Raw genomic sequence first — 144,179 nt, forward strand, 5'->3', positions numbered from 1 at the left:
TATTCTTACCTGTGACAGTTAGGGGGCAACAGATGAGCTGTCTAAACTTATCCGACTGGGTGTCCCCAGCTACTGTCTCTGGTACTTGGGTTATATATACCTGGTACTTCTTTTAGGAGGACTGTCTCTCTACTGTGACTTGAGGTATCATATAGAATGATAGGCAGACTGTAATAAAATAATTAATCCTTCTCAAAGTACCATCAGCCTTATATTACTGCAAGCCCCAACACATAATACGTTTTAATTATAAAAAGACATTAAAGATAATAAATTATTATAAATGAATAACAAACATCTTTAATATTCATATAAAAACATCCCAACAGGGAAAACTTATAAATGCATTTTAACTATTCTAAAACAACAAAAAGCAAAACTGACAGCTACTATTAAAAAGCCCTGGAAAAATGTATCCAACCTGTAATCATATCCAATGTATCTTAAAATGTATCCAAGCTGAAATTACCATTATAGAAGGAAATGTTTCTATAAAATGATAAAGTGACAGTCAAGTACAAAACAAAAGAAACAAAAGTCACAGAGAGAGTCAAAGCACAAGATGGGGATAAAAAGCTTGGGGGACGATTTCAAAGACACCAAGCACCGAACTCCCATTTCATTTCAAATGTAGTCAGGCATCTGTGCCTTTGAAAATCTTTCCCTAGATCTTCCACACATGAATCTTTTCTGCAATCACACACCAATTTGCATGGTCAAAGTATGAATGAATAACATGTAGCTCAGGAACATGATGTTCAATCAGTTCAACCAACTCCCCTTCTTTAAAAACATGGTAGTACCTAAGACAAGCCCCATTTGGACTCCTTTGCAGCTGTTTGTTCCGTGTGGCCATGGAACAATCATTGTCTGTATCCTGCAGAGAGCTGTCTGTTTTGCTTCTGTTTTGGAGTTTGTGGAAACTTGATTGTTTTGGGTGATAATCTATTTTAAGTTGCTGTTTGATATCTTTTTGATGGGAAAGCAGGTCAGGTAAACACACTCTGCTGCAGTCATGAATTATAGCTGGAGACATTGGGGGCTGCTTAGTGTCCTGGCCTAATTCTGAACAACAACTTTTGAAAGGCACTGGGTGAAATATCATAGGTGACCCTGGTTCTACAGCTACTTCAGAAGCCTTATCTTCGGAATTCTGCCTACAACGCAAAGACAAGTTGGAAATATGCTTCATGAAGCCACCTTGCCTGATTTGTTCAAAAAGCTTTCCCCTGTTTGATTCATCCAGCTGAATATTGCAATTGGAAAATGTGCTAAGCTCTCTTTGGTGCCACTGATTACTCAAGTCTAATACTGAATCAAGTGATCCTGAAAAGAGAGACCATCTCAAGGATTTTTCAAATAAGTTTTGCATGGTTTCCTTCTCCCTCACAAAAGATGAGCTTCTTGCTTTCAAAGTGCCAGCTAACTTAGCGGAGTGTTGGTCCAAAGCCAGCCTTTTGTCCTTTTGATTAATTGATTTCTGTATTCCACGCGAACAAGTGTTACTCAAGGTCCAGGAAGGTGGTGAAGGATTCCAAGGAACAAAGACATCCTGCTTTTCAAATTTTCGCCGTTTTTGCTCCATTGCCCACACGTATATCATCATCTGGCCACCTACTCTCAAGGTGCGAGCCATCTCCTTTATTGCTCGCACACGCCGCTCCTTTGTTGAAAAATGGTGGATCACTGGAACAGAACATATAAAGTGAATAAATATCCATCAAGTCACTAATGAATAGAACACGGAAAAATACTGGTTCTGACACATTGGTTTGAACCCCAGGAAAGGATCATCGGTCTTCTGCTGTACTACACAATGCTACAGCCTTTCCATATGTGAAAGGAACTCAGAGCAGATTTATTTTATAAATACAATGAAATTAAAATGCATGTATTGGTGCTAGTGACAAGTTCCAGATTGACAGCAACTGCGGTTCCACTTACCCATGAAATAAGGAAAAAACTGGTAGCTTCCCTATTTTTTACCCTGTTAGCATGGCTCAACTGTGGTCTGAAGAGAGTGCTTTTAAAGGAATAAGGGTCTACCCATTCTATATAAATTTACTCCAATAAGAGTGAAACAAGGATGCCAATTATTGTGACGTGGACACCTGTTAAATAAAAACTGGACTGAAATCACCTATTCATTTTGCTTAAGTAATTGAACAGCCACTGAACAACTAATACAATAAAGATAATCTGTCACTACTAGTTCTGGGTGAATTTAAACCATTGATATAGCAGTGAAAGGGTCCATAGCCAGTTACCAGTCATCTAGTCTTGCTAGTTCACAGTGTTAAAGATAATTTGTTGAATAATTACAGTCCTATTTTTATTTAGTAAAATATATATGCTATTATCAATAGTTAAAGGATAGTGAGAACTTGGTAGTTTCAGTAGCATAACGATTTTTATTACCTCATTGGTAAAGTGTTTTGAGATCTACTGATAAGAAGTGCTATATTATTATTATTTTACTATGATATGGTCTTGTTTTTATGTTCATAACTTTCTGAACCATTCACCTTCACAGCTGAAATTCTCCATGCTTGATCCAAAACCCTTTAGGCCACATTAAAGTTATGAGAAAATGAAAAATAAATACATTTTCCTATCACAAAAAATCATCATCTCACTCTTTTAGACAACACTACTGAAAAAAATGGCTGAAGTTTGAAACTTAACATGGCCATAGTCCTCACTGAAGCCAAGTGTGAAAACAAATTAGTTCTGATTAAATAAAGACGTAACTATTTGAAGATTGCATAATGAGCATGCACAGTAGAAATGTTCCTATGTCTACAAGTCTCCCCTTTATGCTGTGTCTGGGTGGATAGTTATTTACAGAATGTTGCAATAAATAGTTGTCATTGGATGGGCCAAATTCTGAAGTCAAACTCGGGCAAATCCCCCAAAGACTTTACCCACAAAAGCTTTGCTTGAGTCAGAACTGAGTTCAGGATTTGACTGACATCAGTAAAAAATGTGCCCAAATACCACCTGCGTAGGGCTCAGGATCTGGCACAGCATTTTGCCTGAGTGAACACTGAGGGCCAGATTCTGATCTTAATTATATTGGAAAAATTCCATGCTAGACAATAACAGATATCAGATTCTGGTATAGAGTAGGGACTTCAGGATTTGGCCGATTGGTAATAGGGGTATGAATTCCATATTTACGTTGAAGGCAAGGTATAACTAAGGAGCAGTCAAGGATTTTAGCAGTAGTGGCAGAGAGAAAAGGACTAATATTAAAGAAGTTGTTCAAGATAGAGCAACCAAATTTGATGCAAGTCTGGATATAGGAAGATGAGAGAGAGAGAAGTCAAACAGAACATTGAGGTTGTGAACATTTGTGATGGGGAAGATGCTGAACACAAGCTATGACTACACATCTTCATGAGATCTGGGTATGGAAATGGTTTTGCTCATGTGTATTACTTGTTATTTTTATCCAACCTGTTCCCTAAATTTTCTTTAGTGAAAATGCCCACATAAATTACTGCCTGTGTTTTTATGCACTATCACCTCAAGCTTCGGTGATAAAGTAACTTTGGGTTATAGTGCTGAAGTACCTGCCCCCATATGCAAATTATACATCTCACTGGGGAACACTGTCTCCCCCCTTACAGAAATGGATGTGCACAAATGCTGGCAGCATAGCTAGATGTTCAGCACATCCTTATCTGTCAGGGTGAGGAATGTCCAGTCAGATCTGCTTTCCCTCAGAGAAAAGAAAAAAAGAGACACTTCTACAATGAAAAGAATAACAGCATGGAATCAAGCTAAAATAGGGAAACACTGCCTGAAAGAATGATGAATTCACCTTCTCTGCAGCAATGCGAAGATCAAAAGCTAATCTTTAAAGAAATAGGCTCTTTCAACATCTAGTTATTCAGCTACTCTGCCTGTATGTTTCTCTGGTTCTCGAAGAACAGAAATCCATTCCAAAAATGCTCAAATTCTACAGCAATAGCTGAGAGTCTGACATTGAAACATTATGGTCATTTTAATTAAAAAGGCTTCCAGTAGCATTTAAAGGGTTACAGTTTATTATTAAAACCTTCATATGCTTAGAAAAAGTTTAGTGTTGGTACAATGAATGTGTGTGGAAATGAGGAGTAAGTTTCAAATTCCCTGAGTGACGCATTCATTACATTCAAAAAGGCATAACCTGAGGAAGCAAAGAGAAAGTGTTCTCCTACGATAACATCAAGTTGCACTTAAATCTCAGATCCTCATGAGACTTATGCATTTTTCTTTTTAACCAAAGGTACACTTGTCAGGGACCACAATTAGAACACTCCCAGCCACTCAAAGCAGGCTCCTTATGGGAAAAAATATTTCACTTTTTCTTTAATATTCAAATCTTTATAGAGGGAAGCTACATATAACTAAATATTAGTTAATTTACAATAAGGTCTTGTTTCAAAGACAGACCTACTTGCTTTCTTAACTTTGTTGGCAAGGATATATAAATATTCATTTTGAACCTGATTTCACCCTCCACTAGCACCAAATTAAACAGCATTGAGCCTGATTCTTCATTCTCTTAAAGCCTCAGGACTGCTTAAGTTACACTAGGAGCACCAACCCCCAAAGGGCCAGTCAGACAATCATGGATCAGCAGAGCGCAGCAGTGGTCCAATCACCCTCCCCCACTTTCTCCAGCAGCACTCCCTACACAAGAGCCAGGGGGCATAGGAATTGATATGTTAGCTCTATGCTTCCAGGGAACTCCTGAGTTAGTTAGTCAAGCTACCTTTAAGGTTGTTTTAAGGTACCAGAACACCACAAAAGAGCCTTAACAAAAGGCCAGAATCTGGCCCTGTTGCCATGACCTTGAAATATATTTATGTCTTAATAGGACAGTGACCAATACTTTAAATGAAAAGTGGTGTTTATTTGTTTTGTTTTAAAATTAAAAAAAAAAATCCCATTGGCTGAAATTACCAGTTTTGTCCTCAACCATAAGAATAATGAAGGTTTAGGGGAAGTGAAAGAGACAGAATGAGTGTTGCCATATATGAAATAAAAGTTCTGTCCTGCACATTCTGTCACAGAACCACTGACTTCAACATGAGTAAGGCTTTGCAGATCAAACCCCATTTCCTTCTTGGTGCAGATACCACCCGCAATATAGGGGGGAAAACGGTTCATAGAATATCAGGGTTGCAAGGGACCTCAGGAGGTCATCTAGTCCAACCCCCTGCTCAAAGCAGGACCAATCCCCAATTAAATCATCCCAGCCAGCGCTTTGTCAAGCCTGACCTTAAAAACTTCTAAGGAAGGAGATTCTACCACTTCCCTAGGTAACGCATTCCAGAGTTTCTCCACCCTCCTAGTGAAAAAGTTTTTCCTAATATCCAACCTAAACCTCCCCCAATGCAACTTGAGACTATTACTCCTTGTCCTGTCATCTTCTACCACTGAGAATAGTCTAGAACCATCCTCTTTGGAACCACCTCTCAGGTAGTTGAAAGCAGCTATCAAATCCCCCCTCATTCTTCTCTTCCGCAGACTAAACAATCCCAGTTCCCTCAGCCTCTCCTCATAAGTCATGTGTTTCAGACCCCTAATCATTTTTGTTGCCCTTCGCTGGACTCTCTCCAATTTTTCCACATCCTTCTTGTAGTGTGGGGCCCAAAACTGGACACAGTACTCCAGATGAGGCTTCACCAATGTCGAATAGAGGGGAACGATCACGTCCCTCGATCTGCTGGCTATGCCGCTACTTATACATCCCAAAATGCCATTGGCCTTCTTGGCAACAAGGGCACACTGCTGACTCATATCCAGCTTCTCGTCCACTGTCACCCCTAGGTCCTTTTCCGCAGAACTGCTGCCTAGCCATTCGGTCCCTAGTCTGTAGTGGTGCATTGGATTCTTCCGTCCTAAGTGCAGGACCCTGCACTTATCCTTGTTGAACCTCATCAGATTTCTTTTGGCCCAATCCTCCAATTTGTCTAGGGCCCTCTGTATCCTATCCCTACCTGCCACCGTATCTACCACTCCTCCTAGTTTAGTATCATCCGCAAACTTGCTGAGAGTGCAATCCACACCATCCTCCAGATCATTTATGAAGATACTGAACAAAACTGGCCCCAGGACCGACCCTTGGGCACTCCACTTGATACCTGCTGCCATCTAGACATGGAGCCATTGATCACTACCCGTTGAGCCCGACAATCTAGCCAGCTTTCTATCCACCTTATAGTGCATTCATCCAGCCCATACTTCCTTAACTTGCTGACAAGAATACTGTGGGAGACCATGTCAAAAGCTTTGCTAGTCAAGAAACAATACATCCACTGCTTTCCCTTCATCCACAGTACCAGTAATCTCATCATAGAAGGCGATTAGATTAGTCAGGCATGACCTTCCCTTGGTGAATCCATGCTGGCTGTTTCTGATCACTTTCCTCTCCCGTAAGTGCTTCAGGATTTTTCCGGGGACTGAGGTGAGGCTGACTGGCCTGTAGTTCCCAGGATCCTCCTTCTTCCCTTTTTTAAAGATGGGCACTACTTTAGCCTTTTTCCAGTCAGTCCGGGACTTCCCCCGATCGCCATGAGTTTTCAAAGATAATGGCCAATGGCTCTGCAATCACAGCCGCCAACTCCTTTAGCACTCTCGGATGCAACGCATCCAGCCCCATGGACTTGTGCACGTCCAGCTTTTCTAAATAGTCCCTAACCACTTCTTTCTCCACAGAGGGTGAGATCATGTCCATTCCAATCAGGAGCATGTGCGCACACATGCACGGTAGCCAGAAGATTTTTCCCCTAGCAGCAGCCGCAGGGTCGGCCTCGGTGCCCCCTGAAGTTGCACCTCCATGGCACTCAATATAGAGCCCTGCTGACCCTCCACCCCCTCAGTTCCTTCTTGTCAGCTACTCCGACAGAGGGGTAGGAGGGTGGGTATTGGAATGGACATGAACAACACATCTCAAAAAACAACAGTTACGAGAAGGCGAGTAACCGTTTTTTCTTCAAGTGCTTGTTCATGTTAATTCCAATCAGGCGACTCTCAAGCCCAAATTCAGGAGGCAGGCTTGGAGTCATCCACTGATTGGAGCACTGCTTGTCCAAAGGCCACATCATCTTGGGCCTGCTGGGCGATCACATAGTACGTGGTGAAAGGGTAGATGGAAGACCGTGTCGCCACTCTGCAGATTTCCTGGGTGGGAACCTGCACCAGGAATGCTGTTGAAGAGGCCTGTGCCCTGGTGGAGTGTGCGGTGATCGGAGGAGCAGGCAACCCAGCCAGGTTGTCGCACTCTCGGATACGGGACATGATCCATGACAAAATCTGTTGAGAAGAGACAGGCAGACCTTTCATTCTGTCCACCACTGCCACAAATAACTGGACAGACTTCCAGAATGGCTTCGTTCTCTCGATGTAGAAGGCTAGCGCTCTGTGGACATCTAAAGAGCAAAGCCTCTGCTCCCTGCCGCTGGAGTGTGGCTTAGGATAGAATACAGGGAGGAAGATGTCCTGGTTGATGTGAAACTGGCAGACAACCTTCTGGGGGAGGGAAGTTGGGTGAGGCCTGAGCCGAACCTTGTCCTTAGAGAACACAGTATAAAGGGGCTCTGATGTTAGGGTCTTGAGCTCAAACACCCTCCTGGCTGAGGTTATCGCTACCAGAAACGCCACCTTGTATGAGAGACAGAGTAGGGAGCTCGTCGCCAAAGGTTCAAAGGGCGGTTCCATGAGTCTGGAAAGGACCAGATTGAGGTCCCAAACCGGGACAGGCTGTCGGACATGCGGATATAGCCTGTTGAGACCTTTAAGGAAATAGCTAACCACAGGGTTAGCAAAGACTAAGTGGCCCTCTGCGTCTGAGTGGAAGGCAGAGATGGCGGCCAAGTGATCCCTTATTGACGACATGGACAGTCCCTGCTGCTTGAGATGGAGAAGACAGTCCAGTATAAGTGGCACAGAGGTGAGCGTTGGGGACGAACGGTGCTGCGCTGACCAGATTGAAAATCTCTTCTACTTGGCAAGGTAGGTAGCCCTCATGGAGGGCTTCCTGCTGCCAAGGAGGACTTGTCTAACCTGATCCAAGCAAGAAAGCTTCGTCAGATTCAGCCATGGAGCTTCCATGCTGTGAAGTGCAGTGACTCGAGGTTCAGGTGTTGGAGATGGCTGTGATCCTGAGTTAATAAGTTCAGGAAGAGCGGCAGGGTGACTGGAGCTTCCATGGACATTTCCAGGAGTGATATGTACCAGTGCTGGCGGGACCAGGCTGGAGCTATCAACATCACCGAAGCTTGCTCCCTCCACACCTTGAATGAAAGGGAGAGGCAGAAACGCATATAAGAGATGGCTTCCCCATGGGAGGAGGAACGCGTCCGTGATGGAACCCGGGCTGAGATTCAGGAAAGAGCAAAACTGCTGGCACTTCCTGTTGCGTCGCGTGGCTAACAGGTCTAATCTGGGGGAAACCCCTGAGTTCACAACATCCGGGTGAAGGGACCACTCGTGGCCGCAGAACGACCTGCTGAGATAGTCCATCAACTTGTTCTGTACTCTGGGGAGGTACGATGCTTGCAGGTGTATTGAATGCTCTACGTAGAAGTCCCACAGCATGAGGGCTTCCTGGCACAGGGGAGAGGCATGTGCACCCTCCCCCCACCCCGTTTGTTGATATAAAACATCGCTGTGGTGTTGTCTGTCATAAGTGATACACATCTCCCTGTCAAAGTCTGGCATGCCAGGCATACCACTCTCATCTCTCTGACATTGATTTGGAGAGCGAGTTTTGCCTGAGACCAGAGGCCTTGTATCCTAAGGTCTCCCAAACGTGCTTCCCAGCCCAAGGCTGACCCATCCATCACTAGTGAGAGCGACGGCTGAGGGCTGGTGAAGGGGACCCCTGCACCTACTACCTGTGGGTCGAGCCATCACAGGAGGGAGTCAAGTACCGGGCGAGACAGGGTTACGATCCTGTCCAAGCTGTCCCGCACTGGCCGATACACTGACACTAGCCACGATTGAAGAGGTTGAAGTCTGAGTCTGGCATGTTGTACTACGTAGGTACAAGCAGCCATGTGTCCTAAAAGTTTCACGCAATTCCTTGCTGTGGTAGTGGGGAACTGCCTGAGACCTCGAATGATGTTGCCAAGGGCTCAAAATCTTGCTTCCCAAAGAAATGCCATGGTCTGTGTTGAGTCCAGTACCTCCCCCACAAACTCTATCCTCTGAACTGGGGACAGTGTTGATTTCCCCTCATTCAGCAGAAGGCCCAACTTGTGGAAAGATGCTCTTATGAAGGCGACTTGCATCTCCACTTGAGTCCTGGATCGGCCCTTGATCAGCCAGTTGTCGAGGTACGGGAACACCTGTACGTGTCGCCTGCGCAGGAACGTGGCCACGACTGCCATGCACTTGGTGAACACTCAAGATGCTGCTGACAGGCCGAATGGGAGGACTGTGAACTGGTAGTGGGTACTGTTCACCACAAACCTGAGGTATTTTCTGTGGGACGGAGTTACTGCTATGTGAAAATATGCATCCTTCAAGTCGAGGGTGGCATACCAGTCTCCTGGATCCAATGAAGGGATGACGGAGGCCAGGGAGACCATGCAGAACTTGAATTTCTTCACAAACCTGTTGAGTTCTTGCAGGTCTAGGATGAGCCTGAGCCTGAGTCCGCCCTTGGCTTTCGGTATTAGGAAATACTGGGAATAGAAGCCCTTTCCCTTCTGCTCCTGAGGATCCTCTTCCACCGCCCCTGCTCATGAGAGGGGTCCCTGAAAAGAGTTGAGAAAAGAGGGTGGAAGGGCAGGAGAGCACAGAATTGGATGGAGTTTCCCCTCTCTATTGTGTGGAGCACCCAGTGGTCTGAAGTAATATGGGACCATGCAGGGTAGAAAGGGGATAGTCGGGACAAAAAGGTAAGGCGGGGTGGATCCAGATCTCGCTCTGATGCGCCATCCTCAACTGCACCTTCAAATGGCCTGTTTCAGACCAGGGTCTTGCTTGTGTCAACGATGGTTTTTATGAGCAGCAGGGCAATACGAGAAGGTCCAGAGGGCGTGAGGATATCCACCTTGGGATCAGAATCCTCGACTACCTCCTCTGCCTTGATGTCCAGACCCTGGGAAACTTGGTGCAGCAGATGCTGTAACACCCTGTTGTCTTCAAGCGCCAGGGCTATGGCAGTGCCTGCCAGCGCCTTGTCCGGCGACGAGGAGGCGGCCCCCATGAAAGGTGGCTGCTCCCTGCTGTCCGCACCCAAGGGGTCCCATGACTCTCGGGGGTCCCAAGCAGGTGCCGACACTGACGGTGCCATGCCCCTCGGTGTTGGGGCTGTCGGCTCCGAACTCAGTGTCAAAATCAGTATTGGAACCTCAGTCGGTGCCACGATGGTGCTGAAGCCAACGTCAGTGCCGATGCCACTAATGGTGCTGAAGCTGACCTCAGTGCTGAAGCCATTGACGTAGGTGGTGGCGGCTCAGTGGCTGGTCATTCGGCTGAAGGCGGAATAAAGGTGGCCAAACTACCAAAGTCTGGCTCTGGTGGAAGGCCCAGGGAGTCCAGAAGGGCTACTATGATGGATTCTGCCATTGCGGCAGCCACGATGCTGGGTAAGCCCGTCTCTTGCACTGCGGACCTGGACTTCCTGGCTCCTGCTCCTATTGGAGTGGTAGGAGTAGAAGTCAGACTCTGACTCTGAGGTCTCCAAAAAGGAAGACCACAGAGGAGCCGTACTTCAGGGCACCAATCATTGGGAGCTTGGGAACCGACTGGGTTCTCTCTGGAGGAGCTGGTGTCGGAGGGTGCTGTGGAAAAGGAGAGCACTGGGACATCATTGCCGGCTTCCCTCTTGATTGCACCTGTGGGGTGGGGTGGTGCCGAAGGTGCTGGTGTGTCCTCCATCCTAGGGGGAGGAGTCCTGAGCAAGGAGTCAGCAAGTCCTGAGCCGCTGCAAAAGCCTCCAGAGTTGAGGGGAGTGGCAGTTGCTGGCCACTAGGGTCCGGCGAGCATGGCGGGCCTCGAGTCAACAGGAGTCGACATGGCCCTGCCCGGGGATCTAGTACTGTGGCCCGACTGGGATCTCACAGTCATCGGCTCCTTGGATTCAGCTCAGGGAGAACGAACCCTCTCCGGCTTCTTTTTCTTCTAAGCCACCGGTGAGTGAGACCGGTGCCTACCTGCTGAGTGGTTGCGGGAGGAGCCATTCCAGTGCTGAGCATCTCGGGAAGAGTCCTTTTGCAGCACCAGTTCCCAGGATGATGGTGCTGGGGCGCTCCACATCCATGAGGACATGCTGGGAGCGGGGTCCCCTGACCCCAGATCCAACTAGGGGCAGAGAGCTGCCTCCATAAGTAGCACTTTAAGTCGCTGTTCCCTTTCTTTAAGAATTCTGGAATGCAGCTCACAGCAGATTTTACAACAGTCCTTTTAGTGACCTTCTCCTAGGCACCTTAAACAAGAGGCATGAGGGTTGCTCTTTGGCATGCACTTAGTGCAGACCTCACAGGGGACCACAGCATACCATGGCTCTGGGGATTCAGAAGCGGGGGTGAGACCCCCAACTAACTCTAAACTAACGACCAACTATATACAAATGACGAAGATAGAGGCAATAGCTTAAGCAAGGGCTATGGGACGTTCCAGCTAACCGTCACTGGTGGCAAGAAGGAACTGAGGGAGTGGAGGTTCGGCAGGGCCCTATATTGAGCACCATGGAGTCATGACTCCAGGGGGCGCCCAGGCCGACCCGATGAATGCTGCTATGGAAAAAATCTTCCTGCTACCGTGCCCGTGGAATTGACATGAACAAGCACTCAAAGAAGAACAGAGGTTACTGGTTAACTTTTGTGTACTGTCTAGTAGAGGAAAACACAGTGCAGGGCCTAAATTACCTACAGCCATTGATTGTGTGTTGGACCTCACAACCTACTTAGGGTGGGCCTAGCCTGTTCTGGGATGGGAGACTGTCAAGGCAAAATCTAGGTGCTGCAAAAAGTGGTGCTCGCACGTTAGTAGGTGGCACTTTACAGCCAGTACTGAACTAGAATCCCAGCATGGTGCTTAAGCGTGCTGTAATTCTAGAGGTGCTCTCTTTCAGAAAGCTATATTCAAGTTCCCAAACAATTGTGGTCATCGACCATTAAAACACACGCTCATCCTTAGGGTGCTATGGTGAGGGAGGGGAGTGAGTTAGCTATACTGTTGTCTCTCTCCTCCTCTGTATCCCTGCATGCAGCAGTCCCTTCTCCCTGTTTCTTCCACTCCCTCTCAGCTGCTCAGTGTAGCCTCTTTCCCCATGACCACTAGAAAAGAGCCCTCCCTCTCAGTGAACTAGCCTGTCACCACTCACCTGCCTCTGCTTGCACCTTCAGAGCTTGCACAGAGCTGTACAAAGTTGCATCCAGTGTTACAAAAACTGCTAAAAAAACAAAAGCAAAGAGTTTTGGAACTGATCTCATGTGTCAGGGCATAAGCCAACCTCTAGTCACTGTGGGTTAGGACAAAAATTTCTAATCAAATTTCCTTTTTCTATAACTACCTACTGTAGGGTTCCTTGCACCTTTCCATGAAGCACTTGATGCTGATCACTCATGAGCAGGATGCTGGACAAGGTGAATCAGTGGTCTGGTCTAATCTAATCTGGCAATTCTTATGTTTTTATGTTTGTGCCAGCTTCTCCCCATCATAGCTTATTCTGCTGTCACTGGACTGCTGCTGGCTCCTGGCAAGAGATGGGGCAGCCGGGTAAAGCAGGGCCTGATTACTGGTGGAGGAGATGTTAGGTGGATTCTTCATCACTGACAAATTTTAAATCAAGATTGGATTTTTTTTTTAAAAGATATACTCTAGTTCAAAAGAAATTATTTTGGGGAAGGTCTATTGCCTGTGCTATACATGAGATCAGACTAGATGATCACAATGGTCCCCTCCAACCCTGGACTCTATGAATCAGTGGTTTTTACTCCTCCACCTCCTCCACCACCCACTCACTGGTCCTTTGCCCTACTCCACCTCCACCATGCTGTGGTAACCCCCTGAATTTCTTAAGTAAATGGGTAGTCCTGAAGGTGTTTTACATTCTAAAATTAGCCACTATCTTGAGGGTTAGCGATTCAGTGTCTCTCTCCTAGGTAGGAGTTTTGTTCCAAGTGCCACTGTTAAATTTAAGCATGGGTAATTATAAATTAAATTCCCCCTTTTGGCTGATCTGCAGAAGGTATTATTCAATTTCTGTTCTAAACTTGTTTAGCTTTGCTGCTCTGATTCATCTCAGAAGCTGCTGCACATCAATGATGGATGAACATCTCACAAGTGTGATAAGGAAGGTTAAGATTTTGTCACGGTTACTTTTAGTTAAAATCATGGCCAGGTCACAAGCAGTAAACAAAAATTCATGAGAGCCTGTGACCTGTGCCTGTAACCGGGCAGCAGAACTGGTGGGGGGAGGGGATGATAGCTGGAGCCCCATAGGGGAGACTGACAACCCAAGCCCCACTGCCATGGGGTGGGGGCACAGCCCCAACTCCAGCCACAAGGGGAGGAGGCACAGCCCCAAAGCTGTGGGACGGGGCACACAGTCCAGGCTCCGGTGCCGACTGCAGCCACGGGAGCAGCTGTGCCGGAGGGAGAGGGAGGGTACAGTGCACAGCCCTGGTTCTGGCCCCGGTGTCAGCCCTGGTTCTGGCCCCGGTGTCAGCAGGCGCTGACAGCTGAAGCCGAAGAAGTCACGGAGGTCTGGTAAAGTCACAGAATCCATGACTGCCATGATCTCCATTACTAAATTGTATCAATGATAAGGAATTGACTAGTACGTATGTATATGATGCTCCTTTACAGGAAAAAATTAGAACTACACACCTGTGTGTTTGTCAAAGTTCCTCCCCCACTCTGAACTCTAGGGTACAGATGTGGGGACCTGCATGAAAAACCTCTTAAGCTTATCTTTACCAGCTTAGGTCAAAACTTCCCCAAGGTACAAAATATTACACCCTTTGTCCTTGGATTGGCCGCTACCACCACCAAACTAATACTGGTTACTGGGGAAGAGCTGTTTGGACGCGTCTTTCCCCCCAAAATACTTCCCAAAACCTTGCACCCCACTTCCTGGACAAGGTTTGGTAAAAAGCCTCACCAATTTGCCTAGGTGACTACAGACCCAGACCCTTGGATCTTAAGAGCAATGAACAATCCTCCCAACACTTGCACCCCCCCTTTCCTGGGAAATGTTGGATAAAAAGCCTCACCAATTTGCATAGGTGACCACAGACCCAAACCCTTGGATCTGAGAACAATGAAAAAGCATGCAGTTTTCTTACAAGAAGACTTTTAATAAAAATAGAAGTAAATAGAAATAAAGAAACCCTCCCTGTAAAATCAGGATGATAGATACCTTTCAGGGTAATTAGATTCAAAACATAGAGAACCCCTCTAGGCAAAACCTTAAGTTACAAAAAAGATACACAGACAGAAATAGTTATTCTATTCAGCACAATTCTTTTCTCAGGCATTTAAAGAAATCATAATCTAACACGTACCTAGCTAGATTACTTACTAAAAGTTCTAAGACTCCATTCCTGGTCTAGCCCCGGCAAAGACAGAATATAGACAGACCCACAGACCCTTTGTTTCTCTCCCTCCTCCCAGCTTTTGAAAGTACCTTGTCTCCTCATTGGTCATTTTGGTCAGGTGCCAGCGAGGTTACCTTTAGCTTCTTAACCCTTTACAGGTGAGAGGAGCTTTCCCCTGGCCAGGAGGGATTTCAAAGGGGTTTACCCTTCCCTTTATATTTATGACAGTGTTATAGCCTCTATACTGGTAATAATTAAAGGAAATTCTGTACCTCAGTTGTTTAAGGCCTCTACCTCTGCTCCCACCATGGAGTTATGAATTTATTTATTATTTAATATGTTTATGATAGCAGTGTCTAGGGGCCAACCCCAAGAGTGGTGCCTCATTGTGCTAGGCACTGTACAAATACAGAATAGTACACAGTCCCTACCCCAAAGAGCTTACAATATCAATAAACAAGACAGACATGTGGTGGTAGAAGGGGTGGAACACACAAGCTGAGTGAACAATGTGATGGCACCAAATGTCATGTCAGTTCCACAATTTTGTGTGTGGAGGGCGTTTATGCTAAATGGAAATAAAAGGGAGGGGGAAGAGGGCACAGCAGGGGAGAAGAAAGGAAGAGGGGTAGTAGAGTGAATCTGAAGTGAAGAGACTTGGAGGTTTGGAGCAAGCAGCCAAACAGCACAGAGCAGAGAAAGTTCAGTCAAAACTGTGGAAAGCTCTCTAAGTGTCCAAAGGTCTCTGCTTTAGCTGATTCTGCTCCTACTGGCTGGACTTCCCTCAGAGTGCGGGGCAGGGGAAGTCTTTCAAGCCTGCACAGTTCTGGGTGCTGGGGGTAGAGGTGGCCCAGTTAGCCCCCATTTTACCCCCTCCATCCAGTCCCTGCTTTGCTTGCTTCTGCTCTTACTGGCTGATGTCTCTGGCTGGCTCTGAGTGGCCCTGGTTTGCATTAGAATGACAAACACTGAGGTCCGGACTCTCAGCCGGTGCAGCTTTATTAGTCAATAGAGCTATGCTGATTTCACCAGGTAAGGAGCTGCCCCAAACTTTCTGTATAGCAATGGGTTAGTTACTATATACAGTCTAAATGCATTGGGAGAAAGCATGTTCTCATTATGGCGTACACGGTTCGGTTTCAACAGGAGCTTTAATCTTCACCCACTGATAGCCTCTTCTTCAAGCAGGAGTAACCCACAACTGGGAAGAATGGAGAGAAGGAAACAAAGAAAAAGGGATGAAGAGGAAACAAAAAAACAAAACAAAAAGCTCGTACACCAGGAACAGAGGAAGCTTTGAGAATTCTGGCCATGATTTTCAGAAGTGACGAGTGACTTCTGGCTCCTGAACTTTAAGACATCTTAAAGGGACTTGATTTTTAGAGGTTATGTGTTCAGAACTTTCTGGAACACGAAGCCCCTTTAAGGTACCCAAAAATCAATCACAAGTCCCTTTTGAAAACCTTGTTCTTTGTCTATTGCGGCACTCAATGCCCTCTGTAACTTATTCAGTGCTTAGATATCATTGTGACAGGCACCTTAGGAAAAAAAGATAGCATTGTGTGGTCGCGGTGTATGAAAGGTTAAAGCTAGGAACCTACACCATGTAGTACATGATGGGAACTAGTAGGAACACACTGAATTTTACAATTCCCCCAAACAAGTCAATGTGAAGGAGAAATCTAGATACAAAGGCCTGGAGCCAAAAAGGGACTTAGGCATTGCAGTGCTCAGCGCTGCAACATCTAACTCTGAGGCACCTAGAAAAACCACAGGAATAACACTGCAATCCACAAAGCCTTAGTTAGGCACCTAGACTCCCTGTATAATGAATTGGGAGAGGTAGGTGCCTTGAAATGTGATCCACAAAAGCCAGCACAGTAGACCAGGAACCGCCTCAGGAGCCAATGAGAGAACCACTCTTTTTCCCGAGATAGGTGCCTGAGTCAGGGTGGCAGGCTCAGAAGCTGCCTAACTCCATACACAACAGCTAGGGAAGGCTGTTCTCCCTTATAACCTTTAGCCCAGTGGTTAGGGAACTCAGCAGAAAAGTGGACAAGCATGGGTTCAAGTCCTCCCTTTGCCTGAGGAGAAGGGATTTGAAGAGGGATCTCCTATCTCTCAAGCGAGTGCTTTAACCATCAGACCATAGAAAGAGTCTCCCTCTTTCTCTGGCAAAATTCATATTTATTTATTCCATCAATTATTTAATTAATGTGGAACAACTTCAATAGGAGAGATTGAGGGAGCCCGAATATCAGAATATCCCATTGTCCAGGGGTGAGGTCATTCACCTGAGAGGTAGCAGCTCTCTCCTCAAATCCCTTCTCATTTGGGGGTGGGGTGGTGGGTCTGAAGTAGGGGTCTCCCATATCCCCAGTGAACACCCTAACCACTGGGCTAAAGGTTATAAGGGAGATCCTCCCTTGCCCCACTATTCTGTGGAGAGAGAGGCAGCCTATGAGCAACATACCAAATCAAGCAAGATAGATAGAGGAGCACCCGTCCTCCCCTGGTTCACATATCATTCTGGTGCTTAGGCGGGAGATGGGTCTCTGGCTGCCTAGAGGGAGGCATCATGCACATGCTCAGAGGCAGGAACATAGGCACTGATGGAATTTTTACTGCAAAAGCTTTAGGCACTAAGTGAGTTTAGGCACCTACAGGGTTAGACAGCAGCTGAGCAGGAGTTTTATGGATTACTGTGGAACTGGGACTTAGGCACCTAAGTACCTTTGTGGATCCAGGCTGTAACTACTTGATTTGGGTGAGCTAAAGTTTCCTAACTTTCTGGTTATGCTCATCTTGGGATCAAAGTATTCTGTCCTGACTTAGGTCCTGTTCTTGTGAACAGTTGCACTTGTGTGGACACCTGCATGGATGAGGAGTCCCATTGAAGTAGGGTATACTGTAACATATCTATGGCCAAACAGAAACTTAATTGACAGGGGTCTGCATTAACAAAACTATTTGCACCTTTCTTTGTAGACTAACAGTTGTTCTAAATTACACATTCCTTTTAATTTCAGCCAGGTGTCAACTCTCCCCAGCAGATCTAAAAGTCTTTCCAAATTAATTTTGTACTGGGTGCTGTTCATCCCAGCACTTTCATTTAAATTGAAGTCTAAAAGATTTCTCACATCTGAAAAATGCATAATGTAATTCTGAGATGAAATGCTGGTGGGGGGGACAGCATTTCAAAGATTCTCCTCTTCTTCACTTCATAAAAATATAATTAATTGCTTCTTCTGTTAATTTAATACTGTGACTAATCCTACTAAAAGGGATTATTTAGAAAAGGCAAAAGTGTATCTTACATTGTCTATGCCATTCAGCTGTCTTCAAAGAACAAAACTGAAAGCATCCACAACTTTTTTTTTTTTTTTAAGCGGTACTTTTCAAAATGAGCATTTTAGGTCACTGATTCAATTTAAACCCTGTTAAACTGCAAGGAAAATGGTGTATTCAGAAATTACTTTGTCAAATTTTTATACTAAAGTTAAATCCCTTTAGGAGGCATTTGAAAATATTCAAGGATCAGAGAATCACTATCTCAGAGCCTTTTTTATAGACTGTATATATACTTTATTTTTGACAGTTCCAGTAATAGGAACACTCGGAATAGATACAGAATGTAGGATTCCAAGTAAAATACAATTTCATTTTCCTCCTTACAATAGTATTAAAAGAATGTCGGGCATTTTAGTTTATTATTATTTTTCCCTATGACTTACTGCAGAGAATTTACTAGCTAAAATTAAATTATTTTCCAAATAATTATTTTTAAATTATTTTTAAAATTATTCTTATTTTCCAAATAAGAAATAATTACTTCTTTCCCCACAACATACCCATTTACAAATTTCTTAGATGGTGAAATTCCTGCCATCTTAGGTTTTTCCTATATTTGGGGACAGCACTTAACACATGTGGATGCAATCTTAATATAAACAATTATAATTATAAACTGTCAGTTTATTAAGGCCCTGATTCAGCAAGGTACTCACTCATGTGCCTAACTTTAAGAATCAGGCTACAATGGCTACAGAGGGATTACTTTGTGTTTAAAGTTAAGCGCAATTATAAAGGGGTGAAGTCAGCATCACCAAAAGACTCCCTGGTCACAGGGAGGTAGGGGTAACCACTGTAAAATATCAGCGAGTTGGGTTTAAAAAAAGCTGGGGGGGGGGAAATCCTTTTTGAGCCTCTTATCTCTCTCTCTACTTAATTCTATTCTCAAAGAATTTACACTGGTTTGATCCCATAATCTTTAGTCATCCTAAATTTACACTGAGATCAATTGAAATTTTGCCTCAGTCAGGTCTGCAGGACTGGTCCCACTGAGGCAACCTCATGATTCAAATGGTAAATCTATTACAAACATTCACTTCCCTTCCTTTGGTTCTTTCTTCATATTAAATTGCTTTTCTGTAACAAGGAGAGCTTATTGCTAAGTGTGAGCCTGGAATGACACTCACTGAGACAGTCTATTAGAGAGACAAGGCGGGTGAAGTAAATTTCTTGTATTGTACCAACTTCTGTTGGTGAGAGAGACAAGCTTATACGGAGCTCTTCCTCAAGTCTGGGAAATGTACTCAGAGCATCGCTGCTAAATACAAGGTGGGACAGATTGTTCAGCGTAAGTACTTAACACAGGCAGCTGTGGCTCCCTTTCAGTGTTGCTCTGTCAGCTGGATGAGGGGGTTACTGGAGAGCAATCTGAGTTGCTCACTGATAGGCCCAAGGATGGGGCTGGGATTTTAAATGGAGCATAAGGTGAGGAAGGAAACAGCTATAACATTATTCACGACACTCTCCATGCAGGGTGCAACCCTGCAGTCATTTTATAGTAACCCTCACCCTGGCACCAGCACCTGCAATGCAGCAGCACAGAACACTGTCCTGGGGTGAGAAACAGCCAATGAAAGGGCAGCTCGAGCTGGGGTGGGGGCTTGGAACCCACCAGAGGTGGGCAACTGGACAAAAAAACTGCTAGGGAAGAAGAAGAATTGAGATGCGAGCTGGTGGATGAACTGGATCCTGGGTAGGAGGGGAGGTGATAAAATAAAAACAACAACAGGAGAATAAAAGTAGGGGACTAGGAAGTGAGAAGGAGGAAAGAAGGAAAATAGGAAAGGTTTCAGGACAGAAGAAGCAGAAACAAAAATATACCTGGGTGTGTTAGCAGACACTGTTAGAGAAGGGAAGTAAAGGGAAATAAAATCTACAGCTGTACCAGAAATAGTATTAAGGGAAAATAACTGAAAGGAAATAGAATTGCTGACAAAGAGAACTGATCACAAAGTTCTGTTAGATGAAAACAGATCCTGGAAGCAGTAAAACAAGAAGTCCATCCACAAAGGATCTCAAGTATATGAACAGAGAGAATGACTGTTTGAACATCTATTGATGGAAATCAGTTCAAAGGTGCCTAAATGGAGAAGCGAGGGCCCAAGGCGTGAAGAAACCCCATTTGTGGATGAACGCAATGAAAAGAGGTACAGCCACAGAACACTGAATCTAAGGAGCACTTCAAGTCCAAGAGAAGCAAAAGAACAGGACAGTTGGACATACAGCCAAGGAGAGGAAAAGCTGATTCTTCTCTGCAGTGATCTCTCATTAATAATAATGCATTTGGTACTAACTGCACAGCATGTACAAGCTCACAACAGTTAATGTGTTGGTAACCTACAGTTGTTCATTATTATAAGTGTAGTAGGAAGAGAGCCTGAGACATAAACCCTTGTATCAGAGGCCTGTGGCAGGACCTGCTCCAGAACCTGGCAAGAACAGGGCTGATATTGCAGAAATACACATTCCTAAGAAGTGCTAAGTACACGAGTTGTCATGCAAACACATTCCGGTATCAAGTGGTACCAGAACATCCCGATATCAAGGACGGTACAAAAACATTCCCCAAGGATAACAGAAACACATTGACCCCTCCTAAATGATAAGTCAGGAGGACAGTACGCAACTTGCTTTTATCAGGGTATAAAGATGTATCTCAGAGGGAGTATCCTTGGCCAGCCTAGCGAGCAGTGGTAAGTCCTGCCACTGACTGAGTTGCATCCATTGTCATGGGTATACATGTCTTAGTATCCCTGTAGAGTCTGCCAGGTGCTATTCCCATGCCTCGTCAACAATAAACCTGGCTGGGTGCCTTCGTACCTTAACAGATCTTGTGGACATTGGGCGGTTCGCTTGAGGTCTGCTGTGCCAACTGTCTGCGCAGAGCTGGGACAGCACACAGGGAGAAAACACACACACACACAGAGCCAAATATCTAACCATATTAAGTAGTAAGTCTTTGGTAATGTTCTATATTATTTATGCCCCTGGTACAATTTTGGGGTTTCCCCTTATAAAGTTCTAAAAATTTAAAATGATCCCTTGTCCTGGTTTGCCTCTGCCTCTTCTTACAGTTAGCATAACCTACTCCAAAGTCACCACATTTTCTCAGATAAAGCTCCTATTGATGTCAATGGGAGTTTTGCCCAAGTAAAGACTAGAGCTGTTTTAGTGCCCTATGCAGCAGGGCAGTGATTTTATGGAGTTATGCCATGAAAATTCTGTGCTTTGGCTTCCTTAGAACTTCTAGCCTGACAATATGAACTTGAGAAGAAATCTTGTGAAGGTTGTTTAAACCTGAAAACGGTTTCCTTATTCTAAAGCAATAGCTGTGTTGTTCTGTGCAGTGAGCGACTGGAGGACAACAGTCATATTTACAAGTTGCTCAGTCAGTGACAAGCTGTCACTTAGCTTAATGACATGGAACAGATGGCCAAGCCCTAGTAACCAGGTAACAGATTGTTAAGTGCATGTGGCTAAGATTTGAAACAAAGATAGATTGTCAACATGACAGCAGTAATAAGACCACCAATGACCAATGACAATCTAAAATGAATAATTAAATTGAAAAAAGCTTAACAGGCCACTGACAGTCCAATGGAAACATGGAAAAACACAAGACCTGATTCTGGGCTCACACCTGTTTTACAATGCTCTAACTTGTAACAGAATAGGGAAGCTTAGAGATAGAGTTGTTCCCCATTGATGTAAGTTCCTAGAGGAAGGAGGAGGCAGCAACTCTAGTTAATAGCATGGTCGAGCTTTCTGGGATGCACCAGGCAGAGCTACCTGTGTAACATCCACTAGAAGTAAACTTATAATTTACTTCATAAATCCATTACAACTTGCCTCTTTTCAAAGATCTGTCAGTGCCAGGGACACTAGAACACAGAAGTTCAATGGAGTTACTCCTGGTGTACCAGTGTAAGTGAGAAAAGAACAGTTAGCCCATAACAGTTAGCAAGAATTCCACTGATAGGCAGTGGTGTGAGCTGATAAGGACAGCACTCCTCAGCAACAGACTGCAGGGATGTCCTGCCAGTCCCACCAAAAACTGCAACTACCATCTTCCAATTAGGCTGCAAGATCTGTGGGGCAAGGACCGTACCTGTGTCTGTGTTTATTTAATGCCTATCCCAATGGGACCCCAGTCCTGACTGGGTCCTTTGGGTTTACCATAATAAGTAATAGGATTCTTGGTTTACTTCCTTTCATAGAAGCACTCCCAGATGTTGGCTGCAGAGGACTATGCAGAGGGGTTCGTTAGTCAGACTGTGAGCTTCCATTAAAACTCCTGCACTTAGGAACATCATGTTAGCATATCACATTGGAAACTGGAGGATGGAGCACAATGTAATATACATTTGTATAAAAATACGATATTGTGGTTTAGGAGTTCATTTTCTCCTGCTATCTCTTACTCACCTAAAACCTTAATCCCCTGTTTGCAATATAAAAATTAGTTGCTGTGGCAATAATTATAATTTTCAACGGGAGGATTATGACTTCAGGAGGAGAAAATGCAGCAGGAACAGATGAACTCTTAAAAACAAGAGTCAGGAAGTGGGAGCGTCCATCTGAGTAAAGTATTCCCATTGACTTCAGATGAATCACTGCCTTCAATTGGGACTACTCACATGGATAAAAGTTAAGCATGTGCAGGATTGGGGCATATAAAAGTTAAGCATCATCACTGCTATTAACAATAAATAATAAATAATAATAATAATAAAAGAGAAATTATTTAATAGAATGGTCTCTGAATAGAGAGGGGACCTTATTCTCCTCTGCCTCGCACCATCATTTATAACTGTGCAATGTTTACCACGCTGCCACTCTGGTTTGGTAGAGCTTTTGAAATTGTTTGCAGAGAGGCATGAGTGTATGGTGAAATAAAAAAAGAAAAAAAAATTGTAAAGGCTGTTTTTAGGGTCACCTACACCACTTTATACTGTGGGTTTGTCATTGGTTTCTGTATAATGCTGTACTTGCTGTTAGACATAAGACCTTACCAAATTCACAGCCATGAAAAATGGGTCATGGACTGTGAAATCTGGCCTCCCCCCATGAAATCTGGCCTTTGGTGTGGTTTTACCCTATAGTATACAGATTTCAAGGGAGAGACCAGCATTTCTCAAACTGGGAGTCCTGTCCCAAAAGGGAGGTTTTTTTGGGGGTGGGGATGTCACAAGGTTATTTTAGCGGGGGGTCTTGGTATTGCCACCCTTATTTCTGTGCCGCCTTTGGAGCTCAGCAGCTGGAGAGCGGCGGCTGTTGGCTGGGCACCCAGCTCTGAAGGCAGTGCCCCACCAGCAGCAGTGCAGAAGTAAGTGTGGCAACACCAGACCATGACACCCTTACTTCTGCGCTGCTGCCTTCAGAGCTGGGTGGCCAGAGAATGGCAGCTGCTGACTGAGGTCCCAGCTCGGCAGGCAGCAGCACAGAAGTAAGGGTGGCGATACCATTCCATGCCACCCTTATTTCTGCACTGCTGTTGGCGGCAGCTCTGCCTTCAGAGCTGGGATCCTGGCCAGCAGCCGCCACTCTCCAGCTGCCCAGCTTTAAAGGCAGTGCCGCCGCCAGCAGCAGTGCAGAAGTAAGGGTAGCAGTACCGCAACCCCCCCTACAATAACCTTGTGACCCCCCCACCACTCCTTTTTGGGTCAGGACCCCTCCAATTCCAACACCGTGACATTTCAGATTTAAATAGCTGAACTCATGAAATTTCTGATTTTTAAATCCTATGATCACAAAATTGACCAAAATGGACTGTGAATTTGATAGAGCCTTAGTTATATGGGTTTAAATCTGGCATTAATCACTGGAGTTAATTATGGATTTACACCAACGTAAGTGAGATCAGAATCTTGCCCTTCAGGCAAGAATCCCCATGAAAGCCACAGGGAACACTGAAGGCGTTAAAAGGACTCCTGAAAGAAATAACAGTTAACTTGTATTAGAATACACACAGTAATTTAAACCATTTTGCATTTTTTTAAACTGCCATTGCAAGCTGGGCTGCAACAATGACAACCGAAATCTCTCTCTTGGATGCCCTTACAACCACCCAACAGGGCAGCAGGTCTCTGTATGAGCACAAGCACAAGCACAAGCAGTGGCATGCTGCATTTTGTTTAGACCTTGCATGCCTTCTTCCTGGTTGTGAAGAGGCAGGGTGATGAAAGAGAAAGAGGCAGCTAGAGCAAAGGATAGAATATGATGTCCACCCACAGCTAGTGGAGCTAATTTTAGGCCTTTCAACTTCAGTGGAGTGCTTTTAAAAATTCCTCATTGTGATAAAATGTCAGAATGGGATTCCATTAATGCAGAACGTCTCAGCAGATTTCTATATTGTAGTATTGACAACTAACACATTTCACAAGAGTTTTCTAGGCAACAGGTATTTGCAATGCGGCTCTGACAGGAGAATTTTTCCCTTTATAAAAGCGATCCCTTTTCTAACAATCTCTTCCATGCAGAGAAGAAGTGTCATGGCTTGCGTGATAATATGCCCGATGAGTCACAACCGATACTCTTCTGATTTCACTGTCACAGAGAGGCTAATTACTCTCATTTCACACATTCAGATCTTTCCCCATTTGCTAACATTCTTAAAGCTTTCTCCAACGAAAAAAGCAGTGTGGGCAGAAGAGTCTTCCTAGCAACACTGGGCCAAGTCTTCAACTGGTGCAAATTGGCATAGCTCCATTGATTTCAGTGAGGCTAGGCACATTTACACCAGTTCAGGATCTGGCCTTCTGTTTAGTTTGCTGTACTGCCAAAAATATGACAGATTAAACTGAAGTTAGCTTTCATAGAATGGCATTAACTTTAAGGGAAGCCCTTTGCTATTCATTCCAGCAGTTTCTTTCCTCCTAGTGGGACAAGGGAACTGATCAAATAGTGAAGTAATTTCTATTTATTTCCAAATTATCAGAGTATCTGGCTGAGAGAGAGAGAGAGAAAGAAGCAGCACATGATGGCTTTGCCTTTACATACAAAGGAAATAAATGGCATATCTTAATTAAAAGAAAAAGCTTGGTCTCAACACTGCCCCCACCTCAAGTAGTCCAGGAACTCAATACATAGGAGAGTTAAACAAGGTTTCATCCATATATAAATCCATTGCATACCCACATCTTGAATACTGTGTGCTATTCTGGTCACCCCATCTAAATATATATATTAGAATTGGAAGAGCTACAGAGAAGGGCAACAAAAATGATTAGGGGTACGAAACAGCTCCCCTACGAGGAGAGAGTAAAAAAATTGGGACTTTTCAGCTTGGAAATCAGACAACTGAGGGGGAATATGACAGAGGTTTATACAATCATGAATGGTGCGGAGAAAGCGAATGAGGAAGTGTTATTTACTGCTTCACATAAGACAAGAACCAGGGGTCACCCAATGAAATTAATAGGCAACAGGTTTAAAACTAATGTAAGGAAGTATTTCTTCACACAACGCACAGTCAACCTGTGGAACTCATTGTCAGGGGATGCCTTAAAGGCCAAAAGTATAACTCTTCAAAAAAGAATTTGATACGTTCATGGAGGGCAGATCCATCACTGGCTAATAGCCAAGATGGTCACGGATTCAACCCCTAGCCTCTGACTGCCAGAAACTGGGAGTGGACAATGTGATGGATCACTTGACGATTGCCTGTTCTGTTCACTCCCTCTGAAGCCCCTGGCATTGGCCACCGTCAGAAGACAAGATACTAGGCTAGATGGCTGTGACAGACTGTACCTCTAGGTTCACCACTTTTACAAGACTATAATGGATTTTGTACAAAGCATGCCTTGTGAGGTATCATTTGAAAACTCAATGTGCTGAACATTATTGTCCTGGTAAAATATGTGTGACAACGTTGTACGTAAAATTATAAAACTCTACTGTATGACTTTACTGAGACATGCTCCAATTTCAGAAAAGCAGGCACAAAATAGTTCCTCAGAGACAATAAGCAAAATGACGCCTCTGCCAGGTGTGAGCATAATAAAAAGGATTATCACCTGGTTAACCTGCCAAAGAATGGCTGCAAGAAGGGTGTGAGTGAGAAATTTACTGGCAAACAGACTTGCTGTCGCCTGAACCCCAGCTGGAGAGGATTCTCAAAGACCAGAAATGTTATAAGGGAGAAGAGAGGACACAAATTACTTCTCTCCCCCCATCTCTAAGGAGCATCATTGAACTGGGGGAGGGATACTGGCCAAAAAGATCCAGTCAAATGGCTATAAGCATGCGGTGAGAGAAATCTTTGCTTTGAATTCACTTAGGGTACGTCTACACTACGAAATTAGGTCGAATTTATAGAAGTCAGTTTTTTAGAAATCATTTTTATATAGTCAATTGTGTGTGTCCCCACACAAAATGCTCTAAGTGCATTAACTCAGTGGAGTGCTTCCACAGTACCAAGGCTAGTGTGGACTTCTGGAGCATTGCACTGTGGGTAGCTATCCACAGTTCCCGCAGTCTCTGCCACGTATTGGAATTCTGGGTTGAGATCCCAAAGCCTAATGGGGCAAAAACATTGTCACGGGCGGTTCTTGGTACATGTTGTCAGGCCCTTCCTCCCTCCATGAAAGCAATGGCAAACAATCGTTTTGCGCCTTTTTTCCCTGGGTTACCTGTGCAGACGCCATACCACGGCAAGCATGGAGCCCTCTCAGCTCACTGTCACCGTACGTCTCCTGGGTGTTGGCAGATGCGGTACTGCATTGCTACACAGCAGCAGTTCATTGCCTTGTGGCAGAAGACGGTGCAACAGGCCTGATAACCATCATCATCATGTCCTAGGTGCTCTTGGCTGCCTTGATAAGGTCGGTGAGGAGTGCCTGGACAGACATGGGCACAGGGACTGAAATAGGAGTGACTTGACCAGGTCATTCTCTTTAGTCCTTCCAGCAGTTGTATTGCACCGTCTCCTGGCGAGCAGGCAGGAGATGAGGATGGCGAGCAGTCCTACTGCACTGTCTGCTGCCAGTCAAAGATGTAAAAGATAGATGGAGTGGATCAAAACAAGAAATAGACCAGATTTGTTTTGTATTCATTTGCTCCCCCCTCCCTCCATGAAATCAACGGCCAACAATTGTTTCGGTGAGGTCTGTCAGGGGCACCTTGAAAAGTTTAATGGAGATTCAGTCCTGCCTCGAATACCAGGGGGAGGGATCGCTCAGTGGGTTGAGCGTTGGCCTGCTAAACCCAGGGTTTTGAGTTCAATCCTTGAGGGGGCCATTCTATGTGACAGTTGTTTTTGTTTCTCCTTGATGTAAAGCCACCCCCTTTGTTGATTTTAGTTCCCTGTAAGCCAACTCTGTAAGCCATGTCGTCAGTTGCCCCTCCCTCCGTCAGAGCAACGGCAGACAATCATTCCGCGCCTTTTTTCTGTGTGGACGCCATACCATGGCAAACATGGAGCCCGCTCAGATCACTTTGGCAATTAGGAGCACATTAAACACTACAAGCATTATCCAGCAGTATATGCAGCACCGGAACCTGGCAAAGTGAAACCGGGCGAGTAGGCAGCGCGGTGACCAGAGTGATGAGGACATGGACACAGACTTCTCTCAAAGAACGGGCCCTGGCAATGTGGGCATCATGGCGCTAATGGGGGGGGTTCATGCTGTGGAATGCCGATTATGGGCCCGGGAAACAAGCATAGACTGGTGGGACCGCATACTGTTGTGGGTCTGGGACGATTCCCAGTGGCTGCGAAACTTTCACATGCGTAAGGGCACTTTCATGGAACTTTGTGACTTGCTTTCCCCTGCCCTGAAGCGCCAGAATACCAAGATGAGAGCAGCCCTCACAGTTGAGAAGCGACTGGCAATAGCTCTGTGGAAGCTTGCAACGCCAGACAGCTACCGGTCAGTCGGGAATCAATTTGGAGTGGGCAAATCTACTGTGGGGGCTGCTGTGATGCAACTAGCCAATGCAATCAAAGATCTACTGATATCAAGGGTAGTGATCCCTGAGAAATGTGCACGTCATAATGGATGGCTTTGCTACAATGGGATTCCCTAACTGTGGTGGGGCCACAGACAGAACCCATATCCCTATCTTGGCACCGGAGCACCAAGCCGGCGAGTACATAAACCTCAAGGGGTACTTTTCCATAGTGCTGCAAGCATTGGTGGATCACAAGGGACGTTTCACCAACATCAACATGGGATGGCCGGGAAAGGTACATGACACTCACATCTTCAGGAACTCTGGTCTGTTTCAAAAGCTGCAGGAAGGGACCTTATTCCCAGACCAGAAAATAACCGTTGGGGATGTTGAAATGCCTATAGTTATCCTTGGGGTCCCAGCCTACCCCTCAATACCATGGCTCATGAAGACATACACAGGCAGCCTGGACAGTAGTCAGGAGCTGTTCAACTACAGGCTGAGCAAGTGAGGAATGGTGGTAGACTGTGCATTTGGACATTTAAAGGCTCGCTGGCGCACTTTACTGACTCGCTTAGACCTCAGCGAAACCAATATTCCTACTGTTATTACTGCTTGCTGTGTGCTCCACAATATCTGTGAGAGCAAGGGGGAGAATTTTATGGCGGGGTGGGAGGTTGAGGCAAATCGCCTGGCTGCTGGTTACGCGCAGCCAGACACCAGGGCGGTTAGAAGAGCACAGGAGGGTGTGGTGCGCATCAGAGAAGCTTTGAAAACCAGTTCCGTGACTACGGTGTGAAAGTTCTGTTTGTTTCTCCTTGATTAACCCCCCCACACTTCCTTGGTTCACTCTACTTCCCTGTAAGCTAACCACCCTCCCCTCCTCCCTTCGATCACCGCTTGCAGAGGCAATAAAGTCATTGTTGCTTCACATTCATGCATTCTTTATTAATTCATCACACAAATAGGGGGATAACTGTCAAGGTAGCTCGGGAGGGGTGGTGGAGGAGGGAAGGACAAGGCCACACAGCACTTTGAAAGTTTAAAACTTATTGAATGCCAACCTTCTATTGCTTGGGCAATCCTCTGGGGTGGAGTGGCTGGGTGGCCAGAGGCCCCTCCACCGCGTTCTTGGGCGTCTGGGTGAGGAGGCTATGGAACTTGGGGAGGAGGGCAGTTGGTTACTCAGGGGCTGGGATGGCAGTCTGTGCTCCAGCTGCCTTTCCGGCAGCTCAACCATACGCTGGAGCATATTAGTTTGATCCTCCAGCAGCATCAGCATTGAATCCTGCCTCCTCTCATCATGCTGCCGCCACCTTTCAGCTTCAGGCCGCAACTCACTCTCTTCAGCCTGCCACCTCTCCTCGCGTTCATTTTGTGCTTTTCTGCACTCTGACATCGTCTGCCTCCATGCATTCGCCTGTGCTCTGTCAGTGTGGGAGGACAGCATGAGCTCAGAGAACATTTCATCGCGAGTGTGTTTTTTTCGCCTTCTAATCTTCGCTAGGTTCTGGGAAGGAGAAGATCCTGTGATCCTTGAAACACATGCAGCTGGTGGAGAAAAATAAAAGGGACAGTGGTATTTAAAAAGACACATTTTCTAGAACAATGGGTACACTCTTTCACGGTAAACTTTGCTGTAAACATTACATACATAGCACATGTGCTTTCATTACAAGGTTGCATTTTGCCTCCCCCCACCGTGTGGCGAGCCCCTCATCCCTCCCACCTCCCCGTGGCTAACAGCAGGGAACATTTTTATTCAGCTACAGGCAAACAGCCCAGCAGGAATAGGCACCTCTGAATGTCCCCTTAAGAAAAGCACCCTATTTCAACCAGGTGACCATGAATGATATCGCTCTCCTGAGGATAACACAGAGAGATAAAGAACGGATGTTGTTTGAACACAAACAAACATATACTGCAATGCTTTGTTCTGCAATGATTCCCGACTACCTGCTACTGGCCTGGCGTGGTAAAGTGTTCTGCCATGGTGGACGGAATAAGGCTGCCCTCCCCAGAAACCTTTTGCAAAGGCTTTGGGAGTACATCCAAGAGAGCTTTATGGAGATGTCCCTGGAGGATTTCCGCTCCATCCCCAGACACGTTAACAGACTTTTCCAGTAGCTGTACTGGCAGCGAATGCCAGGGCAAATCAATCATTAAACACACTTGCTTTTAAACCACGTATACTATTTTAAAAAGGTACACTCACCAGAGGTCCCTTCTCTGCCTGGCGGATCCGGGAGGCAGCCTTGGGTGGGTTCGGGGGATACTGGCTCCAGGTCCAGGGTGAGAAACAGTTCCTGGCTGTCAGGAAAACCAGTTTCTCCGTTTGCTTGCTGTGAGCGATCTTCCTCGTCCCCAAAACCTGCTTCCGTGTTGCCTCCCTCTCCACTGATGGAGTCAAAGCACATGGTTGGGGTAGTGGTGGCTGAACCCCCTAAAATGGCATGCAGCTCATCACAGAAGTGGCATAGTTGGGGCTCTGACCCGGTGGGGCCGTTTGTCTCTCTGGTTTTCTGGTAGGCTTGCCTCAGCTCCTTAAGTTTCACACGGCACTGCTTCGGGTCCCTGTTATGGCCTCTGTCCTTCACGCCCTGGGAGATTTTGACAAATGTTTTGGCATTTCAAAAACTGGAACGGAGTTCTGATAGCACGGATTCCTCTCCCCATATAGCAATCAGATTCCGTACCTCCCATTCGGTCCATGCTGGAGCTCTTTTGCGATTCTGGGACTCCATCATGGTCACCTCTGCTGATGAGCTCTGCACTCACCTGCAGCTTGCCATGCTGACCAAACACGAAATGAGATTCAAAAGTATGCAGGCCTTTTCCTCTCTACCTGGCAGGTGCATCTGAGTTGAGAGTGCTGTCCAGAGCAGTCACAATGGAGCACTCTGGGATAGCTCATGGAGGCCAATACCGTCGAATTGCGTCCACACTACCCCAAATTCGACCCGGCAAGGCCAATTTCAGCACTAATCCCCTTGTCGGGGGGTGGAGTAAAGAAATAGATTTTAAGAGCCCTTTAAGTAGAAAAAAAGGGCTTTGTCGTGTGGACGGGTGCAGGGTTAAATCGATTTAACGCTGCTAAATTCGACCTCAACTCCTAGTGTAGACCAGGGCTAAGCTTGGTAAGTTAGGTATTAGTTTGCATTTTACCTTTTATTTCTTTGTAACCAATTCTGACTTTTATGCCTCATTACTTGTAATCACTTAAAATCTATATTTCTGTAGTTAAACTTGTTTTATTGTTTTATCTACACCAGCGTGTGTTTGGATTAAAGTGTTTGTTATCTGAAATTAAGTTTCCCAATGGGGGGCATGGATCAGCGTTCAAGTCGAACTCCCCATCAGTACCCAGCCCAAGCCAGGGAAACTAATGATCCAACCAGTGGACCAAATTCGGTGATGGATAAGGCACGTTGCACATATGCTAAGAAGATTTAAGATCACATGGTTTGTGCATAGCATTTTCAATTACTGAGATGACATACTTTCTATGAGCTTGTACTGCACAGAAGGAAACAGCTGGGCAGTACAAGACGCATATTTCTGGGGACAAGTCTGGGACTAAGAATTTGCTGGTGTCATTCTCCAATATAATTCAGGAATGGCTACCTGAAGCACCCTTGCAGTATAGTTGGGAGTAGTTTGCATGTTAGAAGCTCTGTGTGTGTGTGTGAGCGAGCAAGGCCAGGAGCGGTTGCTTTAACAGTGAGGCAGTGTAAAAGGCACCCCAGACTGGAGAACTGATAGGAACAGCTATTCAGCAGTCCAGATTGTACCCTGGGGAATGTCACAATGGCCCCGTGTGGCCATTCTTATGTTCATAAAGAGCATGATCTCACTAGGATAGAGATAAAGCCATTTTGAAACAGCTATAGATATGCCAAGTGGATTTAGACAGTATTAATAATTCCTTAACAGAAGGGGAGATACATGAGCGCCAATCCTACTGTCGTTGAAGTCAATGGCAAACCTCCATGTGATTTCAATGGGACAGGGTTGGCACTGTGATGCATACAATCATAAAAAAACCCACCAGTATGTGTGACTGTGATCAAGAGGCTGGTTTCTGTCAGTGAAGATTTTTAAACTAGAATAAAATTATATTATGAGTAAATGGGGAAAATGTACAAGATACCTTTCCAAATGCAGGCAAAGAACTGTGGAAGATTTGCCTGTTAGGAGTTAAGCATTTTAAAGGAATCTATTTAGATCTACTTTATGCTTATAAGTCTTGCTAGTGTAGCTTTACTGCAAAACCCTCTGAATATAGATGCAGCTTGTACTAATCAAAAAGCGCTTTTGCTGGTGTAGGTTATACCAGTTCCCTGAGCAAAATAAGCTATAGTGGCAAACGCACTTTTATGCTAGTGTATCTGCATCTACATTAGGGCTTCTATTGGCATAGAAATGTGGCAAAAAATTAGTTACTTCTAATCAACATTGCCATGCTGGCAAAAGTTTCTAGTCTAGTCCTGGCCTTCGCATTGCTGAAGGACCTTATTCCCGTCGCTCAACAATCTCCTGGAAGATAGGGAATGCAAATGGTTACCATCACCTCTGGTGTGTATCTATCTTCAGAAGATTATGTGGTGACAAATAGGACTCAGAGATGGGGGGGGAGGGCTATCTGCAGTATTGCCAAAACCCACTGCTCATAATAAATAAATAAAAATGAGTCAGGTCCAAAACCCATGAGATTGGCTTATAAATCATGAGATTGAAATAAGAAGACTGGAGTTCTTTTTATTTGCCTTTTGGTTTTTGATCCTTTAAAGTGCACGTTTTTAAGCTTTTCTCAGCAACCATGTGGGCTAGAAGCTTCTTTTAAAAAAAAAAAAAAAAGTTACAACCAGAAGCTGAGATTCTCACATAATCCTATTACTCCAAGAACTTGAGCTTTGAGAAAAACTCTGTACAGAAGACAAAGCTGTCTCAGGGATTGGCCCTAGACTGTGGAATAAACTTCCATGGGAACTAAGGAACATTACAAACCTCACCACCTTCTGCTCTAAGTGCAAGCCACATGTCGGTGACCTTGCATTCTCTAACAAACATAACGTAATGTGCGTGTGTTAACATTACACATGCACACACACAAAAATTTCCAAAGAAAAACACCCCACTGCACACACAAGCAACACACACTTCTCTAACTGAGGAAAGGATGAGAGAACAAACATGTTACAATGTGTCGTCATGTTGCTTAATAAACTAGTGGAAGGTGCTCAGATACTTGAGTGATGAGCATGAATACCTACACAGAACAGAACACTGTATCTAGTATGATAATGAACTCTGGAAGCTCCTCTGAACTTCGAAGAACTTGACATGGATCTGGGATTTGAAAACCAGAGTCCCAAGAGGCTGAAAGAAAGACTTTCTGAGACAGGGAGTGGAAGCTGTCAGCCTAATCAGTGATTGATTTAAAGAGATGTAAGATATTCACATTTAATTGTGCTTTAATGAAACTAAGTGTGTCTCATCTTGTTTAATTTATAGGAAAAGTAAATCTTCCTCTGCTAAGCAAACAATAACTTTTGTTTTAGTTCCACTATTTCTCTATTTTTAATCAACCCTGTTTTTACTATGATTATTTGACTTGTGGACAGTTGGTTAAGTAATTTCCTGAAGATTGCCCCAAAGATAGGAGAGCCCCATAGCTTCTAAGGAGAAGTAGTGAAGGATATAGAAGTTTCTGCCGCCTCACTCTTACTTGATGTCTCAGTTACAGGAGAAAGGACAGACGTCCTCTCCCATTACGGAGAGCTGAAAAGGGTAGAGGAACAAAATAAAAGAAGCCTTAAGAGCAGAGAGGAGACAGGAGTTGGTGGTGATGCAGGTGACTACAGCAGGTTATGAAAAGATGGAAGACTGGTGATTATTTTAAAATTTCACAATATATTGTAGTGACTGATATTTGTCAAGTATTGAACAGCTAGCTATTTCATGCAATTTACAAATTCGACTGAGAAATTAACGTTACCACAACTTCACCCAAAACCCTGGATAAACGTACAAAGCCATCAGTGCCATCTTTCCAGTGGGTTCCCTTATCATGTGCACCTTCCTGCATATAGAAACATGCAGCTTGTAATTACCTGATCTGAATGTACAAATACGGGGTTTCCACATGTCCAAAAGATAAGGGTTCCACCTCTGACAAACTAAAAAGCAAGATAACTCTGCCCCTGCCTCCCTACCAAGCCCTGCAAGCATCTTAAGAGTTCAACAACAGGAAAAAATGGTAAGTTTTGGGTCTCAATCCTTCATTTGCTAGTAAATTGGCAGCACCTCTCACTACTGTGGCTGAATGAATGCTGGCCCTGCAACTCAGGGCCCACATAAACCTGTTTTACCAGTGTCAAGGTTCCTTCCCCACTCTGAACTCTAGGGTACAGATGTGGGGACCTGCATGAAAAACCCCCTAAGCTTATTTTTACCAGCTTAGGTTAAAACTTCCCCAAGGTACAAACTATTTTGCCTTTTGTCCCTGGACTTTATTGCTGCCACCACCAAGCGTCTAACAAATATAACAGGGAAAGAGCCCACTTGGGAACGTCTTGTCCCCGAAAATCCCCCCAAGCCCTACACCCCCTTTCCTGGGGAAGGCTTGATAACAATCCTCACCAATTTGCGTATGAGAACACAGACCCAAACCCTTGGATCTTAAGAACAATGAAAAAGCAATCAGGTTCTTAAAAGAAGAATTTTAATTAAAGAAAATTAAAAGAATCACCTCTGTAAAATCAGGATGGTAAATACCTTACAGGGTAATCAGATTAAAAACATAGAGAATCCCTCTAGGCTAAACCTTAAGTTACAAAAAGACACAAAAAGAGGAATACACATTCCATTCAGCACAGCTTATTTTATCAGCCATTTAAACAAAACAGAATCTAATGCATATCTAACTAGATTGCTTACTGACTTTTTACAGGAGTTCTGACTTGCATTCCTGCTCTGGTCCCAGCAAAAGCAACACACAGACAGAGAGAACCCTTTGTTTCCTTCCCCTCCAGTATCTTGTCTCCTCATTGGTCATTTTGGTCAGGTGCCAGCGAGGTTGTCTTAACTTCTTAACCCTTTACAGGTGAAAGGGTTTTTCCTCTGGCCAGGAGGGATTTAAAGGTGTTTACCCTTCCCTTTATATTTATGACAACCAGAGACTCCTTTGCTGGCTCCTGAGTGGCTTTTCATCATATTTTCCTGTGGGCAGGTGGTCAGCATTTCATATTTGTACCACTGGGAAAAGCCCAAATAGGACCTGATGAAGTGGGCTGTAGCCCACGAAAGCTTATGCTCAAATATATTTGTTAGTCTCTAAGGTGCCACGAGTACTCCTGTTCTTTTTGTGGATACAGACTAACACAGCTGCTACTCTGAAACCTACCCTAGCAAATTACTAACAGCACTGCAAGCCCCCTTTTTGCATTGGCAAACTGAGGAGTGGTTTCCAGTGGTGTAACTAGATGGGTGGACCAAGGAAATATGCACCAAAGTCTTGTGTTGCCCTCTGCCAAAATACTTGGCAGAGACTGTGAAGCCAGCCTAAAAGCTCCAAACAGGATTATCCTTTGAAATTTTGGCCAACAGAAATTGCCAATGTACAAAACTTACCAGCAATGGATAAGACAGCATCAAAACACTCATTCCGATATGGCAGGCACAGACTATGACACACCATTACTTCATGGCCATCATTTCGTGCTGACTCCACCAAAGGGAAGCAGTAATCACAGCCCAGCTTATAGGTTTGAGAATTGATATGAAGGTATTTGCCATTTCCACAGCCTGAAGTAGTAAAATAAAGAGGAGAAAAGAGTGTCTTTCAGTTTCTATAAGCAAGAGAATATTCTCCTGACATGAGCAATGAAATGTGCCAGTGTCTGACCTCGATAATTTGAAATTCTCTGCCCATTTAAAAAAAAAAAAAACCAAGATGACATTATAGTGGAATTTATTGTGGCTTGTGATCATTTTAGCACAATGAGCACAGACTGTTCCTATCTGTCAAACAGTGGGCTCTTTGCTGTGTGACGTTAAGTGATGAGATGGGTTTGCTAAAGAGCATTTATCTTGGCTTTCTCGTGGCATACAGAATCAATAACATTTATGTTATGACGCTATTACACTTCTGCTTGTAAAAGACCAAAAATACTGTATTAAAGCATCATATGGCAGCAGCACAGCCTTGAATTATTCCTGTGTATTCAAACAGACAAATTAGAAGGCTAAATAATTAAATCACTATCAGACCAAGCTGTTAAACCCATTGTTTCCTTGTTATCTGCTGCTAATTGCTGTTGCCATGACAACTGGAACTTTCTTTGTCTGATATCTCCCTGCAGTTTCTTCTTCATAACTGTATGCTTCTGATGTAGAGATGTACAGCCTTCCCACACTACAATAATTCTGTGTTGAAATAATATAACAAAACTTTCAACTTAAACTATTTTACTGCTAACATTTTCATCTGGGGCTCAGGTATCTGAATCCTTATACTATTAAGTCTGATAGTTTGAAAAAATCTAAGAAGTTACCAAATGTGACTTCTCACCTCTTGCTTGAATGACTGTCATTGAAATCACAGATCAAATTAAGAAAAGGGAGTGAAGTGCCTTGGGTTAATATAATAGCCTTTCACTTCTGGAGACCTCAGTTCAAATCCTCTTTATTTCACAGACAAAATTCAATTTGATGGTTCATAATGCTATGTATTTGTTCATGTAAAAGGATGAGGCCTATTTTATAGTGCCCTCCTCCGACCAGACCAGGCTTTGCTCTTGCTGAGTCAGCTCACTCCCTGGATTAATTCTGTCTGAGCTCTCTCAATTAATCCAAAGAAGCAGTTTCCAGCAGGGTTAGTTGATTTATTTTAAGTGTTTTTAAACAAATCAAAAAACGTTGCAGACTCTTCCTTCAAAGTCTGTGGAGACCAAGTAGTCCTTTTCCCCAAGTTTGTCCCGCACACCAGTAACCAACATTTCCCAGCTCTTACCTCGGAGGCTTAGCAAAATAAAAAGACCCTACTGTATCGCCCTTCTGTCCATGTGGTTCCTGGAGCAATTCTTCTGTGTAATAGCTCCCATAGCAGTCTACTAAGGGCATAGCCCTTGGTCCCTCAGCTTTCTGGAGGTTGTTGCAATCCTCTTCTCCATTTCCTTCTGCCCTCTTTTTCCAAGAGTGAGTTAATTAAATTCCAACTCTTTCTCAGGTGCAGCAGGTGGGGCTAATCAGCCAGCCAGTCACAGGTCTCTGGCCCCAGAGGAACGGTATCCCTTATGTTTTCACAGTTCACAATACACTAAAACCCACTATGAAATTAGCTCAATCATTCATGAGAACACTCAGAAATAACAGAGACACGTAAAGCAGAAAGCCCAGTGTACGCACACAGAGCAATGTAGAGAAGTCTGTGTAACATCAGACATTACATGTTTGGCCCAAGCCATTGTTATTGATATTTCACTTTCATTAACACCCTAAGAATTGAAAGGAAAAAAAGAAAGGGTCTGGAGAGATGATTTTAGCAAACTGAAAAAGGAGTAGAGAAGCTATTTATTTTTAGTTTGAATCCAGCACAGGTCATGAGCTGGCCATATCAGACTCCTGTTTGGTGGTCAACGTGAAATCCTTCCATGGTCTTAGTTCAGTTTCTAATGGGGAGGTGTCCATATCACTGTTAGCATCCTTGTAGATAATGTTACTTCTTAAAGAATGAAGGAGGACTGTGGAAAAATACCAGCTGGCCAGCACCTGTTGTCCCTGCAGGCATGGAAGCACATTGGCACGGCAGTATAGGGAAAATTGCCCTGGCACGGTCCATGCTTTAACTTTAGAAAAATTGAAAATTTCAAATTCCAGAGTTATTTATACTATATATTAAACTTTTCATATCCACTAACATCTTAAAATAAAAAAGGGAAAATTATTTGCAACATTATTCAGCTATTTAGTCCTTTCATACTTTCCTTTAATAGTGGTGACAGGACATTCACCTCCCAAGTGCCTCCTTTATGGCTGGGTGTGATACTGCAGGCCTTTCCGGCCTCTGGTGCCTTCAGTAGGGTGTCAGCCTTTCTTTGTAGGTCTTCAGAGGCTAAGCTCTCTGGCCAACTTACACAGTCAAATGGATGAGCCCCTTTTGGGATAGCAAAGAGTTCAATACACTGCCTGCCTTCAGCAGGGTCTTCAGCCCCATCTCTGGGCCCTTTAAATCCTGCCCTGCCTTTGGGATTCTAAGCCTTGTCCCCTTCTAGAGTCTTAGACCACTTCACCAGTGGGAGAATCAGGGCCCACGCACTATTCCAGGTCCCAACCCAGAGACACTATCAACAGCAGTTGCCTCCAGTTCACTGCTGCTAGCCTGGCCCTTTTCCCACGTAGCCCCTTTTTCTTCACTCTTACCTAAGGGCTGAATTTCTCAGATCTTCTTCCTTCTCACCAAATGCAAATGCTACCACAAACCATCCTCTGGTTCTCTCAAGCTCCTGTGACCAGGAAGAAGCATCCTTCCTTGCTCTTCTGGTCCTATTGACCTGCTAAGGCCTTGTAGTTCCTTTTAGCTGAGACTGCTGGGCTGAGATTGGCTGCTTCTGTGCAGCCTCTCTAGGCAGGCCTGAAGGACCCATCTTCACTACTCCTTTCTTGGGGCAGAGTATGGTAGAACCGTGGGCCCTCCAGCGAGGGGACACAAAGGCCTGGTACACTCCTTCACAAGTAGGTAATGGGAAAAGTTGCACAGCCACATGGCTTGTACATATGTATGGATGGCTCTGGAAGCAGGTCCATTACAGAAGAAAGAGGGAGAGCAGGCAGCAGGAGGCAAATTTGATAGGCAGCCAGGCTATGATGATTAAAAGTGTACCTGCCAGCTCCAAAACACACTCATTTGCAGATGAGCACTCATTTCAAACCCTGCAGCCTAAGGCAAGGTGACTCTGACCATGCCAAAAAGTACTGCTTAATACAGAGAAGAGGCATGCCTGGCTTTGATCACTATCAACACTAAAAAAATAATGATAGTTTTTTTTAAAACAGTTGTCATACTCAGGGACTCAACTTACCAATATCAGCAATCAGGCTGCCTGGTTCCTGATCTGAAAGGAACTGTTGTACCTTTGGCCAAGCCTTGTAGCGTGCATCATGGAAGTGAGGAGCAATTTTCTCATACACTCTATGGACGTGGTCCTTCTCCAACTGGCTTGCCTCCTTCTCCATCACAAAAAGGCTACACTAACTCATTGAACCCAGTGCAACAGTCCTAAAGAAGCGGAAAGGGAAAAACAAACAAACAAAGTCATCTCAGAAACCTGTGTGGTCTCGTTTTCTAAAATACAACCATAAAATTTTAGTAGTATTATGCAGTTAGTTTTGAATCTCCATTTACAACTTGGGATGAGTTATCAACATAAACAAAGAGAAAAAACTGGGATTTTTAAGGCAAAAAGCATTGTTTAATCTGTGTTGCTTTCTGACGTTATACAACATTGTATGATATAAATAAGTGTTTCACACTCAAGACCTGTCCTCATGACTAAGACTTGCTAATTTTGCGTCCAATTCAGCAACACTTACTCACATTTTTCCTGGGAGAATTCTGCACCAAAAAATTTTTAAAAAATCTGTAAACAAATATTTCAAATTTCTTCAAAATTCAACATATTTTATTTGTCAAAATAACACAATATAATCACACCAGTTTCAATTATTTTAGTAATTTATTTCAAAATATCTGTCAGCAAGTATGTATGTAACAATACAGACAACAAAAAAGTTTCAGGAATTTTTTTTTGACAAACAGATTTCTTTACTAGGCATATATTAATACAGAACTGAGTAATAATTCACTTAAACTACAGTACAGAACCGTATTTCCCGCACCCCTCAGAAGTGGTGCAAAGGATTGGGGTAGTCAGGGATAACAGAGGAGCTGAGGGAGAGGGAAGTAAATTGCTGGGAAGGAGCATGAACTTGAAGGGTTGTTGGGTATGTGTGGGAAAAGCATGGAACAGGTTTTTTGCGGGGGTGGGGAAGGATTGTTAGGGAGCGTCCCCATGCAGACCCTGGCTGACCCCTAGCCTCTCCCATTCGGTCAGGCACATCTGCCCCTGTCACCGTGTGTCTCTGGGCCCCCACTCAGCCATTCTCTTACCCCCTGTAGCTCTCCACACACGCACCCCACCCATGTGGCCCTGCATATCTACTCCCATTCAGCAACTACCCCAGTCTGTTCTCCCCCACTAGCCCTTATGAGCCCCTGTCTAACCCCCCAGCAGCCTCACGCTGTCTCTCTCTCCATAGACTCCATCTTCTGACCTGGCCCGACAGGCACTGTGAAGAAGGCAAGCTCTTCCTTTTCCCTATCATAGCTGGGGCTTAGCAGGAGCTGCTGCTCTGTTCTAGTGCCACAGCGCCCTCTGGTGAGCAAAACGTGGAACTTCAGCAACTTTTCAGCAGAAGCTATTTTCTGCAAAAAATATTTAAAATATGCATGGCACATGAAATGTGTGTGCACAGTGGTGCAGAATTCCCCCAGAAGTATCCCATGGTGTAAACAATACTTTAACAGGACGATCCAGCATAATTTCAAGGTCAGAAACAGTGGCAAAATCAGGGCCATCGCCATTAAGAAAATCCTTTAATAACATCATTGCTGAACTACAATCCCTGCGTGCTGATGGAAGTCATTACAACCACCAGAGGAGACACCCACAGCCAATTCTAGTACACTCTGCACTTCTGAGCCACAGCAATCCATCCTTTTGTCACCTTTAGATTGGATTACTATGCCTTGACCTAGAACAGTGGTTCTCAACCAGGGGTACACAGTAAAATTAAAAAAAAAAACTGTTCTGATGCTGATAAAGCACCCCGCCCATATCAGAGGAATGTCCCTAACGAGTGTTAAAACCACCAAGGTTATAAAGTAGAGACACCCAGGCACTAGGAAATTAGGGACGATAGAGAGAGAGAGAGACTCAATAAATGGTAAAATAAGCTCTAACCAGTGTTTTTATGTTGACCATCTGCATAAACTGAGAAGGTCACAACTAATAATTTGTTATAATCTGGGCATGAAAGATAAAATGTAAAAAAAACTTGGGCAGAAAGAAGGACACATAGGTGCCAGTATGTAATTGGTTAAAATTTTTATTTAGGAGTGTGGGATAATGTGATAGTTTTACACATATAATGTAAATGAAAAACAATGCTCTTTGGGAACCATTTCCGGACAACAGTGCAACATCAAGCTACTGGAACTCTGACCCCTCTACGTGACCGGGATGTGTAGAGGCATCGCCGGGAACCCCCAGATGAGTGGATCCTGACTGGTCATCAGATGAAATTTGTCTGTATATAGGGAGTGGTGAGGATAAGGTATTTGCTTGGTGTATATATATATATATATATTTATTTGTGTGTGTTGATAACAAATAGAGGTTTAGAGCACAACTGTGTAAGGCTCTTTCCAAGGAAAAGTTTCCACAGACCCATAGAGTATAGGCAGGGTGCAATAAATTGACCAGGTCACGCCTTGAGCTCTCGGTAGGGTATAGGCGGGGTGCCCTAAATTAAGTGGGTAACATACTGTTCAACATATTCATAAGTGATCTGGAAAAAGGGATAAACAGTGAGGTGGCAAAGTTTGCAGATGATAGAAAATTACTTAAGATAGTGAAGTCCAAAGCAGATTGCAAAGAGTTACAAAGGGATCTCACAAAACTGGGTGAATGGGCAACAAAATGGCAGATGAAATTCAATGTTGATAAATGCAAAGTAATGCACACTGGAAAACATAATCCCAACCACATATACAAAAGGATGAGGTCTAAATTAGCTGATATCACTCAAGAAAGAGATCTTGGAGTTATTGTGGATAGTTCTCCGAAAATAGCTGCTCATTGTGCAGTGGCAGTCAAAAAAGCTAACAATGTTAGGAACCATTAGGAAAGGGATAGATAATAAGAGTAAATAACATAATGCCATTATATAAAGCCATGGCACCCCACACCTTGACTACTGCATGCAGTTCTGGTCACCCCATCTCAAAAAAAGATATATTAGAGTTGGGAAAGTTACAGAGAAGGGCAACAAAAATGATTAAGGATATGGAACAGTTTCATATGAGGAGAAACTGAAAGGACTAGGGCTGTTCATCTTTAAAAAAAAAAGAGACAACTAAAAAGGGGGATGCGATAGAGGTCTATATAATCATGAAAGGTGTGGTGGAAAAAGTGAATAGGGAAATCTTATTTACCCCTTCACATAACACAAGAAGTCACCCAATGAAATTAACAGGCAGCAGGTTTAAAACAAACAAAAGGAAATACTTCTTCACAACGCACAACCGGTGGAGCTCGTTGCCAGGGGATGTTGTGAAGGACAAAAAGTGTAATCTGGTTCAAAAAAAGAACTAGATGATTTCATGGAGGACAGGTCCATTAATGGCTATTAGCCAAGATGGTCAGGGATGCAACATATGCTCTAGTTGTCCCTATGCCTCCGATTGCCAGATACTGGGATGGATCACTCAGTAATTGCCCTGTTCTATTGATACCCTCTTAAACATCTAGCATTGGCCACTGCTGGAAGACAGGATACTGGGCAAGATGGACTATTGGTGTGACCCAGTATGGCTATTTTTATGTTCCCAAGAAAATGTCTTAAAGCATAGGAGCGGGGTGGAGAAGTGGTTTCCCATTGTGGAAGACCATTATTGTTCTTTTTAATGTAAGTGATGGTGTCTAGATAATGCAATGATGACTACCTTAGAAATGCATATACAAAGAAACAGAGAAATAGTAATGACCATTAGTTGTCTTTCTTTAGTCTTTCTTACACAGCAATATGTTCCTCTTTGGCTGTTACAGAGGCTTAAAATCACCATCCTGTAAGCACGTATATAGGTACTTAATTCTGCATGTGAGAGTAATCTTGCTGAATGTGAATTCAATGGGACTATTCATGGGCCTAAAATTAAATCACATGCATTAGTGTATGTAAGGAGCTTTGGACGAGAAGGGCTTTTTAATTACTATTATTACTCTTCATAATAACCAAACTGCTATAGAAGCTTGTAGAAAAAAAAAATGCCTTCAGAAAAATGCAGAATGAAATAGTTGAAATGCTCTGCTGGGGGTAATTTCAAGGGGAAGATGATGTACTGTCAAATGTATTGAGAGAGAAATAAAAAGGGAAACTGTTCCTTGAAGAACCTGCAACATCATTTCAAAGGTTTGCTATCGGTTTATTACACAGGAGGAAATAACTTGTAGACTGATACCAACCAAAGGGAGTGATGGAAAGGTATTGTTTATTTTATGTTTAAAAGCAGGAGTTTAAGTTTTCAAGTTTGCACCTGCTAAGCACACCTTACTTTCAAACGATGAACGTCCTAAGACTTGTTCCCTGTTTGAGACACATTAAAACAAACAAATATGCAATAATACAAAAAAAAAAAATAGGTACGTGACAGGTAAAAGTGAGAAACAAAGTTTTACTTTAGATGTTAAAAAAAAAAAAGCAAGAAATTTCAAAATAATTTAACAAGTATTCCGTGTAAAGATGCCCTCTCCTCTGGAATAAGAAAAGGAAAATTAGAGGAAAATGTAATAGGAATTATGAGTACTTACCAGCTGGAAGAAAGAAAGAAGCAGCATCTAATTAGAGAATAGCCACTTTAGGACTGTGGCTGCTTGTCTCTGCCAAATGTAAACGCCTAATCCAGAAAGGCATTCTGGGAATAAAGTTCCTGTACGTGGGGAGAACTAGTAGGAACTAAGCAGTCACTAAGCAAGAGGCAGCTTCTGTGGTGTATATATTATGTAATATCAATTATATTTGGACTGTATGCTGTTCATAAGCAGGGCTTTTGAGAATGTAAATACTTTATTTAGTACACAAACCATTACCTTATACAAAATAAAATATGCTCCTCTGAAGGACTGGGTGAAAAGTAAAATTAAGAGGCACACAGCACCAGTTCACCTTGATCATTTGTCTCATAAAATTGTGCCAAATTTAGCAAAAGATTATTGAAAATGAGATTAAATTGGTGCTTATCAAACAATTTAAGATTAATTATAAGCGGCTGTCTTCATATGTGATTATTTCTTACTTATGTATGTTTTATGAAACCTACGACTGTCCTCATGAGATGAAAGCCCCCAAAAGCCTGAGTTACCTCACTTTGTTTGGGGAACTAGGACAGAAACGCCAATTCACCAGCTCACCAATCCACTCAGCTATAATGCAGTCCTGCCCCATCCCAGTGTGGGGAGGTTGTAGTTGGACTTCTGGATCTAGAGCACAATTTGTTCCTGTGTGTGCTGCAATTTCTATTTTTCTGAAAGATTTCTTGAAATTATTTTTAAATAAAATGGTAGGATTTTTTCTTTTTGATCTTAATCAAGAAATAATTCTCCACTTTGGGTAGAGGTCAATGACGTCAATTTGACTAGCTAAACTATGACTTAATGTGGGCTGTAAAGGCTGGGATTGTTAATGTAAGGGGGCTTCCTTCTGATACAGGGCCTCTTTTAGAGAAACATCTTCCACTGACAGAGATTTTCCAAATGTAATGATTTTCCAAATGTAATGATTTTCCAAATTTTATAAAATGCCAATTCTTATTTGCCTCAGAGCTACCTGTGAGGTCTCTCTGTCCCCTCCAGATTATAAAATTATTAGTTAATTGAAATTCTTATCACTATTTGAATGCTTGTGGTTATGGAGATAGTTCCAGGAGTGAATGTTGTCAAGGATGGTGCAAATCTTGGGCAAGATCTTGACCTTCAGCTCAAGAGCACTTAGTACAAATCAGAATGGGGAGGTGCAAAGGTAGCCTAAAGAGAGGTAGTCAACAGGCGGACTGTGGGCCAAATCCAGACCGCCAGATGCTTTTCAATGGACCCTGAAATGTTTTTATTTACTTATTATTATTTTATAATAATTATTATTTTCTCTGGAGTCTGGACTTGACTATACCTTCACCAAGAAATATGGACCTTGGCAAAAAATAATTGACTATCCCTGAAGCCACCATTACACTTTACCTCCCACCCGAGGGCTACTCTGCACTGGTCCACCCCTCCTCCAAGAGAAGTTTGGAACAGCCTGCAGAATCTTACAAGACCTGGCTGCCTAAGGTCTCAACAAACCACTCTGGCAACAGGACACAGAGACGCTGTCATAAATATAAAGGGAAGGGTAAACCCCTTTGAAATCCCTCCTGGCCAGGGGAAAGCTCCTCTCACCTGTAAAGGGTTAAGAAGCTAAAGGTAACCTCGCTGGCACCTGACCAAAATGACCAATGAGGAGACAAGATACTTTCAAAAGCTGGGAGGAGGGAGAGAAACAAAGGGTTTGTGTGTCTGTCTGTAGTCGTCTTGGCCGGGGACAGAACAGGAATGGAGTCTTAGAACTTTTAGTAAGTAATCTAGCTAGGTATGTGTTAGATTATGATTTCTTTAAATGGCTGAGAAAAGAATTGTGCTGAATAGAATAACTATTTCTGTCTGTGTATCTTTTTTGTAACTTAAGGTTTTGCCTAGAGGGGTTCTCTATGTTTTTGAATCTAATTACCCTGTAAGATATATACCATCCTGATTTTACAGGGGGGATTTCTTTATTTCTATTTACTTCTATTTTTTATTAAAAGTCTTCTTGTAAAACACTGAATGCTTTTTCATGGTTCTCAGATCCAAGGGTTTGGGTCTGTGGTCACCTATGCAAATTGGTGAGGCTTTTTATCCAACATTTCCCAGGAAAGGGGGAGTGCAAGTGTTGGGAGGATTGTTCATTGTTCTTAAGATCCAAGGGTCTGGGTCTGTAGTCACCTAGGCAAATTGGTGAGGCTTTTTACCAAACCTTGTCCAGGAAGTGGGGTGCAAGGTTTTGGGAAGTATTTTGGGGGGAAGGACGCGTCCAAACAGCTCTTCCCCAGTAACCAGTATTAGTTTGGTGGTGGTAGCGGCCATTCCAAGGATAACGGGGGTAATATTTGTTACCTTGGGGAAGTTTTGACCTAAGCTGGTAAAGATAAGCTTAGGAGGTTTTTCATGCAGGTCCCCACATCTGTACCCTAGAGTTCAGAGTGGGGGAGGAACCTTGACATGGTGGCACAGTGGTGGGATTAACCTGAAATCATTTTGAGATCCAGTTGAGATTTTTTGAACTAGAAATACAGATTTTAAAAAGGAATTTTTAGGAAGTCCAGAAGGCAGCTTTGAAACTGAAAGCAGCTTGGTTTCTCTCTGCTTTGTGGCCAAGCAGAGACAAAAGGGGATTATCTTGTGAATTGCAGGTTTTCTTGCCTGGAGGCAGGGTACTTAACTCCTGCAGGGAAATTCACAGTCTTCCAACCCAGAGGTTTTTTTTTTTTCTTTTCTTCCTAAAAGTAAATAGGGGGTGTGTGCTCTACCCATTTGCCTGGAGACAAAAGTGGCAGGGTTTTTTTTTAGGATTTTGATTTTTTTTGTTTTGTTTTACAAGGAGCACAGGTTTGAAAAGAAATTTTTTTTTTTTCCTTTGGGCTGGGTAAGCAGTTTTCCAAGTAGTTGGAGGTTTTTTGCTTTAATTTGGGCCCAGAGCAGAGACAAGGGAATTGTCTTTTTCTGTAGGCTGACAATCACTATCAGAGAATAGGTACTCTATTCCAGCACAGCAAAAGTTTACAGCCAAGTTTTGTTTGTTTATTTCTAAACCTCGGGTGTAAAGTTAGTTAAAAACAGAGAGGTTAGAATGGCCAAATCCTCAGCTCGACTACAGCTGGAATTAGCCAAATTTCAGGCTGAGGAAAAACAAAGGGAACATGAAAGACAGATAGAACTCATGCGGCTGGAGAAGGAGGTACAGGAGGCTGCCCACAAGAGGGAAATGGAGGCAAGGAAGCATGTGGAGGAGATGGAGAGGATAAAGGCCCAGCAGAATATACCAACAAACCCTAGCAATCCTTCTCCAGGTACCACTTTCCATCCCAGAAAGTTCCCCACCTACAAGGCAGGTGATGATACTGAGGCCTTCTTAGAAAACTTCGAAAGGGCCTGCCTTGGGTACAACATCTCTACTGACCAATACATGGTAGAGCTGAGGCCGCAGCTCAGTGGACCGTTAGCTGAGGTGGCAGCTGAAATGCCTAAAGAACACATGAACAAGTATGAACTGTTTAAATCCAAGGCGAGAGTCAGAATGGGGATAACACCCGAGCAGTCTCGTCGGAGGTTCAGAGCCCTAAGGTGGAAACCAGACATGTCATTTACCCGACATGCCTACCACATTGTAAAACATTGGGATGCCTGGATATCAGGAGCAAGTGTTGAATCTCCAGTAAATTTGCCCTTCCTAATGCAAATGGAACAATTCTTAGAGGGTGTTCCTGAGGAAATAGAAAGATACATCCTAGATGGGAAACCCAAAACTGTAATTGAGGCAGGAGAGATTGGAGCCAGATGGGTGGAGGTGGCAGAGAAGAAGAAAACTGGTCGCAGTTGGAGCGGAGACCAGAAGGGACCACCCCAGACCACACCCTATTACCGGGGGCCGCCCAAAGCCCCACCTACCTCCCAAAGAACCCTCCAGACCCCTTATCGTCCCACCACCCCGTTCTCCAGCAACCCTCCTCGCCCCAGTGACCCGTCAGCTGGACGATGTTTTAAGTGTAACGAGCTGGGGCATGTAAAGGCCAACTGCCCCAAGAACCCCAACAGATTACAGTTCATTGCACCGGAATCACACCAGAGGTCCACAGGCCCAGATACCTCCCAGATACCCTTGGAGCGGAGGGAAACTGTGAGTGTGGGTGGGAAGAAGGTCACCGCGTGGAGGGACACCGGAGCACAAGTGTCAGCTATCCATGCTTCCGTAGTGGACCCCAATTTAATCAACCCAGAGATCCAAGTGACGATTCAACCCTTCAAGTCCAACTCTTTCAATTTGCCTACAGCCAAGTTGCCTGTCCAGTACAAGGGCTGGTCAGGAATGTGGACTTTTGCAGTCTATGATGATTATCCCATCCCCATGCTGTTGGGGGAAGACTTGGCCAATCATGTGAAGCAGGCCAAGAGGGTGGGAATGGTCACCCGCAACCAGGCTAAACAAGCCGTGAGGCCTAGCTCTGTTCCGGAAACTTCTATCAGGACCCAGTCAGAGGTGATGGACCTGGACCCCAGGCCAATGTCTGCAACAGCAGTAGTGGATCCAGTCCCAGAGACCCAGACGGAACCAGTCCCAGAACCGGAACCAGCCAAACAACCAACACCAGACCCCGTGCCAGCACTGAATCCAGTACTTGCAACCTCAACACCAGAGGGCCCCACCGAACCTGAACTGGCAGCAGCCGATAACCCTACACAAGAGGCTCAGCCGGAGCCTGAATCCCAACATAGTGCACCAGCGGAGAGCGGTTCACAGTCAACAGAAACAGCTCCATCCCCTATATCGCTTCCAGAGGGACCAAGCCTATGTCCCCAATCCAATGAGGAACTGATGTCTCCAGCATCAAGGGAACAGTTCCAGACCGAACAGGAAGCAGATGAAAGCCTCCAGAGAGCTTGGACGGCGGCACGGAGCAACCCACCGCCTCTCAGCTCTTCTAATCGATCCAGGTTTGTTGTAGAAAGAGGACTTTTATACAAGGAAACTCTTTCTGGGGGACACCAGGAAGACTGGCATCCTCAGAGACAGTTGGTAGTTCCAACTAAATACCGGGCCAAGCTCTTGAGCTTAGCCCATGATCACCCTAGTGGCCATGCTGGGGTGAACAGGACCAAAGACCGTTTGGGGGGGTCATTCCACTGGGAGGGAATGGGCAAGGATGTTTCTACCTATGTCCAGTCTTGTGAGGTGTGCCAAAGAGTGGGAAAACCCCAAGACCAGGTCAAAGCTCCTCTCCAGCCACTCCCCATCATTGAAGTTCCATTTCAGCGAGTAGCTGTGGATATTCTGGGTCCTTTTCCGAAAAAGACACCCAGAGGAAAGCAGTACATACTGACTTTCATGGATTTTGCCACCCGATGGCCGGAAGCAGTAGCTCTAAGCAACACCAGGGCTAAAAGTGTGTGCCAGGCACTAGCAGACATTTTTGCCAGGGTAGGTTGGCCCTCCGACATCCTCACAGATGCAGGGACTAATTTCCTGGCAGGAACTATGAAAAACCTTTGGGAAGCTCATGGGGTAAATCACTTGGTTGCCACTCCTTACCATCATCAAACAAATGGCATGGTGGAGAAGTTTAATGGAACTTTGGGGGCCATGATACGTAAATTCGTAAATGAGCACTCCAATGATTGGGACCTAGTATTGCAGCAGTTGCTCTTTGCCTACAGAGCTGTACCACATCCCAGTTTAGGGTTTTCTCCATTTGAACTTGTATATGGCCGTGAGGTTAAGGGGCCATTGCAGTTGGTGAAGCAGCAATGGGAGGGATTTACACCTTCTCCAGGAACTAACATTCTGGACTTTGTAACCAACCTACAAAACACCCTCCGAACCTCTTTAGCCCTTGCTAGAGAAAACTTACAGGATGCTCAAAAAGAGCAAAAAGCCTGGTATGATAAACATGCCAGAGAGCGTTCCTTCAAAGTAGGAGACCAGGTCATGGTCTTAAAGGCGCTCCAGGCCCATAAAATGGAAGCATCGTGGGAAGGGCCATTCGTGGTCCAGGAGCGCCTGGGAGCTGTTAATTATCTCATAGCATTCCCCACCTCCAACCGAAAGCCTAAGGTGTATCATATTAATTCTCTAAAGCCCTTTTATTCAAGAGAATTAAAGGTTTGTCAGTTTACAGCCCAGGGAGGAGACGACGCTGAGTGGCCTGAAGGTGTCTACTACGAAGGGAAATGTGCTGGTGGTGTGGAAGAGGTGAACCTCTCCATGACCCTTGGGCGTATGCAGCGACAGCAGATCCAGGAGCTGTGCACTAGCTACGCGCCAACGTTCTCAGCCACCCCAGGACTGACTGAACGGGCATACCACTCCATTGACACAGGTAATGCTCACCCAATTAGGGTCCAACCTTACCGGGTGTCTCCTCAAGCTAAAACTGCTATAGAACGGGAGATCCAGGATATGTTACAGATGGGTGTAATCCGCCCCTCTGAAAGTGCATGGGCATCTCCAGTGGTTCTAGTTCCCAAACCAGATGGGGAAATACGTTTTTGCGTGGACTACCGTAAGCTAAATGCTGTAACTCGCCCAGACAACTATCCCATGCCACGCACAGATGAACTATTAGAGAAACTGGGAAGGGCCCAGTTCATCTCTACCTTGGACTTAACCAAGGGGTACTGGCAGGTACCGCTAGATGAATCTGCCAAGGAAAGGTCAGCCTTCATCACACATCTCGGGCTGTATGAATTTAATGTACTCCCTTTCGGGCTGCGAAATGCACCCGCCACTTTCCAAAGACTTGTAGATGGTCTCCTAGCGGGATTAGGAGAATATGCAGTCGCCTACCTTGACGATGTGGCCATATTTTCGGATTCCTGGGCAGACCACCTGGAACATCTACAAAAAGTCCTTGAGCGCATAAGGGAGGCAGGACTAACTGTTAAGGCTAAGAAGTGTCAAATAGGCCTAAACAGAGTGACTTACCTTGGACACCAGGTGGGTCAAGGAACTATCAGCCCCCTACAGGCCAAAGTGGATGCTATCCAAAAGTGGCCTGTCCCAAAGTCAAAGAAACAGGTTCAATCCTTCTTAGGCTTGGCCGGTTATTACAGACGATTTGTACCGCACTACAGCCAAATCGCTGCCCCACTGACAGACCTAACCAAAAAGAAACAGCCAAATGCTGTTCAGTGGACCGGAAAGTGTCAGAAGGCCTTTAACAAGCTTAAAGCGACACTCATGTCTGACCCTGTACTAAGGGCCCCAGACTTTGACAAACCGTTCCTAGTAACCACAGATGCATCCGAGCGTGGTGTGGGAGCAGTTTTAATGCAGAAAGGACCTGATCAAGAATTCCACCCTGTAGTGTTTCTCAGCAAAAAACTGTCTGAGAGGGAAAGCAACTGGTCAGTCACTGAAAAAGAATGTTATGCCATTGTCTACGCTCTGGAAAAGCTACGCCCATATGTTTGGGGACGGCGTTTCCACCTGCAAACCGACCATGCTGCACTAAAGTGGCTTCACACCGTCAAAGAAACTAACAAAAAACTTCTTCGGTGGAGTTTAGCTCTCCAAGATTTTGATTTCGACATCCAACACATCTCAGGAGCTTCTAACAAAGTGGCTGATGCACTCTCCCGTGAAAGTTTCCCAGAATCAACTGGTTAAAATCGTCCTTGAGATGTGGAAAATATTGTTAGTCTTTATGTACTTGGTAGTATATTTAGAGATGCATGTGCCTTATTAACTCTGTTTTCCTAGAGCTCCAGGAAGAAATCCCAGCCAGTGTTTCACCCTAGCTGAGATTTGGGGGGCGTGTCATAAATATAAAGGGAAGGGTAAACCCCTTTGAAATCCCTCCTGGCCAGGGGAAAGCTCCTCTCACCTGTAAAGGGTTAAGAAGCTAAAGGTAACCTCGCTGGCACCTGACCAAAATGACCAATGAGGAGACAAGATACTTTCAAAAGCTGGGAGGAGGGAGAGAAACAAAGGGTTTGTGTGTCTGTCTGTAGTCGTCTTGGCCGGGGACAGAACAGGAATGGAGTCTTAGAACTTTTAGTAAGTAATCTAGCTAGGTATGTGTTAGATTATGATTTCTTTAAATGGCTGAGAAAAGAATTGTGCTGAATAGAATAACTATTTCTGTCTGTGTATCTTTTTTGTAACTTAAGGTTTTGCCTAGAGGGGTTCTCTATGTTTTTGAATCTAATTACCCTGTAAGATATATACCATCCTGATTTTACAGGGGGGATTTCTTTATTTCTATTTACTTCTATTTTTTATTAAAAGTCTTCTTGTAAAACACTGAATGCTTTTTCATGGTTCTCAGATCCAAGGGTTTGGGTCTGTGGTCACCTATGCAAATTGGTGAGGCTTTTTATCCAACATTTCCCAGGAAAGGGGGAGTGCAAGTGTTGGGAGGATTGTTCATTGTTCTTAAGATCCAAGGGTCTGGGTCTGTAGTCACCTAGGCAAATTGGTGAGGCTTTTTACCAAACCTTGTCCAGGAAGTGGGGTGCAAGGTTTTGGGAAGTATTTTGGGGGGAAGGACGCGTCCAAACAGCTCTTCCCCAGTAACCAGTATTAGTTTGGTGGTGGTAGCGGCCATTCCAAGGATAACGGGGGTAATATTTGTTACCTTGGGGAAGTTTTGACCTAAGCTGGTAAAGATAAGCTTCCCCCGTGTGCTGACTAGAGAGGTGGCATAAGAGCAGCTGCTAGTCAGCTACACAGGGGAAATTTCCAACAGCAGGTAAATTTGTTTTAGGGTAGCTTTGTACCAGCAGAATGGTGCAAAGCTGGCCTAATGCACTTAAAAAACCAGCCCAACATCTCTGACATAGCTATTTTACTACTTTGTGAGAGAAGGTGACAATCTTTTTTGCTCTCCATTAAATAGGTATTATTACCTTGAGCATTTTTAGGACTGTTTAATTTTTCTCCTTATCTTGTACCTGTACCAGCAATGTTCTTGTCTTAAAAATGATAATATAAGTGTAAAAATATGCTTGTACAAAGATGACTGTGGTTAAAAAAAAAAAAAAGAGGGGCATCATGTGGCTGGCACTAAGCAAACAGGGTCAGGTTTTGCCTCTCCTTCCAACAGAAAGAGGGCTGGGCTGGTGGCAGATCCTCAAAATCTGGTACCAAGCTTGGTTGTTCACTTCTTGGGTCAGCAGGGCCCCCCAAACTCAGCCTCTTTGAGGATGGGTATTAACACACATCTCTCTCCCTAGTGGTCCCAGTGCAGGAACAGTTTCTTTCCAAATATGATTCATATATTCAGAGCGGGGGGAGGAATAGCTCAGTGGTTTGAGCATTGGCCTGCTAAACCCAGGGTTGTGAGTTCAATCCTTGAGGGGGCCATTTAGGGATCTGGGGCAAAAATTGGGGATTGGTCCTGCTTTGAGCAGGGGATTGGACAAGATGACCTCCTGAGATCCCTTCCAACCCTGATATTCTATGATTCTATTCTACCCTGAAAGATTTCTGAGGTCTGTATGTGGTTTGTCACCTCTGTTGATATATGTGGGCTTCTGTTTTGGGGGGTTTATTAATTTCATTTTTTGCAATTTTTGAGTTTTATGTAGATGTCCAAAAATTGGGAGATTTGGGGACTCTCTCTTTGTATATATTGTAAGGAATAATCTCTTTGTAATGTTCTGTAGTGCATTTTAACATTGTACTGTTTCAAACAGCATTATATTAAAGTGTACTAGGGAGCCAATAGTGCAGGATATGTATAGTCCAATTTATGTGCAATGCATTCATGTACTTTAGAAATCAAACCCCGTAGTCCTCATTACTGCACAAGTCCTTAGGTACAAGTAACCATTTCTGGTGTCCCCCCCCCTCACCCCCGCCTATGTTAATTTTATGATCACCAATTTTATTATCATTATCATCATCAGGGGGGTTTTATGGGCGTTTAATGGTTAAAACTTAAAACAGAAACCCTAATTTTATTTAACTACAATTATGACAAAAATTGGATGGCCTGCCCAATTCATTTGTCATCGAAAGAGAATTTTTATAAAACACACAATGGCAGCCGCCATTGGTAATTAACAAGCCTATATAACCCTTGCCTGCCTGATCCAGAAACCTAACCAGCAGAGGGACTTGTATAATTCAACTTCACTTTGAGACACTGCAACAAATCTTAGTGTTTCCGAGAAAGCTGATGCTATTCTGGACATATAGATCATAACAAATGTGAACAAAAAACAAACCAACCCCCAGTAGGCAGAGAAAATATAATATAGTCTTTCAAACCATTCTGCAAATCCCTCTTCAGTAAATCCATGCAGAGTGCAGGGTAGAAACATGCCAAAGTGCCAAATAGTCAGTACAATACCACATTTTGAATCTGTAGGACAGCTAAGAAAGTATGAGTATTAATACCAAGTAAATGGACATAAAAATGAATACCCAGATTATAGCAGACTCTGACATTGCCGGATAGCAGCATGCCAAATGGCATATAAATTTTAAACAAGGCAACTACTGCAGAGGCTTGGTGGCACCATCATCCAACTAAATAAGCCCCCCAAAATGCACTTCCATCAGAACAAGCTGTGAGCCTGACCTGCAGCATTTCTGTGAAATTACAAAATCAAATTCTTTGTCATGCAAAACCCCAAGTGCCTAAATTAAACTCTGCACAGTGGTACACCGCTTTTTAGAAAGTCAAGTTCCAGCTATTTGAGACACTGACAAATTTGTTTGCAATAAGTGTTTTCATTAATAGTTTTAGCTTTAAGAAGTAATTTCATAATCTCTTTTGATGGTACAGAACCTTATATAGCAACACATTAAAGAGATGGACAGGAAAATAGGGGGCACCTCCATACACTCCTACAATTTATTTACATGATCAAATGTGTATACAAAGCCATAGAATGATCAAGCTTGAGATTCTTTTATTTTTATCCTATACAACAGTGAGACATGTCAGAGTGAAACAGTAATTGGATTATCTTGGATTGAATGCTATAGTGCTACTTTGTACTATTATAAAATGGGCATGTTTATACAAATGAAAAACTAAAAATAATAAACTGTATTTCATAAGAATTTTGCACTTTTTCTTCCACAGTTCTTTTTTAAAAAAATCTCTCTTTACATGCTGCATTATGGCCAAACCCTCCAACACCCTCCCCCCGCCCACCCCTTTCCCATCAAGCCTGAAGCATTGAAAGGGGATTGTGCTGCTAGGAACAAAGAAAGGAAGTCGTTTTCAGCTTCATACTTAAGCATTTATGCATGCAATTTCCATTAACCACACCAATATTTACACTCAGAATCTGCATTTTGCATAGCTGAAGTATACCTGAAAGATTAAAGTTTATAAGAAATTTCAATAACCAGAGAACCCACATTTACATTTTCAGTGTTTTGTGGGGGGAAAAAATCTTTAGAGGGAAGAAAATATAAGCTGAGCCTCTGATCACTGAAGACTGAATCTTTTTATAGATTGCAGTATTGTTGTAGCTGTGTTGGTCCAATAAGAGATATTAATAGCCCACCTTGTCTCTCTTTGCATAGATGCAAACACAGTGAGTCAATTTAGTAAAATAGTATGTGACATGATTGGCATCCTTTGAATTGTCTGAGACATACAAAAATCCTTTGAAATAGTTGTTAGTATAGAACCCTGTATTTAAAAAACAAAACAAAAACCTATGTACAAAAGTAGGCTGACCAGATTATCAAGAAACTAAACATGGTGAATTTTTCATATTCTGAGCTCTCTGTTTAGTGAGATGACTAATGCAATCTGCATTTCCGAGGGTTCTTCAATACATGACATTTTCAGATAGAAATGTGGACCCAACACTCCTCATAGCAATCATTCAGATAAATCAAGGATTACAAACCAGTTTGTTCTGTGACTTGTGCAAGGGGGTGAAAGTGCCCACGCCATCACTACAACAATATAAAATTAACATGACACACATTCAATGGATTAAAAGATGGCTAACTAATAGGTCTCAAATAGTAGCTGTAAACAGGGACTCATCATCAAGCGGGTGTGTTTCCAGTGGGGTCCTGCAAGGCTCAATTCTTGGCCCTATGCTATTTAACATTTTTTATCAATGACCTGGAAGAAAACAAAATCATCACTGATAAAGTTTGTAGATTACACAAAAACTGTGGGAGTGGTAAATAATGAGGAGGCCAAGTCTCTGATACAGAGTGATCTGGATTGCTTGGTAAATTAGGCACAAGCAAACAATTTGCATTTTAATACAGCTAAATGTAAATGTATATATCTAGGATCAAAGAATGTAGGTCATACTTACAAAACAGTAATGTGTACTACATAAATCCTTATACTTTCCATTTCTGGTTTAGCTGCTTAGATTTGGCATGTTTTTCTTTTCTTCTTCCGCCCTCCCCACAGGCGCTGGTATTGTAGGAAGGCTTTTGAGCAAAGGTGGATTTTGCAATGGGACCTGAAATCAGTAAGGGATTAGGCTCATTTGGATGTCATCCAGCAGAAGGTCCCACAGATGAGGATCTTTAGCTGAAAATGCTCTTCCTCTGGCTCATGAAAGTTTCAGTCCAGGCCTTAATTGCTTCATCCTTCCTGATGAACACAGCTGCCTTGGTGGACAATAGATGGGTTCCAAGATAGTTGTGTTGATACCATATCCTGCCCTGCCATATGTGACATGGATGTGTGTTTTGAGAGGTTATGCAAACCTAGCTGGGACCTAAGTTCCTTCTAAGCTGCACGGCCACGCAGCAGGCTATCAAGGGCCGCACAGGAAGGGAGAGGCACCCGCCCCCCATCCTGGCCCAGCCCAGGCGAAGCTGCCATGGCTGGGGAGAGGTACCCCTCCCACAGCCTGGCCTAGCCCTACTGGAGCTGCTGCGTCTCAGGAGAAGAGCCTCTCCCCCAACCGCGAGCTGCTGCAGCAAGAGAGGGCTGTGGGAACTCCTCTCTCTCCCTGCTGCCCCAGGACAGCCTGCACCACAGAGCCCTCACCCCCAGCTGGAGCCCTCACCCCCCAACTTCCTGCTCCAACCCTGAGCCCCCTCCCGCATCCCAATCCCCTCATCCCCGGCCCCACCCCAGAGCCCACACCCCCACCGCACCCCAACCCTCTGCCCCACCCAGAGTCCCCTCCCACAGACTGTCCAAACCCGTTGGCCCCAGCTCCACCACATCACCTCCATATTGGTGCACACAACAAAACTCATTCCGCACATGGACATAAAAATTAGAGGGAACATTGGCTGGGACATGATCCTGAAAGGTGCTGCCTTCCATCACATCTAACTGAGTGCAACAGGAGCAGAGGAGTAGTAGACCCAAACAGGATCAGGCACCTAGTTCACAATGAGGCATTGCCAGTGTCGACAACAGTCTACCCCTGTGGAAATGTCTGTGCAACACCTCAATATTACAAGCAGACACATAAAAGGGAAATGATGACAGAGTGGGCGACACATAGGTAGGGGCCTGTCAAGGCTGAATCCCCACTCTGCCACTTCGAGTACAGAAAGTGGGGGCCCGCAAGGATTCTAAAATATTAATACTTACGACTCCAGGCTTATATTAAACTCCCAAGGCTACAGCTTTTCTCTAATCTTGGCTTGGTGAACGCTGTCAGCACCCAAATGCATAAACCCCCCTTTGACCCAGATGGAGCACTTGGGAATTCCTCCCTGTGGGATACTCTCAGCCCTTTCACCTTAGCACAGAGGAGATCCACAAGCCAAAATAAAGAAATAAACCTGATCGCGTTTATCTAAACATTCCCTATCCAAATGATTCCTTCTAGGTATGAAAGACAATTTTTCATACCTGGTTCAAACCTTACACAGCATTCCTGCTTATAGCATTGCTGCTCCATGCCCCTGCAGCCCAGAGAGAACAACAGACAAAAGGAAAGTTTGTTTCCCAATTTTAAAAAGTTCTAACCCACGCATTGGCTCTTTTAGTCAGATGCCCATTATTATTATTATTTTTAAAACCTGGGGGACTTTTTAACCCTTTACACGTAAAGCAAGTAGAAAACAGCTACCAAGAGGGATTTTACAGCTAACTGGCTGGCTGGGTGTCCACCAAAGGGAGCTACCCCCCTTTATTTATCAGAGGGCTACGGCCAGACTGATTACCGTTGGATTGTGGCCCTCTCACTTGGGTTCAGAGCAGCTGTAAGGAAAGAAAAAAAAGTTGCCCCTAATTCATGCAGAAGTAACTAAAGCTGCTTCCTGAAGGCAGATGGCAGCGAACAAAAGGAGAAAACATTGCCAGCTGCCCAGGTAAGCAGCTTCCTCTCCCACACCCATGCAGCAGACTTCAACAACTCCACATGCAGGATCAGGGCCTTCCTTTGTTGATACAGCTTTGTTCTTGTTCTACTACTACAAACAAATACCGTTTAATGTTCTTGTTAATCCACCCCATATGTGTGATGATATGGCACCTCTAACAAATCTAGCTGTGTCTTTTGGATACAAGAGATTTATAATGCTATTGGATCATCCCCAATCTCATCTGTGTTTTCTGATCTCTGTTTGATCACAGCTGTTATTCTGGAGACAGCAGCAGCAACTCCATAGTGAAGGCTGCACTGAGATCATACTTACTGGAGCATGTAGGAGTAAGGTCAAATAAGCTGCCCACTCCCTAGCTACCCCCCTGATTCTTACTCTAGCCATGGGTGGATGACAGGGGCTCCTTGCCTGATATTTTCCCTGTGAGCAGGTGGGCAGAAAGGAAATGGACCTTCCTCACTAAACCTACAACCAGTTTAAAAAGGGCATCTCTATAATAAAAGGGTTTGCACAACTTTAGTCAAACCAAGTGCTGTATTTTATTTGTGACAGTTGCTACTTTTGTAATGCAACAGCTCATTTGTTTGCTTCTGAAATAAAATGTTTTAAATAAACACGTCACTACATGCTTTATTTGATTACACAGCTTTCAAAAGCATATAGTAAATGGAAACTCAAAGCAGGTACAAAACAGCAATTAAGATTAGCAGTAATGAAATAGAAGTTGATAACTTGACGTCTAAATTATGTTTAAATTGTCATAAAAACATAAGCTAGTCTAAAAATGAAACCATTGCCCATCTTAATATATCTTTTGTAAAACAGCTCCATAACAGAAGGTTCTCTTGCTACCTCTGCTCTCTATCTGCTAGAATATTGATTTATACCATACACACTAAAAGTAAAGTCGAGCAGGTAGCCAAGGGGCAGCAAAGATCAGTATGCCTAGTTGACAACAAACAAAACGGGGAGGGAGGGAAGAAGAAATGTGTATGAAGAAATATATAAACAAGATGAACAGGAAAATGCCTGGAAGATGAAAGATGGGAAATCTAATATATGTAAGGACTGAAAAGAGAAAGTTCAGCAGCTTAGAAAAAATAAATCTTAGAGGTGAAATCCTGGTCCCATTAAAGTCAATGGCAAAATTCCCATTAACTTCAATAGGGACAGGATTTCACTTAATTCATTTACTTAATTAGGATCTGATTCTACCACCTTTCTTGATGCCCAGTAATAATGGGACTACTTATAGAATAAGTTACAAACCAGTGATATTCAGACATCAGAGGTTCAGGAGCCAAATTTGCAATCAACATTACCCAAAAGAGGCACAGTAGTGTGAATTTACCATAGTACAATTCATATTTAAACAGCATGACAGGGGAAATATTTAGTTATATATATAAAAAACTAAATATTTCCCATCATGCTGTTTAAATATATATATACATACACATATACACACACACAATTCTCAGAGCAAATAAGTTAACTTAACCAACTAAGTTATCAACTTGCACTAATAACATAGTAAAAGCATCTTTATTGATTAATAATTAAAGCACAGTGTTTTAACAACATGTGTTGTAAAAAGCTGCAGGAGACACATTAAAGAACCACTTGCGACTCGTGCACTGCAGTCTGGGAGTAACACTGATCTAACTTAAGGGTGGCAGAATCAGGTCCTCAACTGGTTTATAGAACACTTATCTCACAACAGTGTCTGGGACAATGTACATAATAAACCAAAAAGTTATATCAAACTAGAATCTATGTCCATCCACCCCAACATACAAAAATGGATCCCAGTCGTGAAAATACTTGAGGCATGAAATAGCCTCAGAGACTTCAATGGGACTACTTGTGCACGTACGTGTTTGTGGAATCTGGGCCAAAACGGGGGAAATGAATATAAAGGAAGAATTGGTGAAAAATAAGTTTTGAAGCCAAAATGGAATTAAAACCAATAGTAAAAGGTTCTATAGTCATATAAATAGGAAGAAAACAAAGAAAGAAGAAGTGGGACCGCTAAAAACTGAGGATGGAGTGGAGGTCAAGGATAATCTAGGCATGGCCCAATATCTAAACAAATACTTTGCCTCAGTCTTTAATAAGACTAAAGAGGATCTTAGGGATAATGGTAGCATGATAAATGGGAATGAGGATATGGAGGTAGACATCACCATATCTGAGGTAGAAGCGAAACTCAAACAGCTTAATGGGGCTAAATCGGGGGGCCCAGATAATCTTCATCCAAGAATATTAAAAGAATTGGCACAAGAAATTGCAAGCCCATTAGCAAGAATTTTTAATGAATCTGTAAATTCAGGGGTTGTACCATATGATTGGAGAATTGCTAACATAGTTCCTATTTTTAAGAAAGGGAAAAAAAGTGATCCAAGTAATTATAGGCCTGTTAGTTTGACATCTGTAGTATGCAAGGTCTTGGAAAAAATTTTGAAGGAGAAGGTAGTTAAGGACATTGAAGTCAATGGTAAATGGGACAAAATACAACATGGTTTTACAAAAGGTAGATCGTGCCAAACCAACCTGATTTCCTTCTTTGAGAGAGTAACAGATTTTTTAGATAAAGGAAACGCAGTGGATCTAATTTATTTAGATTTTAGTAAGGCGTTTGATACTGTGCCACATGGGGAATTATTAGTTAAATTGGATAAGATGGGCATCAATAGGAAAATTGAAAGGTGGATAGGGAATTGGTTAAAGGGGAGACTACAACGGGTCCTACTGAAAGGTGAACTGTCAAGTTGGAGGGAGGTTACCAGTGGAGTTCCTCAAGGATCAGTTTTGGGACCAATCTTATTTAATCTTTTTATTACTGACCTGGGCACAAAAAGTGGGAGTGTGCTAATAAAGTTTGCAGATGATACAAAGCTGGGAGGTATTGCTAATTTAGAGAAGGACAGGGATACCCTACAGGAGGATCTGGATGACCTTGTAAACTGGAGTAATAGGAATAGGATGAAATTTAATAGTGAGAAGTGTAAGGTCATGCATTTAGGGATTAATAACAAGAATTTTAGTTATAAGCTAGGGACGCATCAAATAGAAGTAACGGAGGAGGAAAAGGACCTTGGAGTATTGGTTGATCATAGGTTGACTATGAGCTGCCAATGTGATATGGCTGTGAAAAAAGCTAATGTCGTCTTGGGATGCATCAGGAGAGGTATTTCCAGTAGGGATAAGGAGGTTTTAGTACCGTTATATAAGGCACTGGTGAGACCTCACCTGGAATACTGTGTGCAGTTCTGGTCTCCCATGTTTAAGAAGGATGAATTCAAACTGGAACAGGTACAGAGAAGGGCTACTAGGATGATCCGAGGAATGGAAAACTTGTCTTATGAAAGGAGACTCAGGGAGCTTGGCTTGTTTAGCCTAACTAAAAGAAGGTTGAGGGGAGATATGATTGCTCTCTATAAATATATCAGAGGGATAAATACCAGAGAGGGAGAGGAATTATTTAAACTCAGTACCAATGTGGACACAAGAACAAATGGATATAAACTGGCCACTAGGAAATTTAGATTAGAAATTAGACGAAGGTTTCTAACCATCAGAGGAGTGAAGTTTTGGAATAGCCTTCCGAGGGAAGTAGTGGGGGCAAAAGATCTATCTTGCTTTAAGATTAAACTCGATAAGTTTATGGAGGAGATGGTATGATGGGATAACATGGTTTTGGTAATTAAATATTCATGGTAAATAGGCCCAATGGCCTGTGATGGGTTTTTAGATGGGGTAAGATCCAAGTTACCCGGGAAAGAATTTTCTGTAGTATCTGGCTGATGAATCTTGCCCATATGCTCAGGGTTTAGCTGATCGCCATATTTGGGGTCGGGAAGGAATTTTCCTCCAGGGCAGATTGGAAGGCCCTGGAGGTTTTTCGCCTTCCTCTGTAGCATGGGGCACGGGTCACTTGCTGGAGGATTCTCTGCTCCTTGAGGTCTTCAAACTACAATTTGAGGACTTCAATAGCACAGATATAGGTGTGAGGTCTTTTTTAGGAGTGGTGGGTGAAATTCTGTGGCCTGCATTGTGCAGGAGGTCAGACTAGATGATCATAATGGTCCCTTCTGACCTAAATATCTATGAATCTATGAATCTATGAAAATGATCAAAGGTGGACTAACCTGAATAGCTTTGTTCAGGATGAGAAGACCAAAGCAAACCGAGAACACAGTTGCACTGCACATTTGAATAAACTTACTGATAGAATGCTGACATTCTTTTTATAATTTTTTCATTTTATTTGGGGGGGGGATTTTGTTGGATTTTTTTCTATTACAGGAGATCTGCAGGGAAAATGTGTCAAGTCTTGCCTCGGGGGTGAGTAGAAAAGCCATGGGGTCAGGGGGCAGGTTAGGTTTCAGAGCATGCCCACCCTGCACTCAGCTGTCAGCAGTGGCTCTTGTCCTGCAGGGCTGGGCCTGGCTCCCCGTCCTGGGTATTGCCACCTGGTCCATGGTGTGGCAGCACTGCTTAGGTTTGGGCTGTCTGCCCCTCCATAATGACAGGGGGAGTGGATAGGCCAAATTTAACTGAGTGGTGCTGCAACCCTGTGTGCCAGGACCTACCACCATCATTTAAATTTTGCCCCACGTCCAGCCTGTCATGACACAGGAGCAGACAGGCTATCCAGGCCCAATGCCCAGAGTGAGAAGCTGGACCCAGCCCTGAGGGACAGGAAGCTACAGGAATTTTGTTTTTTCCCCATTTTATAGGTTGTTTGTTTTATTTCATGTTGCTTCACATTTGTGAAAAAACACTGGGCTCTATCTACTTACTGACCTATTATCCTTGAAAATTTTGTATCTTCTGATGTACACCAGCACACAGAAAAAGAGACAGGAATTAGTATTCAAGTCAATATCAAACACCTTTACTGACATGACAAGATATACAGCATGGCCAAAACTGATAAAGTTAGGGACCAATCATACTCCATGTGACATCAACAGGAGCAGAACAGGACTTCAAATATTTGCGTACAGAACTGCTTTCACAATAGATTTAATATACAGCCAGTACTTGAGCTTGAGGGAAGACTAGCACAGAGAAGGTGAAAGAAGACACAAAGCAGCCTACATCCACACAGGAAGGATCATCAGAACTTGAACGGTAGCACTAAAATGGTCCAGACAGGAGATGCTAAAAAATACCGCCTGCAGGATTCCACTCTTTCAGCTGCCTTTGATAATACAACCTATGTGCCTACTGTCTTGTCCTCCACTCACAGCCAATTCCAAGTGGCTGCTATATGGATATTGACTACAAAATTACTTCTGACAGCTGAGTCACAAGGCTCTGGCTTTGTAGGCCTCGAGAATTTAACCGGTCTGCAAATATTCACTTGAATAGGCCGAAGGCCCTTGTTGTTGGGATGAAAACAGACAGACAAAGAGGATCATCATTTTGCAAACCCTTTCAGCTTTAGAAAGATAGTACTTAAAAAACCTTAGAGATCTCCAGGACAAGGAAGCTCTTCTCCACTGGTTTCTACCACACAAAGGAAATGATAGCAGCATTTCTTTTTGCCTTGAGAGAAACTAAACAAAACTTCTAGAACTATCTTCAGACAAAGATAAAAAATGAGGAAGCGCCATGAATAAACCCTGAATTACTGCAGTGAGCCAGGTCAAGACAATCACAATACAAAGAGAGAGAGAGAGAGACTCAAAGGGAAATCCATAAAGACTTCAAAACCAATATTTAGGCTTTAAGGGTTGTCGATCATTTGTGGGCTAGATTCTCATCTCTGACAGCGTAACTCAGACATCAACAGTTACTCTGGCATCATTCCAATATGACCGAGCAAGGAATCTGGCACTGTACGTATTTTGTAAAAGCCTATCAGCATTTCCACAACACCCCTCTATTTTACAGGCGTTGTAAAGCTATAAGCGAGCTCCTAAAAAGTACTAACATATGGATATTGCCTGAGGTATTCACCACAAAGTTATGGGCCAAGTCTTCAGCTGGCATAAATTGACTTCAGTGGAGCTAATTTACACCAGCTATAGCTATGGTCCCATCTGCATATATTATTTAACACATAACAGCTTCGTAAAACATTTCTCTGCCCTTGCCAGGGTGCTATTCAACATAATAAAAACAGTCACAATAAATGTAAAGTAATTAAAATAAAAAGCAATTACTTGTGTCTTCAAAATATCCAAGCTGTGAGGATGGCAGAAATCCTGCTCTCCCCTCCATAGATTTGGAGGGGACCACATGCAGGGTAGCTGTTGCAATGCCGGTGTGTGAGAAGGACTAAGATTGGCGACAGCTGTATAAAAGGAATGTACCCCTTCCCAAAGCAAGGAAGTATGTATGTTGCAGCTCCCAGAGTGCTGTTGTGGAGAAATGGGGACAGGAATAGAAAAGAAAGGGACAGAGTAGAGGGGAGCCTGGGGAGAGGGAATTCATCACTTAACTATGTTCCAACCCTTTCATATCACAGATGGGAGCACTAGGTTCATGGACTGAGATTTTCAAAGCTGCCTAAAAGATACAGATTCACAATCCCAATGGAAATTGGGCATTCAGGTCCTGTAGATAGCTATGGAAACCTCAGCTCAGAAGGGCTTTGGAAAGACTCCACAGCATGGAGGAAGGAATCCACTTTCTTCCTCCGTACAGGTTCCTCAGCCAAGTACCCAGCCAGGTTACTTGGGAAGATATTGCCAGCGTTGTGCAATATTAACCACTATCCCCTGGCTGCTGTGTGCTGCTCTAGGCCAGTTAAACTGGGTTTATGGAACCTTTGCATTACAGAAGTAATGTAAAAATCTGTGAATCTGGCCCATTCTCCGAAGAATGTGCACAAATCCATTTCATTATACACATGCCTTTATACTAGAGATATAGAGCATTTCTCTTTAAAAAGGGTGTTATGCATACATTCAAGACACTGAAGCCAAAATCTGCTCAGGTTTCAGAGTGGTAGCCGTGTTAGTCTGTATCACCAAAAACAACCAGGAGTACTTGTGGCACCTTAGAGACTAAAATTTATTTGGGCATAAGCTTTCATGGGCTAGAACCTACTTCATCAGATGCATGGAATGGAAAATACAGGAGCAGGTATAAATACATGAAAAGATGGGAGTTGCCTTATCAAGGTCAGTCTAACGAGACAACTGAATTAACAGTAGGATACTAAGGGAGGAAAAATAACTTTTGTAGTGGTAATGAGAGAGTGGCCCATTTCAAAACAGTTGACAAGGTGTGAGTAACAGTAGGGGGAAAACTAGTATGGGGAAAATTAGATTTAGGTTTTGTAAGGACCCAACCACTCCCAGTCTTTATTCAGGCTTAATGTAATGGTGTCCAGTTTTCAAATTAATTCCAGTTCTGTAGTTTCACGTTGGAGTCTGGTTTTGAAGTTTTTTTTGTTGAAGAATTGCCACTTTTAGGTCTGTTATTGAGTGACCAGGGAGATTGAAGTGTCCTCCTACTGGTTTTTAAATTTTATAATTCCTGATGTCAAATTTGTGTCCATTTATTTTTTTGCGTAGAGACTGTCCGGTTTAGCCAATGTATATGGCAGAGGGGCACTGCTGGCACATGATGGCATATATCACATTGGTAGATGTGCAGGTGAATGAGCTCCTGATGTGGTTAGGTCCTATGATAGTGTCACTTGAATAAATATGTGGACAGAGTTGGCATCAGGTTTTGTTGCAAAAATAGGTTCCTGGGTTAGTATTTGGTTGCTGGTGAGTATTTGCTTCAGGTTGGGGGTCTGTCTGTAAGCGAGGACTGGCCTGTCTCCCAAGATCTGAGAGAGTGAGGGATCGTCCTTCAGGATAGGTTGTAGATCCTTGATGATGCGCTGGAGAGGTTTTAGTTGGGGGCTGTAGGTGACGGTTAGTGGCGTTCTGTTATTTTCTTTGTTGGGCCTGTCTTGTAGTAGGTGACTTTTGGGTACCCTTCTGGCTCTGTCAATCTGTTTCTTCACTTCAGCAGGTGGGTATTGTAGTTTTAAGAATGCTTGATAGAGATCCTGTAGGTGTTTGTCTCTGTCTGAGGGATTAGAGCAAATGCGGTTGTATCTTAGAGCTTGGCCGTAGACAATGGATCGTGTGATGTGGTCTGGATGAAAGCTGGAGGCATGTAGGTAAGTATAGCAGTCAGTAGGTTTCTGGTATATAGTGGTGTTTACGTGACCATCGCTTATTACCACTGTAGTGTCTAGGAAGTGGATCTCTTGTGTGGACTGGTCCAGGCTGAGGTAGATGGTAGGGTGGAAATTGTTGAAATCCTAGTGGAATTCCTCAAGGGCTTCCTTCCCATGGGTCTGGATGATGAAGATGTCATCAATGTACAGCAAGTAGAGTAGGGGTGCTAGATAAAGTATGTATTCTATATTTATACCACAGAGCAATTTGCCCCCAAAATTATTGCTAAAGAAAAGGGCTTTTTATACATGCACACATTTTACATAAAACCAGAAATGTCAATAAGCATCATTTTCAAAGTCACATTGTGAAAGCAAATTCACTTCCAATATTTTTTATTTCTGTTAGAAATAGGCAAGCCAACAACTTTGAAACTGTGTAAAAACAATGAAAGCCCTGGCAGGTACTCCCACATTGACAAGACTAAATAAATCTATAAATCAAGCATAAATCAATGGAGTTACACTAGTTTTACTCAAGGGCAAAGGGATGAAAAATCAGGTCCATTATGTATTGATATATAACAAAATAGCCCTTATAAACAGGAACTATGGTATCATCCAGAATGGATAAAAATCAATTATTTAAATTAAAAAAAAATCATTTTTTTTATTTAAAATCGGATGTATTTGATAAAATGCTTTTTGAGAAAAAAAACCTACCTAAAGATAGTTTTAATTAAGACACATTATTCCTCAAAGATATCCCATCGTGGACTAGGGATCATAAAGTCTAATTCTATAGCATAAGGCGATATATTCATATAATGTTTAAGAAAAGTTTTGTAAATGTTCCAATAGTTCATGGATTAGGGACCCAATCTTATGGGGTTCCAGGGGCTTCTGTATAGATTATTTAGGTTAATCTTTCTATCTACCAAATGGTTTCAGAGTAACAGCCGTGTTAGTCTGTATTCGCAAAAAGAAAAGGAGTACTTGTGCTCAGTTTAGAAGATACCATCAGAGATGCTTAGTTTTGCAGTTCTCAAATTGTGGATTTGTGCCTCCAGAGATAACATGCTTGTTAACAGCAAAAATGTTTTTAAATGAAATAAAATAAAATAAAATAAAATAAATAAATAGAGAGGTGAGAAATAACAGACCTCAACTCTATTGTCCTCTGCAAATTTGTGTATACACAGTCAATCCCTTACCTCTCTCTAAAAGTGCAAAGTTTCAAAAAGTTCTATGAATAGAAGATGGTTGGGGCGGAATAGATCTGGACAAGGAGAAGAAGTCTGGAGATAAATGTGAGAAGGGAGGGACAGGCAGTAGAAACAAAAGTGAAACTGTTTGAGTAGCAAAAAGAAAAGGAGTACTTGTGGCACCTTAGAGACTAACCAATTTATTAGAGCATAAGCTTTCGTGAGCTACAGCTCACTTCCTCAGATATCTGGAGGAAGAGGAGATATCTGAGGAAGTGAGCTGTAGCTCACGAAAGCTTATGCTCTAATAAATTGGTTAGTCTCTAAGGTGCCACAAGTACTCCTTTTCTTTTTGCGAATACAGACTAACACGGCTGTTACTCTGAAACCTGTTTGAGTAGCATATTCCAGAAGTCTTGAGGTCTTTCTGAGTGTAGCCGTCACTAATTTGAGATCTACCATGCCATTCTCTCACTAGGAGGGAAAACCTATAATGCCAGCAGGCCATAAGAGACCCAGTTTGGGAATATTTTAATGAAGTTCCTCTACCTGTGGGTAAGATAGGCATTTGTGCAAAATGCCAACAGTGCAACAAAGAAATGCAAGGCCTGGTTTCCCGAATGAAAGTGTTCCTTCTCAGGAGGAAGCCGCGTTGAAGATGATGAACGGAACATGTCTGAACATGCAGGATGTTTAGGTTGGTAAACTTTTTTATTTCATACTTCTTTCTTAAGGACTGCTTGACTTCCTTCTGGACTATTCTTGAATTCTCATGTTTGAGCAAAAAATATAGTTGTTACTCTATGGTACTATCATTTTAGATGCGGTTGTGGCAAAAACTAAATAGCTGAAATAGGCAAATCTTCCTTTCACAATTTTACCTTTAAAGTAGTACTGAGTATCAGTGAATGTAATGAGTAATACTAAATGAGCAGTATGGTAATAATAATTAAATAACTGCATTGACTTATTTTGTTTAGGAGAATACATCCTCAACATACAGGATTCTGAAGACTATCCACCTTCAGGATCACCATCATTTTCTATAGTTTCAGAGTTATCTGCCAATGATCGTGTTTCAGTCACATCATGTATGTCACATAGCCACAGTATATCACCTGTAGCAAAAAAGAAAAAGAAATCTCCATCATTGTGAAACAACCAAAGATAAGTTTGTGATAAGAACCAGCAGATTACAAAAAGAGGTAATTCATGAAAAAACTGCCCAGTTTGTTTATGCACCAAACTCTCCTTTCTTTAGGATTGAGAACCCACACTTCATTAACATGCTTCAGTCATTAAGACCAGGATACAGTCCACCCAACAGAGCAGATGTCGCAGGCAAAATGCTCAGTAAAGTGTATGAAAGAGAAATTGAGCAGTATGCAAAAGGTCTAGAGGGTGGAGCAATGTCCACAATGATCCTGTTCTATGTGCTTGTGTGACAACAGAAGAAGGGAATGCCTTCCTTACAGAAAATTGATAGATCAGGAAATGCACACACAGCAGAATACTTACAAGAAGTAGCAGTAAAAGCTATAACAAACTGTGGAAAAAAAATTTGAAGGTCTAGTACGCAGCTTGGTCACAGACAATGCTGCAAATGTATCCAAGAAGAGAGTCCCAAACTAATAACATACGGTTGCAGGGCTCATTTGATGCACATCCTAGCCAAAGACTTCAGTGTTCCAGAAATAAAGGCTAATATTGTTGAAATTGCAAAATACTTCCGTAACAATCCCCACTTTGCAGTAGCTGCTCTGAAAAAAGGGGGAGGAACCAAGCTAGCTCTCCCACAAGACGTGCGATGGAACTCAGTAGTGGACTGTTTTGAGCACTATATCAAGAACTGGCCTAATCTGAGGACAGTTTGTGAACAAAATCATGAAAAAATAGATGGCACTGTCACAGCCAAAGTTCTCAACATGGGGCTTAAGAGGAATGTCTTACACATGCTGAGTACCCTGAAGCCTATTTCTGTAGCCTTGAACAAAATGCAGGGAAATTGCTGTTTTATTGCTGATACGGTTGAAATTTGGAAGGAACTGAGTGAGATCTTAAAAAGAAATATGCAATGACAGAGTTAAATTACGAGCATTAAAAAAATGAATGGGACAAGCACTATCTCCAGCTCATTTTCTTGCAAATATTCTGAACACTCACAACCAGGGTCAAATCTTAACTGCTGAAGAAGAGGGGTTGGCTATGACATGGACATCTAGCAATCATCCCTCCATAATGCCAACTATAATAAACTTCAGAGCTAAGGGTGAACCATTCAAGAAATATATGCTTTCTGATGATGTTTTAAAGAAAGTCGCACCAGTGAACTGGTGAAAGTCACTTAAGCATTTGGATTCAGAGACTGTTGAAGTAATAATCTCACTTTTAACAGCAGTAACTTCTTCTGCCAGTGTAGAAAGAATATTTTCTTCCTTTGTATTAATTCATTCCAAACTGAGAAATTGTTTGGGACCTGAAAAAGCAGGAAAGCTTGTTTTTCTTTTCCAGATTATGAACAAACAGGAAAATGAAGGTGAGGACGACTGAGAGTTAGCTGCAGAAGCCAATACTTTAAGTTTCTCATGTTGACCTGGCTGACATTGTCAATTTAATTTTTTTTTTAATATTTCATGTAACGTTTTAGTTAAAAACAATTTTAACAAAAACAAACTTGATTTTAAAAAACTTGTATGTTTAACAAAATTCAAAAATACATATGTTTGTTTTGTTATAATATTATATGTTTGCTGTTGAAGAAAAAAATCCATAACATTGTTGTTTTAGGTAACTGAAACAATTTAAATGTCTGTCTAGTGATGTTCTCCTCCTAATACAGCACAACAAGAAAATATTCCAAATATTAATGATTAACCTGTTGAATTGGAGATAGTTCACCTCCCAATGACTTCATAAATATCTGCTTCAATTACCTTTGGTAAATGAAATAACCAAACAATCATTCATTTTCTGATATAGCTGTAAAAATAATCTGAAAAGTTTTCAGAATAAATCACTTAAAAATGTATAGTGTGTATCTTCTAAAAATGAAACCTACATCTATCTCGGAGTTTTGAAGAATGTGTGTTAAGGTTATAACAACCAACAAGAATGCACTTTTATGTAGAAATCCATGATTAAATCGCATCTTCCTGACTAGTGATTTAAATCATGGTTTAAATCAATTTGATTTAAATCAAATCCACCCTGGTATGCTCTTGTAAATTTCTGTAAAAAAAGTTTGGCAATTCAATTGAGATGTGGGGATAAAGAATTACATGTTACATTTTATTATTTTCATTTATATCTGGCATCATTGTTAAGTCTGCAAGACAAGTGAATGCCTCTGAACGAGTTCCAATAAAACATTCACTAATCAAACCAAGTGTCACTTATGGGATTGCAGAAGAAGTTATCAGGAAATGTATTTATTTCTTCAGTGTGTGTTTACTGGTGGCTTTCTATGCCTTTATATAAAACAGGGTAAATAGATGAAAATATTACAATAGACCATGACGAAGGCCTTTTGGAATAAACAGTTTTAAAACTCAAAATAAAGGAGACTCTTCAAATGGGCAAGGAAAGATTCCATGTAAACAAGGCTACAGCCAAAATACTAAGAATGGTATATTCTTCTGCCTGTGCAATCTTTCCTACATTCTAGAATCTATACCCTTGCCTTAACAGGGTAATATGGCACATACAGAGCCAGAAATTCAGTAAAATTATGTGCCGAAGTTAGGACATTGGCAAAAGAAAACCTCATTTTTCCTTTAAATTTTTTCTTCGTTGGAATAAAGACAGACAATGAAATAATTTACAAGCTAGTGTATAAAGGGGACTTGTATCTTCCTGTATAGAAACATACTTCAGAACTGTTTGATGTTAAAGAGCCAGTTCCATGCAGTATGCCATTAAATCCAGGGTTCTCAGGCAAAAAGAAAAACCTTTGCTGCTTAGACAGATATTAAGACCTCCTGGTATCTGAAATATGTCTCCTCTGCTAAAACAATCATTTCCTGCTTTACAGAGCTATTGCCTAGAATAACTATTAGATCAAACCATGGCAACTGAAAATGGCTTGATGATATAAAAGATGGGTATTTTTGATGTCATGACCTAATAAGAGCTGGTTAAGTCTGTATAACTTTCACAGTCCATTCAGGTTTCAGAGTAGCAGCCGTGTTAGTCTGTATCCGCAAAAAGAAAAGGAGGACTTGTGGCACCTTAGAGACTAACAAATTTATTTGATCATAAGCATTCGTGAGCTACAGCTCACTTCATCGGATGCATGCAGTACAGGAAGTTCCAGGTGGGACACAGTGTTACAAAGAGAAAACAAAAACAAAACCACCATTTTTGCATTAACAGAACTTAGAATTTTCTGAAGGGACCTCATTTTTGTTTAAAGTACTTTAAGGTACTGTACTTAATAAATAAAACAATAAAAGTGGGGCGGATCTTGGGCCTCCTGCATTGCCTACACAAAACAACCATAAAGGCAACTAAGTTGGTAGACAATTTCCTTCAGCACAGAGGAACCACTGAAGGGCATAGAGCCACTGTACTTAATCATCACGCACCTTCCAGCCCCTAATACAGAGGATATGCCTTGGGCAAAGATGGCATCTGTATGCCCCAGCAGTCTTCAGCTGCCAGAATGTCCTTCAGTGACTTATGCCGCTAGGCATAGGTTAAAGAAGCTATGGGCTACAATAACTTATGCCGACGCCTGGCCAACTCCCTGACTAGTCCCTGGGAGCCAAAAAGGGGACACAAAAGTTACTTTTCTCTCCACGCTTCCTAAAGTAGAGACCCTTTCCACTTAAGCCAAAGGAGAATCTCCATTAGCTGTTACCAATATAGGGCTTATGACATAAGGATGAATAGCTCTGATGCCATCCAGTCCAGAATAATGGTGTGCATATAAATTACACAGTCAAGCCTTAACTATAACCCACATTTCAGAAGGCACAGAAATTATTTTATAACAAGGGAAGGTGTCTTTCATTTAATTACAACCCTAAATTATTCATTTGGAAAATTGAAAGTCTTATGAGTAAAGTTATTCTCTACTGACATACCATATTCTACAATATTATTAACAGGCACAGTCAAAAAATTATTAATTTAGATCACATTATGTCACCAAACTGCAATGAAGTCAACTGCTCCTAACGCTACTGCAGGCAAGTTTTATTTCTATGAACAAAGCAACTGCCATATGAGAATAGACCAAGGTCCATCTTGTCTGGAAGTCTGTCTCTGACTCCAGCTTAATCCAGATAATTCAGGGTAAACTCTCATGATACACCCAGACAATTGTGCACTGCTATCCCCTGGGATGAGGGAGGAAGAATGTTCACAATATGGAGTCAGTGGGACTGATAAAATTTGTAACCATCCTAGTTAGCATAAATCCAAATAGTTCTTATTTTCCTCATATCTGAATAAAGCATATATATGTATGTATTAAATCCTAGTTTCTCTGTGTTATTTATAATTAATGCTAGCAATATTTAACTCTTACCTGGTCTATTTTATTTTATTATATTTAAACTTAAGCTTCCATTTTTAAAAACTTTTGAAACATTTTTATTTAAACTTTGATTTATCTATGTTTTAGAACTGTTTTTCATTCCTGCATGTATTTTATTAACTGTTAAAATTTGATTATTATGATAACAATAATGCAATCAGTTTTCCAGTTACCACATTTTTCCCTTACTCTCACTCCACAGATCCATCATAGGCACCTCCTACATGCTTCCTCAAGTTACAAAATAAAAAAAAACCCAAAATCAATAGCTGGGGCTTCTGTGGTACTAAAGGTGTCAGGAATGACAGGCAAAACTGGTTAGGGGATTCTCTCCACACTGAAAAAAACAAGTGTGCCAAATAGATTACAGGAGGCCTACTCTGTGCCAGACCTCTGGTAAGGTGTTAGCAGTCACAATTAATAACTGAGTTTTCACCATAAGACCACACTATTTAAGGATCTGGACCACTGTGTGCAGACAACAAACCCTGTCGAGAGCCAGTCACATAGGTGCTGGAACTAGGGGTCCTGCCACACCCCCAGGCTTGAAGTCTTTTCCATCATATACAGGGTTTACAGATTGGTTCAAGCTAGCTACCTCCTTTCAGGGAGGTGGAGTACCTAGGTGGAGAAGCTCTCCTGTCAGCATAGGTAGCGTCTTCCCTAAGAGCTGCAGCTGTGCCATGGCAGCACTGTATGTGTAGACAATCCCTAATGGAAAGTTGTGACACTGCACCCCATATTCTTCACAGTGATATTAGGGATCCATACAGAAATGGGCTTACTCTGGAGAACACCCACAGCCAGCCTTTCAGGTACAACAATGAAGAAGCCAGACAGGGCTGATGGGCCATCAGCAAAGACAATGGAATAGCTTAACCTTCCTATGGGCGTTTTGGCCAGCTTGTAAACAATGGCTTCCATAACACTGCAAGGGCAGGTGACCAGACCAAATGTCTCTGGACTCCATCATGGAATGTCAGTATTTTTCCACAAACTGGTCTGGGAACCAAGTTTTGAAGTGTCACAGCTAAATACAAGGTATGACATAGTAAACACATTTCTAGGGATCATTCATGGTAAAATGGCCCATTAACACCCCTACAGCCATAGGGAGGAAAGGGTTGGGGGTAGGAAGAAGCTGGTGGGGGATTGTTAGTGGGTTACAGGTGGTGGTATTAGGCCATAAAAATCATGGCATGAATAGAGACACTGGATTTAGTGTCTAGCAAAGTTATGAATTTAAGCTCCAATGCTAGTCTTTTGAATGAGTTGTGAAGGTTTCCTTTGAGGATGAGGACTCAGGGGTCAGATATAGAGTAGAGTAATCTCTTTGTGAAAAGCATTCACCCACAGGTAAAAGATATTACCTCTCCTACCTTATTTCCCTGATATCCTTGGACCTACATGTTACAACAACAGTGCATACAAGAGGCTAATCAGTAGAAGAGGGGCTAGCAAGCTCTCTCGACAGCTGTGCTGCTCACATTTAAGGGAAGAATGCTACCAGATAGAGGAACTTTAGTGTATCAGTTCTTCTGGATATACTCCTTCTCCTGTGAGAGGTTACAGGTACCAAAGCAAACAATTTCAAAGTAAAAATGTGGCGCAGCAAGCGTGGAAGTGAACATTCATACGGAAACTGTGAGGAAGGGACAGAACAACAATGTTGCAACTGTGAAGGAAAATTCAGCTCCGCATGCGGGGGGATGTACTGAGACAAAGTGAGTAACAAAACCACCAAGTCACTAATTATAGCTGAAGAAGTTACTAGGAGATACTTAAAAGAAAAAAAGAAAAAACAAAGAGAACCTGATTTGGAGAAATGGAATAGCCAGCAACAAATTATGGGATGGAAGTAATGAGTGACAATGGGGTAAAAGGAGAGGACATATTACTTACAGAAAGAGAGAGCTTCATTGCATTTATGATTGAAGTAATAAATTGGATGTCTCACACAGGGAAAAACACAGAGAAAGTTAGAGTTATAATTAAAAGGTGCTGAAAAGTACATTCAGGTAAGCAACATATCAGTGAAAAGACTTCATATTTTCTTAAGTGAAGGAAACATTGAAGGTTAAAAGAATGGAGGTAACTATTTTCAGCTGGAATGCCCATAGCCTAGTGGTGCATGGGTACAAATTAAAAGTATTATGGATATGAAAACAAAGCCTGATAATAACATGCATACAAAAGATTTGGCTAATAGAGACACTAGACAATAAAATCCCAACTGTGGCACATATGGACAAGACAGAGAAACAGGAAAGAGTACGGATGCCTACATCTTCACAACCAACCTTCTATCCATGAGGAAGTTTGTGTGGATTTTACAAAAACTAGACAAGCTATTTACAACACAAACTTTGCTTCTCTACAAAAGAAAAAGGACACTAAACTATCTACACTGCTACATGCCACAAGGAGCCACAACAGTAGTTCCCTTAACCCATCCAACAATATTGTTAATCTTTCCAGCTATACTCTTAGCCCGGCAGAAGAGTCTGTCCTATCTCGGGGTCTCTCCTTCTGTCCCTCCAGGCCCACGAACATGATACAGTTCTGCGGTGACCTAACAATCCTACTTTCAATGTCTCCGACTCAAAGAATATTTCCAACACACCTGTGAACAACATACTAACCCACAGAATCCTTCCTACCAACACTACAGAAAGAAGATTCTGCATGGACTCCTCCTGAAGATTGCAACAACAGACTGGACTTCTACATAGATTGCTTCCGTCGATGTGCACGGGCTGAAATAGTGGAAAAGTAGCATCACTTGCCCCATAACCTCAGCCGTGCTGAACACAACACCATCAACAGCCTCAGGAACAACTCTGACATCATAATCAAAAAGGCTGACAAAGGAGGTGCTGTCGTCATCATGCCTAAGTTGGAATATGAACAAGAGGCTGCTAGGCAGCTCTCTAACTCCACAATCTACATGCCATTATCCTCTGATCCCACTGAGGATTACCAAAAGAAACTACACCATCTGCTCAAGAAACTCCCTGAAAAAGCACAGGAACAGATCTGTGCAGACACATGCCTAGAACCCTGACCAGGGGTATTCTATTTGCTACCCAAGATCCATAAACCTGGAAATCCTGGATGCCCCATCATCTCAGGCATTGGCACCCTAACAGCAGGATTGTCTGGCTATGTGGACTCTCTCCTCAGGCCCTATGCTACCAGCACTCCCAGCTATCTTCGAGACACCACTGACTTCTTGAGGAAACTACAAACCATCAGTGATCTTCCTGAAAACACCATCCTGGCCACTATGGATGTAGAAGGCCTCTACACCAACATTCCACACAAAGATGGACTACAAGCCATCAGGAACAGTACCCAGATAATGTCACGGCAAACCTGGTGGCTGAACTTTGTGACTTTGTCCTCACCCATAACTATTTCACATTTGGAGACAATGTATACCTTCAAATCAGTGGCACTGTTATGGGTACCCCCATGGCCCACAGTATGCCAATATTTTTATAGCTGACTTAGAACAACGCTTCCTTAGCTCTCGTCCCCTAATGCCCCTACTCTACTTGCGCTACACTGATGACATTTTCATCGTCTGGACCCATGGAAAAGAAGCCCTTGAGGAATTCCACCATGATTTCAACAATTTCCATCCCATCATCACCTCAGCCTAGACCAATCCACACAAGCGGTCCATTTCCTGGACACTACAGTGCTAATAAGCGATGGTCACATAAACACCACCCTATATCAGAAACCTATTGATCGCTATACTTACCTACATGCCTCCAGCTTCCATCCAGGACACACCACACGATCCATTGTCTACAGCCAAGCTCTAAGATACAACCACATTTGCTCCAATCCCTCAGACAGAGACAAATACCTACAAGATCTCTATCAAGCATTCTTAAAACTACAATACCCACCTGCTGAAGTGAAAAAACAGACTGACAGAGCCAGAAGAGTACCCAGAAGTCACATACTACAGGATAGGCCCAACAAAGAAAATAACAGAACGCCACTAGCTGTCACCCACAGCCCCCAACTAAAATCTCTCCAGTGCATTGTCAAAGATCTACAATCTATCCTGAAGGACAATCCCTCACTCTCACAGATCTTGGGAGACAGACCAGTCCTCGCTTACAGAGGACTAACAGGGCTAACCTGAAGCAAACACTCTCCAGCAACCACACACCACACAACAAAAACACTAACCCAGGAACCCATCCTTGCAACAAAGCCCGATGCCAACTCTGTCCACATATTTATTCAAGTGACACTATCATAGGACCTAATCACATTAGCCACGCCATCAGGGGCTCGTTCACCTGCACATCTACCAATGTGATATATGCCATCATGTGCCAGCAATGCCCCTCTGCCATGTACATTGTCCAAACCAGACAGTCTCTACGCAAAAGAATAAATACAAAAATCTGACATCAGGAATCATAACGTTCAAAAACCGGTAGGAGAACACTTCAACCTCTCTGGCCACTCAGTAATAGATTTAAAGGTGGCAATTTTACAACAGAAAAGCTTCAAAAACAGACTCCAACGAGAAACTGCTGAGCTTTAATTAATATGCAAATGAGATACCGTTTTAACTGGGGTTTGAATAGAGACTGGGAATGGCTGGGTCATTACACATATTGAATCTATTTCCCCATGTTAAGTATCCTCATACCTTCTTGTCAACTGTCTAAATGGGCCATCTTTATCATCACTACAAAAGTTTTTTTTCTCCTGCTGATAATAGATCTTAATTAATTAGCCGCTTACTCCACTTTTTCCATGTTCTCTGTATGTGTGCGCAAAAAGAAAAGGAGTACTTGTGGCACCTTAGAGACTAACCAATTTATTTGAGCATAAGAATAAATGGACACAAATCAGATGTCAAGAATTATAACATTCATAAACCAGTCGGAGAACACTTCAGTCTCTCTGGTCACGCGATTACAGACATGAAAGTTGCGATATTACAACAGAAAAACTTCAAATCCAGACTCCAGCAAGAGACTGCTGAATTGGAATTCATTTGCAAATTGGATACAATTAACTTCGGCTTGAATAGAGACTGGGAGTGGCTAAGTCATTATGCAAGGTAACCTATTTCCCCTTGTTTTTTCCTAACCACTCCCTCCCCCCTAGACGTTCTTGTTAAACCCTGGATTTGTGCTGGAAATGGCCCACCTTGATTATCATACACATTGTAAGGAGAGTGATCACTTTACATAAGCTATTACCAGCAGGAGAGCAAGTACGTCTTCTGTACTTTCCACAGTATGCATCCGATGAAGTGAACTGTAGCTCACGAAAGCTAATGCTCAAATAAATTGGTTAGTCTCTAAGGTGCCACAAGTCCTCCTTTTCTTTTTGCAAATACAGAGTAACACGGCTGTTATTCTGAAACCTGTCTGTATGTGTGTATATCTTCTTACTATATGTTCCATTCTATGCATCCGATGAAGTGGGCTGTAGCTTACAAAAGCTTATGCTCAGATAAATTTGTTAGTCTCTAAGATGCCACAATTACTCCTGTTCTTTTTGCGGATACAGACTAACACAGCTGCTACTCTGAAACCTGCATTAAGGAAAGCCTGAACGACCTTAAATTAGAATAGCAGTTCTCAAACTTCATTGAACCACAACGCTCTTCCAACAAAAAAAATTACTACATGACCCAGGAGTGGGGACTGAAGCCTGAGCTTGCCATCCCAGGTTGGGGGGGCCCAAAGCCCAATCCCGACTGCCCCAGGCGGGGGGACCAAAGCCAAAGCCCAAGGGCTTCAGCCCCAGCCAGAGGACATATAACTTGGGCTTCGGCTTCACCCCCAGGTGGTGGGGCTCTGGCTTCAGCTTTGGCCCGGGGCCCCAGCAAGTCTAACATCAGCCCTGGTGACCCCGTTAAAATGGGGTCATGACCCACTTTGGGGTCCCCATCCACAGTTTGAGAACCCCTGAAGTAGAGGTTAAAAAGCTAAATATTGAGTATAATGCTACTGAGATACTGATACAAAACAATTCTATGTCTCTGTGACTTTATAATGTTTATGACCCATGCAGGTCTCAGAAGACTGGGTTGTAGGCAGTGAAGCCTAGTGCTCAAAGCCAAATACCAGTGCCAAAGGTCAAGACAGATTCCTGAGTCCGACTCTGAGTCAAGGGTCAGACCAAGATTGCCAGATGCTAAGGAGGGCAGGAGCAAGGATGGGAACAAGGCTGACTGGAGCTGTGAAAGAGCAGGGCAAGAGACAAACACAGGGAGTCTGTGGGAGTGTGTTGAGCTGCTGCTGAGCTGAAGAACCAGCCTGCTAGCTTCCTCAGCCAATCAGACAGGGCGGGTCCATCAGGCAGCCTGGCTGCCTCATTAGGGTGTCAGGAATACTGAGCAGGTGCAGCTGCCAGGCCTTAAGTCTGACAGCAGGAAACTAGAGGCTATGGACCTGAAAGAATGAATTGCAGATGTCACATGCCCATTCATTATCTGTGGTGATATGAACAGTCACAACAGATTGCTCAGAAGTAAGAAAAGTGATAAAAATGGAAAATGTTTAGAGCAATTCTTTGAAGAGAATAATTTAGTAATATTAAATGATGAAGCCCCCACCAGGTTCAATACAGCTGATGGAAGCGTCTCATGCCTGGATCTGGGACTAGCGTCTAGCACCATAGCAAGTAAATGCAGCTGGAAAATTTACAAAGAAGAGGGAATTGGTAGTGACCACTTCCTAACATTACTTACATATCAAGGGAAAGGAAATACTGAAGATGAAGATAATATCCCCACCTGAAATCTAAAAATAAGCAAACTGGAAATGCATTTGAAACAGAAGTGAGGGCAATGTGACTGAGCAATGTATAAATGAAGATTTTGAGGAATTCTGTAGGACTATTACTAAGGGAATCATAAAGACATATATATATTTACACATATATGATGGTGGAACAAGAAATGTGAAATGGTAATTAAGGAAAGGAATAAAGCAAATAAGACTGCAAAAAAAATCCTTAAATAGCAAAGACAATGAAATATTTAAAAAGGCAGTTGCACAAAGGATTATATAAAAGACAAAAAGAGAAGGCTGGAGAATCTACTGCAGGAAAGCTAAGATACCAATACTTAAACAAATTAGGAAAATGAATGGCATAAAGAGTAAGAACCTCATAATACCAAACTTAGGAGTTGCAGTATTCGGAGTAACAAGCTCCAACAAAGATAAAGCAGAAAATCTGGGCACCATGTTTCAAAACGTCAGTAGTGACAAGGATCAGATGATAGAAATTAGGGAGAGAAAAATAAGTTCATTAATGATAATTATGAAATCATGAAGAGGTGGGAGGAGCAGCAGTTATTTTAAATGAAAACTTTAATATGAAAGATCACCAAAAAACTATAAAGGAGCAAAAGCACTGCACCAGCAAGGACAAAATAAGCTTTGAAATGCTTAAACACTTAAGCGAAGGAAGCTTGAGAGTGATACTAAAAATATATAGCATAAGGTGAAATACCTAAAGACCGGAAACATGTGATTATCATCCCTGTTAGGAAACCAGGTAAGTTGCACTCAAGACCTGAGGCACACAGACCAATTGCATTCACAGCATGTTTAGATAAAACCATGGAAACAATGGTAAGGAGATTAGAAGTCCACTAGAAAGAAACAGGTTCCTAGATGTAATCAAAATGGGTTCAAAACAGGGTAGGAGTGAGATTAACCACATTGTAAGGATAGAGACAGAAGCATAAAAAAGCATGAGAACCAAAGAATTCACTATAGTAAACTTCCTGGACATGGGTTATAGAGAAAGACTACCACATAAATTGGCTTCCATGAGTATTCTAGGAAGAACGTACAGATGGATAAGGGCATGGGCAGCGGGTGGGGGAGGCTGTGCCTCCCCAAACAGCCAGGCGTGGCCCTGCCCACACTCTGCCCCCAGGGCTCAACTTCAGCAGTGCCGCTGGACTTCAAGGGCTGGGGCCACGCCGCCCACCTTCCTGGGGTTGGAAAGGCAGCAGCACCGCCGTGCACTCTCCCAGTGCTCTGGGGGGGGGTACAGCGGCATTGTCGCACACTCTCCCTCCCGGTGCTCTGGGGCTGCGGGCAATAGCCAGCCTGGGGCAGGGCCCAGTGGCTGCAGTTGGTGGGGCTCTGGGTTCCAGGGGGTGCAGAAGGAGCAGGGCCTTGGGTGGAAGGGGCAGGGTTGGGGGCTAGCCTCCCCTAACCAGTGGTTCACGTGCTGCCCATAGATAAGGGGCTTCTTAAGGGCATGTCTACTCTACAAACTTACGTTGACCTGTTATGTTGACTTACAGCCACCCCAGTAATTACTGTGGTGGTTCATGTCCACACTACCCTCCTTCTGTTGGTGGTATGTGTCCTCACCAGGAGTGCTTCCAACCACTTACGAGGGGCAGTGTGGGGGACTGAAAGCCTCAGCTGCTCCCCAGCTCTTGGTTCCCCACCGGGAGCCTGGCTTCCTCTCCTCCCCTGGCTCTTGGCTCCCCACCGAGAGTCCATCTGCTCCCCTGCCGGGAGCACAGCAGTCACCCAGGCTCCAGATCTCCGCTCCTCCACCCCCCTGAGCTTTCAGCTCCCCACTGAGAGCCCATTTCCCGCCCCCCCCCCCCCGCCACCGAGAGCATGGCAGCTGCCCAGGCTCTGGGTTCCCGGTTCCCTGCTGCGCCCAGTAGGGAGCTCCATGCCTGGAGCCCGGGCACCTGCCATGCTCCTAGCAGGAAGTGGGGAGCTAAGAGCTCAGTGGGCAGCAGGGCTCCCAGTGGGGAGCCCAGGCAGCAGCAGCTCAACGGGAAGCACTGGCAGCAGCCCGGCTCTGAGCAGGAAGCCAGGAATCTGGGGGCCAGCAGGGCTCCCTGAGGGGACCAGGGAGCCTGGGCTGGAAGCCAGAAGCATGGGCAGCAGTCTGGCTGGGAGCAGGGAAATCAGGCAGCAGCTCAGCTGGGAGTGGGGAAACTAGGCTTTCTTGTCAATTTCACAGCTCCAAGATGGCAAGAATGACAGCCAACAGCTGATGTAAGTAACCTGCAGCATCTACATGGACACTGCGTCTGCCCTAGCTACACCGACATAAGCCCTACACTTCTTGTGGAGGAGTTATTATGTCAGTGTAGTAGGGCACTTACATCGGCAGAAGCAAGGCTGTAGTGTGTACACTGATGTAATTAGGTGGACATAAGCTGCATTACAATCAACCTAACTCTGTAGTGTAGTAAGCAAAAGTCTAAATAAGGTTACTTTTGCCAAGGTATATTCAATTGGAAATTCAATTCCACAGGGGAGCATAATTAGCCCAACCCTCTTCAACATCATGATAAATGGCCTCCCTAAGGAGAGGAATAGAGGACTAGTGATCACATTATTTGCCGATAACTGTGCCATATGGACCAAAACCAGAAACCTTGAAAGTGACATAAAAACAATGCACTTAAAAGGAGTGCAGAATGGGGAAACAGGTAGGGCTTCAAGGTCTCCACAGATAAAACTCATGACAGGTTTCAGAGTAACAGCCGTGTTAGTCTGTATTTGCAAAAAGAAAAGGAGACTAACCAATTTATCTGAGCATAAGCTTCCGTGAGCTACAGCTCACTTCATCGGATGCATACTGTGGAAAATACAGAAGACGTTTTTATACACACAAACCATGAAAAAATGGGTGATTATCACTACAAAAGGTTTTCTCTCCCCCCACCCCACTCTCCTGCTAGTAATGGCTTATGTAAAGTGATCACTCTCCTTACAATGTATATGATAACCTGGATTTGTGCTGGAAATGGCCCACCTTGATTATCATATACATTGTAAGGAGAGTGATCACTTTACATAAGCCATTACTAGCAGGAGAGTGGGGTGGGGGGAGAGAAAACCTTTTGTAGTGATAATCACCCATTTTTTCATGGTTTGTGTGTATAAAAACGTCTTCTGTATTTTCCACAGTATGCATCCGATGAAGTGAGCTGTAGCTCACGGAAGCTTATGCTCAAATAAATTGGTTAGTCTCTACGGTGCCACAAGTACTCCTTTTCTTTTTGCAGATAAAACTAAGGGAATGATCTTCACAACAAAATCCAAAAGATTTAAAGTTATATCTATATAACCAACAGATAAATATAGTAAAAAATTACAAATTCTTAAGTGAGATATCTGATAACAAGCTCACTGAGAGGGACCACACTGAAAATATTAAAGATAAGGTACAAAGGTAGAATTAACTAAAAGTATCTCTGGAACATTTTGGGGAGTGGATAAGAAAATGGTGGTATAATGTGATACAGAGCTCTAGTTAGAGCAATTACTGAGTATAGATACCAGGCCTTTGGGTCAGCCGTGATCGGGAATCTGAGAAAACTAGACTATATCCAAGCGCAGGCATTGCGTATTGCATGCGATGCCTTCATTATTACACCTGTGTGTGTACACTACAGATAGCAGCCAGTGAAATTCCAGTCATTTTTAGAATGAAACTCCTAGACTTAACTTTTTGGGCCAAAGTAGTAGACAATTGCAAAGACAACAACATGACCCTAATAATATATAATGATTGTTGGGGATTAAGTGGAAGTCAGGTAGGACAAAAAAAAATATCAAAATTCCCCACAAAAGTAGAGTAGAGTAACTCCCCACTTAACATCCTCTTGCTTAACATTGTTTTGATCTTACGTCCCTGCTCCATTACAGAACATGCTCATTTAAAGTTGTGCAATGCTCCGCTATAACGTCATTTGGCCGTCTGCTTTGTCCACAGCTGGCAGCCCCTGTCAGTTTCCCTACGCCCCCACCACCCCACGCGCTGGCGGACCTTGCAGATCAGCACCTTCACCCTGCTCCCCCGCCTTCTGCCCACGGCAATCAGCTGGTGTGCAGCATTCGGGAGGCAGGAGCAAGGATGCGGCACGCAGGCTCCCCCTCCCTCTCCTGCCTCCTGAACACCGCAAACCAGCTGATTGCTGTGGGCGGAAGGCAGGGGAGGGAGAGGGGAGCTGGCGCGCCGTGTCTTTGCTTCTCCCCAAAGCCTCCTGAACGCCCTAAGACAGTTGATTGCCACGGGCAGGAGGCAGGGGAAGGCGCTGATCCATGGGGTCCGCTGGTGGGCAGTAGGCACTAGGGGGAGCACGTAGGGGAGTTGATAGGGGGGCTGCCAGCCTGTTTAATACCCTGTATTAAATTGCTTATTTAAAATGTATATAATGCCTTTTGTCTGGCAAAAAAAAAAAAAAATTTCCTTGGAACCTGACCCCCCCATTTACATTAATTCTTATGGGGAAATTGGATTTGCTTAACATCGTTTCGCTTAAAGTCACATTTTTCAGGAACATAACTACAACGTTAAGTGAGGAGTTACTGTATAGAAGTGGATAAAGCATCTTAATGTAAAGAAAGGACTGAAAAAGAACAAAATCTATAGCTATGGGAAAATATTTTATCATTGGAAAACCATCCCCTGAGACAGACATGGAATTATATAATTAAATTAATAAAAGGAGAAGATTGCTATATCTTGTATATTTACCAAATCTATGTATTTGTGATAAATGGGGACACTACTGCCAAATATATGCAGATAGCATGGAACAAGAAGAGTGGGAACAGCCTTCTGTGTGCACTCACTTTGACTCAAGGAAGCCGCAAGGTTAATAACTTTATCTGTCATTATGACTGAGCTAACAGGGATTATGCTAGGACTAAACTGAGCTATAGATATGTGGCCAGCTACCATGGCCACCCTCTCTGATTCCTTGTCAGGGATGCGGGCAATTTATGGTGGTAAATCTGACAGCAGAAATGATATTCTTAATGAAGTATTACTGCTAATAACCAAACAGGCACACAACTGGCTATAACCATAGTACTAGCAGGGATCCTGGTGCACGTGGGTATACCTGTACTAGGCGGACAAACAGGCAAAAAGTGCTACTGATAATGCACAAGTTGACTTAGGAATCCCCTTAAGCAAACTGGAATTTAAATACCTAATCAAAAATGAGATAAAGGAAGGAATGGCAAGAACTGTGAGCAAATGAAATGAAGGTAAAACATTCCAATAAGTATGCCCAACTGTTGAAAATGGTGATGTAATCCAAGGCCCTGAGAGGAAGAGCGAAGCGGTTCTATTAAGAATTCTAACACAGCATTGCAGATTAAATAGTAATTTATTTCTAATTAACAAGCATAAAGATGAATTATGCATAACCCAGGACGCAATAGATCATATCATTTGGAATTATAACGACTGTACCAGTGAAGGAGGTGTTTATATAGAAAACTCAGGTCTTAATAAGAAAAGGAGTACTTGTGGCACCTTAAAGACTAACCAATTTATTTGAGCATGAGCTTTCGTGAGCTACAGCTCACTTCATCGGATGCATGCCGTGGAAAGTACTCCTTTTCTTTTTGCGAATACAGACTAACACGGCTGTTACATTAAGACCTGACAGGTTTCAGAGTAACAATTTTCCTTGTAACATCAAGAATAGAAGGAAAATAAGAAAAGCTCTTCTGCAACTCTTTAAAAAGTTTAAGAATAGCAGGAAGGGCGTGAGACTCTAAATCATGAACAAGATACAAAGTACAGTGCATGATGGTCATCAACAGGAAGCAAGAAGCAGAGGGCTACATGGAGAGTCTGCAGTCACTGTCTGAGACTACAGAGAATAAAGACAGGTTTCAGAGTAACAGCCATGTTAGTCTGTATTCGCAAAAAGAAAAGGAGTACTTGTGGCACCTTAGAGACTAACCAATTTATTAGAGCATAAGCTTTCGTGAGCTACAGCTCACTTCATCAGATGCATATCGTGGAAACTGCAGCAGACTTTATATATATACACAGAGAATATGAAACAATATTCATGTATTGATTTCATTTATCAATATTGTTTCATATTCTCTGTGTATATATAAAGTCTGCTGCAGTTTCCACGATATGCATCTGATGAAGTGAGCTGTAGCTCACGAAAGCTTATGCTCTAATAAATTGGTTAGTCTCTAAGGTGCCACAAGTCCTCCTTTTCTTTTTACAGAGAATAAAGATACTCGGACGGTCAAGGAGGAAACCCAGGAGAGAGAATAAGCCCTGGGACCCTCTCCTGAACAGACAAGTTAGGCAGGAGGCCAGGACAGAGATGAGGCATTCCTGGGAAGTGGAGCAGGTTCCAGCGGTAAGCCCTGATAAAAGGGCAAGATCTGGACTTCCAGGGAGAGAGCTCTGGGAGTTGTTCAGTGGAAGAACAGCAAGGGGCATTTAAGAGGCATGAAGGGCCACGCCTGAGGAGAGCAGAAGTTGGTTTGTTTTGTACCTTTGGACTGGGTTTGTTAGGGGATTCCAGGGGACAGCCCTGATAGTATGTCTATACTGCACTGGGAGTCAAGCTCCCAGCCCAGGTAGACAGACTCATGCCAGTGGGGCTTGAGCTACTGTGCTAACAATTGCAGAATGAACACAGCAGCTCGGGCCCACCTGACCCCATGGGCCTGAGCTTTGGTGGCTAGCCGCAGTCTTTGCCAGAGGCACCGTGTGCCACCGCTATTTTTAATACACTAGCTCAAGCCCTGCTAGCGCGAGTCTACCTAACTTGCTGACAGTCCCAGCCCTGAGAAGAAGGGTGAACCTAGACAGGCTGTGGGGGGTGAAGGCCTGAGAAAGGGTGAGCTGGAAGAAGTCCAGGGAATCAGCAGCAAGGAGTTGGATGAAACAGTCGCTGACTACTAGTTATAGGGTCCCTGGGCTGGAACCCAGTATAGTGGGAAGGCCTCGGTTCCCCTACCAGCCACAGGAGAAAGCAGTGTGAAGCTCTGAGACAGGGATATGGATCGATGGAGAGCCCCGTCGGAAGGATGCAAGGACCATGGGGCTCAGAGTCAGATCTGGAATCTTGATACAAGGATATTAGACTTTTATTTTTGAGAGGCTGTTACCTAGGAAGGGTTGGCTGCAGGGCTAAGTCATGGGAAGAGGCGGACCATCAGAGAGGCCATCAGCTGGGAGTGCCCGTCAGAGATACATTATGCTACACCCAACCACTCTAGTGGTGAGTCCACTTTTTCACAAAGCCATTTCCAGATCATGAATGTATTAAACACTGCTCCTGTTGGTAGTACTGCTCCCTGGTACACTTCAGTATTAATTTCACTGCATGCTGAGAATGGACAGTTTATTCCTACTTCCACTTTATTTCCCATCTGTTTTTAATCCATGATAAGACTTCTCCTATCACCCCATGGCTAACAAGTTTTGTTAATAGCCCATTCTGAGGAACGTTATCAAAAGCCTTTTGAAAGTCTAAAATTATATCCATTTGTTCTTTTATGCCCTACTTTGTGGATATTTTTCAAAGAATTCTAATAGGTTACAGAGGCACAATTTATAGCAGCTGTGCTGCTTTCTCTCTATTCTGTTTTGTAACCAAGCAAAGATTTTCTGAACTACTTTTTTCCATGCTAAAGGCTCACTAGTATACCCACCAGATGGCCGGCGGGGGGAGGCATTGGCAGTACAAATCATGAAAGAGCTCCACTCCATCTTCCTCCACTCTATTGGAGGAAGATGTGCTGAGGCACCAGGCTTCTGTGCAGATGGTCCTTGCCTCCAAAGATCTATCAAGATATGCAAATTTATGGGGGCAAGCCCCATATTAGTTCCATAGGGGAATATCACCTCCTAAAGCAGTGGTTCCCAAACTTGTTCTGCCGCTTGTGCAGGGAAAGCCCCTGGCGGGCCCAGCTGGTTTGTTTACCTGCCGCGACCGCAGGTTCGGCCGATCGCGGCTCCCAGTGGCCGCAGTTCACTGCTCCAGGCCAATGGGAGCGGCTGGAAGTGGCGTGGGCTGAGGGACATACTGACTGCCACTTCCAGCGGCTCCCATTGGCCTGGAGCAGCGAACCATGGCCACTGTAAGCCGCGATCGGCCGAACCTGCAGACGCAGCAGGTAAACAAACCGGCCGGGCCTGCCAGGGGCTTACCCCACACAAGCGGCGGAACAAGTTTGGGAACCACTGTCCTAAAGGAATGACAATGAGGAAATTCAAAATCCAAACTTGAGGAGTCTTCTTTCCCCTAAGCAGGGTCCCTTAATGTGTTACCATGTCTCCTTGTCTCCAGAAAGGAGGCTAATTGGGAATTTTCAATATGAACTTAGAATAGAAGTGCACACCAGTTAACATTTAGTTTTCTAAAAATTTTTTCACAGTGGGAAAGGGAAGTTTTCCCCCTAGAGAAGTAGTGAGGTGTTCCAAACACTTAAACCACACACACCCCTGAAGTTTGCAAAGATCCTGGGGGATTTTCAGGAGGCAAAAGACAACCATGTGGGCGTCTCTTGCCTTTCCACCTACGGAGATGTTCCACAGTGTGGAGGGGGGAAAACGTGATATTAATAAGCCATAGGTTGTCTTAACTTCTGCTGGCTTCCCCCATGGCTTGGGGAAGAGGGAATCTGGAGGGGGCGAGATAACTCAGCAGGCCCATCCTTTCCTCAAATGGTGAGGAACGGATAGGGCTTGCAAGTCATCTGGCTTCCTCCCGATTCCCTCTCGCCAAAACCATGGGGGAAACAAGCAGAAGTTAAGACAACCTATGGCTAGAACCCTGCAGAACAGCTCCTCAGGGCTGGAAGGCAGGGCAAATATGCTGCACACTCACAGATATAGTGGACAACATGGGACCTGAGTAAGGACTTCAGAATTTTATCCAAAATCCATAACAGCCAAAGGGTATGTTTACACTGCAATCAGAAGTCTGACTGCTGCACATGGAGAGACACTCAAGCTAGCTTTGATCTAGCTAGTTCAAATGGTAACAGAAGTGAAGCCACGACAGTATGGGCTATACAAGCCTACCCAGGACCCTGGATATGCACTTGAGTGACCAGCCCCTGCTGCCACCCATTCTGCCAATGCTTCACTGCTATTTATGTTTGAGCTAACTAGCTTGGGTTTGTCTCCATACGTGGCAGTCACCTCTGTTTGTAGTGTAGACATCCTAATAGTAGTTAGTTTCAAGTTCTGCTCTTAAGTAATGTATTTCCTAATCCGGCTTTCAACAAGACCTAAAGAAACTACATGCGCAGCAGTCAGACAAGAATAGTTGAAGTATACACCAATTACTTTTGCTACAAACAGATAAGAGTCAAAGAGTAGGAGGATACCAGGAATTCAGAGTGTGCTCTACAGATAAATGGGATCTCAGTCTAAGGTTGAACATTCCCAACATACTGAAAATTGCCTTGTGCTCTTCTTATGAAATATCTGAGATACCAGAGGCATACTCTAACACTGAAGATTTTGCTTAAGAAATTGACTGCATGACCGCCTGTTCATAGAAGCCTAAATTTAAACTGAATACTAATGCTGGCATTGTGTTGATTTTACTAAGTCAATTTATAAAAAAAAAGCATACTATCTGCTCAACCACCATATAAATGTCCTTCATTACTGCTGGGGCCTCACATTCCAAAACCCTGTCTTGCAAGAAATTACATGCATTTGAACACTGACAACAAACGAGATCTGACAAGTAAACATTCTGCATCAATGGGACTGGAAATCTGGACTTCGAACGCCTTCATCTCCTGATGAGATCATATTATTGGTTTCTTCATGTGAAGCATGAAAAGTGTCCTTCCCCTCTGAAAAGTCACACAGAATCCATGAAGAATGTGAAGTTCAAGAGGCGACGGTTCCCACGAGCTAAACCAATTAGAGATTAGCGTTCAACAATACACCTTTCAGGAAGATGAAGCAATGAAAATCTAAACACCTTTTTTGTTATAGAAAAAGAGAGTTGTTTTTTCCCCTCACAGTTGTTTACATGAGCTGGACAATCTAGGCCTGATTCTCTTCTCACCGATACTCCAGTTTTACACCGGCGTAACTCCACTGAGGTAAACAAGAAGAAAATCAGGCAGAACTGATACTATCCACTGTACCAATACTTTCTTACAGCTGTGGGATTAGATGGGTAGTAAGTGTGAATACTAAAAACAACCTGAAAATAGTTGTTTTATAAATATTAAATGCTCCTACAGCTGTAGGGATGGTGTATGGCAGGGGTGGGGAGAAAGAGAGCGTAGCTGGAGTGTTGTGCTCTGGCAATCCCAAGTTGGCAGAGCTTCCTTTTGGGGGCCATAGCCAACCAGTAAAGTTTATTGCAGTCCCCAAGCTGCTCTAATCTACGTTAGGGTCAGTATATAACTGGCCCCAGAATCTGGGAGCTGCAACCAACTCCTTTGTGGCCCCCTCAGAGAACCCAGTAAAAACTGGGTTCAGCACAGAATCTAGGACAGAGAGAGAACATCAGCCCTGCTATAAACAGGCACAACTTCTATCCTCCTCAAATCCCTTCTTACATCTCTTCTGAGAAACTGACAAAAACTTGACAAAGATTAAGCAGCTGGTGTACTGTCTGACCAGTATTTATCATGCTGACCAATTTTGTTTCATTGTTACCTTGTGCTCCCCCCATCTGTTTGTTTGTCTCTTCTTTTATATTTCGATTGTAAGCTCTTTGTAGCATGGACCATTCTTTTTGTTAAGTGTTGGTACAGCCCCTAGCACAGAGGGCCTGATCGAGTTACTGCAATGTTTATAATAAATAATCTACATCAGTAGGATGTGTACTTGCTTACTCAGATCTGAATTTGATCCAAATTGTTTTTAATACTTTGGGAAGAAGGAAGGAACACTTCATAACCCCATTTATTTTTCCTCCCAAAATACTCTGCTGTCGGTATGGGTTAGAGTTTCTTCTGTCTCTCTTGATCACTGCTCACCTTTTCTTCATGCAAGGCCATATTCTGATCTGCACTACCCCAGGGAACTTAATTGACTTCCTGGAGTTACTCTGGATTTTCACAAGAGTAACTAAAATCAGAATATATGTATTTTCTCCTTTTACTTTGCTTCTGTTTCAGTCTTTACCCCTCCCCCACCAACCTTTCAGTTCCTGTATCTGCATTGCTACAAGTCTTTACTTCACAGGAACATTCCCCAGTGTCTTTGTTCCTTGAAACACAATTATTTTTCTAAAAGGCAGAAATGGCTTTGTGGTCTGACACTGGAATACCTCAGGGATTTCTAGAGAACTTACTGTGTGAATGCTGACAGAAAGAGCAGGAGACAAACAGAAGCTTTTTTCCTCTAAACAGGGTCATAGATGCCATTGTGTTTCTAGTAGAGCAATGAAGAAAGGCATTTGGAGATATATATATATATTCTGCACGAGTCTGCTTAACAGAAAAAAAAAAGAGAGAGAGACCCTTATGCAGCAACTCTATTAAATAACCCCAACAACAGTCTATAATGGTACCTTTGCAGATTTTTTTTCTTTGATAGTACAACTGATCTAAGTCTAATACAGAAGAAGATCTATCACACACATGTGCATTATCAATGTGGTCATAGAGTTAATATACAATAATTTATGCTATTATAAAATAACAGCAGTTGGATTTGACAAAAATGGGAAAATTCACTATCTGTGTATTTGATTCTCATAGGCATAGGCATCCATCAATCTATTACTGTTGGGAGCCAATGCTATAGTTGTTACCAGAACATACTGGTATCATCCTCCTTTGGGTCCCACACTGAAAGAAAGGGTAGAAGAGGCTATAAGTGCAGCATAGCCCCATAGAATTATATTCATGCAAAATACCATAATCCTAAACATCTAAAAGCAATGCTGAGCAGTATTTGGAGGACTGTTCAAAACTAGGTAGGAGGGAATGGGGGGATGAAACTAGTAAATACAAGCTACTTGGATATTTATTAAAAATAGACAAAGATCAGCCTATAACTCACTCTGACCCACTTATTTTTTACGAAGTGGGATGAGGGGCCCTAGTTATGCTTTTAGGTATCTGTGTACATGTGCTGCAGAGGCCGCCTCCCCTATTCTACCACCTTTTCTAGGGAGAGAAAAGGCACAAAGAGAAAAAGAGAACTTACATTACATCCCACTTTCTTTGAAAAAGGCCATGGGATGGAGGAGTATGAGAGGCTTATGCTACCCCCATCCTTAGTGACAGAGTCAAAATTCTCATTTGATCTACCAGTGGAACCCCATTCAAGGCAATGGTACAACCACACTAAAAGTTGGGGAGAAATCAGGGGAAACCAGGAGTGAGAATCAATAGTCCTGCAGCAATTTGGAGAGGGTCATCACTGGATGTAAAAAGACTAGTCCCTCTCACCCCCTCCAGTGGCTGCACCTCTAAAAGGCCTCTGTAATCCTTTCCTCTTCATTTGATGTCAATGAGTTTGCACTAGTGTAACTGAGAGGAGAATTTTGCGCATGGTCTCTCAATCATGAGGTTGCTTTGGTGTTCCTTGAGACTACTGAGCTAGAGGGTTTCTTTTTCCATCTCTTCTGTTTGAATATGCTTGGCACAAAGTATGGATAAACATGACAAAGGCCCTAATCCTGCAATTAACTCTGCTGAGAGCAAACTTCAACATACTTACAGTAGTTGGATCTTCCTAAGAGTTCTATTGTCATTAAGAAACATTCCTTTTTTAGCAAGCCAACTAGAAGGTTGATGGGGCTGTGGAAGAATTTTTGAACTCTGCATTGTCCTTTAGGCATATTTCTGATGGGATGATGAGCTGCCTTTACAGCCCACTCATGCCATCTGAGTGCTATAAAAAGTCTGTAGGAGAACAGAGAATAGACCTTTATATACTTTTTTGCCCTGTTAAGGTACATTACAGTAGTATAATCTCAAGGTGACAAAGGCACATATATGCATGACCTGGTCTAAGCATGAAATGGAAGGTCCCATTCACTTTAACAGGTACAGATGGTAAAAAGTATTCTTGATGTGGCTGCTACCTGCACATCCAGCAGTAGCCTCTGTTCTAATAGCTATCCTATATTGTAAACATGATTCACAAGTAACAGCCACCCGCAGCCAATTAAAGGAGTTGCTATGTATTTTATCATTCCTTCTCGTTGTTTCCCCAACGAAACAAAATTAGCTAACTCTTGTCCAAACTGGACCTCAATTTAGACCTCATGCAGCCTCAATCTCCAGCTAACAAAGATCCAAATTGAGCACAGGGACTGAAGGGAGGCAACCTCTACCTCAACTATTCAGGGGCTGATGGGGCCAGGGTAACTGATGCAATAGCATCTGAGACACTGCATGGATGCAGAATAGCCAGGGCATGAGAACACCCTCTTATTCCCCCTCCTGTATCCAATATACCCATGTCTGCCCTGGCCCACCCCAGAATGTCCCCTCTGCCAGGTCTTCCAATGGGATGTGCAAGGTGCACAGCCAACTCTGTGGCTCCAGCAGAGGGCCTCTTGCACATTGGGTATTTCCTAATGAGACACACGGCTCCTGTTCAGCCACTCTGCCCCCTTGCACATAGGCTCACCGTTTGAGACACAGGCACAAAGCCCCGCTAGCTGCTCACTTTCAGAAAAATGAAAGTCAGATACCTTTTCAAAAGAAAAATAAAAGATGAAATGAACTAATCTCTGTCTTGCCAGAAAATCCACTAGTGTAACATACAATGTAGCTGATCTAGAATAAAAAATTTGTGTGGGGTCATGCGAGAAGAGTCTTGTCAAATATATACAAAAATTATATTTTAAGATTATTGGGAATATTTCTTTTAATAAATTAAAGCCCAACATGTTATACCACAGTCAGAAGAGAAGTTCTGTCTGAATTATACTTTCCCCTTCCCCCCACTTACCTAAGCAATTCCTACATTTTGGCAATAAGATGCTTCTAGCTCTAAATTATTTCTACATTTCAGATTCATACAGAAATATATATAAAGCAAATGAACAAAAATGAAAATATATTCATGCAACTGTTTCTGCCTATCACCTTTAATCTTTCAAGCACTTTAAAATGTGCTTCCCACAGAGGGAGAGAGAGATCTATTTTTGCTTTAGGTGAATATAAAAGTAATTTGTTGCCATAGCAATATTCTTCCAACCCGAATGTTCTGAATACTGTAGTTGCTTCAGCTTTTGGGCAAACTGTAACCATCACCATACCCCATTTAAAATGTCATGTTTCACTAACCTCTTTAGTTCGGCTTTGATTTCATCTTTCTGCTACACAATATTAAAAAATGTAATTCAATACAAATATTTATGTCTATATGAGCTTACTCGCAGAGACCAATTTCAAATAATCATTTACTTGTATCTTGTTTAATTAAAATTCACTGGAAACCTCAAGCTTCTCTAACACAGACATAGAAATAAAACCAAGCTGTACCCAATGGACCAAATTCTGAAGCCCATGGGACTTATGTGCATGATTTGGAGGGCAGATTTTTACCTGTACTGATTTATTTGTAAGGGCCATATCATCATCTCACAGACTATTCCAGTGGTTCTCAACCAGGGGTACGTGTACCTCTGGGAGTACACAGAGGTCTTCCAGGGGGTTGTGATGTTCCCCTCTGGTGTTATCCGGACCAGTGATCTGCTAGGTCACTCCAGTCCTTGACTCTGGGAGCCAGCCTTACCCTGCTCTGCTGTGAGAGCCCCCACTCCTGGGCTGTTCACGCACAGTCTCTGGTATGTAAGCTGCTTCATGGATCGTGCAACTGAATGACACTAACCAATATCTCCAGTCCCAGACACAACCCTAGGAACCTCCGTCTTGCAATGTCCAGTTATGCCCACTGGATGCTGCAAGCTTATATGAGTTTGTCAATTTAACAAACAAATTGATATACACCAGGCTTGTTATCCTGAGAGGAATCTCTGACACGCTTTAAACCAAATGTACTGCTTCAGGTAGAACAAACAAATTTATTAACTACAAAGATTGTTTATTCTACCCCCTCTTTGTAGTTAATAAATTTGTTTATTCTACCCTAATTTATTAACTACAAAGATAGGTTTTAAGTGATATTAAGTGAAAGGCAAAAAATCAGAGTGGTTACCAAAATAAAATAAAATACAATATAAGCACGCAGTCTAAACTCTCAACCCTATTAGGCTGGGCAACATCTAGACTAAGCAGTTTTTCTCACCCCACTGGATCTTGCAGTCCTTAATATACAGGTTTGCTCCTTAAACCTGGGCCAATCTCCCGTGCTGGAGTCTTGTCTTCCTCTCAGTATCTTGATTGTTTGCAGCATAGGTGGGGGCAGGAGAAGGGCCCAGTATGTGTCCACTGTGTCTGTTTTATACCCTCAGTCCATGTGCCTGTAGAACAAAAGTCCAGGCATGCCTGGGGGCTATTGCTCCGTCACCCAGCAAGGTTGAGCAATTCCTCTGGTGTGGCCTCATGAAGGTGAGTCATTGCATTGTAGCTCCCTTGCTGGACAATGGCTGTTGATGGATTGTTTCACACCCTGCCCAGGCATTAGTTACTTTCCTTGCTGTTGCCTCTGGGGAGTTAATATCTGACTGATTCCCCAACTTACAGCAACCATACCTCACAATTCTCATAACTTCATATGCATTAATGATATACATATATGGATAGAGAAATGACTTTCAGCAGATCATAACCTTTTCCCTTATACCTTACAAGGCATGCTTTATGTGTAAGATCACGATTATATGAAAATGAGGAATATGGGGCTTACAGTATGCTCCCCCAAGCCATAGAATGTGACAGGGGTACATCAGCTCATCTAGATATTTGCCTAGTTTTACAACAGGCTACATAAAAAGCACTAGCAAAGTCAGTGCAAACTAAAATTTCATACAATGACTTATTTATACGGCTCTATATACTATATCCTGAAAACTAAGTACAATATTTATATTCCACTTGATTTATTTTATAAGTATATGGTAAAATGAGAAAGTAAGCAATTTTTCAGTAATAATTAAGGTTAAGATTTTGTCATGCTCTGCCTCTAGAACCAAGCTCTACACAGGAGATCTACCAGAGCCTGGATCACGTACACAGAAGCACTGTGCCTACACACTAGCTCCTGTCCCACCACTGTGTGGAGTAGCTTTATTGTTGTGTAAAGACATGAGGTGCCGTGGCAGACACCAAAGGTCATCCTCCATTTTGGAAGGTGGAGTTCTGAACCATTTGGTGTAGCACAGACTGTGGCAGACAGAAGCCTACAGAAGCCTCTCATTGCTGTGTTATGTAATGTTTAACTAAAAATAACGTAGCTGTTAAATACAAGCTATCCGTGCCTTAATAATAAGAAGAACACAACTCCCTTTGCCCTTTCCAGCTCCTTAGCAGCACAGCTCCAGTTGCCATGAGCTATCCCACAAGCCACTTCCTCTCCCCACCTTTTCCTCCACACCTTGAGTAAGGGGGTTTCATCTGGTCTGCACTGACTTACTTACAAAAGCAAATACCAATGGAATGAGGTAGGTGTGATACCACAGTGGGCAGCAATCTCATAAGCTTTGCTCCTGCCAACCTGCAATTCACACTCCACCAAATGTTGAATCCCCCATTTGAAAGGGAAACTGTGTGTGTGGCTCCTGACTAAGAACTGTGCACATGCTATTGTGGGATTTTGTTGTTGTTACCTCATGTTACTCTCATCGCACCCTGACCTGCTTGTTTGTCTCACACACTGTTACATCTTGTCTTTTAGACTGTAAGCTCTTTGGGACAGGGACTGCCGTTTACTATATTGTTTTACAAAACCTAGCAAGATAGGTTACTGACCTGGCTGGCTTCTATGCAATACTGCAAAGTAAATATTAAATAAGATTATATAGCATGTTAGGATGCAAATTACTGGGATAGCTTATTGCTTAAATTTAGCATATGCTTTCTTAGTCCAGATGCAAATTATGTTTTTACTATTTTATTTAAATTGGTACAGCTATGTTTAAGACAGATAAGAAATGCAAAATAATGCTTTCAGATACTTTGTAGCAAACCTGAAACACTAATGCACTCTACACTTTAGAATGAAATTTACCTCAGATGACCTGCCCAGGACTGATTCTCCACCGCCTTGCCCCTCCCTTGTGCACTCTTGTACTGTTCCTGCTCCCAGCTGGGATGTCAGGGACAGGCCAAGGGCAAAGAGAGGGCATGCCTGGAAGGCACTGCACTATTACACTTCCCGTGCCCCTGAGGGGCCCGAGGAAGCAGCTCACATGCAAATTTACACTAGAGAGAGGTCTAGAGGACCCCAGCTACAAAGCACCTTTCCCCTTCTTTCAGGAACCGAGTCACTGAGAATCAAGGCCCATGGGTCTGCTTCTGAGTAAAACTGAAGTTTGCAACTGCAGAACTTCCTCTGCAAACGCGGGCTAGATGCTCCGCGGGCTTCCCAGCGGCGGGAGCAGAGGGAAACTGATTTACATTGTCGAAAGCAGCGATTTTAATTATTCTACGAGCGCGGAGGGGAGGACCAGCTCCCTCCAACTCCCCCGGGCAACGGTCTGTTCCGGTGAACTTCATGCCACCCAGTGTGGTGTAACCCCCTGCTCCGACCCTGGAAGGGCTGCTAGAATTGGCCGGCCCGGCACTACCTCGGCAGCTTCCCGTGCACCAGCGGCGGTGGGGTGGGACAGCGCTGGGCAAGGCCACCCCTCCCTCCCTCAGGTGGGACCAGGCTATGCCCACCCGCCCCCGCGACCTTGTGCACCAGACACAACTCCCCTCTCCCGCCATACGCGTTGCACAAGCAGCCAGTCAAGTGGCAACGCCGCTGCGTCTCCCCTCATGTGATGCTCCTTTTCTCGCCCCGCACAGCGCCAGCGGCCCCCTCCCCGCGCGGGGCTCGCCCGGCCCGGCCCGGCCCGGCCTGCTCCAGTCGCTGCGGCTACTCACCCCGACTCCCTCCTGCCGCACGCCGGGCAGGCACTGGGCGCCGGGTCCAGGCGCCTTCCCCGGGCGGGGGGCTGTCGGCGCGCGCTTCAGTGGCCACGCGGGGCTCACTCCCAGGGCCAGTCTCCCTGGAGCCTCAGCCGGCGCGGCGCCCTTCCTCCGCCCCCAAACAATGCTGCTCTCCTAGGTTACGGGCTCGCTCGGGTCCCTATTGGAGCCTTTTGTCCTGTGACTCCCTGGAGCGGCGCCGCAGGCCCAGCCTTCGTGTTTGGGAGGGGGATTACCCGGGGGAACCTTGCAGGGGGGTCCCTCCACGTGCTCCTGACCGGGAAGGGTTTGGCAGATGCAGAGGGGCTCCGGAGAAGGCCTCCGAAGCGGACTGCCTGCATTTGACGCCGTGGGCCCGTAGATTTACCTTTAGGATCCCCTTAGGCCGGATTCTGCCATCCTTAGTGTAGTACATGTCTCCGGGAGGAGCTGGCTGGGGCCTGAGTGCGCCATGCTGGCTCACTCTGATTTGGGGGCAGACTTTGCTCCCCTTCCCCTCCTCTGGGAGTACTAGGAGTACTGGAGTAGGGGTGGGAGAAGCTGGCCTCTTCTCACTATAGTTCCCTGCACTGTCCTGCCCTCAGTCCTTATGCACCTCCAGGGATCTCAGAGAAGCACCACAACTGCAAGTAACTTTTGGCTGAGGTATGTGGGAGATCCAGGATCTGCCTTCCTCCAGACAGCCACCAAGATCACCCCATCAATGGCTGTGAGCAGAGAAGACAAAACGCCACAAATCTCCACCTAGGGTGTAGGATGATGGGAGGAGAATGTCAATTGTATATTATTGTTCCCCGTGTCCCACACAGGCTGGTGCTTGCAGTTCTGATGTCCTGGGTGTGACAAGGGTACCACAACTAGGGTGGAAGATCACTCAATATGACCAGCCCCCCAGAGCTATCTTGACCAGAGACAGCGGAGCTAGAGCTGCACTGTCATGATAACTTCTGGCTTGCTGTTGCTGCTGGCATGCGGGGTACTTTAAAAGGGGCAGCCAGGCCATGAAAAGTTGTCTTGGATATGGAGAGGAGCAGTTGAGCTAGAGCCACCGTAAAAATGTAATGCCCGAGGCAGCCATTTATGTTTCTTATACCTAATGCTGATTCCCATGCTTATGTCACACCCAGTCTAAACTCTTGTACAGAGATGGGAATCTGTGTGAGAGGAGAGGAAGCGGATGGGTACTCTCCATGCATCATCCTGCTTACAATCTTGCAGGGATTCAGCACCAAAGTTAATGCTAATGGAGTCATAGCTTTGGTGTTCAGCCCATCTGTAAGGGAAGGGGCCCATGATAGTTCCTGGTGGCAGCACTCCACTGGAGTCATGCTGTCAGTGAGCCAAGGGTCAGTCAGGGCACCTAGAAACAGTTTAGAGGCCCAGGGCCTCTGCACAAGGGGCATCTGGAAGATCCCTGTAGATCTGGTGGATCTATGGTTTTTGCAGGCCATTCTCTGGTCAGATTTGCAGAAGAGCAAACACTACTCCCTCCTACCCCCCCAACAAAAAATCTGCAACATTTCCCTCATAGAGTTTCTTGTAACATATGCAGATATTCTCATATCTCTATTATATGTAATATTAGATGTTCTTGTGGCACCTTAGAGACTAACAAATTTATCTAAGGTGCCACAAATACTCCTTTTCTTTTTGCGGATACAGACTAACACGGCTGCTACTCTGAAACCTGTCATTAGATGTTCTGAGTATGCTAATAACACTTCTAACACAAAAAAGTATTTATGTGCCAGTTTTGTGAGATTGACACAGTATAAAACTGAAGTGACGAAGGGATAGTTTAGGATGATTGGTGAGTGGGGGCTTGCCCCTCTGATTTACAGATTTCTCTTGTCTTTTGTAGCCATTTATCTTTAACTGATTCTCTTCTTACTTTTCCACAGATGTAATGCTGCTGATTTGAATGGAGTCATTCCTGGTTTGTATCCTTGGAAATGAGAAGCAAATCAGGCCCTCTTGAGTTGGTAGCACTCCCACCTACTTTGGATGTGTGTGAATGGCTACACAAGATGCAAGACCATGGAGAATCAGGCCTATAATCCCACTTTGATATGTAACTTCCATTAGTGTTAGTTGCATTTTCCTGGTCCATTAGGACAATTCTCCTCAAAGCTGTAAAGGATAGTCGTGAATATAAAGGTGATGGCTGTATTAATAGCAGTTATTGTCGTGGCACCTGCTTTTCGGGGTTAATGTAGAATGGCAAGGAACTGCTGTAATTATTTTTAATAGAGTATTAAAAATAGGTTGAGGAAACAAGATCATTAGTTTAATTAATGCATTAAAAAGATAAAGGAAGTAGGTTGTTACAGTTAGTACAAATCAGGAGAAGTAGAAAAACAAAAGAACACCATAAAACAAAATACCACAGAACTTTTCGCTACACAGGGTAAAAAGGACTGGCAAATCAACTGTAGCATATAGTACAGTGACATTGTGCATGTGGTCAGTGATCAGAGAGCTAGTGAATTCTTCTTAAGGAAGAATTATCTCTCTGTCCAGTTGAACAAAAATAATTATTTTGCGTTATTCTGTGCTCTTCTGGCAGGGGTCCCTTTCTGGTAGCAGACTGGTCCATTGGGTAGACTCTTAGACTGATAGCCAGGAGACCTGAGTTCAGTTCTCAGTTTTGCACTGACCTGCAAGTCATTTCACCTCTCCTGGTGACTCATTATCTTTGTAAGGTGCTTTGAGATCCACAGAAGAAAAGTGCTACATATGAACTAAGTGTTATTATTGTACATTTGTTAAAGAATCTGAGTCACATGAACCCGGTGTGGAGAAAGAAAGAATTATCTTTGACTAACAGCAGTAAATAAAATCCAGAAGACTATCTCCAGCAACAGCCTATTTGCATCAAAAAACCTTTAAAACCAACCCACAAGAACAAACTGAAGAAACTCAGCATCTGCAGAAACAAAGCAAACTGTCTAGGGAAATATACTTTTTTGCATAAAATATACAAACCCTACAGTAAATCCTTTATATAATCCTCTTTATAGAACAACCAAGCAAATATACCAGAATAGGAAAAGGAATATGTTTCAATTTCAGCATTTCTTCAATATTTATTTTAATTTATTGATGATGTTGCAAAAAAAAAAAAAAAAAAGCTACTGTACCAAAGACAACAAAGTAAGGCCCAGTCTTGTAAATGCATGTGTCTTTGTGAGACCCTTTCCTTCCATGGGGAGCTGTGTAAATTCAGGGGATTCCCCTGCAGTTGCAGAATCGGAGGCTAAATTCTGCGTGGCTGACCTGTCCTATCATGTGGGATTTACAAGGGCTCAGACTGCAAACTCTTACTTAGGTGAGTAGTCCTAACCTCACATGTGTGGACTTCGCTGTCCCTTCTCTATCCTTGTTCTTGTCTATCCTTCATTCTCTGTATATTTCTCTTCTTTTGTCTTTCTCTCGTCTCTTTTTTCCCTGTTCTCTCTTTTCTCTCTCTTTGTTCTTTCTTTTTCCTTTTTCTCCTCATCTTTCTTTCTTTTTCTCTCCCATCACTTTTTACTGCTATTTTTGGTTTATGTAGGGTCATCACAATTCAGCCTTTACAGTGGGTCTCTGCATGAATAAGGGCAACTCACCTGAGTACAAGTATCCAGGATCGGGTCCCAAGTTTGTGTCCTTGCTCCTGGGCTGCTTGTGTCGGGGGTAATATAAAGAGTTATTGCTCTGACCCAGGAGAGGTCAGGTCTTTTATCATTTTAAATGCTTAAAATTTTTTAGTTATAAAACTTTAAGAGCTTAAAGTTTTCAATGTAAATAAAAGCCTCACTCTCTGTTCACCTTCGCTATGCTCTTCCCTCACCCCGCACCCAATTATAACTCCCTCCTCTCCCATCCTATGCACTTACCCAATCTGGAGGAATGGAGTTCTGCTTTGCTGAGCCTCAAAAGGTCTTCCAGAGGAGGCTATTCCTGCCTTATATGACAACCCAACTTAAACTTTGGAGGCCACATCCTCAAAGTACATTGTTGCAGCTCCATTAAAGTCAATGGAACTATGCCCATTTATATCAGATGCTATTGGTGCTCATACAAAAACTTGGGAAATTCATAAATAAAAGCAGTTAAGGTTGAACATATGTTTCAAAGGAATGCAGTGAATGGCTCCAAACACAGTTACATTTTTTTCACATAATTCTTCAATTCAAAACAAAACATTAGAATGTCTGGAAATAAACTGGGGATCCAGTCACTTCCCCACTAACATATAATCCTCCATTGCTCATTATCACCCCACCCAACAGACACTGCCCATTCATTGTTAACTTTGACCCTTTGTTTTATAGTGGAAGTGTATTGTTAGATGTGTACTGTTCAATCTACTGTACAAAACCACACTTTAATTACCAGGAATGGATACTTGACTAGAGAGATGATTAACAATAGATTTGTAGCTTGAAGCACAATTAAAAAAATTTGAGGTATGTAACTTGCATGGCTGGTAAAACTGGTTTGAAAGGTGCCTGTAAATCTTACAAAAGTTTTTGAAAAAATTATCAACATAAAGAGTACGATATGTTTTCTGAGCCTAATTTTTACTGTTCTGGGGATTTCATTTCTTAGGAGCATATATGAGAGATGAAGTCAATCAAATCGTTGCAGGAATTTGCTTATCTGATAAGGGCCCAATCCAAAGCCTATTGTAATCAATTCAAGGACTCCCATTAATTTAATTCAGCTTTCTATCAGGGTCTAAAAATCTTACCATATTAGCAACTTTTATATTGTACATAGATCTTTATCATGGCATCAGCACTTTCTTGTCCGGTGTGGTGCTGAGCACCCTCAGCTCCCACTGCTGTCAAGAGTGAGAGGTGAAAGCATTCTGCTCTTTGCAGGATAGAACCCTCTTTTTGTTCTCACATTGCATTATATACTGTGCTGCGAAAGACAGTTTGTGTTTATTGTATAATATGAGCATATTTTTATCTCAAGAAACTGGATTGAAATAGGTTGTGTCATTCCTATTGGCTGTCAGTATAAGGACTCAAGAAGATCACAACAACCACACAGATTGGAGAATAATAATGTCAAATACAGGGCCAGATTCTCGGATGACATAAGACATGCTAGCTCCATTGACTTCAATAAAGTTATACAAGTTTAGGCCAGCAGAGAATCTTACCCATTATTTTTACTTAAAACAAGATAATTGGAATAGATGGCCAGCTAGTCCCATGAATCAATTAATATTACATTATTAGATGACCAGTAGTTGATGCTACTATTAGAGGATATGCCTGCATCTAACTATTGCCACTGTAAATCTAGATCGGGGGAGGCAACCTATGGCCTTCAGCACACAAGCTGATTTTCAGTGGCACTCATACTGCCCGGGTCCTGGCCACCGGTCTGCGGGGCTCTGCATTTTAATTTAATTTTAAATTAAATTTCTTAAACATTTAAAAAACCTTATTTACTTTACATACTACAATAGTTTAGTTATATATTACAGACTTATAGAAAGACTATAAAACACTAAAAAGACTTCTAAAAACGTTTAAATGTATTACTGGCACACAAAACCTTAAATTAGAGTGAATAAATGAAGACTCGGCACACCACTTCTGAAAGGTTGCCGACCTCTGATCTAGATACTTTGTTGTGATTGGTGTCAATATCAGTATGATGGATTATAGGTGGCACATGCACTGATACCTACCATTAAAGTTACCTCCGTATTTCTAATACAAAGGGTAATGTTCAGTTGCTTATGAATAATTTTTTCAAAGTTTTACCTTTTCAGCTGAAATTTGATATCCTTGTTCCCAGATAGCGATCAGTATTTTTTTTTTTTGAAGGTTTCACACAAAAAAAGTGTTAAGCCATTTGCTAGCTTGGAAGGAGTTGGGGGAGCAGGAAGCAGTTTTGCTGCTGAGATTTTTTCCCAATCTTTATTTGAACAGCACTAGCAGCTCAATAGAAGATGCTGAAAATTTTTTTGGCAAGGATATTGTCCCTGGAGTATAGATTTGCCTTTCATTGGTCTAGTGAAAATCAGATTTGATTTGGCTAGTTTGTAAAGGTTTAAATAACATACTTTGTGCATTGGCACTTAAGATTATGTTAAATGAATATAACCATCTTCCAGCTTTTCATGGAACAACACATGTATGAGTATATAAGTTGAGTGAAAATTTCCACTGAATAGATGTTTTAGTGTTCTATTAGATGTGAACATGTAAACACAAAAAGGTGGAGCGCAATATCAGACTAAGTAGAGGACTATGCAAGATAGTCTGTAAAGGTGTGTATGTATGATGGGGTGAACCTGGCCTTTTCGGCTCCTTAAAGGAGGCCAAGCGGTCCTACTGTACCTCATCCCAGGCAAGGAGCAGTGAAGGTGGGTCCTCTGGGCCTGCCTAGAGCATCCTCAAAGAAGAAGCCAATCAGAGGCCAGCAGGCTCAGACCAAAGGAGCTTCAGAGGCTTAGCAGGTTAGTTCCTGGTTGGGCCTGGAGGGTCAGGGAAGGGTGCTCCTCTCTGTCCAAAGTAGCTCAAGGGAAAACTAGAGTTTGGTTCTGGCTGCAATTGCTTATGCTGGGAGAGAGAGGACCTGAGAACTTTTAACCCTGAGGTAAGACAAGATGATCAAGGGACCAGATGGGAAGAGGCCCAGAGGAGCAGCAGCAGTGAACTGAAGTGAACAGTACATGACTGCTGTTTATAGAGTGCCTGATTGGAACCTGGAGTAATGGGTGGGCCTGAGTTCCTCCACAGGCCACCAGCAAAGTGGTGTAAACCCCAAGAAGGGATCGAGGGTCTTTTGAAAGCCAGAGCAAAGGGCTGAATTCAAAGGGCCCAGAACTGGGGCTGAAAATCCTGGTGAGAGCAGATAGTTCTCTTTGACTTTTGTTACCCTGAAAGGGATTCATTTTGACTGTATGACCCAGCCAGAGGGCCAAGGCACTGAAGACCTGACAAGTGACGTCAATAACCTACAGGGGGCGCCAGTATCAGGAAAAGGACTGCAGTACCACTCGCAGCAGTAGGAGGCACTCAAGACATCAGTGTCCCCTGTTATAGTATGAAAGAAGGCTGAGCTCTGGAAATCCTGCCTCCTTCCATGTGATGTAGAAATATGTATATGGAATGAGGCAAAGATCTTGCTTTAGCGATTACACATATTCTGCTGTGTGGCGAGTTCTATCACTGACTGTCAAACAACAGGAGCACATGGGCTCCAATTTTCATCATTCTATACAGCTTTTAAAATTCAGAGGAAATTCCATTAAAAACTGCATTAAAAGAAATTTAAGGTTTCAAAGTGAAGCACTGAGACATTAGGAAATTTCAAGGTGAAGTTTGCCAGTGCAGACTTCGCACTGTCCCCTGGGTGTATACAATTGTGACGGGGTGCAACCTGGACAGTGGGACCACTGATGTCCTCCAAACCCACCAATCTGGGCTGCCTCTGACTGTGTGATGCTGATGTCAAATTACAAACCTTTGATAGGCACTGCGCTTACATGGACATCCACAGACAGGGACACACCCAACTGAGTTACAAGAATGGTCTCCCAGCCACTCATGAACCATCCCAAATTTCCTGTGAAAACAGGAGAGCCCCAAAGGTGCTCTCACTGTAATTCCACTGATCACCTGAGGAACAAGTGCCCTGTGGTGGGAGGAAGCAGGCAGCAAATAGTCCATGTTAATGCTGCTGCCCTGGCCTGAGCACAGAAGCCCCTCAGGCGCCTGTCACTTACCATACTGGTTTTGTGGGATTAGCCTCTGCAAAACCAGGCATGGAGCACATAAAGGTTGTCCAGATTAATGGCAAGGAATACTTAGGGTGGGAAGATACAGGTGCACAAATTTCTGTGGTCAAGCAGAGTATAATTCAAGAAGGTGACAAACTGCTAGGACAGATGGCAGATCTTTTATTAGCTGGAGGTTTCAGGATTCTTGTGCCTTTGGCCAAAGTGCACATAGAAACTGAAGGTTTAGAAATTGAATTGTGGGTGGATGTGGTGGATGATAACTCCATAGACATGTTAATTGGGAATGATTTTTTCCATGTAGCTCAGGCTGTTAAGGTGTTTACCCACAGCAAGAAAGAATATTATGCTGGGACACATGAGGAAAAAGGTAAAGTCCCAGGAATTGCTAAAGGAATGGAACAGAGTCTTTTTAATTCCTCTGCAGCAGGGGGAAGCAGTATGCTTCTAGGTGTGGGGGTAGTCGAGACCAGCTCCTGCACAGCAGCTGAAGGCAACACCATTTCAGTAAGGGATGGGGGTGTAGGATCTGTCAATGAGAAAACTGTCCAGGTTGTTAGCTGTGAGCCCTCTACAGATGGAGAGATCCCACTCTAGAGAGCAAAGTGAGATGTGTCTTGGAGGGGGACCCAGGAAAGGAAACTGGGGAAAGAATGGGGGAGTACAGGAATGTCCCCTCACTGGTCACTTGGGAGAGGATGCTCAGGACAGAGTGGCTGATTCAGCAACTTTACACCCAGGCACACAGACTGGAACACAGATACAGAGAAGGAACTGTGTAACTGACCTCCCAGAGGGGGTAGTCACAGAGCTGACTTCTCAGGGACAGAGAAAGGGGTAACGGAGGGTACCACAGTCTAGGTCCCAGTTTTTCAGGACACTATTCGTGATATGCTTGTGGAAATTAACTGTGTCCCTTTAAGACAGGATGCAAATTCTACAGAAAAAATGGTTGTCTGTAAGAATGCAAATGACCCAACTGGCAGAGGGGATGGTCAGCCTGGCCCCATCCCTCGTTTATCTCATTATTATCAGCAATGACTGAGAATACTTTAGGGATCTGTTGAGGGATTCTCAGGATTTCCTGAGCAATAAGGCTCCCTTCCTGAGTCTCCACCCTCAGTTCTGCATAAACCAGTGAACCTTGCTGGCGTGGGAGACATCACTGATCTTCGTGAGGTGACCTACAGCAGTGCACAGCGCACAGCTGATCCTCTGCTGTCAACTATGCCCCCAGAGGTCCTATGGTCCTGATCTTTGATTATTGCTCAGCCCAGCTCTAACCTCCAGGCCTGGCTACCCCCATGGCTCCAACCATAAGGCCCAACAGCCCACATCCTGGTTGTGACTCTGACACCTACTGGAGGGCAGTCAAACGGCTGGTGCCACACCATACCCTTCATTGGGCACCTTGGAAGGATGAAAACACTGGCTTGAACTTTAGACTCCAGGCCAAAAAAAATGGTCTATAAGGTACAAAATATGGGAACATCCTTGTGTCCAGAGTGCCAGCTCATGGCACCCCAACCAGCAGAGAAAGCTCCCCAGGTCACCTCCTACTGATGAGCATCCCCTTTGAATGCACTGGAGTGAACATCAGTGGCCCCCTTGAAAAGTGCCCTGCAGGCTACCAGTACAGTAGACATGAACTGACCATCCAGTATCCTAAGGCCATACCCCTGTGCTCTATGAATGCCAAGCAGTCACTTCTGAACTTGTGAAGGTCTTGTCTGGTTTGGGGTACCCTAGGAAATTATAATGGAACAGGGAACAAACTTCGTGTCCCAGACAATGAAATAACTATGTTGACTGTTGAAAATAAAGACCCTCCAAACTTCCATTCACCATCCCCATTCTGATGGGCTGGTGGAAAGGTTCAACGGGACTTTAAAGAATACGCTACAAAGGTTCATTGCTATGAATATCTGCCACTGGGACCAATTGCTCCCTCCCCTCCTGTTCACCATACAAGAGGTACCACAGTTTCTCACCATTGAAGCTATTATATGGGAGACAGCCATGAGAAATTTTAGAACTCATTTGGGAGATATGGGGAGGACAGTCACCTCAAGCCACTAGAGTGGTATATTTTTCAGAGTAGCAGCCATGTTAGTCTGTATTTGCAAAAAGAAAAGGAGTACTTGTGGCACCTTAGAGACTAACAAATTTATTTGAGCATAAGCTTTCGTGAGCTACAGCTCACTTCATCGGATGCATACATTCTGTGGTATAGTACATTCTGAACTTTCAGGAGAAGCTTGAAGCTTTCGGCTTGTTTGCCCGGGAGAACTTTCTACATGCCCAGAGCACCAGGAAGCAGCCTATAGTAAAGGGGCCTGCTTTTGGGTGTTTCAAACCAGGGATCAGGTTCTTTTATTACTTCCAAGTGCACACTCAAAGCTGCAACCCTGCTGGCAAGGGCCTGATGAGGTGATATCATGAGGGGGGCTTGTGAATTACGAGATCCAACAACCAGACAGACAGAAACTCCAGCAAATTTACCATGTGAATCTTTGAAAACCATGGAAGGTTCAATAAAGCCTTTTTATAGCCCCCTACCTGAATTGGGCCCACAATACCAAACCCTCAGGGATGATCAAAATCAAGAGCAATAGAACAGAAGGCCCAGGACCAGCAGCTGATCACTGCCTTCTCCACTTTGTTTTCTTTGCAGCCTGGAATAACTTACAATCACATCCAAACTGAACCAGAACACTGAGTCAGAGAAAATCCACAGTCCTTTCCCCCGAGGATAAGAGAAATTGGGAGTCAAGAACTTCAGTCAATGCTAGAGCTAGGAGTAATTGCAGAATTGTTTAGTGATTGAAAGATCCCAATAGTGCTGGTCTCTAAGCCCAGTGGAACCACTCATATTTGCATCAATTCCAGGAAGGTCAATGCCAAATTGGGAGCAAATATGACAACCTTCACGTGGTGCTTCTGTTCAGTGTTGGTGTTTTTCATGCTCTGTGCTTTGTGCAAATTCACTAACATACCAATGTCATCCATTGGCCACTGGACGTCATATTACCAACCTCCCAGTGAAAGTAATAACGATTATACTTCCTCAGACCACCCTTTTCAGGACCAAAAAAGAATAGTTGGGCCAGTCCTTTGAATATATCAATTTAATGTAGAAGGCATGTCCAGGGGAAAAGCGGATTACCTCTTGAGGACCCTCAAAGACCATCACATTGACATTGTGGCCCTCCAAGGAACACACTTGAAAGAAGAAGATAAAGCTGCCAGACATAAAATCTATGGCTATACCAAAATTGCTGCTGTCAACCATTCAAAACATGGACTAGCAGTGTACATGCAAAATGGATTAGAGGATGTGGAAGTTTTGGAAGAATCATCGACAGGTGGAAGAGAGATCAACATAGTTAGAATCAGGGACATCATTACACTAAACATATACAAGCCACCTAACATCATGTGGCCTGATCCCATCTTCCCTTCCCTTCCTCATCCGGCCGTTTATGTAGGCAACTTTAACAGCCATCACAAAGACTGGGGATACTGCTCAAATGACACAGGAGGGAACAGATCACAGAATGGGCCTTTCTCGAAGACCTCCACCTACTCCATGATCCAAAGCCATCCAGATCTTTTCAGTCTGCAAGGTGGACAACATATCACAACCCTGACCTGTGTTTTGTGACCCGTCACAGTCCAGGTATCCCACTGGCCACAACAAGAACCATCCTGAGTCACTTCCTGTATAGCCAACATTGCCCAAGTATCCTCCAGATTGGTCTGGAAGTGCCTCTTCCGTGCTTGGTGCCAGAGCTGCATTGGAATTTCCACAAGGCCGACTGGCCCGCCTACAATTCAGAAAAAGAACATAGGATCTCATGGCTTGAACCGACACCTAGAAATTTCAGCAGTTTTACAAAGATCTTAAAATCGACCGCTAAGAAGTACATCCCGTGTGGTCACCACAAGGCTTTCACCCCCTGTTGGACAAAAGAACCTGCATCCCTTCTGAGGCAATATGAAAGGAGTGGTGACCCAGATAAACCCATTGTGCTTCCTGAGTCCTCAAATTCGACGTGCCTGGAAAGTTGGAAAGAGACTGTTCAAAGCCTTGATTTCAACCATTTGGGCCGCAAGGCATGGGCTCTTTTGTGGCAACTTGGAGGATCCCAGGCAGTAATGCGACACCCGGCAAAGGTGACCACAAATGCTGTCACCTCTAATCTTTCTAAAAGCAAGATGCTGACAGACAAGATTACACACCAGAAGGTCCTGCAGGAATTCCACAGAAACCTTCAAAAATGCCTGGACGAATCTCTCCTCTCCTCTCCGTATTCTGTTGAGGAGATGATTGTTGTGCTGTCGGAAACCAAAAGTCAGAAAGCTGCAGGGGTTGATGGCATTTCTCCAAAATTTCTCAAGAATTTGGGGAGACAGGGATGGGAATGGCTGGCAGTGCTTTTTACTGCCATGACAGAACCGGAGAAGTGCCAACAAGCTGGTGACAGGCAACAGTGGTTGCCCTATAGAAACCTGGAAAATCCTCAGAGGATGCAGCCAGCTACTGCCCCATCTCTTTCCTCTCAACCACCAGCAAGCTCATGGAACAGACGCTACTCCACCATCTGATATTATTGAAGACATCCTCCCAGCAGAGCAGGCAGGATTTCACCTAAAGAGGAACTGCTGTGACCAAATAGCTTCACTTACTGGCCACATTGCAGTGGGATTATAACATAAATCAAAGACAGGGATCACCCTTGTTGATCTTCCCTCAGCATACGACACCGTCTGAAGACAGGGCCTCCTCCTAAAGATCTCCCGCGTCATTCACTCCTGGCGAACGATCTGCCTCTTGGCAGTGATGACCAGGGACCGCCACTTTAAGGTACATCTTAATGGCCAGGTCAGTAGACCAAGAACTCTTAACTCAAGCATCCCTCAGGGCTCTGTCCTGGCCCTGATACTTTTTAATCTATACATCGTGGTTATACCAGCGACAAAGTCAAGGAAATTCATGTATGTAGATGACATTGCCCTAACTGTTCTGCATACAATCCTTTATGCCATCAGCTGCACCCAAACCCGAGATCTTTAGCACAATGGGTGATTATTTCCAATGCTGGAAACTTAGGCCTAACCTGAAAAAAACCATGGTAACTACTTTCCATCTGAACAATAAAATGTCTAATCCCAAACTTGATGTGCAGTTCTGTGGTGAGAGCTTCAGCCATGTGGCTGACCCAGAGTATCTTGGCATTACACTGGACTGGAGTTTGACCTTTCGACAACACCTCGAGAACACCTGCAATAAGGTCAGATCTCGTGTCACGCTTATTAGAAAATTGGCCAGAACATCATAGGGCTCCAGTCCACTGACCTTGTGAACTGCTACAGTTGCCTTGGTATATTCTGCAGCTGAATATTTTGTGCCTGTGTGGTCTCACAGCAGTCACATTAAACTCCTTGATACTCAACTCAATAACACTGTGTGCGTAGTGTCAGGGTCACTCAAATTGACTCCAGTCAACTGGCTCCTGGTCCTATTGCACATCCAGCCTTCACAGATTAGGATAGCTGCTCAGACATCTTGCTTTCTTAACGATGTCAATGCAAACACAAGTATCCTGCTGCATGATGACCTGCGGAACCCGACAAAGACAAGATTAAAATCCTGCAACCCTCTATGGAATGGCATCAAGACCCTTACATCCATCTTCGACGCTGAGGCTCATTGGAGAATCACATGGAGTGTTTCAAGCACTGAAACCAAAGAGCTCATCATTGACCCTGCCAAGGAACCACCGGGTTTTGATTTATGTTGGAAAGATTGATGCAGATTGAATCACATCAGGACATCTCATGGGAGGTGTGGACAAACCCTTTTAAAATGGAAAATGAGGTAAACACTTGTATGCGACTGGGGTCACCAGGCACAAATGATGGAGCACATCATATCTGAGTGTCCCCTTTGTTCTTTCTCCAGAGGCCTGAAGGACATTCATGAGCTCACTGCTGCGGCAATGTGCTGGCTATCAAATCTAGATATAAATTTGTAGTCGTTGCTACCTACCCAAGCCATGTGAAAGAAGAATGCCATATTGAAATTTGATGCATACTCTACTCTCTGATGATAAATTACTTGACCAGCTACGTGAGGCAGAGTATGTTACCACTCTAGATCTGACCGAGGGGTATTGGCAGATCTCCCTCACACCTGCATCCTGGGAGAAAACAGCCTTTGCCACCCCTTTTGGTCTTCTTCAATTTCAGACAAAGCTATTTGGATTACATGAGGTCCCAGCCACATCCCAGGGACTGATGGACCAGGTCCTCTGGCCCCATAGTGGGTAGGTTGCTGCATACCTAGAAGATGTTGTAATCCATAGATCCATAGGCAAATCTGGGAAGACCATTTAAAACATGTAACTACCATACTCTAGTTCTTCAAGGCAGCTGGCCTAACGACAAGCCCCACTAAATGCCAGCTGAGCAAAAAATGAGACAACCTAGCTCAGGTACACTCTGGGAAAGGACAAGGTGTGATCTTTGTGGGATAAGGTCTGGATAAGATCTAAGCCCTACAGAATTGCTCCATGGAATTGTCCCATTCCAGCCTCAAAGAAATAGGTATGCTGCTTCTTAGGACTGGCCAGATACAACCAAAGGTTTATTCCAAGCTTCTCAACCATTGTGGCCCCTCCTACAGATCTCCTTCCAAACAGTAGCCCGAAGAAGATCTAGTGGACCAATGCTTGTGAAGAGGACTTTCAAACCCTTAAGGCACACCTCTGCTGAGAACCAGTCTTGTATAGCTCCGATGTCACCAGCGAATTCCTGCTACAGATTGATGCCTCGGTGGTGAGATTAGGGGCTGCTTTATCCCAGGTAGTGGAAGACAAACAACACCCCATCCTCTACCTGTTTCGAAAATTATTCCCAAGGGAGAAGGCTCACTCTGTAATCAAAAAAGTATTGACTGTGAAGTGGGTGATGGACTTCCTCTGATACTATCTTTTTGGCAATCATTTTACCTTTGTCACTGACTATGCCCCATTGCATTGGCTCCATGCCATGAAGGACACCAACCCCTAATGTGTAAGGTGGTATCTGTCCCTACGGCCCTTCTCCTTCTGAGTTCAATGCAGGGCCAGAAAAGCCCACCTGAATGCTGATTTTTCAGGGGGTATGGGGGAAAGCCATAATGGGGTCAGGAGGGGGATGTGTGATGGGGCAAAGCAGCCCCACATTAGCTGAGAAGGAGTTAAGGAGAGCCTTGGGCCCAGATAGTGCCGCCCCACTATACCTGCAGCCAATGCTAAGCCTGGAGAGGGAATAAAAGGAGAGAGCCTAGCTCCTCAGGGCTGCAGACTGGCCAAGAAAGAGGACAGAACTCTGCCTCTCTGCCTGAAGGGAGTGTCACTTGTGGAGGTGCAGAGATAGGCCTGTTAGCCAGAGCAGCCACTGAGGAGGAACAGTGAGACTCCAAGGAGTGAGCCACCTTGAAGCAGAGACTATTTGGGAACCAAGCCTGAAGGAAAGGGCAGGAATGCCCCTCCTGCCCACAGAAGACTGGGGGATAACCCTCTACTGAGTTATGTGTGCTTTTGGGTTGTAGAAATGTTTGCAGCTGAGCCCCTCAGCTCTGCCTACAAGGGGATCTGACTGAAGAGACAATTAGCCAGTGGTTGGACTTTGCCTCAGTGGACCCCGGTGATAGAGACTTCCTCCCACATCCTCAGGAGACCCCAACTCGCATCAGTTTGCCCAGAAGGACCATAAGGGGGCGCTGCTCCAGCCACATCATACATTTATTGATTGATATCCCATGTACATTTTACCATTATTTTGCCCTGGATTGATGTCAGGGTAACCGGCCTATAATTACCCATGTGATCCTGCTTAACCTTCTTGAATATTAGCCAAAATCAGCACTCTTTTGGAATTTCCCCAGAATTCCAAGATCTTTAAAAAAATTATCATCTCTTATTATCAAAAGAGATCTCAGCAAACTCTTTTAGGACTCTTGGGTGCAATTTATCGCGGTGTGCTGATTTTGAAATGTTTATCCCTACTAGATTCTGCTCCTTATTTACCAGTGGACTGGAAAACAGTTCATTATTGTGTGATACAAGTACATCACCCTGCTCTCCAAATACAGAACAGAAATATTTATTGAACACTTCTGCCTTTTCTGCATCATTGTTAACAATTTGACACACTAATAACTGTATGTTATCTCTTTAGTAAGGCGGATGTCTTATTAATTCTCATTCTCATGGAAGTATTGTAGTGTGCAGTGAACGAGGCAGGGGTCCAACAGAAGAGGATGAATGGTCTTGTGTGTAAGGCATTCTCTGGTTCCCAAGAGATCTGTTTTTGTTTTTCCCCGATTCAGGGTGATTGTACTCAGTGACAAAGTTGCTCCCAAATCAATTTACTCATTTATTCATCCCCTGCAAATATTATACAGTGCTGTTACTGATAAGGTCACGCTTGCTTGCAAGGACACCTTCTCTGGGCACATTTTATAATTAAATCTGAGCCAATGGATCGTCGACAAACTTTGTATCTTGCCCATTGAGTTATTCATAATGAGTTTTATTGCAATCAAGAGGATCTGAAATGTAAGAAAGATATAAACATTGAGCTTATCAATCAAAGGTGGAAAAGCTGCACTGGATTTAGCTAGGTAATTGCAAATTTCCAGGGTGACCTTGGGTGAGTTACATCTCTTGGTGCTTCATTTCCACATCTGTGACACCGGGATAACAATTCCTGGCCTTCTGGGAGAATTGTGAGGGTAAATTCATCATTTGCCCATGCTACTGAGGCCAAGGTTTCTCTCTTGCTCTCTGCCTCCATCTGACTGGGTGCCATATCAAATACAGGCACACTCATCTACTACCCTTTGTGCCCCTCCCCCCACTTCCCTCTCCCTTTTCCTGAAACACTCTATCTTCTGTCCCGTTACCCTCAAAATACAATTCTGTGGTCTTCCATCTTCCAAAACCCACCTTTGCCCTGAACTGCTGTCTCAGCTTACTTCTTCTCTAAACTTATCAAACATACCATTTACAGTCATTGTTTTGAGTTCTCATCTTATAGCTCCATCAGAGTTCCCCTTCAGTTTGACTTCTTCCATCTTCCGTCCACTACAACTGTTCTCACTGAGATCTCGAACAACCTATCTTGGCTAAATCTCACGGCTCACTGACCTCAGTCTATGTAGCCCTCTCTGTTGCTTTTGACACTCGTACCCTAACTCACAGAATCTTGCCTTCCCTTGCTTTGCATGACTGTCTTCTGGTTCTTCTCCCTTCATCAAAAGACCTTCACTTTATCATCTCCTAACTTTGCATCTGTAACATTCTTTTAATGTAGTTTTTTGTATGGAATTTGTTAAAGAAACTGAAAATTTGCAATTACCTAGCTAAATCCAGTGCAGCTTTTCCACCTTTGATTGATAAGCTCAATGTTTATATCTTTCTACATTTCAGATCCTCTTGATTGCAATAAAACTCATTATGAATAACTCAAGGGGCAAGATACAAAGTTTGTCGATGATCCATTGTCTCAGATTTAATTATAAAATGTGCCCAGAGAAGGTGTCCTTGCAAGCAAGTGTGACCTTATCAGTAACAGCACTGTATAATATTTGCAGGGGATGAATAAATGAGTAAATTGATTTGGGAGCAACTTTGTCACTGAGTACAATCCCACCACCAAACCTATAGGAATGGTTGTAACATCTTCAGAAATTTCTTCAAACTTAGATCTATCTTGTGATTTATACATACACAGATTCATGTTTATACTAAATGAGATGCTAAAAGCTTTATCCATTTATTAGAAATTTGCCTTCAGTGTGATAGCTAATAATGTGAAATGAGCAAACAAAAGCAACTCACATAGCTACAATAGCAGGGACAGGATTTCAATATCAGGACAAGCTTTTCTTCAGTAGAGCTTTTTCACCGCTTTCTGTTGCTATAACAGAATCCTTTGACACCGTAGTGGCAGGAGGTATTTTCAATTACCTTCTTACTATTTTTTCCACCATTTGATCAATCCATTGATTTTTAAACAGCCAGCCTGATTACCTGGTAGGATCTCTCATACTCTGAAGTTCCTCGGCATAAAAAAGAAAAGTCACTGCTTGTGAAAAACAGTGTTTGATTTTTTTTTATTTTAGTAGTATTCTAGTATTGCAGTCAGTTATCTGACCCAAATTTCAAGAAATCAAAGATAAAAAAAAAAGGCTTTTAAAAATCTGCCCTCGTGAGTGACAGTGCTGCATATATGTAGATATTAATTCAATATCTCAGAGAGTTGTCAATTCAATAAATCACAAAGCTATAAGTAGTCTGTGCCTTTTAGAAAATGCATCCTCTCATAATCAGTGTGAAGGCAAAGACCTGGTTGCTGGTAAGAACACATTGATTCATTATCTTTTATTATGTCTTCAGGCTATACTTACTATATTGTAAAATCGCTACCCTCTGAAGAGTTAGCACGGCAATCTGAATCCAAAACATCAGCTGGCTGCCAATTTTAAAGCACTCCAAGCAATAGCACAACATGGTATAATAACCTTTCCTGGGATTTATTTTTAAAAATGATCTTTTCTTTGTCCTCTATCTTGCTGAAATAACAACTCAGAAGAAGCAACCACACTGGCAGTGAAAGCAAGAATCTTGATTAATGATGACAATTGTCTGGAGGAAACCATATTGAACAACAACTACAATTCCTTTTTTAGGCATTGTGACTGACTCCTGAAATTATGTCCCAAAGGGTTTCAATAGAAACCATGTTTGACTTCAGTGTGTGCATATATACAGTCACTGGAATGGAATTCAAGGCTCAGGGTTTGACAGTGAAGTCAATGGGATTGTACCACTGTAACGGAGAGCAGACTTCACCCCTACAGTATACTGAACATTTCACATTGAAAATCCTGTCATGAATCAGGCAAAGACAAAATGTAACAGGCACTGAAATGTAACACAGTCAGCAGAGAAGAACTGGCCATTTTCAGTCTTAGAGTTTTGGTTTCCTTTTGTATTCTAGTATGAATTTATTTTTAATAAGATGTTAGTGAAAAAGTATTAATGTTATTGAACAAATGACAATTAAATTGGCTATGATTGCCTGCTAAAAAGTGTTTTTATTTTATTCATTTAAAACGATATAGTGTTATTTGTATTAGAGTAGTCTCTAGAGGCCTCAACTAAAACTGAGTGAAAAGCAAAATTTGCATCCCACAGGAAATTCTGATAACAAACCTTTTGTTTCGAGTCAGTACAACATTAAACTGCATTTTCCTATGTTGGCACATAGCCTCATGAAGTTGTTCTTCAGGTTGCCTGATGCTGCCGTTCTCCCACATGGGCCAGGTGCCCTGACAGGACTACATGCACCTGCAAACATGTAATTCCCATGAAGTACCACGCTGCTTAGTCAGAGGAAAGACTGTACTGCACTATGGGATATGTAGTCTGGCCAGAAAGCTCAGCCCATAGGAGAGAATGGGGCCTCGAATTACAACTCCCATGATGCAATGCACCACAGTAGGGAAACACAGGTTAAAGTCAAACTGTCTTGAAATTAAACATTTTGGGGCCAGTTCAAGCAAAGCAAAATATTTTGATTAGGGTCAAACTCTCCTGCAAGGAAATATTTTATTTCAATTTCCTGATGGAAAATTGAAACATTTTGGCAAAATCTAAATTTTTCTGCAGAAAATTTTGATTTTGTAGAAGCTGCATTGTCTATTAAAAAAATGGTCTGTTGGAAGATTCATGATCACGACCAGCTCTTGCTTTATCTGAGATCAGTGCCCCATTGTGCTAAGTGCTGTACAAATCTAAGTAGACAAGACAGGCATTGTGGGAGAAAGTAAGTGTTGTCCCCATTTTACAGATGAAGAACTAAGGCAAGATTAAGGACTTGATGCTGCATCATTAAAGTGAATATGAACTTTTCCATTGATTTGAATGGGAGCAAGATCAGGCCTTAATTTATTTGCCCAGGGTCACCCAGAAGTCTCTGGTAAAGCCAGCAGCTGAGCCCAAATCTCCTGAATCCCAGTGCAAATGCCTTAAACACAAGATCATACAATTTTCTCTGATAAAGTTTATTTTTGTTTTGCATCAATACAAAAATATCACAGAACACTTCTTGGCTAATTATCATCTACTGAATATACTTGGAGATGGTAATGAAGTATGTAAAGTTTACAAAAAATACTAATATTTGAAAGAAAACCTCTTTTCAGTTAAAACTGTAAGGCTGTTTAAAGTACATGTCACTTCTGATTTTCTGTTTAACCACCTGAAGCTCTGAAACCCCGTGGGCTCAGCTCCGAAGCTGGTGTATATTGGCATAGCTCCATTGACTTCACTGAAAGCACAGAGGTAGCAGGGGCAAGGGTTTAATTCCTTTTCAACACCAATACATGGAGGAATATACTTATTGTCTGGTGTATACCTGTGACATAATAAAGAAACCCCAAACAATGAATCAGAATTCAGCTTTGGACAATCTGCGTACTCAGTCATACTCTGATGGATACGAATGATGTGATTTTGACATTAGTTTTACTGATAGGATTAAAAAATATTTGCTCTCTAATTAAAGATTATTGATCTTCTGTATGTACCATTATTTTAATTATGCCCGATTAGATATTTGATGTTAGTTTATGTGGCTATGTAATTTAAGCCCCAATAGTATGCACAGTTTATTCACATGTACAGGCCTCTTGGAGTCACCGGTACTACTCTCATGAGTGAAGTTGGGCGTGCACATATGTTCGAAGGATTGGAGGAGCCTTCATGCTTATTACAATGTATGTTATTTAATCTGATATAATCAGTTTATAATATAGAAATTATTATGAAAACACCTCTTCAAGATATAATTGTGAACAAGAGCTCACTAAACTCTACTTTAGTTGTACTTTATCAATAGCAAAGAGTAATATTAGGGTTGAGACAGCCGAAGTTGTCTGTATTTTCTCTCATTTCTGAGGGATGGTGTTTGTGTCAAACGGATTCAGTACCGCACATGTTGATGACCTACATGCCAATGGGAGTCAGTGAGGATGTTGAAAATTTTACAATTTAAAAAAATGTGTTATTAATGCTTCATCTCCAGAGCAAAACATGCCCAATTTAAAAATCATGCAGCTGCTCCTGCATTTGAAGCCACTGAAAATTTATGATTTCATTTCCTCTAATTTTCAGCAAAATTCTTGGCAGTGCCAGGAATGAAATTGTTATTCCTGCAGCAATATTACACTTGAGACAGAGTGCTCAGAAGATAAGGGTTTGAAATGATATACAGTTCTATTTGAGTAACAGTGCATTTAAGGTAAAATTTTGACTTCATTGAGACAAACTGTTGTTAATGCAATGTTAAGGTTGAACATATAAACAATCAGAAGTCAGGAAATACAGAATTTAAGGTTGAATATTTAGGGGCAGATTCTCCAACCTACATGAGGTCCATTCAGGTGCAGAGGAGAGGTTGGAGTGTCAGGAAGATGGTTTACAGCTCTCTGAGTCTGAGCCACCTAGCGCCAGTGAAAGTTAGAGCTACAGGGATGTCATTGACATAAGCTCTTTCAGGGTTCCTGAAGCTGCTCTAATTTACACCATTGGTTAAATTGCTTTGTTGTGGGCCAGAGAATGCCAGAAGGTAGAAAGGGAGTTTGACAGCATCTTTGCCCTCATATGCATCAAGCTCAGCTGAAACATACCTGAAAACTGAACCTGAAGTGTCCCTATACATACTTTTAGAAACTAAAACTGTACTGAAATTTTATGTCCTGGTGTTAGATGGAGTAACTCCGCTGGCTTCAATGGAATTGTGCCAGTTTACACCAGAGCAGACTTTGGATCCACTTTTGCATTCCTTACACCTGAACTCCCACTAAAAATCACTGACAGTTTTGGGTGTAGGAGACATGAAGGGCTGAGCCATAATATGGGTTTAATGACAGCCCGACAATGCCGAATCAGTGTGCTAGCTGAGCGTGCAAGGATCATGCTGCTTGCCCAGGCTAGTACAATACAAGTCTTCTCCGAAGCCCTGTTGAAGCCAATGGGAGTTTTGTTACATGTACCATATAGTATAATTCATTGTATTTTTTCCTATTGTGATTTATACAGGTACTTGTCAATTATTTCTTTGAGCCAGAGAGAGAGAGAGAATGACTCTGTAGCCTGTTGGTTAACATGCCCACATGGGAGACCCAAGGTCCAGTCCCCCTGCTCCAATCACTCTTTAATTATTTTTCCACAGTGGAACACCTTCAACAGGAGAGACTGAAGAAGCCCCATGTCAGAATAGCCCATTGTCAGCAGTTAGCGCACTCTCTTGAGAGGAGGGAGACCCCAGTTCAAATTCTTTCTCCCCCTCAGGCGGGTGGGGGAGGAGGAAGGAAATGAGCCTGGATCTCCCACCCCCCAGGGGAGTTCTCCAACAACTGGGCTAAAAGTTACAAGGTGGGAGCCACCTCTTCCTCCTGCTCCTCCTTTGGTCAGATTTTAAATGGGACCCAATCTGGTAAGCAGCTTCCAAGCTTGCCTACCAGATGGGGCCCCGCACCCAAGATAGGTGAGCAAATGTCTGTTTTCCCCTGGATCACGCTGGGGTTTAGGAGAGACAGGCATCTAAGTGCCTAGCGTGAGGCAGCAGTGTACCTCTGTAGAGCCTAAAACTCTGTCTTAAGTGCCTAAACGCCAGACTTAGGCACCGTACTGCCTGTGTGGATCTGGGCCTGAGTGACTTCAGGCCCTGCCCACAAGTGGAGGAACAGGAGCCACAGAACGGACACATTCATTATCTGGTGTTGAGTGTTGATCTACTCCTCGGGCACCCTCTTTTGGCTCATTCATGCTACAAATTGCATAGGGTTTGACAGCCTTGCCTTGAAGAATCAGAAAGGGGTTATTGTCGTTGACTATGTTGCAATGAGAAAAAAAAGAAAACAAAAGCGTGTGTGTGTGTGTGTGTGTGTGTGTGTGTGTGGTGGGGTAAATATGAAAGACAAGCTAGAGTCAGACCTCAGATGCTGGGAGAATGAGGACATACTTCTAAATTACTGCTTGAAGAAGTGAGGATCGCTGGCCTTGTGTCTGACTGAGGGACTGATGATCAAGGGAGGGACCCACTGCCATTGCCAAAACAACACATCAGTACTGAAATGTCCATTACAGATTGTGTGCTCAATCTGCCATATTTACTCACACGAGGAAATGGTCAATGGGATTACACAGACAAGAAAGGCTTACTCCCAAGAGTCATGGTGGCAGGATCAGGCCTTGTCTTTGTTCTAAAACACCTCACAGATACATGTACAATGAGTGAGAATGTAGGAATATAGACAAGGGCATTAGTAACGAATAGCAAAGGGTATTTTGCAAACAATGAATATTAGATTTATAGTACCTGGATAATGATTTGATCATTGAATAAAATGCAGCAAACATTCTAAATGGAATCAGTGTTTCAATCACTGCTCAGAGACAGTAAACAAAAAGGGGGGGGGGGAGGCAAGCAGCTACCTATTACTACCATCTAGTGGTAAAAAAAAAAAGAAAAAAAATCCTTGCCTTGAGAAGATTTGTGGGGGAGGGAGGGGGAGAGACACAAGACATTAGAACCAGGTAAGAAATTAGAATAATGTTCTCCGATAGCCAGTTGATCTTCTAGCTATAAACTGTCATCCAATGCTTTTCATCTCACCAACGCTGCAAGAAGGGGTGATTCTGGAAAGCCAAATGACAGAAACGCTGAAAGAAACCAGTGGAAAATATGCTTCTGTGTACCTCATATTTTAAGTGTTTGCCTGTTTAAAGAATATAATTTAAGCTCTTTGGGGCAGGGACCATCTTTTTGTTCTGTGTGTGTTCAAAACTTAGCACAAATAGATTGAGGACTCATGGTGCCACTACAATAAAAATAAAGTAATAATATGTAGTTTATAGTATTGTTGTCATGATAACAGTGATTATGATGGCAAACAAGACTTGATCCCTCTACCATTAAAGTCAGTGACAAAACTCCATTGATTTAATGGGGATTGAATCATACCCATAGTCCTGGAGGCTCTCAAGATTTTTTAAAAAAAGTTAAATTAGGTGACTGATTAATAACTTCTGGTCCCCTGCCTCCCTTCCACACTCCACACACTTACTTTCCCTACAGTCGTTTATTAGAATGATGCTGTCTTACATTTATTCAAATGTCTATTGCTAAGAGTCTTAAGAAAATAGAAAAAAATAATTATTCTTCATTACAATGCAGTTGCGCTCACAGAGACAATTGATATATTAGTGACATATATTTAGACAGTACTTATATCATAAAAGATTATGTGGTAATTTTAGGTAAAGCTAATAAATTATTTGAAATACAATTAACATGCATAGTTGTTTCATCACCATTGTTAATTTGCTGTCATTCTATCTCATGATGGTATCCCTATAAAGTTAGTACTTCACAGTTGATTTTAGTAGAATCTCATCTACAAGTTACTTTTACCAAAGCATTCATTCAGTTCATTTCTTTGACTTCCCTGCTCATTCTTAATTTCATTCCTTATTTTAAGAGATTCTTTCTTTGGTCAGTTAGGTACAACTTGAATGATCCCTTCTAATTTTATATTATTATTATTACAACATCCAGAAGCATACTAGATGCTTGCTTCACAGGAAAAGCAGAAAGGCATGGTCCCTGACCTTGACTCAATGTGCTTACACTCTAGTTTGAGACATCACACAAGTGGTAAAAAAGATAATAAATAATGAGGAGAAGGGGTGAGGAAAGACAATGCAACAGCAACAAGATCACATGGTTAACTCTGATACCCAGTCTTCAAAGGTATTTATATGCCTAATACCTTTGAGGATCTGGGCCTGTGTATCTTGATGACTCAATTAAAAAGATGTGGTATTTTGCTGGTAAAAACTAAGCAAGCACGTCAGGATTTGACCCAGTGATGTCATCTACTCTTTCTCTGATCCATGTGTTTGTCTCTCTGTTCCGCTGTATAATATGTAACATACTTTTTTCATTCTATGTTCAACTTTTGCATTATTTCTTCCATCTTTCCCTCTCTTCCATATGTCTTAGTGAGAGCGAAATATCTATTAATTCAATAACCTCCTTTATAAAGGATATTTTGGTTGCTTTTCAGAACCAAATTAATCCTTTCAAATGCTCTCCATCTAGCCAAGGTTTTCTTTATAATTTTTTTCTCATGATCATCAGTTTCTAAACTGAAAAGCTGTCCAAGGTAAATGTACATTTCAGCTTTTTTATTACTTTCCATTTACCAAGATTATTTTGTCTTGTGCATAAATGTTTTTTGTCACCTTTAGTTTTCTTCATATTTATTTTAGCTTTGCATTCCTTGCTTGCTGCATGAAGGTAATTTATTACTCTCTTTCTATAGCCTCTGGATACACAAAAAATTCATTTTCATGTGCACACTGCATAGGTATTCTTCATTTATTCTCACTCTAATCTTACTGCACTCTAACCTTCTGGAAACTTTCTCCAAGCATGCAAAGAAAAAGGCAGATAAGATGGAGCTGTATTACCAAACTCCTTTCTCTACCTCTATTCTCTAATGTTTTTGTAATACTTTGTTGTTGCTGTCTTTAGAATTGTTGATATGGTAAAATATGCTCTACTTCAACAACAAATTAATGGGCTTGATGCAGGAATTACTGGGTGAAATTCTATACCCTGTATTACACAGGTCATACTAAATGATCACAATGGTTCATTCTGGCCTTTACATCTATAAATTCAGGTATGCCCACTTTCCACTTTTTGTTCTTGTACTACTTCTAACATAGCCTTGAGTATTAATGAGTACACAAAGCTAAGGCAAATGATTTTATTTGATCTTCAACACTTTTATTTTGTGAGGGGTCCAATCTTGTAGATATTATGCATCCAAAACTCCCACTGGGCCAGGGGGGGTTGGGTACACAAGGACTGCAATGCTAGGATTTGATATACAAGTTGACGATGGGAAATTGAGTGAATTCTGCCAAATAGAGGGGATTGTCATATCAAATTCTCCATAACTGATGCTATTGGTTAGCATCTTCACAAAAAGGTTGTAACTGTTTGTGAGAACAGTAAGCTAATGGGATGGTACCTTACTACATTTTTTGTAACTTTCCTTTCTTATAGGAAAAAATAACAAAATCAATTTCAAATTTGGTATAATTTCTATTAAAGATAAATAGGTTACAATTCTGACAGTTCTTTGCTGATCCCTTTTGCATTTGTGATGGTCTTAATGAAGACTCCTTCCCCTGTAGAACCAAGCTTTTTGTCTCCTCTTATTTTGTACGTTGTATTATTGACTACTCTTGGCTCACTTTTTGGTGACTTCCTTTTCTTTTCAAGGGCACAGTGCTGCAGTCCTTGCAAAGGCAAAACTCCCACTGACTTCTGTGAAAGCTTTGGGTAAATAAAGACTGCAGGATCAGCCTCTGTACTTGTAAGGTACTTAGACTGCATTACATATAAATGGAGCTCTCCATGAAAGTTCTTCATTGTCTATGTATTATCATTTGAATGTTTGTGTAAGATATAGGGCTATATTATGGCCTCTGAGAAGTAGGGTTACCAATTTTGGTTGTTCGAATTCCTGATTTAATCACATGACATAATCTTTAATGAAAGATTAATCTTTCATTCCTTGAGACTACAGGCCCATCCTGGAGGGTTGGCAAACCTACTGAGAAGGCACTGCTCTGTAAACACAGATCTGGTTTAAAGCTATTCTAATTAGGCTGTAGAGAGTCTCCTGGTGTGGGGAAACTCATGGCTGCAATAGAACCATCAAAGCCAGCTCTACACCATTGACTCCTTCCAGCCCACTCAGTTCAGAAGGCTGTGCTCCCACAATTCACAGATGGCATAAATGCCACTTTGGGGCTAGTGCAGACTTTTTAAGATAGAGGGACACAAAGAAACATGAGAAACAAGACTATATTAAAGGACCAGTCACTCAAAAAACAGTCTGAAGAATTTTCCTCAGTCTTCACTGAAAAAATCTACTTAGTCTTTACAATAAAGCTAGCAGTTTTCAGGTCAAATTGATGTTGCTAGTCAAAGATATGGAGGGGTAGGAAGAGGGGCTAAAAATAGATTTTATGTAATGGAATCTGGTTACAACCTTAAGAGTGACTTTAAATACTTTTACTCTAAACACAAAAAAGACAGGATGCAATGAGGTACTGGGGCCCAGAACAAAGACTTTTCATAAGGGCTGTGAAGGAAATATCAGATACAAACTCACAATGGACTAGACTTTATGCCACCAGTGCAGTGCAAAGCAACATTAATGAACCACTGAATTGGACCCAGAATATTTGAATTACTGAAAATGTATGATAAAATACAAATGAAAAACCACATGGGGAATAATAACAGAAACCGTGGTAAAACAAAACACATCGGAACCACCTAGAAGGTGTAATATCTTGTTTATAGAGGAAAAACTATTAATATAAACTTTGAAGCAGGTAGGAATGCATGGACTTTGAGATATTAGATGATGAATGTTTTGATGCTGCTTTAAAAAATGTATATAAAACCAATAATTAGGGAGAAGAAAGGGAATGCAATACCATGTCATGAACTGATCAAGTAAGTAAAGAAAAGGGTCTCACCTGAGTAGGCATGGAAGGTTAATAGTGATTCATTATTATAACTCAGAAAAATGAAGTTGACTCTAACGTTGTAAGTCATGAGTAGTTATATTGCACCGTCTTTGTTATGTGTGCACCCAGGGCCAGAAAAAAAAAAAAACTGAAAAAGATTTTAGAAGCTTTTTCCTAAAGGCTCTTTCCGTATATGTCAGTAGTCACATTAGGCTTGTAGGAAATCAGAAATGTTCAGGTTATGGAAATTTCACTTGTTTTAAGATGACTGGATCCTAGGTAACTGAGTTTCCTTTTTGCTACATATTAAAATATATACATCTTATTTCGGATTCTTATGCAATCATGATTTGTCTACTCATATCAAGCTAGGCTGTGAAACTCTGGAAACCCAAGCTAAGAAAATAGTGTTGTTAGCTGGGCCAGGAGTTCCTTGATAGAATAAATGAAATGAAATGTTTTAGATCAGCAGCCCAAATACCAAGTCAACCTCCTATGAAGAATAAAATTTTGATTTAATTGGTTCACACAAAGAAGCAATCCTAAGGACTTGTACGTGTTCCTTTCACTTTCCAAATGAAGGAAGGGCTTTAGCTGCAGCATAGATTTAACTAGGGAGGAGGAGAAACCTCTATTAATTTTGCCTGCCAAAAATCAATAACTAATATTTTAACCTTTCTTACTTTTTCCTGTTCATTCACTCTTTGGCTAAAGAAATAAACTAATCAGATATATTTTCAAATGATATATGGGCTGGCTGGACTGAAAACTAGGAGAGTAAGTCAATATCCTGATAAGAGATTTGCCTAACAGACAATACAATCATAACTCAGACCACTACTGAAAACTTAGTTTAAAAAAAAAATCTATCTTGTACCTTCCCCTTAATTACACTAAAGTAAGGAGTACTTGTGGCACCTTATAGACTAACAAATTTATTTGGGCATAAGCTTTCGTGGGCTAAAACCCACTTCATTGGATGCATGCAGTGGAAAATACAGTAGGAAGATAAATATATAAACAGAGAACATGAAAAAATGGGTGTTGCCATACCAACTCTAACAAGACTAATCAATTAAGGTGGGCTATTATCAGCAGGAGAAAAAAACAAAAACAAAACAAACAAACAAACAAACAAAACCTTTTGCAGTGATAATCAGATATAGATGACAGTTGACAAGAAGGTGTGAGTAACAGTAGGGGCTGTGGAAATTAGCATGGGGTAATAGTTTTTCCTTTGTGTAATGACCCATCCACTCCCAGTCTTTATTCAAGCCTAATTTAATGGTGTCCAGTTTGCAAATTAATTCCAATTCTGCAATTTCTCATTGGAGTATGTTTTTGAAGTTTTTTTGTTGGAGAACTGTGACTTTTAGGTCTGAAATTGAGTGACCAGGGAAGTTGAAGTGTTCTTTGACTGGTTTCAGAGTAACAGCCGTGTTAGTCTGTATTCGCAAAAAGAAAAGGAGTACTTGTGGCACCTTAGAGACTAACCAATTTATTAGAGCATAAGCTTTCAGATATGCATCTGATGAAGTGAGCTGTAGCTCACGAAAGCTTATGCTCTAATAAATTGGTTAGTCTCTAAGGTGCCACAAGTACTCCTTTTCTTTTTGTTCTTTGACTGGTTTTTGAATGTTATAACTCTTCACGTCTGGTTTGTGTCCATTTATTCTTTTGCATAGAGATTGTCCAGTTTGGCCAATGTATATGGCAGAGGGGCATTGTTGGCACACGATGGCTGTCATAAATATAAAGGGAAGGCTAACCACCTTTAAATCTCTCCTGGCCAGAGGAAAAAACCCTTTTACCTGTAAAGGGTTAAGAAGCTAGGGTAACCTCACTGGCACCTGACCAAAATGACTAATAAGGAGACAAGATACTTTCAAAAGCTGGGAAGAGGGAGAACATCAAAGGGTCTGTGTCTGTCTGGGTGAGGCTTTTGCCAGGGACAGAACAGGAATGGAGTCTTAGAACTTAGTAAGTAATCTAGCTAGATATGCATTAGGTTATGCTTTCTTTAAATGGCTGAGAAAATAAGTTGTGCTGAATAGAATGAATATTCCTGTCTGTGTGTCTTTTTATAATCTAAGGTTTTTCCTAGAGGGATTCTCTATGTTTTGAATCTAATTACCCTGTAAGGTATTTACCATTCTGATCTTACAGAGGTGATCCTTTTCTTTTTACTGTTTCTTCTATTAAAATGTTTCTTTTCAAGAACTGAATGCTTTTTTTCATTGTTCTAAGATCCAAGGGCTTGGGTCTGTGGTCATCTATGCAAATTGGTGAGGATTTTTACCAAACCTTCCCCAAGAAGTAGGGTGCAAGGGTTGGGAGGATTTTTGGGAGGAAAGACATTTCCAAACAATGCTTTCTCAGGAACCTAGAGAAACATTTGGTGGTGGCAGTGGAAAACCAAGGGCAAAGGGTAAAATAATTTGTACCTTGGGGAAGTTTTAACCTAAGCTGGTAAAAGTAAGCTTAGGAGGTTTTCATGCAGGTCCCCACATTTGTACCCTAGAGTTCAAAGTGGGAAGGAACCTTGACAATGGCATATATCACACTGGTAGATGTGCAGGTGAACGAGCCTCTTATGGTGTGGCTGATGTGATTAGGTTCTATGATGATGTCCCTTGAATAGATATGTGGACACAGTTGGTAACGGACTTTGTTGCAAGGATAGGTTCCTGGGTTAGTGTTTTTGTTGTGTGGTGTGTGGTTGCTGGAGAGTATTTGCTTCAGGTTGGGGGGCTGTATGTAAGCAAGGACTGGCCTGTCTCCCAAGATCTGTGAGAGTGAGGGATTGTCTTTCAGGATAGGTTGTAGATGGGATGGAAATTGTTGAAATCAACCATGATTTCAACAATTTCCATCCCACCATCAACCTTAGCCTGGGCCAGTCCACACAAGAGATCCACTTCCTGGACACTACAGTGCTAATAAGTGATGGCCACATAAACACCACCCTTTACCAGAAACCTACTGACTGCTATACTTACCTACATGCCTCCAGCTTTCATCCAGACCACATCACACGATCCATTGTCTACAGCTAAGCTCTAAGATACAACAGCATTTGCTCCAACCCCTCAGACAGAGACAAACACCTACAAGATCTCTATCAAGCATTCTTAAAACTACAATATCCACCTGCTGAAGTGAAGAAACAGATTGACAGAGCCAGAAGAGTATCCAGAAGTTACCTACTACAAAACAGATCCAAAAAAGAAAGTAACAGAACGCTACTAGCCGTCACCTTCAGCCCCCAACTTAAACCTCTCCAGCGCATCATCAAGGATCTACAACCTACCCTGAAGGATGATCCCTCACTCTCACAGATCTTGAGAGACAGGGCAGTCCTCGCTTATAGACAGCCCATGGAAGCTTATGCCCAAATAAATTTGTTAGTCTCTAAGGTGCCACAAGTATTCGGTTTTTTTGCTGATACAGACTAACACGGCTACCACTCTGAAACTAAAATAAGGATAACTCTATAACTTTAGTCTTGGTGGTCAGTATATTTCTACTTACTATAATCAGAAGTGGAATTATGTTTGCCTGATGATCAAGTTTATCAGGGAAAGACATTTGCAATATGTATGAACTGAAATCTGCTGCAAGCTTGTTTTCTCCAAAGTGGGAAAGAATTGATTTCTGTGTTCTTTTTAAAAAGTCTCCTTGCATGAAATATGCAAAATGATTTGTAGACATGAAGAAACCAAGACAACAACATAAGTTCTTCCTTTCTCTTACCCTTTGGCAGACTTGTCTATTTAAACTGCTTCAGGGCAAGACTGTCTTTTACTGTGATTTAAATTCAGATTTAAATGTCTGTGTGCAGACATTAATTTTGTAGACTTTCAAAGTGTGTGCATGGGTGGAACTATTCAGCTGTCTAATGATTGCTAATGTCAATAATCACTTAGTTGCTGTTAATCTCCATTTTGCAAATAAATGGTAAGTTTGGGTAAATAGTGTAAAAAAGTCAAAAACAAAAAATACAGTTGAGTCGGACAGTGGACTTGTTCTTCTCTGGAGTGCTCTGGGGAGCAGGGTTGCTGAGCTGCAGTGGCTGAAAGGAGGTGTGCTCTGTTATACGCCTGGCTCCTCCTTTTGAAAACAACATTGTGCCTGGCCCCCCAGTTTCTGCTGCCAGATGTACGCCTAGCTGCAAGTGCCTCTTTGGGGCTATGGAGCACTGCAGGATGAACCAGCTGGCCCCAAAGTCTAGCACTTAGATCTTTACTGGGTCTGGCCTCATGCACCTTTTTTGTTATCTAGTGCTCCTATGCCAAGGCAGACAGAATTTTGTCCGTAGTGTACAGCATATGGGATGCCAGCTTTCCCCTTTCAGGGAAACTAATGATAAAATGCCCCAGAAGGAAATAATGTAATGAATTGGCAAGGTGGTAGCTGCATTCACCAGCTTCAACAACGTTTAGTCATCAAAAATCTAAAATTGAAAGACCAATTTATGACTCTTCAACTCAAAAGTTATTTCCATGTTAACATATGGATGTGAAAGCTGGAAATCCATCAAAGGTACAAACAGAAATCTAAATGCCTTTGAAAACAAATTCCTTAGAAAAATATGAGCTATTAAATGGAATTAATTTATAACAAAACCTGAGATTTGTCAGAGTTCAACAACCCCTTTTCTCTAAAGTTATCCAGCAAAGCAGATGTAACTATGTGCGATATGTGTTAAGAATGAAGCCAGAAGTGTGTCATTGGGCAGTGGGAGGAACACACCAAAAAGGGGCCAACCAAAAGAATTCCTCCATTGAACATTACTCAGCAAGGGAAAACTTATGTGACTTAACACCACAGAGACCATGCAAAGAGTGGCCCAGGAGTGACAGGGATGGCAGAGCTTTGTTTGTGCCTAAAGAGCATTTGACAGTGTGGGAAGGATTCAGATTCAGCCCTACTGAAGTTTAGAACCTCTCAGCATTTCCATTTCACACGAGTTTCTGAGGGGTCAAAAAGTAGGTTTAAAATTTAATTCCAAGATTAAACATTTACTGGTCTCTTACCATGTATTGTGGTGGTATTTATTATTTGTATTACAATAGCACCTACATGCTTCAATCAAGCATGAGACTCCTTTGTGCTAGGCACTATAGGAGCCACTATGCTGACCCATGCTCGGGGAATCCTCAGCTAGCTGGGTTTCTGGTTGCTTTGCAGCAGTCTTCAAGTGCAAAGCAGATGCTGTGGGGCTAGAAACAAGGTCATTTTATACAGGTACAAATGACTGTGCAAAGTGAAGGGCAGTGGAGAATCAGACCTGTGTTTCTTGGTTTAGTTTATCACTGTACCTTTGTAGAATACTGAGGAAGTAAAGACCCACATATTCTATGAGCTATGTTCCTTATTGCCATATGTCATTGTGATGGAATGCTTAAACTTTATTTATATTCAACCATTAGGTGGTGCCCTGTATAAGATATCTTACCTAAAATGGTAATAGCTATAGCCAGCAGTGCATTAAAGGATATTATGAAGGACATATTTCTCTATAAAGGAAGCTCTGTAGCCAGTCCAGGTACAGGAGCCTGACCTGCTAGGAGCAGCCTAATGGGGGCCAGAGGAGAACAAAAACAGAAGGAAAGCAGCAACAAAGGATGCAAACAGAAGAGGAAAAAAAAGCAACAAAGGTTGCAGGATCTCAGCAACATGCAGTGTCCCAGAGAACTTCAGCTTCAGAATGGACAGACGGAAAGCAGCATTTTGCAAGGTTTCACATTGCTATTAAACTCTATAAAGGAAACTGGAGACATTCAGTTAATTGTCTTTAATTTATTCTATGGGAAATCAGGCAGAGCATATCTTTAAATCCTTTTCTTTTGCTGAAGACAGTCACACAGATTACTATGACAGAGTTCTGACTATGTCTGATGCATACTTTATACCTCAAGAAAAGTGGTTTATGAAAGGGGTACTTTCACCAGAGAATTCAGGAACCAGGGCAATCTGTTGAATCTTTTATCAGTGCTTTACATGCATTGGCAGAAAACTGTGATTGTTGGATTGTAAAACATGAAAATATTAGAGATTAGTTGTTGGTTTTACAGACAAGAATCTGTGACAACAGCTACAATTAAAGACAGATTTAAATCTAGACACAGCTACTCAAATAGCAAAGCAGTCTGAACTTGTGAAGCAGGAAGACAAACGTGACAAACCTGGAAAAACAGAAACCAAACACAGCACGAGTGCTAAATGTCAATATTATAAAGCCCCTGAGACAAGGAGAGACAAAGTCAAGGATGATTACAAAGCCTTTCAGACTAAATGCACAAGATATGGAACAATTCATAGCCCAAGAGAGGTATGTCCAGCCGAAAGTGTGAGATGTAATAAATGCACAAAATACAGACATTTTGCAGCTGTTTGCTGCATTAAGGCAGTTAGGGAGCCATCATTTCTGGGATGTATCACGTGGGATGGCACAGAGCCTGCCTGGAGGGTGAAACTGAATATTCATGGAAAGAATGTTGACTTTAAAATTGACTCAGGAGCAGACATGACAGTTATATCAGAAGGGACTTACAATCACCTTCAACCCCTCTCAGAGCTGAAATAATCTGACACAGCCTTGACTAGCCCTAGAGGTGTTCTGAACTTAATGGGCCAGTTCACCATAGAAGACAAAGCTATGCATTAAGAGTGCATGTGATCAAATGATCAAAGACCAACAACCTTTTCAGCCTCAGTGTGGCAGCCATGATTGTCATAGTGAAAAAGGTGAAAGAACTTGATGGTGATACTGGACTTTTGAAAGGAGATCCAGTACAAATGACCTTAAGAGACAATGATGAACCATCCTAGCACTGGATGACTTCCTTCCCAAAGTGAAAGGAGCTATAGTGGTCTCTGAGCTGGATGCCTCAAGTAAATTCAGGCAAATTCTTTTAGCCAAAGAGAGTGCTAAACTGATGACATTTATCACACCTTTTGGGAGATTTTGATTTCAAAGATTACTTTTTGGTATTACTAGTGCACCTGAAATGTTCGAAAGAAAGATGGCAGAACTGTTAATGAAAACAAATCGAATTCCAGTGTTCATGGACAATATTTTGTGATATGGGTTTTCCGTGAAAGAACATGTCATAAATATAAAGGGAAGGGTAAACCCCTTTAAAATCCCTCCTTGCCAGAGGAAAAATCCTCTCACCTGTAAAGGGTTAAGAAGCTAAAGGTAACCTCACTGGCACCTGACCAAAATGACCAATGAGGAGACAAGATACTTTCAAAAGCTGGGAGGAGGGAGAGAAACAAAGGGTCTGTGTCTGTCGGTACTCTGCTTTTGCCGGGGATAGAACAGAAATGGAGTCTTAGAACTTTTAGTAAGTAATCTAGCTAGGTATGTGTTAGATTATGATTTCTTTAAATGGATGAGGAAAGAACTGTGCTGAATAGAATGACTATTTCTGTCTGTATGTCTTTTTTGTAACTTAAGGTTTTGCCTAGAGGGATTCTCTATGTTTTGAATCTAATTACCCTGTAAGGTATCTACCATCCTGATTTTACAGAGGTGATTCCTTTACTGCTATTTACTTCTATTTCTATTAAAAGTCTTCTTGTAAGAAAACTGAATGCTTTTTCATTGTTCTCAGATCCAAGGGTTTGGGTCTGTGGTCACCTATGCAAATTGGTGAAGATTTTTACCAAACCTTTCCCAGGAAGTGGGGTGCAAGGGTTGGGAGGATTTTGGGGGGAAAGACGTGTCCAAACTACGTTTCCCAGTAAACCCAGTTAGAGTTTGGTGGTGGCAGTGGATATTCCAAGGACAAAGGATAAAATTAATTTGTACCTTGGGGAAGTTTTAACCTAAGCTGGTAAAAGTAAGCTTAGGAGGTTTTCATGCAGGTCCCCACATCTGTACCCTAGAGTTCAGAGTGGGGGAGGAACCTTGACAGAACATAACAAACCCTCAACAAGTTGTAAGCTTAATCTGTCAGTCCAGATGGAAGCTAAACAAGGAAAAGTGCATTTTCCATCTACACCAAATTGAGTTTATGAGACAGACAATAAACAAAGATGGAATCAGTCCTAGCCCTGAGAAAGTAAAAGCAATTTGAGAACTGAATGTACCAACAACTGTAACAGAACGAAGACACATACTGGGGATGTTGAATAACCTTGGTCAATACTTTCAAGATCTTTCTACAGTGACAAAAACCCTGAATGAACCATTAAAGCCCTACAAGTCATGGCTATGGGGGCCAAATCAAGAAATTGTCTTCAAAAAAATAAAAGAAATGATCTCAACAGCTCCAATTCTCAAGTACTATGATGTGAACAAAACCACAAAGGTCAGTGTGCATGCAAGCAGTTATGGCCTAAGGGATGTGCTATTGCAACAGTATGGCTCTGAGAGGAAGCCAGTTGTATTTGGTTCTCACACACGTACAGGTTGAAAAGGAGTGCCTGGCAAGCTCATGGGCATATGAGAGCTTTTACAAATATCTATGTGAACTGGATTTTTTTACACTGATAGACCATAAACGCTCATCAACAGAAAAGACCTGAATCAAATTTCATACTGAGATGCCAACATCTATTGATAATGTTAATGAGATTTAATCCAATGGCTAAATACTTTCCTGGGAAAAATCTGGTAATAGTGGAAACTCTCTTGTGAAGCCCAGCATCACACTCAACTAACTGTGAGTGCGAAGATGATGTTAGGAGATGTGTGGATGCCTACAGACCAGTATCAGAAAAGAGACTACACCAGCTACAAAAAGCAACCTTGGCAGACACTTCTTCAAGAAGTTCTAAGTTACATTAGTGCTGGCTGATCCAAATATCTAAAGGACAATAAGGAAATGATAAGAGACTACTTTGTGGTTTGTGGACAATTAAGTGAGTCAAATGGACTCATTATTAAAGTAATTCCAAATGCAATGAGAGGAGAAATCCTAAGCCTCATCCATGATGGAGATCAAGGACTAACTAAATGCTGTGAACAGACCAATCAGTCAGTGTGGTGGCCAGGCATCAGCAAAAATGAGAAGATAACTCAGAACTATTGTTCTCACTTTGGAAAAGAACCTATCTCAAAAATGGCCAGACATGAAGACAGTAGCCAAACTGGATAAAAGGGCAAAAGGAGCTTACAAACACTTTTATAACAGACGTCATTCAGTTGGAGAACTGCCAGGTTTAGAACCTGGTGACTCTGTTTGTGTCAAACTGGATGGAGAAAAAGGATAGACAACTCCAGCTCTCATACAGAAAAAGTATTTATGTTCCAGCTCACATGTGATCGAGACCGACAGCAGAGAGAAAACATCGGCATCTACAGTTTGTTTCTCAGAAAGAACAATCAACAGACCAAACTCTGTAGATGGTGGATGGAGTACAAGAAGAGGACTCAAAGATACCAAACCAACCAAAGACAGTCATTGTAACTATTGGAGAGTCAGATGACCAAGTTGTTACATATTTGGGTTGTGTAATTAGAAAACCAATATGATTCACAGACACTTAAAAGACTGAGCTGTACTGAACTTTAAAGATAGCATGATAACGTACATTTTGTAAATGGGAGGAATTTAAAATTTAAAGGGTGAGATGTGATGGAATGCTTAAACTGTACTATAATGTTCAGCCTCTAGGTGGCACTGTGCGCAACATACCTGTCCCGAGGTTGTACCGGTGAGTCGCATCATATGTGCATTTAACTTACTCAAATTCAACGATATGCTCTCGGCAAAAAAAAAAAAAAGAAAAGAAAAATAACAAGATACCTGTAAATAGTGTGGGAGATTCTGCCCACCATTCCACTCAATGAGCGTATGCCCCGGCGTGAGCGTGAGATGGGAGACGTGAATCAGCTGTTCCCTCAGTTGGTCTCAGTTCCCGCGTGCCTATCATAGTGAGCATCTCGCCATGCTGAGTGTGATTCTAGAGTTTAAAGATATATATTTTTCGTACAACATGGCCCCTAAATGCAAGCCAACTACTTCATCTGGTGCTCAGCTGAAAAAACAGCGATCTATTCCAATGCTGGAGGAAAAACTGGCTGTGTTGGACTGATTGAGAGAAGGTATGTCAGTCTCCAACGTGGGGCGTAAATATGGCCGCAACGAATCTGGCATCCATGCCATAAGATTCGAGAGAGAGAAATTCATCAAGCCATGTCATCAAGTGCTCCAATAACTGCTAAGGTGACGAGCCAGGTGCGTGATAAGACTTTAGTGAAGACTGAAAAGGCATTAAACTTATGGCTGGAAGACATGAACTGTAAATGTGTGCCTATCAATGGCAACACATTGTGAGAAAAGGCTTTTAGCCTCTACACGCTGTTTAAACCTCCCACCGAAGAGGGACAGCCTTCTGATGAGAAGGAATTCAAAGCCAGCCAAGGTTGGCTTAACAGTTTTAGGAACCGCTTCAACCTCAAAAACGTGCAGACTATTGGTGAAGCTGCATCTGGCAATGAAGAATGATTTAATTTCTGAATAGATCCCTCTATGGAACGAAGCCTCAAAATCACAGATAGTATTTCAGATGATTTGAGACTGGATCAAGAAATGTTTGAGCAGCTCAAGAGACAACAGTGACAGTTGCCGATCACCATGTTTTTCAAGGAAAAAGAACCAGCAGCAGATGAGCCTACGCAATCAACTTCTCGAGCTGAACCAGAGCCAACCATTTCATCTATGACTCGTTCTCCGTCACCCAAGCACTCTGTCACCTCCATCTCCTGGATCAACATCAAGCCCCGACAACCCCCTGTAATTAAAAATACAGTACTGTAAAATTATATTTTGCATATCTACTCTTTATTATTACTGTATACATTATGCATTTATTCATTACTGTACAGGGTTGTATACACAAATGCGCTGACTTACGCGCTGACTTTAGAACCTAACCCTTGTATAAGATGTGACTCCACTGTAATAGCTATAGCCACTAGTACATTAAAGGATCTTATGTAGGACACATCAGGTATATCTCTTTCTAAAGAAGCTCTGTAGCCAGCCCATATCTGGTACCAGAGTCTGACCTGCTAGGAGTGGCCCTGCAATCTATCATGCTCAAGAAGCAGTGCCGCCCAGAGGATTCAGGGGGCCTGAGACAATGCAATTTTGGGGACCCCTTCCATAGAAAAAGTTAGTTTTGCCATCCCAAGCGGTGAAGAAACAAAAAAAGAAAAACCCAAGTTGTGCTGCCGAAGAAAGAAGAGGACAGGAGGACCCGCCGCTGAATTGCCGCAGAAGACTGAAGCGGAGTGATTGAACTGCCGCCGAAGTGCCGCCGATGAGGAAGAGAGGGGCTGAAAAACCCGCCACCGAATTGCAGCTGAAATTGCCCCTGCCCTGTGTGTGGGGCCTGGGGCAAATTGCTCCACTTGCCCCCCCACTCCCAGGCGGCCCTGTCAAGAAGTTCATGACTAATCATCATGCCATGAAAGAGCATACTGTTGCAGCACTCCTGCACGTGCCCAGTGTAAGCATAGAAATTGATGCACACATGCAAGTCAAGGTTGCAAGCATATGTAGCTGTGCAGTACTGAATTGCACAGGCACATGAGGGAGGTTCTGAACTTGAAGCCTGATCCAATGCTCGTTGAAATCAAGGGAAAAAACGTGTGTGGGCTTTGGATCAGACCCCCCAGTAGGGGTGCTATCAAAAGTGGGGGTGCTTTAGAGGGTTCAAGTAGACTTGTATTTCTGTGACAATCTGGATCTAAATTAGCAACCACAATAAAAAACAGACGTTACAGGATGGGTGTGTGCATGTGTGTTATGTACTTGTCTTTTGAATACGTTAGAATAGAAAAAAAAGTAACCTATGGTACTGATAATTAAATCAAAGAAGTATGTTAACAAAATACATCATACTTTAAACCACATAATTAATTGTAATTTTTCTAATTAGGAAAAAGAAAAATGCAAGTGTCTTCATTTGTGAACAGTATATTCAAACTCATGCAATTGAAAGAAATAGGAACAATCTGTCCCTTTGTAAGTTGCATGAGGCCTTATACTATCTGCACAAATTTAGGGAATGTAACAAAATGAATGCAGCTCACATGCAATAATAGAGTGCCATTATTCTCAAAGGCAATAGGGCAATTACAAATGAAAAAAAATAAAATTACACAGTGCCATTTTATTCTAGTATCAAAACAAGAAGCCCTATCAAAACTAAATGTGCCATTGTGGACATCACAATACGAAGACTTTGTTAATTGCCCCCTCACACCTATGAAGAGGCGATGTGCAAAAGGGCACATCCCATCAGCTTGAATTCTGGGAGAAGGAAATAAAAATGGCTCACAAGAAAATTTTTCATCTCTTTTGCTTTTTGGACTCTCATAGGACTGGAGCTATGAAACAGAAGCAGAGATCCCCAGGGTCAACCTGGGTTAGCTCTAAAAGACATTCAGAGCTGCCAGATTACTACAACGATCACTTTTTAAAACCATATACTGTAACTCATTTGTATGTATATGTTTGTCTGCTTTAACCTTGTAAAAAATAATCTCATTTCTTTTCCCTAGTTAATAAAACTTTTGTTAGTTTACTACAGGACGGGCTACAAGCGTTGTCTTTGGTGAGAGCACTAAGGTACAAATTGAGCTGGGGTAAGTCCCTGGTCTCTTGGGATGGAAGCAACCTGAATATTTTATGATCTTTGGTGCATAGCAACCCTCTACGACTAAGCCCACCTTGCTTGGGTGGAAAGATAGACTGGAATGCCCATCGGGACTGTCTGTGACTCCATGGTAAGACAGTTATAGTGCTTTAGGAGTTCACATTTGTTGCTGTGTTGGTGAAATCCAATTATAGAACATATCACAAGTTTGGGGTCTCTGCCCTGGTTCTTGACAGTCTGCCCTGAAATTGGCACTCGTGGTCATTAGCCACTCTAGACAGCATGACAATGGGATGCAGATATTATAAGTAGGATTAATACATGCAGCATCCTACAAACATTCCATAAAGACTAAACACATTCTTATACTAACCCACAGGTCCAAACTGGTTTCCAGCTATGCATTTGTCACTGTTCAGTGAGGACCTGGACTTTGGAATGAGCTGGCACCTGGTCGACCAGCATCAGGGACACCAAGCTGGGAGGGGTTGCATGCACTTTGGAAGATAGTACTAGAATTCAAAATGACCTTGACAAATTAGAGAATTGGTCTGGGATCAACAAGATGAAATTCAATAAAGCCAAGTGCAAAGTACTACAGTTAGGAAGGAAAAGTCAAATGCACAATTACAAAATGGGGAATAACTGCTTAGATGGTAGTATTACTGAAAAGGATCTGAGGGTTTAGTGGATCACAAATTGAATATGAGTGAACAATACAGCGCAAAAAAGGCTGATATCATTCTGGGGCATATTAACAGCTGTGCGAGGAGTGCAACAAAATTTATAATGTTTTGAAAACCCGACCTATGAGGAACAGTTAAAAAAACTGGGCATTTTAGTCTTGAGAAAAGAAGATTGAGGGGGGACCTGGTAGCAATCTCCAAATGTGTTAAGGGCTGTTAAAGACAGGATGACGATCAGCTGTTCTCCATGTCTACTGAATGTAGGACAAGAAGTGATGGGCTTAATCCACAGAAAGGGAGATTTATGTTAGATATTAGGAAAAACTTTCTAACTATATGGGTAGTTAAGCTCTGGAATAGGCTTTCATGGGAAGCTGTGGAATCCCCATCATGTGAAGTTTTTAAAAACACTTGAAAAAACACCTGTCAGGGGTGGTCTAGGTTTACTTGGTCCTGCCTCTGTTCAGGGGACTTGACTTGATGACTTCTCTAGATCCCTTCCAGCCCTACATTTCTCTGAGTTTATGATGTAGAATTCTGGGTAGCAGGGAAGCAATATCAGAGAGAAGGTTTGCAATTCAGTTGATTGAGTCACTGGATATAAGTGACCACACTCAGCTGATTGTAAGATTTGTGGATGAGAATTTCCTTCTTTTATTGAAAGAGCTGCTGAAGTGAATAACCAGAGCAAACCAGTTCCGTGAGACAAATGCCAGTGTGTAAAAGCAACAAATTCTTCTTTAGACCAGTGATATATTGCTGTTTGCACAGATGGAGCATTTGCAATCAAATTTGTGTTTGTTTCAGTGCTCATTTTGGTAACTCAGGGCATTGATACAGAGACTCTCTTATCGTCAAAACAATGTGCAAAGAACTGGGAAAAAAAGATTGATCAAAATGGGAAATTGGTAAACTGCATCAGCACGCATACTTTACCCTACTTTTGTCTTTCTATGTGGAGAAATGGGGCAGGGTATCAGAGCTTACTCTTATCTAACAGAAGCAGGATGTCTTTACTGAGAAAAGATCCTTGTAGAGGTTATGGAGTAAGAGATGAACTTGAGATAATCTTCAAGTTGAAGGAATCAATGTTTGTTGATTTTTTCTCACAGATTTTTGCTGTGCTAAGTAGGTTAACCTTGCTGATATTTTTGGCCATCTGAATCAACTAAGCGTAGAATGGATAGAAGGTTTCAGATTGAAATAACCTTGTGGAGGCAACATATGGATGCAGGTACACTAAATATGTTCCCAGTAGCTGCTGAAGTAGAGCCAAATTTCAGACCTGTCAGTAGCAGTAATTACTGGTCACCTCTATACTCCTGAAGAGCCATTTCGATGATCTTTTCCCTCATTCCAGGTAATAGGGTTTGAGGGGGTGAGAAACGCATTGACATATGCATGGGTGATAAAGATGCAAGAAGAGCTAGTCAAGATAAATATAGACCATATACTAAAGATACACGGTCTTTAATTCTCCACTTTCTTACATCCAGCAGTTTTATGCTGGTGAAATTCTGTTGGGTTCAGTGGATTTACATAGGTATATGTAGAACTAGGTCCAAAGCTGAATGAACAAGTTTAATGGATAAGTTCTTGTTGCTTATAGAAAAAGCTTCCCCAGAACTGATCACAAACCATGTTAGTATTGTTCTTTGCCACTATGTGCTTGTCTGAGATGCACTTTTCAACAATGATGTTCAGTGCCTTTTCCATCAACCTCATATCAAGTGAGTCTGATGGAGATTAGAGACTTTTTCATTTGGAAAGGTCTGACTTAGAATTTTAAAGAAATTTAAGGTGTGTTCCCAGTCAATAAATATTGAAAACCACTGAGGTTCAATCTCCTGTTGCCTCCTTGGACAGTCTGAGTCCACACCATCACTTACTCAGGGCTTGTGGTTAAATTCAACAGTCTAGCACTTTGTGTTTAAACACAAACATTGAGCAGCTCCCCTTCTCTATGTAAATATCTGGAATATCCACCTTCTATCTCTTAAAAATATGGAATGTACAAGCACATATATTCAGGGTATTTATAATTGGCTATAAAACCATTCGCTTCTAAGACACTATTTAGAATCCAGCCCACAAATGAGTATCGGATGGCTTTATGACTGTTGAATAACTGTTTACTAATTGTCCACATCACACAAATCACAGTCAGAACTGGCCCAGTTTAACTGTGTCAGTGAAGAGGACTAGGGATTATTAAGTATGAAGGCTGAGCTATATTCTCATCCTCTAGGCCAGTGGCTCTCAAACTTTTTTACTGGTGACCCCTTCCACATAGCAAGTGTCTGAGTGCAACCCCTACCTGTACATTAAAAACACTTTTTTATATATTTAACACCATTATAAATGCTCGAGGCAAAGCGGGGCTTGGGGTGGAGGTTGACAGCTCGCAACCCCGCATGTAATAACCTCGCAACCCCCTGAGGGGTCCTGACCCCCAGTTTGAGAACCCCTGCTCCAGGCAGTCTTTTCAGGTCAAGGCTAAGGGACAGTCCAAAGAGCAATGTGTAGAAATGAATACCAGGAAACTCATAGGATTGCATATAAAATTTATTTGAAAAAGAGAATAGTATTATAGAGAAGTGCATTGTAAGAGAAAAACATTGTAGAGAAACTTTTCTCAGCTAAAATATATGCATGTCTTTTTGAAGATGGAATTGCTATGGTAATTTTTATTTACCAGAGGAACAATTGTAGCAATTTTTTTCATAACAGTTTTATGAACAAATCACACTTCTTCCTGAGTGGTCTTAAATTACTCACCCATCTTTTCTATGCCAAACTTTTAATGTTCCCTTACTTTGCTATTTCAGATTCCATATGTGTCTTCCACTGATGACTGGTGCCTATTTTCATTTGCAGAATTCACTGTTTCATAGTAAAAATCTTTGGGGTGAAAAAACACATATACAATTTTTGCTTTACAATTTTCCTGCTTTGAAAAACATATATATTTTTGTTTTCAATGTAACCCGGATATGTATTGCTCTCTATTAGATTTCAGACTTAATGTTCAGCATTTCTCCACTGCAAACTGTTCTCATTCTCTGAACAGAAGAGAAATTGGAGCCACAAAGGAGAGGGATTAAAAAGAAATCATTTCCAAATTAATTGATTTGCAACTTTAGACAGTGCAGTGTGCACCAACCAGCAAAAGAAAAACATGAGGCAAAAATACCTTCCAAATTTTAATGGTGTTGATTCTTTCTGTGTCATTTACAAAACATGCAGATTTGACTTTTTGCTGGGACTAGTATGACGATATGTCATGCACTGAACAAGCAGCTTACTTTATAGCTAATCTCTTAGTAGGTTAAAGTGTCCATTAGTATCATTTGCCAGAAGGGAGGGATGAGATCAGCAAATTGTGGGTACATTAGGATTTGATCCGGCAACTAATTCAATTAGATCAAAGCATTCTTGTTCCAAATGCCTATTTTTAATTTTATACTTATGCCTGAGGGGAAAGAAATTGGGTGCCATGGCAGATATATTCTACGATGATAACTGAGACATTCAGGACTCAAAGTACTCGTGATTTGAGGGCTATAATGTCAGATGAAGAGATTTTTAATTAACACCTTCTGCATGCATTAAATATGCTCCCCCATCCAACAAAGATTTTTTTTCCTCTTGAATTCTCTGAATTGCTTCAGGTCTTTTATCACTATCAAGCAATAATAGCAGCCAGTACATTAAAAAGAAATTAGCCGACAAAATGAAAGATTTGTTCAGTAGAGAATGCGGTAAAGTATATACAGTCATTTATAAATGTGAGTTAGCTCTTGCAGTGTTGTTTTGGGGGAGGGAGGCTCTTTGGTCAAGGCAGTGAGTAATCTTCAGATGCCTGTGCGAGTGAGTGAATAAACATAGCATTCCTCCCACAGTGACCATGACCAAATTTCATCCTAAATCCTTAAGGGCTAGAATATAGGCCAGGCTACATGATTATGCACGGGTATAAGTAAGACTGTACCTTCCATGTGGCCTTCCCATATTTTGAGTAGAGGAATAAGTGGATGTACAATGTCACTGCTAGGGTTGCCCTCCTCCCCACCCAAGTAAGTGGGTGGGTGAAGTGTGGGCTCCACCCTCACCAATGTAGTGGCCATGAGTACAGACAAGTAGCAGATTACAACCACCCCTGGAGCAAGGCAGGAGCACGGAAAGAATTGTGCCACAGCAGGCTGCAAAACCACAGACTAGTCTGACCAGAAGCCAGATTAATCGTTGCAGTCTGATGCACTGAAAATATATCAGTTTCTATGGAAAACACCCATTTCTTCAAGGCTTCAATTGAATTAATTAATTAATTATTGAAGCAATGTTCATTAGTGGTCAGGAGAAGCCATGATTCCTCTCCAGCCTACCTTCCTCACCTCCAGTTCCTCTTGCCTTCTCAACATTTCCCACTCCTTTCACCTATTTCCACTAATACAACTCTTCTCCAGACTCCACCTCTGCTCCTGCCCTCTCACATGGGGTGATATTCACAAGGGGGAGTTTGGTGTCACAACGCCGAGCATTGCAACCCCTTACTTTTATGGGCCCTGCTTCCTAATGGAATTCACAGCCCCAAGGTAGGCACCAGGCACCGTATAGCAGGCATGGGGAGAGTTAGGCACCTAAACAAAAAGAAAAGGAGTACTTGTGGCACCTTAGAGACTAATCAATTTATTTGAGCATGAGCTTTCATGAGCTACAGCTCACTTCATCGGATGCATACCGTGGAAACTGCAGAAGACATTATATACACACAGAGACCATGAAACAATACCTCCTCCCACCCCACTCTCCTGCTGGTAATAGCTTATCTAAAGTGATCATCAAGTTGGGCCATTTCCAGCACAAATCCAGGTTTTCTCATCCCCCCACCCCCATACACACACAAACTCACTCTCCTGCTGGTAATAGCTCATCCAAAGTGACCACTCTCCCTAGCTATTACCAGCAGGAGAGTGAGTTTGTGTGTGTATGGAGGTGGCGGGTGAGAAAACCTGGATTTGTACTGGAAATGGCCCACCTTGATTATCATGCACATTGCAGGGAGAGTGGTCACTTTGGATAAGCTATTACCAGCAGGAGAGTGAGTTTGTGTGTGTGGTTTTTGGAGGGGGGTGAGGTGGTGAGAGAACCTGGATTTGTGCAGGAAATGGCCCACCTTGATTATCATACACATTGTGAAGAGAGTGGTCGCTTTGGATGGGCTATTACCAGCAGGAGAGTGAGTTTGTTTGTGGGGGGGCGGAGGGTGAGAAAACCTGGATTTGTGCTGGAAATGGCCCAACTTGATGATCACTTTAGATAAGCTATTACCAGCAGGAGAGTGAGTTTGTGTGTGTATGGGGGTGGGGGTGGGGGTGAGAAAACCTGGATTTGTGCTGGAAATGGCCCACCTTGATGATCACTTTAGATAAGCTATTACCAGCAGGAGAGTGGGGTGGGAGGAGGTATTGTTTCATGGTCTCTGTGTATATATAATGTCTTCTGCAGTTTCCACAGTATGCATCCGATGAAGTGAGCTGTAGCTCACGAAAGCTCATGCTCAAATAAATTGGTTAGTCTCTAAGGTGCCACAAGTACTCCTTTTCTTTTTGCGAATACAGACTAACACGGCTGTTACTCTGACACCTAAACAAGAGATTCATTGAAGCCAGCACACTGAGCAGAGAACCTCCTAATTTACCTAGTAGGAAATGCTGAGTAGAGGGGTGTGGCCAAAGCTTTGCTCCTCAAAGGCAGTTAGACACCTAACTCCAGGCTGAAGGGAGAACCTTGTCTCTGGTTGGGATTAATATCTATGATCCCTCACCTGGAGTTAGGCACCTAAGCTAGGTCAGTCCTGTCACATGAAATGCTAAGGAGGATATAGACTTGCCCCCCCCACACCCTTACACCCAAGTCCCTGCTCCTACTCAGGCAGAGTGGGGATTTGAACATGGGTTTCTCACATCCCATGTGAGTGCTTTAACTATGGGCTATTTGGTATGAAGGGATCACTATCATCATCTTCTTCTCTGGTAGTATGGGTTAGGTG

The 144,179-nt window shown here is 42.7% G+C and overlaps 1 protein-coding gene across 4 annotated transcripts; it reads right to left on the reverse strand.

The window, feature by feature from the left end:
- Nucleotides 1-421: 421 nt before the first annotated feature.
- LOC311515111 (putative tRNA methyltransferase 9B) lies at nt 422-97,501 on the reverse strand. 4 transcript variants are annotated; one of them, XM_084617985.1, is made up of 5 exons: nt 97,347-97,501; nt 55,721-55,873; nt 38,873-39,069; nt 35,424-35,597; nt 422-1,686 (listed from the first exon to the last, which is right to left on the reverse strand). In XM_084617985.1, the coding sequence occupies exons 3-5, from the start codon at nt 39,024-39,026 to the stop codon at nt 665-667; spliced, it is 1,350 nt and encodes a 449-aa protein (XP_084474111.1). In that variant the 5' UTR covers nt 39,027-39,069; nt 55,721-55,873; nt 97,347-97,501; the 3' UTR covers nt 422-664. The 4 variants fall into 4 exon arrangements, with proteins under 4 accessions (XP_084474111.1, XP_084474113.1, XP_084474112.1 ...); XM_084617987.1 differs by lacking the exon at nt 55,721-55,873 and adding an exon at nt 68,051-68,167; XM_084617986.1 differs by lacking the exon at nt 55,721-55,873.
- Between the last annotated feature and the right edge of the window lie 46,678 nt (nt 97,502-144,179).

Source organism: Lepidochelys olivacea (genome assembly GCF_965140295.1).
Source record: "Lepidochelys olivacea isolate rLepOli2 genome assembly, chromosome: 1".
NCBI classification, from domain to species: Eukaryota; Metazoa; Chordata; order Testudines; family Cheloniidae; genus Lepidochelys; species Lepidochelys olivacea.

Coding starts and splice junctions, on each gene's coding strand:
- LOC311515111 (XM_084617986.1), bottom strand. CDS start 39,026: ATGGAGAAGGAGGCAAGCCAGTTGGAGAAGGACCACGTCCATAGAGTG. Junction 35,598..38,872: donor CAGCCTGATTGCTGATATTG/GTAAGTTGAGTC, acceptor TTACTACTTCAG/GCTGTGGAAATGGCAAATAC. Junction 1,687..35,423: donor TGCTGTCTTATCCATTGCTG/GTAAGTTTTGTA, acceptor GTTCTGTTCCAG/TGATCCACCATTTTTCAACA.